The sequence below is a fragment of the Serinus canaria genome, chromosome 1 (genome assembly GCF_022539315.1).
Source record: "Serinus canaria isolate serCan28SL12 chromosome 1, serCan2020, whole genome shotgun sequence".
NCBI classification, from domain to species: Eukaryota; Metazoa; Chordata; class Aves; order Passeriformes; family Fringillidae; genus Serinus; species Serinus canaria.
In genome coordinates, this window is record NC_066313.1 from 89,838,682 (window position 1) to 89,982,860 (window position 144,179).

General features: G+C 40.2%; 1 protein-coding gene across 4 annotated transcripts; it reads right to left on the minus strand.

Annotated features, from left to right (window-relative positions):
- Nucleotides 1-2,593: 2,593 nt before the first annotated feature.
- Nucleotides 2,594-118,719, minus strand: ARHGEF7 (Rho guanine nucleotide exchange factor 7). Of its 4 annotated transcripts, none has more exons than XM_050972524.1 (21): nt 118,540-118,719; nt 103,510-103,596; nt 72,579-72,663; nt 69,936-70,066; nt 67,373-67,574; nt 58,405-58,493; nt 52,247-52,341; nt 51,877-51,972; nt 45,831-45,953; nt 36,310-36,448; nt 35,360-35,419; nt 34,041-34,187; nt 32,089-32,175; nt 28,628-28,706; nt 27,133-27,272; nt 26,271-26,495; nt 25,138-25,231; nt 22,230-22,319; nt 9,560-9,659; nt 8,880-8,934; nt 2,594-5,696 (listed from the first exon to the last, which is right to left on the minus strand). In XM_050972524.1, exons 1-21 carry the CDS (start codon nt 118,702-118,704, stop codon nt 5,574-5,576), a joined length of 2,412 nt encoding a protein of 803 aa, XP_050828481.1. In that variant the 5' UTR covers nt 118,705-118,719; the 3' UTR covers nt 2,594-5,573. The 4 variants fall into 4 exon arrangements, with proteins under 4 accessions (XP_050828481.1, XP_050828489.1, XP_050828485.1 ...); XM_050972532.1 differs by lacking the exon at nt 118,540-118,719 and adding an exon at nt 103,688-103,832; XM_050972528.1 differs by lacking the exons at nt 103,510-103,596; nt 118,540-118,719 and adding an exon at nt 74,714-74,796.
- Nucleotides 118,720-144,179: the final 25,460 nt, after the last annotated feature.

Here is a 144,179-nt window from a genome sequence, read left to right on the forward strand (position 1 = left end):
GCAGAACATGCAGCCAGGTCTGGATGCAGTGGCAGAAATCCTGCTGAAAATCTGGTGGTCATGGCAGGGCAGGGGAACTTTCTTGAACCTGTATTTTCAAATGCTTATCTTCAAGCACAGGGAAGTTACCAAGCTCCCTCAATGCACAGCCTATGATATAGGACTATTAGAGGCTTTGCCCCTCCCAGCACTGCTAATAGTCCTGTATCATAAATTCCCAGCAGTGATGAAATCGAGCGCAGTGGATGGAGCATGCATTGCATCGTGCCAGTTTTCTCAATTCAGTGTTAGAATAAAGATTTCATGTGCTAGATGTTGCAGCAGTAGATTTTTCTCAGTCCCTCTGAAATTCTGCCTGATGTAGATCAGGGCCAGAGATTTAAATGAATTAGTGATCACAGAAAATTCCTTGCTTAGTTCTGCCTGACAATAAATCTGATCCTGTGTTACCTCCACACTGCATTATGCTGAAAGAGCCCTTGTGATGCTGAATGTACAGATGCTATAACAAGTCATGTGTGCCATAGGGAAGTGCTAAAAACCCCACACAAATCCCATGGGCACAGCTCAGTCAAATGCTACATGAACACTTTCAACTGTTACTGTCTACCTCTGTACTACAGGACAAGAGGTATTTAATAGACTGTACCTACTGCAGCTTGAAATCTGCTCCAGAATATACAAAAAGCTAACTCCATTTGGTTGTAAAGCATACAAAAGTAGAAATATTAACAAATTCAGACAAAGTGAGTAGCTTCTGACACAGGAGAAGCTAACACAGTCCCCTGCTGGAAAAATATTGCAAAAACATGCTATTTCTGTATTGTTCATCTCTGTCTACTGCCAACACACAGCTATCATAGGCTGCTTGACTGACAAGAGGTGGCTAGCAATACACTAAGAAAAAAATTGTTTGGGTAATCTCAACAGGCCTACATATGACAGTAGAATGGACATTAGGAAAAGAGGAAAAGGTTTGTCCTGGTTTCAACTGGGACAGAGCTCATTTTTGTTTTACTAGCTGGTACAGTGCTAAGTTTTGGATTCAGCAAAATGTGCTTCCTTTCCCAGGCTGGTTAGTACTGCCATGTTATTGGAAAGCCAGCAGATATGCCTGCAGGTGTGCACACCCACACAAATAGGTACAGATCCCAGACAGTGGATGGGGAGAAGAATACCACAGAAGTGGTATTCTGCCATGCACAAAGGAGAGCCTGTGCATGTTCAACAGAGATCAGTGAGAATGTGCAGGAACTAATGGGAGCACCTGAGCAAACTTTGGACTGTGAAGACCTGCACTAAGTAATTGGTACCAAAGTTGTAACTATTCATAGTAACTCACAGAACTGTAGCTCTCATGTCTTTCTAAGGACACAAGAGTTATATTTAGGCTTGGACAGTGGCTTAAAGGCAGCCACTTTAATGGCAGCCACACAAGGTAAAATATGGTAAGCCTCCATCCCTTTTCCAGATGATGAAGAGTGTCTTGCAGAGCAAATTCATCTCAAATTTCATCTCAGCATTTCTCTAAAGGGCAAACTCCCCTTTTCTGGGACCCTTCAGCATCAGCACTGTGGAACTTGTTTATGAACAATAAGAAATCAGTGATTTTTATCTCAAGGCACAAGTTTCTCCATCTTATTCCTTCTTCCATCTCCTGCTGAGGGAGAGGTGTAAGAGAGTGGCTGTGTGAGGGTCTGGCAGCCAGCAGTGGTCAACCCACCACAATAAAAAACATTCAAAAAGAAAAATCCCCAAAACACTTCAGGTAACAAGGAAATTACCATTTCAAATTGTGTCAAATATCCATCTTTACAGTGATGAACCCAGATAAAAGTTGCAAAGTGAGACTTCTGAAAAGAATTATAAACTGCTACAAATAAAGTCCTCTGTTCCAAATATATCTCCTTGCTGAACTAAGCTGGAATAAATCTATCATTTCACACACCCAAGATATTACTAATCCCTTCAAATGTTTTGTCCAAAGACTGAAACCATCTTTTCAAACAAATTGCTCCCTGCACTTTCCTCAACCCATCCCACCATCTGGCATAAAGCCATACTGATGATTTTGCTACCATAAAAATCACCCCACTCCTCCCATTTCAGGCAGCATCAACCACAAAAAATCTCTATGGCACACATATCACAAATTTCTGTCTATTCAGATAAATCATGCATGCAGACATTTTTTTACTCAATTGATGCAGTTTCTAGTGTTTCCTGCTTTATTTCCTTTCACTATTTTCTGTCTTTGATCTCCTTCATTTCTTACATTACCTAAGCAGGTCAGGTTGCCAAATGAATGATCTTAAATGTCTTACAAATGATCTTAACTGTCTTACAATTCTCAATGTAAGACAGTTAAGATCATCCTCCTCCTCACCCCTCTAAACAACCTTTACTTTGTTCGTTTTTTTTTTCCTCCAGGCATCAATTTACTGTTATAAAAGACCATAAAAAAGCTCTTTCAAGATAGTATAGCAGCTACTAAATTGGAGAGGTGCTTATTTATATGAACAGCAAAAAAATTAAAGCAATTTCCCTTTATGCCATAGCCCACATATTAGATGAAACATAACACTTCATAGGGTAGGGGAAAAATTCATGGTTTAATTACAATGTAGCATAAAAGCTTTAGTAGTGGATACCAGGATATTATTGTGACATCTAAACTAGAGTTCTTCACAGACACTGTAAACAGATACTCTAAATTCCCTAAATGATTTGCATTAAAAAGGTTTATACAAAAGCAGTCAGTTATTCAATCTTTAGGATGTCATGACACGGTGAGACAAACACACATACATCAGTAAGTACAGAGAAATGTTATGCTACATTTTGGACAGTTCAGAACTGAAAGTGCTTCACATCTATAGGATAAGAAATGGCTTCATCTCCTCATCCCTAAATGATGAGAGCAAACAAACAACCCTTTAATAGGTTAAATAAACAGTGCCCCATTTATCCATGCTTATGTAAAGTTTCCAACAATTCAGAAGGTCCATGATGACATTTACAATCTATATACACTGTAACAACTTGTCAATGAAAACAAGTTCAGGTACTGCTTGGTTCCCAAAAGTCAGAAGCTGCTGTCTGCGCTAGAGACAAAAGCTACCGACAGCATTAGGTCAGTTTTCTTTTCTGCCTCCTTTTTGTGTGTGTGTGTGTGTTTGTGTAAAAATTAGTCCTCCCAATCCTCCTTTAATAAAATCAGTCCCTAAGTCCTGATCATATTTAACAACTGCTTCATCCCAGTGTTTAAGGCATGTTCATTAGATGTCAATGTAGGGGTACTGTCAGAAATTATAATATCACAGGTACTAAGAGTCAGCAGATTTACATAGCAACACCACTCTTTACAATATAATGCAAAATAAATTGTTATGATGCAAGTTGTTCCTGAGTTAAAATTTGCTAAATACTGCTAAGCTTAATGTTTTCCTTTTATACTTCTTCTAGAATGTCCTTTCACATCTGCTCAATTGAAAATTAAAAATTACTCTGAAAATACCCTGGATGGCAGAAAGTGAAAATGTTACCAAAATTCTAGTTATATTGGCTTTCCCAAGTCTAAACTTGGCCATGATAGTATGCATTTGCAGGGGTTAGTATCACTTAGTTTTTAGCAAGGATGTTCTCTAAATGTGAAAATAAATAAAATATCAGTCCACAATTTTGTGCAACCGCAAACATCAAGGGAAGATTTTGGTAACAATAATTAACAAATTTAAAGTTCTATGAATATATAAAAGTGGTAATGTAGATGTTTTTAATTTTCTCCTCCTTTAGAATTAAAGGAAAACATTTTTAAATTGCAGGAACACAAGACACCTACAAATATATTCAGCTTTCTAAAAGATACAACTTGTTTACTCAGGTTATGAAGCATCCATTCTCACTGAATTGTTTCTCAAGTATGTAATCATTGACAAAATTTCCTATTTTAAAAAAGCTATTCTTGACTGAAAAAAGTGGGTAGCTTTAAAAGTAGATTTTTCATTATATTCAAAATGTGCGTGACAATTCTTACAACCCAAATCATCCTGGCTCCAACTCACTAAAGTTTGTACAAACATTTGCTTAAGTCTGAGCATTACATTTAGCAGGAGTTAAAAGAGCAGTAGAAAATCAGAATGACAAAAGGTGTGACTCAAGTCTGTGCTATACCCGCACTTCTGACTCAACTGAACACAACCCCCTCAGAAAGCTGCACTGTCTGGAGTCAAATCCAAAGTTTGATGAAATCCATGAAAACAATGAGCTTTAATGGGATTAGTATCTTAAGTGCTTCATCTGAAGCTCACTGTTTGCAGTGATGTATCATCTCCTATCTCAAATACAAGAAACTGCAGTGATTGCACCTATCAGACTAGGGAATTCCTGTTCCTTTATGTATTCTAAAATCTGTCAGCAGTGCAAATTATGAGTTACAGTACGATTAAAAAAAAAAAAAAAAGCTTCCACATTTCTTTCCATTTAAATCCCAGTAGGACAGAAATCAGCAACATGCAAAGAAACACTGGTGGGAAAGGAATCACTGCTTCCACAGTATGGGAACTCCAAACAGACAGCCTTATATAGTGGTATAGAAACAAAGCTCTGAATGAAGTTTGGCCTAGCCCATGTGTCTTATGCACAAAGGTTAGCTAAAATTTAATTGCTGTGACCATAACATATAAATAGCAACAATTTATTCACAAAATTCTGGATTAGATTGATTTTTTCCTTTAACAAACTGTATGATCTGTTATCAGCCATGTATGTTTAAGCACAACAATAGAAAATGTAGTACATAAACACCTAAAAATCACAGTCATAAAAAGCAGGCAAGTACATTAGTCTTTTGGTGGCCCATGCTCAATAGATTAGTCTGCCAAACAAGGGAATGTGAATGTAAATTGTGGGCATTAGATTTGTTAAAAATTGTTTCTATTGTCAATAAACAATTTCCTGTATTTTAATACTGTTCTTAAGGAACTGTAAACTGTTTCAAGTAACAGGTAACAGTAAAGGATTTAAATATAGTGGTAAATAGGAAAAACAGGGGTTTAAATTTGCATGTGTGGTGAGTGGTTAATTTGGAATTCATAATTATCCACAAAGAACTCTGACCTTTCTTAGGTAAGACAGTACTGCCGTCATTTCTAACACTTGTGACCGTTATAATAACACAAGAAAAAAACCCCAACATTTCAGCCCTGATACATCAATCACATATGCATTCTAAATTACAGCTATTTACATGAAAAATATATATTTAATTAAAAAGCCACTGAAAAACATGGACTTTTAGTCAGGTGCTGCACTTTCTGCAAAATGAGGTAACTTGGACGCAAACAAATTAAGTTTAGTAGAGTTCAGGATCCACAGTCTCCATGTTTAAAGTACAGATTGCTGCAGTAAATGGCTTGACTCTTTCTGTATGTTCAGAGCAAGAAATCACTAGATCCAGTTAAATCCTGTTTTATAGTGCTCTTGATGCAACACTGACTAATGTCAGAAGGCTTCCCAGTTCAGTTCTACAACTGGTCTTTCAATAGAAAGAAGAAGGGGAAAAGAAAAAGTGGTTATAAGTTGGTTTCATCCCAAGATGGATCATTCATATTCTTTAAAACTTTTCTGACAAGCTTCTCCAAGTCCTTGCGAGCTCTTTGTTCCTCTTCTAATGATTTCTTCATCTTTTTGTTATCCTGTTTAACAGAGACAGAGATATTACTGGTTGGTTTTGGGGGCTTTTAGCAGATCTAACTACACAAACACTGTCAATTACAAACTCTGAAGGCTCTTCCCAATAAAACTGATATTAGCTGTTCAAAAGCAAAGCTTATATTAACTTCACAAGTTACACACAGTTATTTCACACAATGCAACAAAAGCTACCAAATGGAAACTGAGCTACTTCCTATTTGTACTTAGGGGGCCTTTATACTAGCAAGTGCTAGTAACAGATGGCCACTAATCATGAATTCTGCTCAAATCTGATCAATGAGGAGTAGAATATATTTGTTGCTAATAGAGAAGGGAAATGGAGCAGTAAGCAGTCTAAATATCCCCTGTAAGAACCTCCTGTGATTTTAACTGGTTTCAATCTCCAAAGAGCTTAAAACTTAATGCAAATCAACTTGCTTCATTAGGAATGTAAACAGTTGAAAGGAGTATCCTGAAAACCAATACGTTCTCTGAAAAGTGTTTTGTGACTAGATTTTAAACTAGACTGATGACTACCAGCAGTCTAAGAGATGTTTGAATTCAAGGAACACCATCTCTCTACATGTATATTAACAAGTGAGTTCCCACTGTTTAGTGCCATCAGACAATATTGAAATAAATGAACAACAGGACCATAAGGATGACAGGGACCAATCCTCAAGAATGCTTACACTATTTAATCCTGCACAGGTCAAGGTCATGCTGGGAACAGTAGGGAAGCAACCAGAAGGTAAAATAACAGTGAAATAAGGCCCCAAGACAAGTCTAATGGTGTTAAACAAAAACTTCAATCCAAGGGTCCATCTGGACTCCCATTAGCTGTCCTCCACAGACATTTTAGAAAAAGGATGGGATCATAAAACCATAGAATATGAGTTGAGTTGGAAGGGACTCATCAAGATCATTAAGGTCATCTCCTGACTTGCAGAGGACACCCCAAGAATCACACCATGTGCCTAAAAGCATTGTCCAATGCTTCCTGAATTCAGACAGGCATGGTTCTGTGACCTGGGGTGCTGGGCTTCCTGGGGAGCCTGTTCCATCACCCAACTACCTCCAACTACCTGCTGGGTGAAAAACCTTTTCTTACTATCCAGCCTGAACCTCCCCTGGCTCAGTTTCATGCTGTTTCCTCAAGTCCTGACACTGGTCACCAGAGAAGATTGGTACCTACTGCTCTTCTTCCCCTCACAAGGAAGCTGTAACTGCAATGAGATCTCCCCTCAGCCTCCTCCAGGCTGAACAGACCAAGTGACCTCAGCCCATAAGGCTTCCCCTCAAGGCCATTTACTATCCTCATGGCCCTCCTTTGGACACTCTCCAATAGTTCAATATCTTTCTTTTGTTGTGGCACCCAAAACTGCCCCAGCACTCGAGGTGAAGCTGCCTCAGCTCAGAGCAGAGCAGGACAGTCCCCTCCCTTGCCCAGCTGGCCATGCTGTGCCTGATGCCCCCCCCCCAGACAGAGTTGCCTCCTGGCTGCCAGGGCACTGCTGGCTCATGTTCAACTTGCCATTGACCAGGACCCCAGGTCTCTTTTAACAGCATTGCTCTGCAGCTTCTTGTTCTCTAGTCTGTACACACAATCATGGTCTGTCACCTCATTAACTTCAGTCCCTCCTCAAGTCTATTAAGAAACTTGGAAAGTTCATTATTTTATGTAGGAACAGATTTAAGTTAAGTCTACCAGTTCAGGACCAGTTCAAGTATATTGCCTGTGGAACAACAAGCTATGAATAACTGATGGAAGCTGCTCTAGGAAGGATCCCACTTTGCAGTCTGGTGTCTGCACCAACCAGGACACCATGTACTTCCAGAGAGCCTTTATCCAAAAAGCCCTTGCCAGCTCAGAGATTATTTCTGCTCCTTCTCTGGTTGGCAGCATCAGAGCAGTGGACTAATAAATGCTTTAAGAAGAGATTCCTGAATTCCTGATATGTAAGAAAATGAAATCAGGCTTTAATATGTCTTAGCTTGGAAGTTTTAAGATTCTGAAGAATGTCTATTTGAAAAGGCACCAGAAAAGAGAGCTGTTACATGAAGCTCAGGAGAAGGTGGCTTTTTGTTTAATGGAGCTCTGCACAGAGCTGTTCAGAGCTTCAGTGAGGCTGCACATTTTTTCTTTGTACAAAAGCAGGAGGCCACAGAAGTATTAGAGGGCTATTATTGCTGCTTTTATTATATGAATTGTATTTTTTAAGACTGCCAAATCCAGCTCTAACCTGAGCTACTCATTCTTTATATGTTGAACCCAGCAGAATTTAAGTATGCAACACATCGACCTATGTCCTATTTCAAGGAATATGCATGACTTCCTTAGAAATATTAGGCATGGTTACAGATGGTGGAAAAAAAAATCACATTTATAACCCTGGACCTGAAGAAATTTGAACACAAATCCTTTTTACATTAACACAAGAAATTTTATCCAACTTCTGGAGTCAGAGTGGTAAGCAAATTCACACCTTGCATAGTGAGGAAAAATCTAATGCTTCTTTTCACCTATACATTAAGCAAAGTCTATATGCAGCACCATTAACATGGTTAAAACAAGCTATGCCCTGATAAGGTGATATTTTTATTTAATCATGGTGGATATTTAGAACAAGTGACAAAAAAGCACCCAGAGCTATTGTGAAGCCCTCATTTTAAAAAATACCATGTGATAGGCACTGTAAAGGACTCCTGTGTCTGGAAATTAGCAGTTTTAAAGAACTGATCCATTGAGGTATTCAGGTTACTTTAAGATCAGCCTTAAAGGTTACTTTAAGATTATCATCTTAGAACTATAAATATCTGGTTCTATTTAGGCCTTTATTAGCATTCTTGAGCAACTATGATTTCTCAGTCTCTGTAAGCTTACTTTGCTGGTGATACAGCACAACTGAATTTGCTTAACACTTCCATCATTTCAGAAGCTGCAACACCCAAAACCAGCTTAGTAATTCACTTCAGAGAAGCAATCCTCAATGCCATTCTCAAAACACTGATGACAACAACAGGGAGTGCTTTTTTGGCAAATGATATTTTATTTTTAAAAATAAATCTAGTCCAAAATTCAAGCCCATGACTGTCAAAGTGAACTTGCAAGCCATATTTAGTTTTATAACAAGCCTTCCATCTTTTCTTTGTCTGTGTTGTTATAAATGTAGCAAGTTACCAACCTGTCTTAACTCCTGTACTTCATCCTTTAATGCATATACTGTGTCAACAAGGCTTCTAAAACGAAAAAAAGATCATCTGTAACAACAGTTTTCAGAAATACACATCTAAATCTATTATTAGACAAAAGTGTTTAATGCAATGCAATTAAATAAAAAACACCCCACACCTGATAGCTAATTTCAGACCTGTGTTAAAAAAAAAAAACTGTCTCTAATCCTGATTTATACTCAGTAAGGCAAGGACTTGTTACCAGCTTCTGTGAGAAGAAACACTTCTCAAAGATTTATGGACCTCTGCTGGTTTCTGTATTAGAGCTTTCTAGAACAGAACTGTAGTTTCACTTCCAACATACACTTTACCAAAAAAACTGAATGACACCACAGGCTAACTAGAAGGATGACACCAATTTAATACTGAAATCTGACAGCACTTGGAAAAATGATTTGTAAGTGAAGCACATCACTTCCTGGCATGGGTGTAATAGCTTGCACAGCATATACAAAGAAACCAGACATTTAAATGAAGGCCAGCTGCACTAAGAGGACTGGCGGCATACTCCAAACAGCTCTATTCCAACTGCAAACACACCACACACACCCTGCTATAATGGGAGACAGGAGGAGGAGGAAGAGTGCAAAGTTTACTACTTTAATTCATCATTCATTAAACATTTTCTTACTTCTCTTCTATAACAGTCTGACCATTACTTTTAGTTTCTTCTACAATAATTTTTTCTTCTTCTGGTAGGAGGACTTGAGGAGCTGATTCTTTACGGGAACCTGTTGTAAAAATAAATTACAAAGTGAGCAACTCACAAATACCACTGAGGCATTTTAAAGATTATTCTTTCATTCACTGCATGATACACCCCCATGACCAAAGTATACCACTTTCCATTTTCCCCTTCCCTCTACACATGAGCTACTGACACATTTTTTACTTTTGAACCCACAGCATTACAACAACAAAAGGTTGTGTGATACCCCTACCCCACTGGTGACATAACTCCCGAGTCATGGATGGGGATGTTCCACTGTTCAAGGAACAGTGCACTATTCAACCATCAGTAAGAGCTGTGCAAATTCCCCACAGCAGACTGAGAAAGACACAGCTGTGTTTAAGTAACAGCGATTTAAGCATCAAGGACAGATTCTGATCTCACAGTGATACAAGTCCAAGATATGATTCTGCTCTAAACCCATTGCTCTGTCAGTAAGGAGCAGAATAGTGGTATCAAATGACACAGCAATTAAAGAAAAATAAGTAAAAACCCTTTTCCCCAAAACACTGTAAGCACCCCACTTTGTGTGTGCACACATAAACATGCAAATACTCTTACAGATAACCTTTTAGTCCTATAATACATTCCTATCAAATTACACACACTCTTTGTATTTAATAGGTGTTTTAAAAAGCACTTCCTAGTTTGATGATACAAACTCAAAACATTCCAACATCTTCAGAACTTTTTCCACATATTGCAATTTATAACATTGAGGTAAAACATATAGATTATAAAAATGTAGTTCTGACTAGAAAAGCTACAACGCAAATGTGCATCCTCCTATAATTCCATAAACATTATTCAATTCGGCTGCAGCAAATTACAAGGGTTTTTTTTTAAGGTGGTCTGTAAATAAATTGGTGTCTAAGCATTTGTTCAGAATTCAAATACCGCAGATAAAGCGCTGAAGTTCTTACATTTTTTAACTAAGACACTGGTTTTAACAAACAAGGTACACCTGTCACAAATTCACTGTAGTGAACTTTCATTAACGAGGAATTTCTCAAGTCTCATACAGTTGAAACAGATAACTTGGTACTACAGTGCACTTGCCTGCCCAGAGAAATCAGTTGCTGAACAGCTGCTTTGTGCTAGCAATGCTTTTCTTTTAAGGTTCATGGTAAAATACAAAATATAAACAAATAAAAATGTTGAATAAATAACGCTCATTGCAAAATATTCACTTCCCAAACTGCTGCAGTCTTGAGTTCTGAACAGTGAGCTTGCAGAGATCCTATCTTAGCTGTACATGTTTAGCAATTTAAATTATTTTAGCAAACAATGACATATGTCTTTAATGCAGAAAGAAGTTTCCTTAAGCTTACAGTAAAGATCTAACATATCAGTATGTGATTGTCAAAATTATATAGACTAAAGATAACAGCAGATTTGAGAAAGAATCTTGTCCTCAAAAGCTGTAAGTTCTTCTCACGGAGCGAAGAAATCTTTTAAGGGTTAATACACTTCCACTCATTTTCCATGAGGAACAACCTATAAAACAAACATATCCAAATTCTGTAGGGAGCTCAAGGACACTTCCCTGTTTGTGCTGTTAGTCTCTGTAAAAAGCTCTCTTATGTTTATTTCAGTTAATTGCTTACTGCTCTGCCTTATTAGCCTGGCAGCTAACACAGAACTGAATTAAATGTTGTATTAGAAATTCGTTGGCAGCAGCTGCTACCAGATCACTGCATTTTGAATCTCTACTGATGTGGAGCACACCTCAGCCCAGCACAGGCCAACAGAGACACTGACCAAGGAGAGAGAACTGGCACACGTTTCTCACCCTGACTCCCATCACCCAAACGGAGCACGTATTTTTCCCTTTGTACAGAGCTGCATCCAGCTGCCAGCCTGGGCAGGGGAATGGGTCCTTGCAAAGCACAAATAGCATGGAGGAGACAGCTTGACAACAAAGGTCCCAGCTGTTCAGTTATACACACACATGCACGTGAAGCAGATGTCTACAGCAGCACATCCTGATGGAAGTACAGCAGAGCACAGCACACAACACTGCACAGACACACAAAGCACTTCACCAATATTATACACACAAGGAGACCTCACACCACACAAACACACCCAATGGAACACTGCTGCTGTCAACACTGACCTTCCTGTGCCACAGGACAGTAACCACTGTGGAACACAAGTTCCACTCTTGCCTTCACTGCTCCAATACCCTTGGTCATACAAACCCTTATTGGTATGTCAGAATTCATGCTGCTCTTATGTTTCATACTTATGTAAAAACCCCCACACTTTCTCCTTGATCGTGGTTTGGATTTTGTGATCTTTGGAGGGTTTTTCTTTATTGTACATTTTTTTTTCCTAAACCCCACAAGCACATGCTGAGTATATCAAAGGTACAAACACACAGCACATCTATCCTGCCACAAAGGATCCGGTCATCAAATGAGTACATGCACAGTAACATCAGAAATGAGGTGTCAAGTTCTAAAGGCAAAAGAAAGCTACTTCAAATCCTGCTTTTCTGTACCATTTATGCCAGGAACTATCAGGGTTTTTTTTAAGGGTTTTTTTTCCTATTTTTTGCAATTACACATCTAGAAGTAACTTCAAGAATCATCACTGGCACTCAGCAATATCCCCTAAATTCCACCTTGTGCCATCATCAAGTTCTTTAGGCCTACCCCCTTGCAACCACTTCCCTCTGCAAAAGCTACAGCTTTAGGACATGAAGAGAGGGGTTGTGTAACAGTACAGTGGGCACTTCCCACTGAATTAATACTGAAAGGACAGTCTGGAAAGTTTATACAGCTCAGACAAGCCTAAACACCTTTGAGACATACTCCACTTTTTCATGAAATAGGGTAGAAGAATAAAGTTACTTTAGTTCGTCATATCTGCTATTCCTCAATCCTAAGCATCCAAGTTTCACACTGAATTTTATTGCAAGACCTCAAACAATTGACCAATTCACCTTGAGATAACATAACCACAAGTACTAGCCAGTTAGCTTGTAGGGGTTTTTCACGTGGGGATTTGTTGTTATTGGTTTTTTGTTTTAGTTTGGGTTTGGGGTTTTTTTTGGTTGGTTTTTGGTTTTTTTTTTTAAAGATGGACACTCTGCACCCCAAGCTACTCAAAACAGGGTTCCATTTGGTTTGGGGTTTTTTTTGGAGGGGGTGGGTATTGAGGGAAGAAAGGTAGATGGGAGGAGAAAGTATGTTTGACAAACCCAAATAATTATTTCACAATTAGCAAACAAATATCAAGGCCAAGTAAGTTGCCATAACTAATCAATAGGTAACTCTTAAAACCAGGGTCTTGGAAGAATGACCCCACTGTTTAGAAGTCTGTTGAGTAATTAAAGCAAACAACTGACCACTACAATCATGAGTCAATTAAGTTTCCATAAATTAAATTCCATGAAAAAAAATAAAGCTACCTATTCAATCTCAATACCTCTCAGTACTAGAGTGGATAATAAAGAATTACAATGCTTTTTGACAAAACCATACCCTAAATTATAGGTTTAGCAAATTTAGCCTCCAGAGTAAAGCCAGTAACAAGAGCCCACCTGACAATCAGAGCAGGGCTACAGGCCTTAGCAATAACACCTGAAATACCAGAATAGGCCTGTGAGGAACAGCCCCATGCTTTTGGTTTTCAGTGCCTGATCTCCTTTCTAGCTAAATCAATCTGTCTTAAACAAGCAAGCAGTTCTGAGCATTTCTATAAATAAGGAAAGCTGAACCTGTTTGGGTATTTCCACAGTTGAAAGACTTTATAACAAAAGTCCACTTTATACCTGCCTAAAACAGGTAGAGTGTCACTCCTTGCCCTGGAGTAAGGTCTTAACACCAAATCAGAAAGAGACTACAGCAGAGACTGAATGTCACAGAGGTTCTCACTGATGTCTGTTTGCAATCCTAACTCACAACCTCAGCCTTTCATTCACTCTCCCCTAAAAGGAGCATGACATCTTACAAAATGGTTTACACAGAGTCAATCCCCCTGCCATGGGCAGAGACACCTTCCCCTAGACCAGGCTGCTCAAAGCCCCATCCAAACAGGCCTTGAGCACTCCCAGGGATGGGGCATTCACAATTTCTCTGGGCACCATGCTGCTTTTATATGGCACCATCCTGGCTCCTGACAGAAGCCAGGCTTCAGAAAGAACTGTACTGGTAAACAGCCTGGTCTTTTGTTTTGAATCATTTAGCAGACAAATATGAGGGCAGTTCAGAAGTTTTGCAGAAGGGAAGCAAGAAAAGGGGAATGAAATTCAGAAACCTTTCCACTTTAACTGGATATTAAATCTCTGCCTATGTCCAAAGACCATGTCTGTCCAGGAATCATTTAAGAAAAGAGAAAAATGGAGGTGGTTATTCACATTATCTGCCTAAAGTAGCTAATTTCAGGGCATCAGTTAAAAGACAGCTCTCCCCAGTCAACCAAGAACAGCTTCCTCCAGCTGGTGAAAGGGAGGAGAAGGCTCATGGAAGACTATGAGTGTCCCAGTTTAAGGTGTGGAAGTCAGATGTGGGGGCATGGTGATAATTTCAAGAAATGCACAGTATTATCTGAGGCCATGAGCAAAGACTCTGTTGCACAGCTTTCAAGTATTGCTGTTTTCTTCACTTCTTCATACCTGTACTGTGATTAGGAGAGGTAAGGAGGGGAACAAGGCAGGAATAAAGGTCAAAAGTTTGAAACAGTACTTGTATTTATACAATTCTGTTTTTCACCAACTTCACAAGCTAAGAAGTTCTCAGAAATTAAATTTACTTGTGTTTTAATGACAGGAGTGTGACTTGCCACTGAAAAACAAGTGTGTGTATACACAAGTGTTAAGATCTACCTTTAACCACTGGCATGTACAGGCATGTGCATTTCCTAGTGAGGCAATTAGACAAAAAAACCTACCTGTCATTTTAAATATTCAGTGTGTCACTGCATTTTTTATATTAAATATGTTAAAGCAGATGAGCAGACCTGCCAAATTAACCTTCTCTTTCTTAATACATTTTTCATGAGGTCCTAATACTAACAATTCTAAAAATGCTGCTCCCAGACACTGCATGTGTTGAGATGTAAAAATTTAAAAAATCTGTGCTACAGATCTGCCAAAATCAAAAGGGTATCCTTTACTATCTTTGTAAAGAAAACACAAATCAGAAGCCAAATATCAGCTGAACTTTAGTTCACTGTATAAGATACAGCATAGTTTGCAAATTCTTGGGAATAATAAAAAAGGTTTGGGCATAAAGTTGTTTTGTCTTTTTTTAACTAATAGAGAATCACAAACAGGAATAAAACATCACAAGACTCAAATTACTGATTTAGGCAGTTTACAGCAATATGCTTAGATGAGTAAAATGGAAACAATTAAAGTGGACCAAAATATAACTTCATATGTAAGTGTTAGTCATGTAAGAACAGAATGAATAGTTTGAGAAGACAGATACACCATCTGAAGACATGGGATATCCCTAAGACAACATCTGGAAAGAGCTAGTCCACCAGCCTGTATTTCACTAACCAATGCAAAAACTTCCAAGCCCATGGCTGCAGGACTAGAGCTGCTAACATCATAGCAAAACAAAGTTATGACCTTTTAATAGAGAGGGGTGGTTATTAAATTTATTCTGCTGTAACATTTTAGCACATCTATTAGCTTACTGATTTGTTTAAATTCACTCATATGTAAACAACTTTTAAGCAGAAACACTAAAAATAGCTCTTGCTTTTAAAATAAAAATGTTGTAATATTTATACAATTTATTAAAAATGTTGTAATATTAATACACTAAGGGTGTATATAACCTTATGTGTTTTCAATCATGAAAACACATAAGGTTATATACACCCTTACTGTATTAATAAAATTTCTTTCTGGCAGTAGGACCTGCAGAAGTAGATTTTAGATTGTTCCAATAATTCAGCACATGCTTCCACTCAGAATATACCAAAAAAAAAAAAAACCCACCAAAAAAACAAACAAACAAAAAACCACCCCAACAAAAAAAAACACCCACCAAAAAACAACAACAAAAAAACCACACACCAAAAAAAACCAACAAAAAACACCCAACCAAAAAACTAAAAGGAAGAAAATAAAATCAATTTAACAGGAGAGGAAGGCAACAGAAAAAGAATCTATAGATAGCAATGTCTCAAATTATTTTTACAAAAAAGAGGGTATAGAAGAATACATACTTCCCATTACATTGAATTTCCTGTAGATGTCAACTACATTAAACAAAGATTACACACTTATGTCAAAAAAGGTCTTTCATGTCAGCATTTGATTCCTCTGGGAAGAAGGGAGGAAGAGAAAGGAGGATGTGTTAAGTTACAAGTTCTGCTGTCCTTTCCCCCTGTGTAATAATTAAATATTAAAGTCACAGTCTAGCAAATGCAAAATTTATTTCAACTGTACATAACAGATGTCCTTTTCATATAAAACAAAACACTTAATTGATATATGCAACCACAAACAATATGCATACTGTACAGTACAATGAAACATTCAGATATACATCCATTTTGCATTTTCCAAAGGCAGTCACCTACTAAAGATGGCTTCTCCCATTCACAAATGAAGTGCACAATATATATTACTCTTTCTATGTTTTACGTCACTATATACACGTTACTGTGTTTTGGCAAGATTACTCAAAACACCCAATCAATACTGGCTGGCTTCAGCTTATGGTAAGTACTAATTTATATGGCAACACTGCATAAGCCATGGGAAGAGGGCCTGACAATGGCTTGAACCTACCTTCCAATTCAGGTTCTCCATCCTTCCAGTGTATTTGTAACTGTACACATACAATTTACAGAATTGCATAAACATAAGGTACTGTTATTACCATGACTAAAGTTCCACAAAAATAGAAACACTGAGCCTTTGGACTGAATACCATCATTTCCACATTTGTCCTTTTTTTTTTTTTTTGTTTCAAGCATTTTGCATTAATAATCCTGATCAGTTCACAATAGTTTACAGCCTGTAACATTGAAGACGTAGAATGGTTTTAAATGTGCTGTGATGTTAATATGAGAATACACAATATGAGAGATCCTAATTATGATAGTACCTAATAACATAAATGCTACAATAATTAAGGGTGGTAAACTGTCAAAGCTTTGGTGCATAAAAAGTCAAAATCTTCAGATCTGGATAACAAAACTTTCTGTGTGATAAGGAAAGTTCAAGTGCAACAACTGTATTACAAACTCATATTTACACTATATAACATGAAACAGACATAAAAGAATTATCATTTCTCCAGTGCAGAAAACATTATTCAACTAGAACATCACATTATAAGAAACAGGGCAAAAAACAATCTGTACTTTCTATGTATGTTAAAAAAAACAAAACAAAAAAACTGACTGAAAAGAAGAAGGGAGTGAAGTGGGTTACAAATGTGCTGTGAAATGATATGGAGCACATGTACTTATCTCACTTCTCTAAGCAAGACTCCTCCATTTGCAAAAGGTTCAACATACACAAGTTCCTGGTCATTACATTAATATATGACCAGCAGTAAAATGTACCCCTGAAAACCCTCCTTGGCAAGCACTACTGCTTTTGTTAGTCACATTATAGAATGCCAGCAACAGTGAGAGAGGATAAAGCAGGGTATCAAACAAGACTGAACGTAAATTGAAGACATGAAATGCCTTGAAACATCTTCTCCACACCGACCACCTTCTAGAATCATGCACTGCTAGCAATTGCAACTTTCTGCTCATGTAACCCACAGAAAGGTATTGATTACCTTTTAAACAGTGTGATCAAGTTCCCAGGCTGCAGTTAAATTTCATCACAGTTACTCTGAACTTGTTCATAGAGTAGTACCTGGACACTGGATAACGTGCTTCCGTGAAAAGTGATAAGGGTGCTGCAATTGGGAACCCTGGCAAAACTGAGAACTGTTTCTGTCCTTTCATCACTTTCAGCACACTTTTCCCTAATGCTTACAAAGATTTGGAAAACATGCCATTTTTGTTTTGATGCCAATTACTTTAACAACAAGACAGAGCACACACACACAGTTCACCCCAGCAGTGCCCCAGGTGCAGGTTTGAGACCTTCAGCTGTGCACAGCATGTCACAGTTCTCTGAAAAAGCCAACATGACCGTAAGTGAAGAGCTGCTGCTGAAAACAAACCTGCTTATGAGAGAAGTTACAAGACACAATAAAATCTGTCACAGACATGCTCCAAACAGTACAACCCAAACAGCCAAGCATTCTATTATTCAGAACTTTAAGCAAGCCAATTTGATCACAGTTGTACCTAGAGTTTCAGATGCTGAACACTGGAGCCTCCATCAGGGGAATCATTTTCCTCTCGTCTTTTCAAGAAGAATGGTCAATTGAGAGTTGACAGTTGTGTATTTTAACAGGCAAGTAAACATCTAAACCCTGCTTTCTGCCACACTACTGCACACAGTAAAGTGACAGTATGACCACAGGTAACATGAGAGTACCAAAACACTGCATGTAATGAGCATGGACTGCCAGGTTTTCATGACAATTGCTGGACTGGGGTGGGGAAAGAGCAGCAAGGCCCTTCATATAAACGTTTTAAGCAATGAGCAAAAGACAGCAGTATAAAACCAGAAATTTTTATGGATTAGCAAATGCTCTTCCAAACAAATAGGACAGATATGTGAATATCTGAATGATTTTACAGCTCTTGTACTGCTTATTTGTAAGCTGCATTTCACTTACTCTACCAGCTATGTTTTTTGTTAATAATATGTAGAAAATCCAACCACTACCACTAAGGTATTTCCATATAGCTGGCACTCAGCTCTCAAACCAGTATGGCTTCAGTACAAAATATAAAAATGTGCTTATCCAAAATAAAAAGAAAATAAAGGACCTGTTACTACACTGACCAAGTCAAAAGAAAAAAAAAAAAAGACCATTCAGAGCTACAAATTAACATCTGTCAGTTAAAAAACCCTCAAGTAGTATCATCCTTAACAGGATATACACTTTTTAGAATGACTTATTTGTACGTGTACTGAATTGACAATAGAGCCTTCCACCAGGTATAACTGAAGTTTCAGGAGCTCCCTCAGAAGTTGTTAAAATATCACATTAAAGAGACAAGGAACAGCAAGAAAACATCTAAGAAAAGCAGGCTGTGATACAACAAGCATTTGTTAAGAAAAAGCTCAGAAGTGCATTAGTTCTGGTGAGAGATATATGAGCAACAGCTCTTACGAGATGTAGACCCCATTCTGTAACTATGGGCTGTCCATATACTGTCATAGTCAGAGTCTTCTGAGAGGTCTGAAGGCTCCAAACGAGAAAGACTACTGCGACGACCCAAGGAGTCTAGACTTGATTGGTCATCATCAGCCAAGACGTGATTATGCATCAGGTCAGTGCCTTGCCATGCTAAGGATGTATAGGTGAAATGAAATGGTGGATGTGGATAGGCAGAGGTGGGATGAGGAGGAGAACGTAAGGAATAGCCACAACCAAACACATGAAATAAAAGCAAAAAGGTGATGGGAAGAGAAGGAAAAGAGAAAATATTGTTAAAAAGGCACCAAAGTTGGGTTTTTTTCATTTTTTTTTTTTTTTTAATTTGTTTGGGGTTTAGGTATAAATTACACTCAGCACATAATGTTTGAATGGTTACAATACAATTTTGAAGTGGTTTTTAAGTTTCTAGGCAGTCTCAGTTGAGAATTTTGAGTTACAAAAATATTGTTTGAAAGTAGAATTTTTTGAAGAGGAAGTCAGGTTCTTTTGAAATACAGAGTCAGTTCTGGTCTGGGGAGGATTTGACTGGGCACAGAGCAGTAAACAAACACAGTAAGCCAGCATGATCCAGCACCAATGTGAAAAGCAACAGCCCCTTCCCCATCACATATCTGTACCTCATCCTTTCCCTCCCTTGCAATGACACAGTCTTTTGTACAGCTGCTTCATGAGCCAGGCCAGGAAACAGCTTCAGATGAAAAAAATCTTTTGTAGGGTTAGTTTTTTCAAGCAGGTAATTTTCCCACCAGCTCACAACACAGCCAACAGAAGTGCTTGTGTCACCACTGTGAAGAGGAAAATGAAGGGGGAAAAAGAAAAGCAAAGGTTCTCATGCAGAGCAGGGCTGCTGATTACTAAATCAGCAGCAACATCTTGCACCCATTGAAGGAGACTATCAAAGTACATTTTTTTTCTGTGCCCATACCCCTTGTTATTTGTTAAACCATGTGGCAAATTAACTCACAGAAAAACAGGGTCAAGAGCCTAACAGTGACACAGCCTAGCCCATTCTGACCCCTCACACACCTCTTCCTACATGCCTGACTCCATCCCCCCAATTCAATATTTTTAGATCTCTAGGGTCATTGGTCAAACATAGTAAGGACAGGTTTTTTAACTTTTCAAGGCCTGGCAATATCCAAGGATTGAAGACATATAAGTGGCCATGTTATGAGCCACCATGATATTGCAGAGGATTTTAAGTTTTCATTTGAAGCAGAAATGCAAAAGAAGCTCAGTGTACAAAACGCACGAGAAAGTCAGACTCTGCTTTTTCATTTCCATCTACCTACCCAAATTAAATCCCACTTTTTCCCACCCAAAAATCTGATAAAAAGCTGCTCTGCTACCTCTAATACCAGACCTTACCAGTTTGCACTGGTGCCATAGCTCTGCTGTACTGACACTGCCAAAAGCAGCAGATTATGGTGCAGTAGGGAATTGCCCAGTGAATGCTGTCAGGGACAGGCAGAATATTAACTGTGAGGTAAGAATGGAGTATGTAAAAACCAGCATACTTCACAGATGACAGGCAACTCTCTCACTCTTATTCTACACTGACTACTGCTCCAACAGAAGCAATTTCAGCTTTATTGGTTCTTCCCCCATTTCCAGTTTACAAATGGACCTTCTGAAATCTAGTCTCAGGTGACAATATTATGCTTTCCAAACAAAGCAGCTATATGCCTAATCAATAAAAATTTTTTTCTTGCTGCAATTAAGGGCAAATAAAAGAGCTGACTTCTGATGTATGCAATGATACCCACAGCACTATGTATATTTCTTAAATATACATAGACAGGAAAAATAGGCAAGCAAAAAAAAAAATCGTATCCACTTCATATCTGCACACACACACACTACTGTGCAAGTGCAAATGTTTTCCCAACCATTTCTTGTCACGTTATCCTTGGAAATAACAGAACACAGTTGAGGTGTTTAAACGGCAATCATCTCATTTGATTTTGTTTGGAACAACAGTATATCTTCAGAACTTTGAACTCATTCATTCCCTTTATCCAATTAAACACACTACTGTAATGACTGTAGGACTATAAAAAGATTAGTATTGAAAAATAGCAGTAGTAGTAGCTGATTTCATGATCTTGGAGATCTACAGTTCATTAAGACAGAAAAATTAAAACTTGGGCTTTTGTTGTTACTTGAGAAGTTTTTACTGTCTAATATAACTGCCATATTCCATGGTAAGTTACATAGGAATAGGAAGTAGCTGTGTTTTTTTCAAGGTGGCAATAGCAAATAAACATGTAATAGGAAAATTCAAGAACTAAGTCTGCAATTGTGGTTTAAGACTTCAACTGTCAGCACAAAGTGCTTTTGCTTGGAAGCGAAACAGGCCTATAGCACTGTAGGCAGCGCTAAGAATGATTAATATTGCAAAATTTAAATATCTTTAATGGACAAGAAGTTATGATGTCCAGTCTTCTAGTTCCAGCAAAACCAGCCAAGTACCTCAAATTCATTATACTGTGTTCCAAGGATCTCCAAATTAAATTTGTATTCAACAGTGCAAAAAGGAACAAACGCAACAGCATTTTCTCCTTCCTTGTGTAAATGGAACACATGCTGGTGGACTCCCCTGCTTTGAGCAATGTTTTACTTACAATACAGAGGAACTCCACATGGCAACCTTGATTTGGATTAAATGAAGTAGGACCCCAGAGGCACGTTACAGGTTTTCAATATGCTAGGTATTGATCTGAGAAACTAAAAATGGCTTTAAGCAACACACATCTGAAAACAATTTCTCCTGAAATTATGAGACGGGATTAAAATTTGTAGTTAATACTAAAAACAACTAGTGGCAATAAAATTAAAGAAATTTTTATAGGTCTAGGGACAAAGTCTTTGTTGAACAGAACACAATAAAAATACAGTCCTCCAAAATTACAATGACTTCTTCATTGCTCCTACTTACCAGCTTCCTGAAATTTATCCAAAAGCATACTGATTAGCTGTTATATTCAATTCAGACACCTCTTATTCATTGGTAAAGCTTTAGTACAATTTTAAACCATGACAAGTAGCTACATTTGGGTTTTTGTTGTTTTTGATTGTTTCAAAACACTGAAAAAATGATAGCCTCTAACCATGGTCCTTGGCATCCAATACATAAACACCTGGCATTGATGTTAAACCACAAACAGGTTGTTATTATTATTTGCAGGTCCAACTTACTATTTGCAAAGACCTGAGAATATACAGCACTCTCTTTTGCAAACTATCTTATTGATGCTTTAGCTAGGACGTACTGAAATATGTAGAATTGACTAACTTACTTGAATTTAATGTCTGACGTGTTTTGGCACTTGTGCAATATGCTTCAATGACTTTGAGAATTTGAGCATCTTCTTCTAAAGCAGCTGTACCTAGAATCAATGGGAAAAACAGAATTTTAAACATAGGCATGTTTCTTAATACAGAAAAGCCTTTGTAAATCAATACAGTTCAGCTGAGTGCAAGGTTCAGCCTAATCAACCATTTAAAATTATTTTAATCAGACCATTTTAAAAATCAAACTTCAATGAACAAAAGTAACAGTCTAAAAAGACAAATACTATTTTGCAATGCTTAGAAATAATTCAATTCAGAGTAACCACCCACTCAATCAAGATATTTTCTGAGCATCTGATGTTGCACAGAATGTGTTTTGAAGGGTGAGGACTCTCATTCTAAACCAGTCATTTTACTGAAAAACACCTATATACTCAAGTTATATAAACACACAATTCAATAGGCATACTATTCCATTATTTAATCAACAAAATCAAGGAACAGAATACTAATTCACTACTAATCTTTTAAACTTTTTGCATTTCTGTGTATATACATATATATATGCATTTGTGTGTGTGTATATATATATATATATATATATATAAAATTTACCTCTTTCAACAGCACACAATTAAAAACAGAACTCAGAATTAGCAGCATAACTTCAGCCCAGCAGAAGGGAACACGCTGCTATCATGTACATATATCTGTACATACTCTAAACTATTCAGACTTCAACAGAAATAGCACTACTGAACAAATTTAACTATTCAAGCTTATCATGGCAACATTTTCCAAAAGGTAAAGCTCCACAACAAATCTCATTAGGTGACTCAGTAAAAATAGTGTCAAATTGTTCACTCACAATAGAGTGAACCTCTACCTCTACCATTATTAGTTTAGGTTAAGGCAGAAGTCTATGTGCAAAGAAAGACAATTTGTTGTTTTTAAAGCATTTTTTCTTCTTTTCCCCTGCAAAATAACTAGGTTTGAAGATTTCCTGCTACATGAATCTGAGCAGCCTTCAACATCAAAATGCAGCTGTATTCTCTGCCAGCCAATGCATCCTGTTGGGTTTTGTGATTTATTATCACCAGAACAAAGCCAACTTTCCAAACATTTGTTGGGATAAGCTAGCTACTGCAGAAATTATCTTGACCCAATAAAATTTTCCTTCAGCTCAAGAGATGCAGAAACTCCAAAATATGGGTTATCCCTTTTTCAAGGCAGGAAAATAATTGGATTTTGTAGTTAAAAGGCAGCACCATATAATTACAGTAGCAGGGCAAATACTACACTTCTGAAATAGCATTTTGAGGGCAGTCAGTTGAAACATCTCAGTTGTTTTGTCTGTCGAAATGCTAATTTGACACAGCAGTTCTCAAAACATAGCCCATAAATCCTCTGGATTCCTGAGAAGGGAAGTAACAAACCCCAGACCTCTCTATCAATATGCTTAAAGTTCAATAGAAATAGGAAACTTTAATAGCTCCACAAAAAAAAAAAAAAAAAAAAGTTGAGAAAGTTGAAGAAACACTAACAGAAGCTTCTAATTAGTGATTAGGGAAGATGAATACCGAAAATCTGTAAGAATCACACCAAAAAATACCTTTCAATAAAAGTTCTCTATCAGGAGTAGAATAATGTATTTGCAAGCTACAGACTCCTTCCCTCCCCTAAGTAAAAATCCTTAACTCCTCCCATTGTGTTCTTTAACAATTGCTAAACCTGCAAGTTGACAGCTTCATCAACCTCATAACAACTACTGAATCTCCATTCTCCAACATTTGAAATGATACTGTACTACAGTACTTTCATTTCTCCTAAACAGATGCCTTGCTGTAAGGATAAAACATCCTGAACTACAACATCCACTTGCACCTCCATGAACAGAGAATCATTCTACTCATTACCTTAACCTTCGCCACATGAAAATCACAGAAAATTCAGAATGTCTAACACCTCAGACAAACCAAGAGCACCCTGAGGAAAAGCTTTTTCTCTCCAACTCTATACAAGCCTGTGAGAGACAACTGCCACAATAACACACTTCATGCACTGAACACTCATGGCACAGACTTAAATAAAAGTCCATGAGCAAAAGACAGACACAGAGAAGCAAAAGCTACAGCAAAAAATCTGTCCAATAAAACACCCAGTCTTTTACTGATACTAGTAATCAGATTATTCATTCACACACATTTCTAAGGAAGAATTACAGCAACACTGACAAGTAAGTCAATACTGTGTTTGCTTGATAACATTAATGCTCCCTCCACTTCAAATTATCCCAACATCCAGATTTTGACCTCTCTTTCTGTATGTTACTAAGTCTCTCTCAGATCAGCATTTTTCTTCAGACTTCAGGCAGCCTAAATATATGCAATTTATTTAGATACAGACATTATTTACAGGAGATAAGAGAAGACTGTTGGATCCTAGAAGGAGTGATTGTGGAAGCAACTTGGCTTCAAGTCAGCAGCAATAACCAGCTTTCTAACACTCGAGACAACAGAAGCTCCTACCAAGACCAACTTATGAACACAGCTACAAAGTATTCTGCAAGAGTGGTTCAGTATCTCCACCTTGTTGCTTACAGTCCTAAAAGACAGGTTTACCTCACTGAACCTCACCTGGCTCTCCAGTGAGCCCCCCTTCCTTCTGTAACAAACAGAAATAGCCACTTCACAAGCAGACATCCACTGTAGCAATCAGTAAAGCTCTGCAAATGCCATCATAGCATAAGATGGCTATAACAAATCATCCTCTGGAGATACCTACCCCTCTCCCCTGACATGAGAGAGGAAACCAGGTGATTTGCTTACACTGTACACCTAACTCTTACAAAAATTAAACTGATGTTAATTCCACCCTTTGTATTATGCAGATATTTGTTCAAGTCTCTCTTACTTTTTCTCAGTGCAAACTCTTCATCCGACGGCTTCCGCTCTGGCTTGCGCTTGGGAAGCAGCTTTTTCATGGTTTTAGGGCTTTTACTGAGATCCTGTACAGGAAAAATAAAAAGAGCTTCTAGACAGTATTTCAAAAATTTAACTTCTAAGATACATTCAGGAATTACTAACTAAAAACCTTTTAGCAGCACCAAAATTCAGTTTACTAATATTTTTTGCCATGTTCAATTCGCTTGAATTGGCTGATTTCATCTCTACCCTTCCTCCAGCTATACACACAGCCAAATATTTTATCAGTTTTTTTAAGAGAAATGTACATAAAACCTGCTGCAAAGGCATTCAGCCTGTTTGGGAGCTAGAGTGAAGAGAAGAGGCAGGAATACATTGACAGGTCTTTTTCCTGAATAGTTGAAGGGACAACCCATTTCACTTGTCTACTGGAAAGCAAGCAGAAGAGGGACCTAACAAGGAAGCTTGGCAGGTACCATACTTTTCAAAGTCCAAATTTGTAAAAGTCTAGGTCTGTTTTTACAGAGGTCTACAGGAAAAAAAAAAAAACAACAAAACTAACATAACAAACAAACAAAACCCACAAACAAACAATAAACCCAGCAGCATTTCTGCTCAAAATGTGGTCATGGTAATTTACAGGAACAACCCTAAGTTTCAGGAACAAAAGGAGGATGCTGGTCTACCCTTTACCTTAAGGATATGATACATGTTCTGTGGAAACAGAACAAGAAAGTAAAAAGATGACTGAGGAGGACCTACCAAAGTTGATCAATACAGGTTTTGGATGTTATTGTAGGCTAAACACTACAAAGATTATTGAAATTTTAATACATTGGAGAATTTAGTGGCCAACACATGAAAACATAAAAGCATTTCAAGTTAAATTTCAAAATAAGCATATAGTACAGCCAAACTGATACAGCCAAACAGAAGAATCTCTTACAGTAGCTAAGTTTCAATACAAATCTTGCACTGCAGATCAACTCTCACTTTTTCCCTGTTGTTTACGAGGTTCACAAAATTAAAGGAAAGTCACATACACACAGCCACCACAAAAAATTTACAGCTTCCTACTGCAGGCCTGCCACACTGTCGTGTTTCTTGGCTGCTGCCCCTCACCTCTTTATAGCACAGAGCTGCTGAAGGCCGCAGCGGAGGGGCGGGACGCAGGCAGCTCAGGCTCCACGGCTTGGGCGTTTTGGGAGGTTCCAGTGGTCCCCAGTTGATTGTGGTGTGTGGAGTCCCATGATGGGAGGGATGAGGGAGAGTGTGGTAGGCAGGAGTCAGTGGTATTGGCTTGCTGTCTGAATGCTTGCTGGAGGGGGTCACTGGGTGGGAAGGAAGCTGTCAAACGTGATGGGAAAGGAAAGGAGGCATATTATCATAATGGAGATAGAGTGTCATCAAGGACTGGTGAAATGATCCCACTTGATAGAGCATTTCTGTTTATTACAGCTGGCCTTCAAAAAATTTTACACTAAATTATTTTTTGGAAAAAAGGAGCTTAATTTTTTTTTATTGTCTACCACAGACGGCGCACAAACTAAAGATAGAACAGTTACAAGCAGCCCTGCTCCCACTTCTCTCACCACTAAGGGTGGAGCTAAATTTAGAACCATTCATATCCAACAATTCAAATGCAGAACCCAAAAGAAATTACTGTTTCTCCACAGCCTGTCAAGTACATCACCAATTACAACCTACTGTTCTAAGTATACTTAAAAGATGGTGATGCATGCTCTTGGTCAAAACAGAAAAAGTAATGATAATGAACTTTCTTTCACCCCAGTTAACTGTTACACTGAGTTTTAAGCATTTTATTCTTTGTTCACACAATTCAAAAAATAATTATCTTTTTACCTATTGAACTACAGTGACAAAATTCAGTTCTTGTTACCAATGGCTAAAAAAAAGGCTTTCCATGGTGTTATATTTGCCAGACGACCTAATTATAACCTAATCCTGCTCATTCATGTCTTACCGTGTGAGATGGCACAGAGTGAGGTTTAATGGTGGGATTCCCAACAGTTGTGACTTTGGTTTGCTTCTGCAGGTGATCCACCCATTCATGCAAATCTTGTTGGTTGTTACAAGATACTAATATCCTTTCAATCATATTTCCTAGATGATAGATACCACAAAGACATAGGAAACAAAAAAACAACAGTTTAGTCTATCTGACATGATTTAAAAAGACATTTTTTTCTTAAAACATGATGTCCTCTCAATACTAAGCAAAAATTTAAACCATATTTTCAGTACAACAGCATCCCACTTCTCCAGGTTGTAACACACATCGCCTCCATGTATTTATTCTTAGCCTAGCACAGGAGTTCTCTCTAACTCTAGTCATTAAGCACAACCTTGAAAGACAAGAGTAGGAGACAGGCTCATCTACTAGCCTTATGCTTCTCCATCCTCCCCAGCAAAGCCAGCACACAGCCTAAAATGTCATTCTTGAGTCTGTACACTGCAACACAGCAAAAGGTATAAAATAAGAGTTCACCAATCTTCTCTGAGAAGGAGGCATAAAATTAAAGCTAAGGCAAAAGTCACTTGGGAATGTAAGGACAACCAAAGATAACTTTCACTTCTGCACTTAGCACAATTTAACCCATCCCATTCTCCTTGAGGTCAGCTTCATAACTATTATTGCAAGAAAACCATTTTTTTTCTCAATATACACATTTTTTTCCCCTGTGACTCATGGCATTGATATCATACTTGAGACAGTCAAAATTAGTTTCTTTAAATGCAACCTGCTTGAATGGAAAACTGATTCAGGAAATTAATGAAGATACAAAACTTCACCATGGGCACCCTGCACTGTCCTTTAAATTGTCTCAGGATACACATGATGAAATGAATGACTAAACAGATAGAAATTACCTATAAGCACAGTGGAACAATCATTAACATCAGAGATGCTAAAGAAGCATCTTGTTTTCTGAGAAAGAAGTGAAAAATTTCTAGAAGAAAACTCTTGCTCAAAGCTCTTCCAGAGCCTCTTAAATTCCTATTCTTTCAGTAAACAGTATACTTGGAACTGCTACTGCATCACAAAAGATCTTCTCCAAGGCTACGGCCTCCATTTATTAAGATACAGAAATTCCAGGATGAATCCCATGCAAAGAGCTCCTTAACTGCTTAAGAGAAGCAGTAAAAAGCAGCCTTCAGGTGAGGCTCTGGGTAGCTGTGTTACAAAGTTTGTATAACCACAGGATGGCTGAGGCTGTGAGGGACCTCTGTAGGTCCCCACTGCTCAAGCACAGACACCTGGAGCTGGTTGCCTGAGATCATGACCAGGGAACTTTCCAGTACCTCCAAGGACAGGCATCTCCCCAGACACCCTGTGCCAGTGCTTGGTCACCCTCACAATAAAAAGTTTCTTCCTCTGTTCAGAATGAGCATTTGATGTTTGAAGCATCAAAAATACACTGGAATAACTAGCAAATGAAAATACTAATGGGCAATACCTGATATTTCAAATGCATTTTTATGGTTTTCACTGTCTTCTAGCTTTGTAATAGTCATTCCTGTCATAGGCAGTTTTCCCTTAAAAAAAAAAAAAAAAGATGTTAATATTGACATTAAATACAAAACACATAAAAACATTACCAATGAAAGAAAATACAAACTTTAAACTCTGAAAAAAGATATTCCTAGTAAATTGGCACATGCACCCCAATGGGTTTAAGAACATTCAAAAATCCATACAAGGATGTTACAATGGGAGTTCTTTGTATATCCAACTTCTGCAAATGACATCTGTGATGTCAGTAAGTCTAGCTGATACCTATTCAGGCTACAAAATCCATACAAACACCACAGGGATCATTCCTCAGTCTCAGGTTCTTGAAACTGAGACCTTCAGGATCATATTACGTGACTGGAAGCAACAGTGACTCTTCTTTAAGCACATTTGTTGGCACACTGTCTGATTGGCTCCCAGAATAAGGTCTGTAGAACAAGTAAATTTATAAAGGAGTATTTCACAAAATAAATGCATCAATTATTTACTGAAATTTATTTCTCTAATAAAGCCACTACTAAATTCCCTCATGGAAATACTTTGCTGGGGGGGAAGCAGTGAACACCTTCAAATTTGCAAGTTTTCTTCAGAAGAACATACTAATTTTTCAGGAGATCCCACTGTAAACCCAGTCAAGCAGGAAAAAAAGTCAGTTTAGGATAACTTTTTGATCCTTTAGAAACACAGATGAATAAATAAAATTGAGTATTTTTTGGATGAAAGGCTTTACTGAAAATGCAACTTCAAGAAAAGTTCTTTAAGACACCCTGTATTCTCCTGCACAGAAACACTTTTCAGCAAATACTGGCAAAAGCACAAATACTATGTACTGTGGAATTTTGGCTCCAACACAGCAGAAAGAATAAAAACCAACTTTATGTTTTCCTCTTTCCCAAAGACAGCAGAATGGACAAAGGTTTCTCAGAAGCTTGCAAACGAAAATTCACTTGGTATTCTGTAGGCACAGAGCATGCTCAGGCCCAAGATAGCAAAAAGAAAGGAGAAGCTCTCTTGTGGCAGCTTCCCCACTGCAGGAAACATGGTGGCCATGTGCACTATTAAATGCAACTAAAATTTGCTCTTTTGCCTTTTTTCCCATGTTTCCTGGTTCCTGAATAACACAGCACAAAACTACAACAAGAGAGATGTGCAAGAACTGCTGACACAGGTGGGGAGGCATTCTAGGGGTGACAGAGATCACCTGAACCACAGGGCAGGAAAAAGTACAAAGTCAGCAAAACAGAAAACTGAAGTGAACTCATGAATCATTTGCACTTCCCTTCTTTAACAAACAATTGTGCAGCCCTACTAAGTATGGTCCTTGCTCCTTGTGACTTCAGCTTAGCACTGCTGAAAGTTCTTCCCATTAGCTCACGTGGTAGATATCAGCACTATCAACCAGAAAATCTGAAGCCTGACAACAACTGGGCTATTCAGAAATGCAACTAAGTTGTTATGTAGGATGATGCCTCCAGTGGCATAATTTCCCTGAGAAAGGCCTGGAGAACTGCATCATCTTCTGCCCATATCCATCCCAGTTCTGAGATGTGAACCTCAGAAAAAATGCCTAGGACATGCTCTCTAGACATGTGCTCTGATTAACTGACTCAGACACAAACAGTGATGAAATAATTTCACCTTGCTGTGAACATGTAGTCACTAAAATCTGAGACATTCTCAGTGTTGGGATTATCACACATGAGGCTGTGAGGAAATTAAGAGTTTTCTTTCAAGGGATGGTTGGATAGTGAACACCAAGAAAGGGCTGTGGCCATTCTGAGTAGAAGCTGAAGACAAATCACAGAAAATGGCTTGTTTATTTACTGAATAATGCTGTACATTTAGGGGATAAGGTGGGAGGGAAGAAGAAGAAATGCAGGTGATAGGAGAGGAAAAATAAAGCTTGACAGACTGTTTAATTTCATGTTGCTTGTTAACATGCTAAATTTCCAGTCAGCTGCTTTGTAATCAGTACTGAAGAATCTATTCTCATCAGAAATTCTGTTTGTGCCACTTGAAACACAGAACTAACCTGCCTTTTCTACTATCTTTTGCCATCAACACTGGGATAATTTTAAGTGCCACAAAGTTAACAAACTTGAGTGTCCACTTGAACCACCTAACACAGCAGCATTTCAGGTAAGGTACGAATCCAAACACAAATTTTGGAATTTAATTGCTCTTAATTAAAAAAAAAAGTCACATTTTTGTGACTGACTGTGGTTGATCATGTAGGAACACCCACTGACCAACCTTCAGCATTCCTTTGAAGCAGGCAAATCACTGCTCAGGAGAAAGGAAAGAACTGTTCAAGCGTCTGTTTTATAGAAGCATTTCTAGTAGGTGAAATCTGTCTTCTTTTAGAACTTTGTTGCAGTTTTTCCCTGTCTTTTGTTATTTTACTGTGCTGTCCCAAACCTGCATAGCATTACTTGAACATTTCCAAGACTTTGGAAGTTGTGGTTTGCACATTTGCCTCTCTCAGGACTCTTTGAAACTATATATCCAAGATGCGAGTGTTTTTCTAGAGGGAGCCAAGACAAATGGCACCCCTGCACTACAGCACTTGTTCCACCTCTGGAACAGGCCTGTGGGGCAACAGCCACAAGTGCTCAGCTAGGAAACTTGGGAGAGAGCTCAAAGACTCTGTCTACCAGCTGTGAGCAGGGGATTTGTGAAGTGAAACACCTGGTGCTAAGGTCCCTGGGGCCACCTTGTATGCATTTCAGGTGATGTTACACTGGGGAGCCTGAGGCTGGGGCCATGGCATGAAGGTCAGTCCATGTACTCGATCCTTTTCCCTAGTTAGAGCATCTCAAGCATACATTTGGAACATGCCTTCCACTTCAACTTCATCCAGATGGAATCTACTCTGTGAGCCCCAAAACAACTTCTACTCTGTGACTCAGTGCTCATTAAACAGAAAAAACAAAAAGATGGATTTTGAAAGCGTGCCACTGCTTCCAAGATAAAACACAAATGTGGATGCATCCAAACAAACTGATGTTGACAGCCTAATTCACACCAATGGAGGCTTAAGGGGGCTGTGCCATTTTGTTAAGTCTCAAGCAGCAGTCAAAGAGCACTAACAAACTTCTATGCAGCAGCACTGGTTTCCCACACAGAGCTGTACAGCTACCAATACTTCCTCTCATCAGCTACTATTAACAAAGTAAAAAAAATGACCAATGTCTCCTTGGTGATAGTCACAGCTACAAAGAAAATCAAACCCTGGGCTTCTAGGCCAGAATTTCATAAGACAGATGACCACTTCTTATCGCAGATATTGCCTTTTATCTTTATAAATGCAAAACTTTATTAATCCTTCCAAGCTTCTTATGAAATATCATTTGGAAAGAACATAACCCCCAACACATTTTTACACATGCAAATGTATTACTTTACCTGATAGATAAAGCCACTCATTCTTGGGCTGGCAGACAACATTAGTAAAATGTTAGGGAAGAGAAGAAGATACCTTTCATTCTTTTCCTAGTTAAAAGAAGAAAATGCAAAAATGTAAATACACCATCACAAGTCCCCTCTCCCATTTTTCTATTACTAAAAGCTATCAGCAGTTTAACTGGATGACTGCTTCACAAGTATTTGCTCAGTGCAAAACTATTTCTCCATTGTATTTAGAAAAATGTAAAAAAATTTTAAAAGAGAAAAAAAAAAAGGAAGAAGGCAGAATTAGTTATTTTCTTAAATGAAAAGTGCTACTAACACATGCCTAGACTTTTTCCAAAAGATTACAGCCTTGTATTTTAAAACAGGAATTTTACAGTCTGGGTGAAATACAGACCTTGCTTAATATGATAACAGCTGTGTGGCCAATTTCAGTAAAACCAAAATTACATACTGGATCTATTTCTTCCTATAATTTAGATGGATACTGTTACAGTCATATCAAGACTGTGGTCTCTCAAATTGGAGATCAGATTTTTAAACAGTGGATTATGACCAGAAGCAGAAAAAGCAAAGGAATAATGAGTATAGTCACAACAAAAGCACTCATTACTTTGTTCTGGTTTTAATTTTCTGGTTTCGTGTACAAAGTTATCCATTGTGGTTTTGTTTTGGGGTCATTTTATAGAAGGAGGAATAAGTTTACTCTGAATCTACTGCTATAGACAAAAGGGAGAAGCATTAAAGTCTAATATTTTAATGACAACATAAGTATATCAACTGATAAAGCCACCATCCTAATTTCAAGCATCTTTGCAAAATTACAAGTCCTTAGCAGGTTTTAATTAAATATGTTTTTAAGTAAATATTTGCAAATGGCTATATCATTTTTAGAAAGAGAAAACCAAACCCAGTTGCTGTTTCACAAATGAAGCTGTCCTGTATCTTGCCAAAAAGCTGTGATGCTAAACAGAAACTTTTAGAAGTCCACTACATTTGACATTTTACCCATGATGAGAGTGGGGGATGGTGATTTGTTTTGCTGGCTTCAAAAAGAGACATGACTGCAAAAGATGCACTATCAGCTCTATTTAACCTTATTTACTTGAACACCTAACAAATATCAGAGAGAAAAATACCAAGTGACTAACTTCTAAATATTCAGTTGCATAAACACTTTACTTTTCCTTCATGTTTATGGACCTCTTTGTTCCAAGGGAGGAAATGGACTGAATGAGGTTGCAATTCAAAAGCCCTCATCAGATTCAAAGCCTCATTGATTTTTCAGGAGAACAACAAGCAATAAAAACATGTCAGTAAGCTGTATAACATTGCCTCTCTGCTAGCACTTGCTTTTAAGAGTATTTATATTTAGTTCTGGTAGGACAAGTTTTTCTTCACGTTTTATTTGCTGCTTTGGTTAAAAAAAAAAAAAACCACCAGACTTTGTCACTTTTAACTTTCTAATGTATCTTATCTTTTTATTCTATTTCTCAAACAGCATTTGGTACTCAAGCTTGTATTTCAAGATTTGCTACTTGACCAACGTGCCCATACCAGCCAAAGAAGAGTTTGTCTCAGACACCCTACATCTTAAAACTTGAAACCTTTTGCTATTTAAAACACACTGTAATAACTGCTATGCACAATGATTCTGTAACATAACACAGAATTGTTCAATTATGCCCTCTGAAAAAACCCCTGTAAAAATCATCTTACAATATTTATAACTGCTGTATTTAGTCACTTTTCAGTAAATTTTACAGAAGAGACCATCCATCCTCAAGGAATTTCATTTTAGGTTTTGTAAAAAATACCTTAAATCAACACAGAAAGATTTTAGCTTAATTAACAACTCTAAAGCACTCTCTTTATATCTGCTGTATAATGATAATAATGAATTTTATTCAGAATTGGAAGAGTGACAGGAAAGATGAGAAGGACATTACCTCACTTCCAGCACACTGAATCATGACTTGGGACATGTAAATCACATTGCCAAGTGTTTTGATGTCCTCTCCCTCCCAACAACGAATAGCTTCTGTCAGGATTTGCAGCTCAAGCTCTTTCCGTTTCCGTACTTCTTGACATTGTGCCTAACAAACACAGGGAAACAAAACCTCTATCAACTCTACCAATTTGTAATGGGTTAAGGGCAGAAATACCACTACAGTTGTATTTATTGCTGCTAGTAAATACACAGAAGACAGCAGCTTTCATAGCACTTTCATTTAGATGACTGCTATCAACATTTTCTAAAAAATAATTTTACTAAATTAGATATAATAGCTTTTCAATACATTGACTTCAATTACCATTCCAAATTCAGTCACAGCTCAGTTAGTCAGTTTTCTCCTTCCTTTATACTTCAAATTTTGGTATGACTAACCAAAAATGGACATGCTCAGCAGCAAAGAGTAACACAGCTGTCAGAAATACACATCTATACCACAAAGCATCTTTCAGTAAGAAGAGACATGCCACCTGTGCAAACCTTGTGCTCCTACTTTTATTAACTCCAACCTGCTCAACTTCTGTATATTCGAATTTTTCTCAACAGAATTGTTTCCTCTTGTTTTTATAGCACCCAACGGAATGCAATTCACAAACCTCTTCTGAACACTGATAACACTAAATTTCTGATTTAAAAAATGTCAGGTTATCATCAGCATACATTGCTAAGAGGAAGCACAACACATTAAGTTTCTTGTAACTGAGACTGCATTAATCATTGCTTGTTGCAGTTGAGGCATAGTTTGTTTTGGTTTGTTTTTTGTTTTTGTTTTTTTTTGTAAAGACAGTAGCAGACAGCTTCTCTGTTCAAATTAGGCTTCCTGTTCCATTTATTACTAGAAGTTTGGCATCTTCTAACTTCACTAGCACTTTTCTCTTCAACCTCTCTCAAATCCAACACCATTCCCTGAGAAGGAATGCATGCAGGAAAAAAAAAAAATCAGAACATGCACTCATTTGTTGTAAAGAAGCCCTTCTTCAGGACACATACAAGCAGTAGTAGAAAGGGAGATGAAGTATGATGAGAGGGCAGAGAAAGAGCCCTTTGCACAACTCTTATATCAATAGTCTACTTACTATAACTGCCCAGCAAATTACCATCCTTAGCTCTGCCTACATACAGCATTGATTTAAAGGCTTTAAAAAATTTATTATGCATTTATGAAAAAAGCTTCACTCTTTTAAGCAATAAAGGAAGATGTAATTAGAAAACATTCTACTTAAAATATATAATCTATTCTTTTATCACTCTTACAGAAAGATTTTTGAAGGCAGTCATGGATTTTTGAATATCTGGACGATCCGGATGATAATCCTAAAAAAAAAAATGGAGAAAACATATATAAAAGGTTCAGTTCTAGCAAAATTAATTTTAAAAATTGTCAGAGGCTTAATTAAAACCAAATAAACAATTCTGCTAATTTGAAGTTGTAGACTGATCTAGCCTGTTCGTGGCCTTCCCATATTAAACACTGGTGGGTCTGGTTTGTAGTAAAACTGCAGTTACTTAGCACAATGCCACTTATACTTACAATAGAGCCAAAGCAGTTTTACAAGACTTAGTGGATAAGAGATTTTGAAATCTCAAGCAGAAAGTATTAACAGAGTTTTGTTTAGCAGGTTAGCTTTGTCACAAAGGTGATTTCCTACAGACTATCTAGCACATTCTGCTGTCACTGGCTGGCAAACCAATCTATGTGACAAGACCCCCACACTTGCTATTTCTCTCTTTTTTTTTTCCCACTCCAAACATATAACCTATAAAATGCAAAGGTGAGAAGATTAGGTCCTCAAACACCTTGTCCTGTAAAGATCACTTTTGGACAGTGCTCACTAGAAGTGGGAGGGACTATTTTGCCAATGTGTTCAGCATACTGAGGTGAAAAGCAGCACTCCCTCTGCAAGATAAAGTGGCCTCAAGTAGTGTGCAGTGGACATATTCAATGTCAAGTCAATTGAAGACCCTGGTAAGACTATTCAAGGAATGATGATTAGCTTCTCTGGATAGTTTTACTTTAAATGTTTATCTTTTACAGAAGTTTTACTGCATTGACTTTTACATAAACCACTGCAGCCTGTAGTTTAGAAGGCTGACTGAAGAGCAAGCAAATGCAATTTTGGGTCCCATCATGTTTGACATGTACCTTTAAAATAATTGTTGTCAAATCATCATTAAGCTGGAACATAAATGCTGATAAGATATACCTCCATGTGCCTTTCAAGTTCTTTGAGTAACGTGGGGTATTTATCCAGACGCATAAAAGGTTTGCTGAGGCCCGTGGTCAGTACAAGGATCCCAGGGCTGTTTGCACCTTTCATCTCCATGAATTCTCCTAGCTCCTCACTGTGTACACAAGATATTTAAGCAAATTAAGATTAAATCATCAAAACAAATAAGTTAGACAGGATTCACGATTCAATCTTTCACCTGCAATGAAGTATACCAATAAAACAGAAGGCCAAATAAAAAATTAATTCAAGTATAGCTTAAGTGCTGTGACCAATCTGCATATTAAATAAAATACAGGAACAAAGCCACGTGCAGATTTGGGACCCAACCAGGGAAAAACACACATAGGAACAAATCCACAGTTCTAGATAACCAGTGCTCAAAGACAGTTGCTAAATGTTGCACCATTCAAGCAACAATTACAGAATAAAGCTGTATTTTATTACTCAGCTCTTTATTCTAGTAAAATGACATATGACCTTAGCGGTAGTTTACACAAGTAATACACAAGCAAGAGTCAAATGCTTCATATACAATTAAAAAATAAGTATTTTCATGGTGTCAGGCACTAATAAGAAGACAGAAATTTTCAAGTCTTTTTTCTCTCGCACTTACATGTTTAATCCTCATCTCATGTCCAAGGTGTTAATGCAAAAAAATTACCAACATTGATACAAATGGTAGAAATAATCACCATGCAGTCTATTCTCTAATGAGCTAGAGTTTCATTAAGTGTGTACTTACACAAAACACATCTTTTCACAGCAAAGCCACTGTAAGAAATCCATTCTCTCCATGTATCATGAATTGCTACTTCCCCTCTTCCAGATATTCTTTGGTTATTTGAATAATTCAGAATTGGCCCAGCCCCTCAACTTTTACAGCAACTCAGTTAAAACACCAGATCTGAGAATTTCAGTTCCCTTTGTTATCAAGGAAACAAAATAGCTACATCTTCTGCTTACAATGCAGAGATTTTAAAGGACTATGGTGGAGGAGGACTAGCTTTTCAAGAGTTTAAATCACCAAGAACAAAATGAGCCCTCTTCATTCAGAATGGAAGATACAGCAGCATCTGGGCTGATTGCCAGGCTTCATAAAACACAAGTTGCAAAAGAACACAGAATTCTAAAGGCAAAAATCTGTGTAAAAAAAATCAGAAAGTAATTTATTAAAAATGTAACATCTTACTGCCTTATTCAAGACACACACCCTCCTTCCCATGGCAGAACAAGTGACACTGATTATTCATGCCATTTGTCCAAGTAGATGAAGACAACAGAACAAGAACACAAATATGGTGCTTAGGGGCGTGGTTTAGTGGTGGACTTGGAAGCGCTGGGTTAACAGTTGGATTGTATCTTAAAAGTCTTTTTCAACCTAAATGATTCCACAGTTCTATGAGCTGTGACCTTCCCATCGCAACCTAAGTGCTCTACCCACCATCCCACCTGGATCTTTCACCTCTCAGACAACTAAGTTTCCCTCAGTTCACAGAAAAGAAAGTACTTTTCCATACAGTTTACTCCGAGTTTACTTGTCTTTGGATTAGTTAATTAGAATTTACTTAGGCTACACCTTGCCTGTGTATAGCCAGCACTGTTTCTGAATTGTCAGATCCACCATCATTTTACACCACCACTTTCAAGAGCTTTCTCTCCCCATTCTAAGGAGGCCCAGGCTCTCCTCAGTGTTTGTGCCATTTCAGATGCATTTGACTACAGACTGCAGAAAGAGGCTGAGGGTATTTCTCAATATCTGCTGTGTGTATTGAAGATGAAAAGAGAAGAGCTGGGCACACTTGGGAAAGACCTTGCATCCCTCTTGAACAGAATATATCAGCAACTCCAGGCCTTCTAAATCAGCTTGTGACAAACAGGTTTTAGCCAGAATTAAAACACCTTGAAAAACTTCCTACAATATCTTGCACAAAGGGTTATAATAATGCAACACCTAGGAACCCAAGTACTTTTTGAGCTTAAATTTAAATTTAAGTAGGGCTGGCCAGCTCTGAATACCTAGAGGCTGAAGACCTACTTTGCCTAACGCTTCCTTAATCACAGCCCTTGCTTAGCATAAAATCACACCACTTCAGAACTTGACAGCTGACTGTAGTCAAAAACTACAGATTTTGACTTGTAACTATGTCTTGGGTTTACCACTTTGAGGTCAAGTATTCAGGGTAATTCCCTGAAACACCAGGCTTCCTGGCTACAGTGTGGTGTCACCTCCTCTCCTCCTGACTCAGTTAAAAGAAACTGTTTCCAGTAAGTAATAAAGGTATGACACCCAGTTTACACAGGAAGCTTTACCAAAGTTCACCAGGAAAGCCCTTCTGCCAGACAGCACCCGTTGGTTTTTAATTTAAATTCCCTCTATGCGTGACATTAATCATGTTCAAGTTATTGTTTTTCTGTTTTATCCATTCACTGCACCTGTAATCAGCCCCACCCATTTCAGCATCATAAAGTCAAGTTACACACAGTACCTGATACTTCATCTTCTTAATGTTAACGACATTTCCTACAAGAACCAAGAGGGAGCAGCTGTTTAAACTCATTCTTTGCATTTTGTTTGCTTCAGTCAGACACAGCCCCTACTGCCTCATTCTACCGACTCTGCCCTTTTACAATATCTACTACCTTTCCCCACTTCAGGCAGCACAATCCATAACACAGATTCTCTCACCCTTACAAAGCTGCATTTCCCACAGGATGTGCCAATCTCAAATACCACAGGCTACTCAATTTAACACTGTTCTGAACAATCCTCATTTTTGCCCTTAGACTGCCAAGGGGCAAAATCCCCCATTCCTAGTTACTTCAGCCATCTCCATACTGTTGAGTGCATACAGATGCATTATACAAATAGTATTTGCTGAGCTATCCACTTAGACAATGTAGGCACTTCTCTATTTCCCCCCTCCTTTTTTTTAATGCTTTTACTGTAGGAGAAACTTTGGTTACCATTTCACCTACATTCACATTTCTCATTTTCATTATCATTGTTCCATCTCTTCAACTTCAGCATTATGAAAGATATGTGAAAAAACAGGAAAATTTAGTGTAGCTTGAATTAAAATTGACTTCTTGGAAACCTGAAATGAAAAGCTGGTATTAATCTTGTTTTCACTGCCTACTCTGCAATCCCTTTAACTAAACACACACAGTGGTTATGCCATTCTCCGCTCAAGTGACACTTGGTGTTGATCATCACTGTTTTTACTTAATCACAATATAGAAATCTATGGAGCAAGTTTAAACCTCAGCTCACTTGAAACATACACAAAGTCCTGAAAAACAGGCTTAGCAATGGCATCAACAGGGAGCAGTGTTAATAGGTGTAATTAAAACTGAATGACGAAGTTTTCCTCCCAGCATTCCCAAGAGGACAATGTTTTCTTTCATACACTTCTACGCTTCCCTCTGACAAGTTTTGACATGCCTGCTTGTTCAAGCTCTAGTCTGAACACAGGCACACACTCCTTTAATAGAATACTACCCAAAATTTTGTCTGAGCAGTTCCATCATGCAGACCACTATAGCATTCTACTCATGCTATACCAACCCGGCATCTCTGCAGATTTGTGGACATAAAACATCCATCAAAATGTGGATATTACTTTAGCTCAAAGCTTAAAGTGAGTGCCTTTCATTTAGTCACAAAAGACAAATAGCATACGGGACATAATGGAAGGGTTTCCTTTTACTTTCAAAAACATATGAGGGGGTTAAAATACTGTTCGAACATGACAACAGCTCACAACTGTTCTGTAATTAATTGCAACATAAAAAAGTCTGTGTCAGCTGCTTTGCCAAGGACAATGGCTCTTTCATGTCACAATTTCAATTGATGCTGCAAGTACCACAGTCTCCTAGGCAGTATGTGCTAAGTGAAACTCCAGCCCACAGCTAAGAGTATGCTTTAATAAAAAGCAATCATTTAGCTGAACAGGAAAATCTTTAGAACAGTGAAATCATCAACTCAGTCACAACTGCCTAAGCAAGTAGCTTTTCAGAAAGAGGCAGATGAGACTTTAATTCACTACTCGCATCACTTTACACAATAAAATGCAGAGAAGCATACAAAAGTCCTGTTCTTCATTTATTCTGAAATCTCAAGCTGAAGAGTTCTCCTCACTCCAGACTGGAGTTGGTTCACAGCCTAAGATATTTTAAAGGTCACCATGAAAACTGTCTTTAAGCCCTACTAATATATTCAAATCCTTCTCGGAACAGCTGCAAATCACCTTGAGGAAAGCAGGAAAGCAGATCCAGGAACTAAAGAGGCAAACATTTAAAATTACAACTTACACTTCTGAAGGAGGTCTCTGTTTGTAATAGATGGAGCATGAGCTATCACTGCTGAGGGGTCTGAGGACTGCACACAGGCACCGCATTTTGAGAGCGTCGTGACACAGCTCCGCTCAGCAACCCCTCTCCTGCAGCTTTTAATTTCCTAGGGCTACTCTTCCCAGCCCAGCTCCTCTCCCAGGGACTGCTGCTCGGCGTATGACATCAGCCTGCACACTTGCAGGCTCAGGGATCCACCAAAGTGGGGGAAGCACAAAGAGTTTTCTGACTCAAGCTGATCTGTATTCCATGCTCCAGTTACTCAGAAGTAATCGTCATGTTCCAGCTCCATAAATTTCATCCAGACTGCTAGGTCTGTGATGCAAGTGTAGAATGTGTTTGGGACATGTTATCTCAGAGAACAGAAGGATCTAGCAAAATTAATGTTTCGACAAGTAAAGATTTGTTCATAGCTTTCTTGCTGCTGAGAACTGGCTTGATATTTGCCACTTTGCAAAATTAAAAAAAAAAAAAAAAGCAGGTGTGTGTTAGAAATTTTCAACTGCCTTTTCATCAAATTAATTTTCTTCTGGTAAGATTTTTCTTCTGTCTCTTTAAAAATAAATATACTGCTGTTTAAACAAAGTAAAAAAGTTTAACACCCCACTCTACCCCTCCAAACTTACATACCTGATGCTGGTTACATTCGGTCTGTACTGTCCACATTTCCTCAAAATAATTTTAGTCCACTGATCAGTGGGGCTGTTACACTTGGTTTTATTTTAAATTATGTTATCTAAACTCCAGTAAATCCCCTACTCAAATATCTTTCCTCTTGTCATTTTTGGATACAGTCCATAGGAAGCCCCAGTCCTAGCTTCTGCCTGCTCTCTTTTTTCTTTTTGCTAGACTTTATTGTTGTACTGAACTTCGTTGTTTGTGATCTTTTCCGGCTAGGTAACATTTCATGTTCCTGGCACTCCTTATCCTGCTCCAATTACCCATTTCTGTACTTTGTATCCAACTGGGACTGTTAATCTGCAGGACATTCACTCTTTCACACCTGAGGTTGCTGGTTCTGTTACTTCTCTTGCTGGAAGGCAAGCACATGTTTACGATCAGAAGCACACACAGGAACTGTGCTAGTTTGGCTAAACTCTACACCCTCAAGGCAGTACTGGTCTCACCAGCAAGCAAAATTATCTCCTAAAATAATACCATATACTGGAATACCTACACTTAGATGTGAACTGGGATCTTCAAGCAAAACTAAACCTGATACAATGGAGCCAAAAAGCTGGGACTGTTGTGGAATACAGTAAATAAAATAGGAACGGTGTACAGTGGCACGACAGCCACTGTGAGAAGGGAACATTGAAAACTCTGAGCTCTGCCAGAGCACCACCCAACTGTACCTGGCAAACTCCACCTCTTCAGCTCTAGCCAGGGGATTAAGAGTCAATTACAAGGCACAATGACAGATCTGAGGAAAAATTACTTAATCCTTTAAAAACCTTGATTCATTAAGCAGAAGGAATTTAAACCCTGGGAAAAAAGTATGCAATACCTCAGAAACAATTCCTGAGACAAAAAGGTATCTACCAAATTTGAAGACAGCATAAAATAGGAGAAAGTATTTTGTACACAAACTTTAACATCTGGATAAAAACTTATAAAGCCACTTTATAAAGCCACAACTGGAACCAAGAAAAGAATCTGTTCCCAAACTTAACAGAAAGATTTTGTTGCTGCTGTGATTATCAGAGGCAAATAGATCTTCAGAAACACATAGCTCTGAAACCTGAACTCATGTATGGGCTGCATTGGGCTTTATTCCTCTTTCTTCATATTCACATACACTCAGGTCTCCAATGACTTTAATGGTCTTTTAATAGTCTGACTATTAATAATTTAACTTAATGGAATGAAAGGTGTTTGTGGCTTTGAAGATTTGAACATGATAAATGTCTTATTCTTGAAATAACATAATTGACCCCCCTTCAGCCCAGACTGTGTATTTACATAAACATGCACATACATGAACATATATGCACACACAAACCCTTATTCTGTATTAACTGAATGAAAGCCCCCATGTTGCTGCTGCATATGATCAAGAAGCAAATGACAAAAGATAAAATGGAAACAGAATTGTATTCATACTGGATGGCATTTAAAAGAAAGGGAAAAATAAGACAGTCACATTGCAATTGAATGGCCTTTTACATCTCCAACCCCATCCCCAGGACTGCTATTTAGTACCTACTTCACAAGAATGCTATACAAAAAAAATTTTTCTCTAGAAGTGCACAGTAATTCTGAGCACATTAATACTGTGTTTTACCTATACATACATCCAGACTTTACAAGATGCCAACAACATTTTAACAGGTCTCACAACACTGCTTGAAGAGCACCATTGATAGCTCAGAAAATGACACGTAAAACCACTACTACCAAACCAGACAACTGCTTACAATTTTAATCTAAGTGATCCAATCACTCTGAAGAAAGAATACAGAGTTAATGCTTTAGCCAATTTCCTTAAAGCTTCTTTAAGCCAGTAACAGTAAAAAAAAAATAATAATAAAATTAGTATATTTTAAAAAAATTAAAGTCTCCATCTAGAGCAATTATCTAGATTTTTTTTTTTTGTTGTTGGTATGGGTTTTCAGAAAAACAAGCAGCCTAATAAACTGAGAAGAAAATACTAATTTTATTATATAAGAATTTGACATTTGCTAGGGTTTTTTCATAAAATGGTTTCAGAGGTACAGTAATAGTATACGTGTTCAGTTTACAAATTGCACAGAGTTCATGGCAAGAAATAACTTTCTGCAGACAGTAAGAATTTATGTTCCAAATCAAACTGTTCCAGACAGTTCCCTTTTCTTCTCTAAAATGCTACTGAATAGCACAGATGCTATAAACATGATATTGCAGTCCATGTCTTCCATACACACTTATTACTTTGCCCAATTTTTGCTACTATTAAAACACTTGGGTTTAGACCCCCTTCTAAAATTGTACTGACAAAACAGCCAACTAACATTGCCATTACTTGAGAACTTTAAACCTTGGTATTTTACCCAGTATAAACTGCAGTGTAATTGTTTCACCATTACTACAATTATGGCTGTCCTCAAACCTCATGGCAACTTCAAAATTTAGGTTTATAGGGGATTTTTTACACACTAAAATCATTTCAGCTAAACAAAGAGACATTTCTGAGTATTTTACATTTCTTCACGCCTCCAACCAGTTGTTATTTCTTTTCCTCTGCTTTGAAACAACGTAATTAAGAAGTTTTGCAGCATTCCGAGAGGCAGAGATTCCCAACTCCTTAAAGCCACCTTCTGATTTTTCATGGCAGTTGTCTCAAGCAGAATTATTTAGTCAGGCCCCTTGCTACCTACAGCAATACTGAACAACAAAAATTAAGGTAATAGAAAAATAAAAGGTGGGAAGTTGGGTAATTAGAAAGAATAGGATGCAATTCTGTTGACTCATGCCTAGTAACACAATAGCATTAAACAGAAAACCATTCATCTGAACTTCTCCTCCCTTGAGCTATCTCATACAAACAAACTTCCACAACCAAATTACTTAACTCCTCTATCATACCTATATCAACCCCACCAGGATCTGATGTCAAGCTGACTTTAGAGACCTGAAGCTGAATTTTTCTTAGGACATCTTACACAAAAAGAAACTTGAAAGAGAAGAAATGCTTCTCTTCTCCATTTGCAGAAGAAACAGCTTTCCTCCCTCACATTTCTATCACTGTTTCTCCAAGTTCTGAGATAATCCTTTACAGATATCCCCAAATCTAAAAAATATAGATGATCACTTTGCTGATCATGTCAGCTTCCATCTATAGGTTAAACACCAGACCTCTGGGAAAGAGCATAAAGAGTCAAACAAAATTCTAATCCTAAGAGTATTAAAAACCATTTATAGAAAATGGTACTAAGAAGAGGGTAATTTGAAAGAAAACAAACACATAGGAATGTCATCAGGGAGGATTTAAAAATATTTTGGTCTTGCTGAATTTTAATGAAAAAACTTACCTTCTTTCTACCTATACTGCAATGTGAATTTGCAGCTTGATTTTTCCAGCTGGGGTTGGAATATAGTTACATGTATTAGTAACATATATGAAAGCTCATAGTATTTGGTTACTAGAAGGTTTTTTGTCTTCATAACATTATGAGTAAAGCTCACAGGCATACCACAATGTTGCTGTTAAAACAAAATTTGAGTTCCTGAAAGAAGTTAACACTACAGGAAAAAATCTATTGTGATCCTCTTGGTCTTCTAAGTGTTAAAAGTACTCAAAATAGCTTTACTTTAGTCCAATGCAACAAGACAAAGAGGAGAGGAGTGTGTGAAGCAAAAAGAACATAAATCCTGTGAGAATTTGTCCTATAGCTGACCTCCAAGAAGAAGAAGTCATGGTTCTGTCCTGCACCAGAAGCAAGCATAAATAGCCCCAAACTAACAGCTGCTTCAGCACAAGGGTCATCAGAACACAAGTATATAGCAAAAGCTTGGGAATGATGACTAATTTAATCACATTCTGGCCTCGGTACTTTTCCCTCAAGATGATACAGGGCATCTTCAGTGGAAATTTAAGGTCTGTCCAAAAGCTGAGCAATCTACATCATGTTAACTAAGCATCCTACCTCTTACAGAAAATAGTCATTTTGTAAACCTCACACTTCTCTCGTACTCAAAAGCAAAGCTAGGGGTATGACACTCTTTGAAGTCAAGTCTATACAGGCATTTACAGGGCTAAGTTCCAATGCACCAACTGTCTAAGAAGCCAAAGCCATGTCAGTTTTGCCATCATTTCACAAGCTCGTTTTTATCTCAACATTTTTAAAACAAAGACGACAATCAGTAAAGATTGTTTTACATATCCAGAGTGCAGCATGCATTCTTTCAATGAAAAAATTCTCTCAAATAGTTGATAATACACTGCCAAAAGTGACAAGCTGTCCTGACCACATGAAACAGCTTTGTTTTATGGGACATTTAGTCTTTTATTTAAAAGGGTGGGGTTTTTTCTCAAACAAGTTCTAGCACAACAAACATGTCAAAAGAGACATCACAGCTTTACAATGCAAGTGTATATTTGTATTTTCTCAAGTGTATATTTTGCATTTTTGTATCAGACTCAGAAGACCACAAAGTTAACATACCTGTGTTCTGTGAGGACATTTACTGCTGATGGGTGGTTGGCACAGTATGTAAGGTATAAGCTTTTCATTTGTGGCATCAAATTTAGAAAACATCCTCCGACCCTCTGCTGAGCTTCAGGCAACCTAAAAACAGAGTAATAAAGATAAAAATACTGTAATACCAACCAGATAGAGAGACAAATTACAGCCCAAAGAAGCAGGGTATATTTGGTTTGGCTGGGGTAGAGTTAATTTTCTTCCCAGTGGCAGGTAGGGGACCATGTTTTGGATTTGTGCAATAGCATAATGGTGACAGAAGGGAGGAAACTCTTCTTTTCTACAGAGCAGCTCCCACTGGAAGGACTAAGGCTCTTCAGCAGAAGGCTGTGTGTATAACCCACACTGAAGTTAACCAGAAGATGGGCCACTAGCTTTCATCAGTCCTAGATTACAAACTTATTCCTGACACTTTGTCTAAACCACTGTACAACATGTGCAAGATGAAATGTTTCAATTTCTCCATGCACTTGCTCTCTTTCCATAAAGGCTGCATAAAATAAATATGCAGAATTTTTGCTTCTTTGCAAGACATGACAGTGGATTTTACTGTTGTTGTTAATGTTTTTAACTACTCTTAAAACCAGTGCTTCACTCTTCACATCAGCTGTAAAGCTAAATGAGCCCTCACTGAGTACTTGATGCAAATACTGTTAACACAGCCAAAGAGCTTCATTCTAAGATTAGCTCCAACAATTCTTTCTGGAAGAATACTTTTTTCCTGAAAAAAAAAATTTACAGAAGTCAGTATTTTCTGTTGTTGCCCCAGACACGTACATAAAGTTCCTAAAGATCAATATTAAGCATTTCCCCTTTAGAAAAAAGTGAGAGATGTTCCAGTGAACTTCAGTAGGAAATAAACCATTCAGCTTTCCAGGACAACCACTCCTGCAGGCAGGGGGTGTTCCCATTCTGCTCAAGCACAGTCATCTTGTCCCAGTCCTTAGGTTTGCTCATAGCAGTCAAAACTCAAAAGTTCCCAAGAAATTCTCCCCCAGATTCCAAAACAGTTAAGTCTGTCTCCTATTAAGCTGTTCAGTCCCTCTGGGCAGTATGGGAAGACCACCCAAAATGAAGCAAAAATTGACTGTAGAGGTGTTCCAAATGTGAGTCAGAGGAAACACACACGTTATTTGAGAGCAACATTTGTTAGAGACACCCAGAAAACAACAGCTGAATCCCCAGCTAACACATCACACCAGACACGCTCAGGTCACAGTATCAGCACTCCTCATATCAAAGGCTAGGGCTCATATTTTAAGTCTGCATCTTTTATTTTTAAGAAGTTTAGATTCTGAAGTCAACAGAGTGGCTGCTTTTGCAGGTGTTTAGGGGAAAACCAAGCATACTGAGGGAATGCTATTCTTACAGCCTTGCCAAGCAGCATTTCCTGCCAAGCAGCTGGCCCCCTTTAATAAATCTAGCATGAGCTAATAATACAGTCTTCGAGTAATAGATGCAGCCAAAGTCTCAAACTCTGAAGACACACTCAAGACATATAACTCAGTATTAAATAGCAAGAGGCTCCAATAAACAGTTGCTAAAAATGGTTAAATTCCTGTTTCATACTGCAGTGATGGGGGTGGAGGGTAAATTATGGCTGTTTGCACCAAGCAGACATCTGTGTCTTCTCAGTCTGCTGCTCTTTTAGCAGAATCAAAGACTGACATTATTCTCTTTCACATGTTGCACATGCATTGCCACTTTATACTGCACATTCTTTGTTGAATTAAGATTATTAATAGACTTTGTAAGGGGGTGGTAATTCATCCCCTTTAACTTTCCTAATCCATGCATTTAGTTGCAAGTGCTCTACTATTTTCAGCAGATAGTTTATCTCTATCTCCTTTACCTGCTGAAAAAAAATCAACAATTTAATGACTATCACCACACCATATAAACCTTTTAGTGATTAATGAGCTCCATAAAGGCCATAGTTATTTCACAGTTTACTCTGAAGTTATCATCCCAACATTATTCTCATATTTAATACTTTCATTAAAAAGGAATCACATATAAATATTTACAGATATATTTAAGTTATACCAACTTCCATCTACAAATGTAAAGGAACCATAACAAAGCCTCTGCTGTTGTACACTTGCTAGAGGAGCCACCATGTGACTACATCTAAACTACCTAACACTGTTTGCTTGTTGGAGTTGCATCCAACAGCTATCAGTTCTGTTTCTCCAGACTTACAACAGGCACCCAGTGCATGGTGATTTCAAGAAAGAAATAAAAAGTAAGTGTAACTGAGCCCCAAAGGGTGGAGTTTGTGAAGAAACTAAACATTATATCCTGAGACTTCACAGTTAACAAGGTTACTGAAATAGGGAGACACTGCAACTTTCTGAGAGACTCCTTGCACAAATTAGCCACTACTCAACTTATTCACAATCCTTCAGTCTAATTTTCACCCTCTTCACTACCACACCTTTCACTAATTGTCTAATTGTTTTATCTCAGACATCAGTTACTATGCATGTTTGTCTCAGGATATCTAAAGACACTGCAATCAAATTCCTTAATATCAATAGCCTTCTTTCTGCTGATACTCATGACAACCAAAAGTCAAGGATGATACTGAGACTTAACAGACTTAATTTGATCTGCACCCCAAAACAAAACCTGAAATACTTGTGAAGTTTGGATTAGACTTAAATAGTCTCTCCCTCACACTCTGGTCTCTCCTCTCTCTCTGATATTGTTGCTTGGGTTTTTTTAAATTCCATTCCACAAGACAACAGCTCCTGTGACTGCAAGAGCAGGGACATGAGGGAAAGAGAGGACAAAGCCCAGCTATGGCTGTCACAGGGCAGGGAGGTAAGCCTGTGATACTACATAAAAGTCTTCAATTTGCTACAGAGGAGATCATATCTAGCAGTCCATGCAGGCTGTGTCACCAGCCAGCCTGTGTGTCATGTGTCCCTCCTTACTGCAAAATACAGCCATGGACTGACAGCTTCTACTTCCAGGTGAATGGAAGATTCTTTTCTGGAGCAGTAGATCAAATCAGGCTCACTCTCCTGCTACAAAAATACTCAAAGAGCTACACTTCCAATAGAGATCATTTGTATCAGGCCAGAGATCATCTGATGGACACTGACTTTGTTCACAGAGACTCTTCTGCTGTGTGGACTGCTGCAGAACTGATGTTTGGCACAGGACCACAGACCTGGAATGAGACCTAGAGCACTGGGCCACTTTTTGTCTTCAGGAGACCAGAGCACAGAGCACTCCTGCTATGTTTCACAATCAGAAATCTGCTCTTTCACAACTGAAGGCTCCAACCGCATCTCTCTGCCTTGTCTATTACAGTTCTTTTCCATCTATGAACCAAATACACTGGAAGCTGATCAGCCAAAAAAAGAACACCTTTGAAGCCTACCAGCTAGAAGATTCTCACTCAATGCTAGTTGGATTTATTCCATACACCCACTTTTGTTTGGTAAATTAAGAAGAGAAGTCACAAAAGTGGAAAGAACATCAACCTGGACAAGTTCAAAGAGGACAAACCTTTAACAATGAACCAGAAGACCTTCAAGGCTGTGGGCAGGGTGGGAGGGTGGCACAGAACTAAACCCAAACCATATCCAAACATTTTCCCAAAAACACACAAAGAACCCACTACAACATTATATGCACAACCCAATGTTTAACACCAGGAGGATAAAACAAGCCAAAGTGGCACAAGAAAAAAGGAGGAAAGCACAGGAAAGTTTCTGCCACTGAAGTATGTGCCAGGATTTGTTAAAGAGAAAACTCAAACGACAAACTGCCTCAAGGTGGGTGTGGAATTCAAAAAACATTTAACTCTCATGCCCAAGAAAAAGAATTTGTCATGCAAGGTAGGCTGGCAGCATTACAATTGGCAGGATGACAGCATTTGGTCATTCTGACATGTCAAGTTAGAATAAAACACCACACCAGATGTTGCAATATGAAGTGCCTCCATGGTGGAACTATAAGCTCTCTGCCAAAAATAAAATAAAATGATAAATCTATTTTCAGCCTGGGAGCTAGTCTGAGTTTACAAAAAAGGTTCACCAGCCAAAAAAACATGGCAAAATGACAAGAAAAGAAAAAGAAGGCAGCAGAGCAAGCATTCTTCTACATGATGGGAATCACGATGGATTAGTGGATTGGATTCCAAACAGAAGGATGTTGTATGCTCAAGGTAATGTGCTATGATGAAAATTAAACTGAAAGTACAACTCAGCATGATGAGCATATTTATGAAATGAAAATAAGACAAAATGTTTGCAATAACGCTTCAGTAACTCTGGGGCATCACTTTTTCTGCCCACTTACTAGTACCCTGTATGTTGCTATAGTTCATTATACAGCAATATTTCACTTACCAGAGAGAAGAAATAAAGGACATTATAAAAAGGTGCTTTAAAACAGTTTAAGCCAAGCCGAGTTATTAATGAAGCTTTCTGAGCTTGAAGCTCCATTATGATATCACTAACTTACAATGCAGGTCAAAATGAAATTTGCATTAATATTTGTTAAAAGGTATATTATAAAGGTGTGTATAGGTATATTTAAAGGTATATACTCTTTCCTTCTCATTTTTAAGACCACCTTAAAAAAAAAAAGTTTTAAAAGATGACAGTCTGTTCCATGCAATTTAATTTCCTTAACTTCTGATACAAAGAAACAAACTCATGGTAACAAGCAAATGAGACAACAAAGAGCAGTGACAAGAAAAAAAAAGGTAACATTTAAGTATGTCAACAAATGGACACTTTCAGAGATTTAAACATTTAACTGATCAAGTCAAACTTGGCAGGACTATCCTTCTTTCTCACAGCATGAAAGACAGGCCATTCCAAGAATGGTCTATTTCAGGAATAGACACCATCCTCCCTTCCCCTCTCCCTGGTGTAAGTTACCTAGAGGCAGGAGAGAGGGACAGAAGGCAGGTGTGGGAAGACATGGCACCTCAAGTCAGCAACAGTGCCAGGCACATGTTACTGCCTAGTGGAGATGCAGCCTATCCTTTGTCATGACAAGGCTGCTTCTTCACACAGAGCAGATCAGGGAGAGGAGGGAGAGGTCATATCCACACATACTGAGGTTTTCCAAAGCTGACTGCTGACAAAAGAGGCATTTTCTTCTCCATCCAATTAATTCATTCTCACAGCAAACTGAAAGTTGTTAAGCCCTCAGTAGCACTTCAAATCACTAACTTGGCAGAAACCAAGAAAATTTGTATTAGGAAGTTGCCTTAGCTCTCCATGTGGTCAGACAAAACTAGAATAGAGGCAAAGAAAATGATACAACTGAGGTTATGAATGTAAATTACAATTTCAGCGGAGTTTCAGAAAATTGTTAGGACAATCCAAAGGCAGTATGGTCACCTTCTTCCCTACATGCCCAAGTGCTGTGGTAACAAGCTGAACAAATACCAAGTTACCACTTCAGGCTAAGTTATGGAAGGAGAACTAGTGTCTTCATGCCCCCATTTCTGTGCTCCATGCTTTCTATAAAGTGTGGGACAAGCTGAGGGGCTTTATTTCATTCAGGTTGCTCTTTCTGCCTATCCTGCACACCTCTCCCAGCACATTTTGATGACCACTTTTGCTCAGGCCAGAAGAACACCAAGTACAAGCATTCTCATACAGTGCCCTTCATCCAAGTCCTTACCTCCTTCTCCATTGTTCCACCATTACATAAGATTCCTCCATTCTTTCTTTCTCTTACTTTGAAGAAAATATTTGATATTCATGCCCCCAAAACCAAAACCACCACCTTCCTACTGGTATGCACTTGCAACACAAAAATCCAAAAATTCTTTTAAACTACATCAAAATTTCTATCTTTGCAATTGCAATATGTATCTGTACAAACAATCAATACATTCTCCAAACATCTATTGCTATGCTGCTCTGACAACAATTCTTGAAGGAAAAAAAAAATCTATACCCAACAAAATATGCAACAAGTAATAGAAGATATTTGCATGTTAGCATTTACTCTGTCCAGTATGCATGGTACTTACTTGGTGCATTCTTCTAAAGACTGTACAAGCATTTGCTGGAAAGAGCTTATTTCTTCCAGGTTTCCCATTAAGTAAGAAGTATTTGTCAAGGTTAACCTAGAGCCAAAGCAAATAAAACATGTTTAGGTTTGCAGCTATTGACTAACTGCACATTAATACTATTTATTGCATTAAAAGAAAATGCTTACTGGTTCTTAGATCAAGGACCAGACTGTTTCAGTCAGCAAGCAAACTGAATAAAAGCAATCCCTGCCTCAAGAATAACACAGTTCACAGAGGTGAATTCACACTGACATCCACATTTTGACCATGTTAACCCTCCCCAACACATGAGAGATTTCAATTTAAAACACAGGACAAACTCACATACTTTTCACTGGCTTGTAATGGTCGCAGGTAGTTTGAAAGCATTGTTTGTAGCTCCTTAGCATATTCATTTTCTGTTTCTAATATATTTTGTAGCACCTACAATAAATGACAATTGCTAATTGGTACTTTTAAGAAATATCAATACCAGTTTTAAAGCATACTAAAATTTATTTAGCATGAGAAAAACTTAAATGAGAGTTCCTACTTTAAATATGCAAATATCAGCAAATATTGAATACTACACATCTATGAAATTCACAGGAGAAAAAAAAAACATACTACACCAGATGAGCCATCATTTAGCTATACACAAAAAAATGGTAGGTTTAAAGGATTATCACTACATTTTGCTGTAAAATTTAAGTTACACAGAGCTTTCCTCCAAAGCCAGGGGTAATTATTCCACCTATGTACTGTAGAACAGTCACAGATCAGAGGATGGTAAAGCACAATAGAAGTTGCAAGAGAAATTAACAGTGTGATTTTCTCAGTCTCAATTACAACACATTGTGACTAGTGTTGCTAGTGGAGAGATCAGATGCACTAAATAACCTGTTAGAACACCTGAATATTAACAGATTTACAAAGGCCAAGTAATTTCCAATTTCACTTACCAATACAATTAGCACTATTACATATTTTTAAATAGTGCTGCCTAACCTTACACTAGGAGTACACTACCATAAGAAAATTACAATAGACTGATGCAAAGCCAGGTATTAATAAAATACAGCACACACACTTGGGTTTTGGCTGAATATAAATCAAGCAAGTAGAATAACACCAAGTATGTACAGAGAAAACATTTTACTGGGCCATTTCTTGGGAGCCTGCTTTAGGACATCCTCCAATATAATTATATCAAGCTCTACTGTGCTTTTAGAAGGCAACTTATTTTTTGCCTCCAAAAGTTATTTAGCAAGAGAATCATCAGAATTAAATGCAGTTTAGTGAACATAGATGAACTTCAAAACCTTACTGCTAGTCAGTGGTCACAAGCCACAGCACAAACCTCATTTTGTTACATGCCATATTTGTCAAGCCTACAGTAATCTCATTTCAGCATTTATAGGAATGACTGTAATTGAGTGCATTATTCACTGTTGTAGTCAATACTCTTTCTTAGGAAATAAAAAACGCCTTTCATTCCTAAATGCAAACCTGATGAAATAACTTTAAATAGTTCAGTATGTCAATGAAGAATTCACTGTTCCTTTCATTGGTGTCACTGTTTCTGCTTATTCCTTGAATGCTTCTATTCATTTGGGGAGAGAGAGAGAAACCATTTTTGAGTCCATTCTTTTGTTGCAAGTCTGAATCTTGAACTGAAGATTAAAATGTCTCCATTCTCTGCTAAACACTGTGACAGAAGAATGTCACAGGGAAAGTTATGGCTACTAACTGGGAAATTACAGCATAAAGTACAATATGGGCACACAAATTTTTAAAAAGCTAAGAAGGTTTTTTGACCATTTAGACCAGGGAAATAAAATGTCTCTGCCAATCATAGCACTAACTAACTCCATATTCTCTTTCATATATATAAAACAAAGAAAGCAAATAGTTCAAATGAAAATATAAAAGTACTTGGCATCCACGAGGTTCAAAACTAAGTGCAAAACCAATATTTTTCAATATGGTTTTTCCCACAAAAATCTCCCAGCCCAAAGTCATTACACTGGCAGGAAAATTAGTAGGGAAAAGGAGACTGAAAGCCAGGGACAAAACCACAGTGTCCTGATGAAGACCCAAACAGTATTAAAAGACACAGAAAGATAAAAATCAACAAATTTGCTGAAGATTTTGAAAGACTGCACCACTATCCCATTTTCACAAAGACAACATCTATTCTGTGCTTTAAACAGCTGTCTGAAAAGCTTGAAATAAAACTATTTTCATGTTGGACACACTTCATTATATTTCCTTGTGCTGGTTTGGATTTTTCTTTGAGGATTTTCTTTGCCATATGGAGAACACGGGATTAGAGGAAAAAGACTTAAGGGCAGGAGGAGGTAATAACAAGAAAGCTTAAAAACTAGAATTAGTAACCTGACAATTAGTGAAAAAAGGAAAATTAATGCCACTGTAAATAAAGCCATGCTACAAAACGCGTGGAGAGTACCAGATGCACTTACACATCTTTTTATTCTGGTAATTCACAACGAGCTATCCACAGTTTCCACAGTCCCCAGAACATGCTAAATCTATTACCCTTTCTTTTAAACAAGTACAGTTTTTTACTGCACACAATAACATTTTGTAAAGAATAACCTTACATAGCTCTAAAACACAATTTCTGTGATATCTTGCATTCTTCCAGCTTGACTTACCTACCTGACTGAGAAGCTGTGAGGATTATTGGACTGTGCTTTGAAGTGACAAGTAGTCATTACTGCAACTCAGTATTTTGGCAGCAGAAATCCCTTACATTCCTCACATCCACATCTCTTCTGCATGATCTAATAATCACCTTTCTTCCCTTTCCTGCTCTCTGTGCACTCTGGCTGCTGCAGGAGCCCATGAGACCTCCAGGACCTTGTTTCCACAACTCCACCACAACACTTGCATGATGCGCCCGAGTACCGACAGAGCAGCACTGCAGTGGCAGCCTTGCAGCCCGTAACACTGATGAATGGCAGGCACACACAGCTGAGCTCAGACAGCACCAGCTCTCCCAAGCACATGGCACACAAAATTCCAGCATGGTTAACAATTCTGTCACACAAAGCCTCAGCCTTCTCCCTACCACCCAAAAATGGATTTAAAGTTACCTACATGAAGATGATTGCCTTCCAAATCGGTGGGAGAAAAGGCAGAGTTCAGAGACTGGGCATGATCCTGTAGCACACTGACATTTTATCACAGTAGTCTGGCACTTCACCAAAGTATCACATAGTGCAGCAAAATTGTGATCAGTGTGTAATTTTCCTGGTTCACGAGAATTTGCTGAACTCCTTAAAACAGGTCCTTGAGAGGGGCATTGTAAAGCCCAAGTATACCTTATCTTGAGGGGCCTCAAAAACTTAAATGAACTTAAATAGACAACTTGATTCAACTTTAAAAGTGTGACCTCAAAAGGAGTGGATTTTTCCTACTACTTCTCAAACACTTAAAAGGAAACAAGGTTATCCATTTCTGTGGAGAAATTTGCCCATTTCTTCACCTGCTTCTAGAACAGCTACCTAATCTAAAAGCAACTGTAAATGGAGAGAACCTGATTTTATTCTGGGTACAGAGTTATGAAATCTCAAGGGATCTGAAGCAAAAATAAAACTCAGAGTAACGCCTGCTCTGTCTTCAGGGAATAAAATACACCCACTTCTTCAGTAATAGGCTACTAAATTACTTCTACATGGAAAATGCTCCATCACAAGTCTGGTTCGTATTACACACTTGTATCATTTCATGGAGTACAAACCCTCAGCACTCTCTACTAACTTGAATTCCTAAGCCAGGCCAAATGCACATACATAACAAATGTGTCTTCTCAGCAACATGTAGTGCAAGCAGCAATAATTAAGCACACTGAGACTAGAAGCATGTGATTTGTCTCACGAACTCCAGACAGAGCTGTGAATCCACAGAAATAAAGAACATGTTCACAAGGGGGCAAAGAGCAGAGCAAAGTGGTGAAAGCAGTCTCCTCTTTACACCAAGTATTTTCCCTTAGCCTATCCCAGTCCTCCTCCCAGAAAGGCAGCCTCTCCTATGACTTTCTGAATGGCCCTTTGATTTTGTCCTCAGTCCAAAAAACGTATCCTTGAGTGTTGCCTGCACAAAACCTTCCCCAGGGTAAACAGCAATAAATAACTGTGATGACTATTGAGTCTCAGCTCATCCTCATGTGGGGACAGCCAAAAATAGCACTTAGTCCCAGAATACCAGTCTCAAATCTAGCTTAGTAGCCAAGAGAACTTTAAACACAGATTTTAACTTTTAGTTATTCTAACTACATCCTTTCAGCTACCAATTGCCAAAAGTTTTTTTAGCGATCTTCTGCTTTTTCCTTAACTCTATTATCAGTACATACATATATATGATGACATCTAGCACAGTGAAGGGCCATGTCTGCAGCTTAGATACTAAGACAGAACAAAAACTCAACTCAGAAGTTCACTTCAGTGAGTGGGTTTGCTTTTTGTCTTATCTACATGCAAAACATGTAAAAATCCAACATATTTAATAGAAATGGAAAATATTCTATAGATATTTTCAGAAGCCAAAAATGGCACATTTTTGTGCCACCAGAAGCACAAAATTTATTTCAAGAAAATCTAAATGTCAGCATGTCTAATTTAGGTTTCAGACACAGCAGTACAGTCTTACTTCTCTGAAACAATGGGCAAGGTACAGCACAGCCTCTCATTTTCTAAACCAGAAGAATAAAATAGTGACTTAAAAAAAAGTAGGGGCATTTTCCACACTGTGGAAAAATGTGAAAATGACAATTTATCCAATTCATTGCAGACAGACTTAAGGCCAGCACTCTAGGGTCAGTGCTGTAATTTACAACATATTTGTATACTATTATGAACTGGTCCTTTTCACTCCCTACAATGTCATCAACAGTTTTTAAGTAATTAGCAGTCAAAACAGTTGGTATCTCATTACATCAGGTTAATTGTACCAAGAAAGTTGCACCTGAGCAAGATATAAAATTAACTAATCCTAAGAGTAGGTATATGATGGTTACTAGGGTTTGGGGGTGTTTTGGGTTTTGTTTGTTTTTTAATTAAACTACTTTAAATACAGCCACAGCTGTATTTCCCAAAGTATAGTAGCTTGAGCCTCCACGATTAGAAAAGGTTATCCAGGGAACAGTTATAAAAATCACATAAACCAAAGGTAATATCTCAGAATTGCATGGTATAACTTAGATGCCTGAACAAATTCAACATTTACTTTCTCTTCTTTTCACTTAAGTACACTTTCATCTCTCAAATTTGCAGCCGCACACTACAATAACTTAAAAAAAAAAAAAACAATATAAAGAAATACAGTGAAAACAAAAATAAATGAAATCAATCCACTATTTTGTTACTGGATATACCACAGCAAGATCTTAACTTCCTGCAGTTTGAGGGAAGGGTGTGCCTGCATGGGCACTTTCCACTGTGGCCAGCAGTAGCCGAAGAACTGCAGCCCTCCCTTCACCACAGAATTGCAGCTACTGACAGAGGCAGCAACAGAGCCAGATGGAGGAGCAGGAGGTTGGTTCATAGCTTCCAATTAGGGACTCCAGACAAAACACCTCTGCTCTTCCAGGTGCTATTCAAGCCACGACCACAGAAGACAAAACCAGAAAATGATGCTTTATGATCCTTCTTAAAAACTGACATAGAAGATGAAAACCCGTGACAGCTGCTTGGAAGAAAAGGGAGAGAAATGTTGTGGTTTGGCTTTACACCAGCAGGGAGCAGTGCTTAACAAAAACAGTAAGGTGCTTTTTTGCTTCCCAGTGTATCTCCTCAATAAATAAATGATTCTCAACACGGTTACAACACACTTAAAGACAGAGTTGAGTATGTTTCTTACATGCATCTGTTTCTTCCATGCAACCTAGTACCTGAGCACTAGGATAAGAATTCCTGGGGGGTGTGCTGAAGGCTCACTCTGTCTGTACTGCCTTGCTGTGAAATCTATGCACAGTTTAAGGGAGAGGTTCCTTAGGCTAACAACAGAGTTGACTTACAAGCATCAATACAAAGGAAGCAAACTGAACATTTTGAAACAGTCTCTTATTCAACAAAAAGGACAAAAGTATAATTAATTAGTTTAACACAGCAGAATTTCAGTAATTCATGGAGATTGGCGAACATTGATGTCACATGTAGGGGGTGGGAGAAAAAAGGAAATTAACAACTAGCAAAACATGAGCATAATGTTACATAAAAGCCAATCATTCGCTTACTTTAGACTATAATTTTTGCACCATATTTAAGAATCCACATATGTGATATCCTATTAAACTAATAATGATCTTGATTATATGAGAATACACCAATACCCCTATCTTGTTTTGGTACTTCCTTGCAACACTGCCTTCTTTTTGGTTTGGGGTTTTTTTTGGATTTTTTTTTTTTTGCAGATAAGAGCATTTAACTAAATGACATTCTACTGTACATAACAGCTCCCACAGAAGAAAAAATGATCACTCACCACATTGTAGTAACTTTTGTTAATCGCAGATGTATCAAAGCCTTTAGGCGGACTCTTCAATGTACCTGATTTGGGGGAGACTGGTTTTTCTGAAATAAAAGATTTTGGGGTCAATGGGGTGCAATTTCACAGCTCAACACTAGAGGTCAAACAAACTGCTTTAAAATATTTATCAAGATCCAGTGAAAATGGTGCTTCACTGAGAAACATACATAATTGTACTTGAAATTACTGGCAAAGAAGCAGTATGCTCACAATGAATGAAACTCTAGTCTCACTGAAGGCAGGCAGAAAAACTGCCATTCTTTTTCCTGGAACCAGAAAGGCAGTTAATAAAATTTGCTCTACCAAATTTATTTTTTAAAAACACGATGTTGTCAGAGACTGCAATTAAAAAAAAAAACAAACAAGCAAAAAAAAAATCAGTAACAGGCATTTCCAAATCATATACACACTTTCAAACAAAAGTAATATTAAGTTTCAATATTGATTTAATGAACTCTGTGAAAGCAAGTGACCAATCAAAAGCTGAAGACTCCAGAAGTGAGACATTACACTCAGTCTCAAAATAAGATTCAAAACACAGTACTAGTGAAGTGACTTACCTTATGCCCAGAAAATCATGTTTTAAAACAAAATATCTTTTGCTATTAATGATGGCTAAAATAAAAATGCTTATACACTTGAGAACAGGGTTCTTCATAAAAATAAATCCTTCCTATAACCCATAGGGAATCTATCCCTCAGATAAATGCTCTTCCTGGAAGGACAACATTAATCTGCAAGATCAAAACAACGGTCCTGAGAGTTACCCAAGGGCTGGCCCAGATCAGAGAGACAGAGAAAACACACTCCCCTAAAGCCTTCCCTCCAACCACTACCACTCCTCCAAGTCAATTACAGAGGAGCAAACATGGGGTGAGAGAAAATCAAAAGCAACATGCTGCATGCTGCAGAAGCAACAAGTAAGATTTGCAGCATCCCTTCTTGATCTCTCACACTTGATTGGGCACTCAACCAACTGAGAATGCTTGTGAGACTGTGCTTATCAGGACATTTTGGTGCTTTGGTTTGTCTATTTCTGTATGTTTTTTTAAATAATCAGGCTTCTCTAATATGCAAATGTCAAATAAGCATTTGAGTAATTTGCATCCAAGCTATAAAACAGCAAATTGTCAACTGAACTGCCCCAAACAAAACCACAGAAGCTGCCCCAAAACATACCTACTGAAGGCTCTACATTTATTTTAAAAGCAAGCTCCTGTTTCAAACACATTTTAATAAAGATCTATGAATAATTTAAGTCTAGTTTACCTGATACCTCAGGCTAAGAATAAATTATGCAAGCCCCAAACACCTCTGCAGGAGAAGCCCAGTCAGCCAAGCTAAGGGCCAACTATGGAAAATTCCCATGGACAGCAGAGCTGACCAGGGAAGCACCCTCATAAGCAGAACACTCTCTGTGGTACCAAGCCTCTCCTGAGGAATTTAGGGCTTCTTCAGGCTCCCAGGTGCAGCCCAGGGATGATGCCAGCTCAAGCAAGCTGACTCCAGGTGCAGATCACCCTTTCATCTCCAGTGCCAGGACAGCCTGGCAGGCCAGAGGCTTTAGCTAACAGCCCACAAAGAGCAGCTCAGGCCCCATAAGCACACAGATCCAAGTATCTTTAAGGGAATTTGCTCTGTATTGCAGTGGAACTCCCCTCAAAGAAGCTAATCTAAAAATAAAATAAAGTCTTAAAACTGCCAAACATGTGCAAAGAAAAAAAAAAAATCCTCCTTACCACTTTCAGGGATGACAGTCAAACCCTTTTGGTTAATATCCCCTGCCTAGCCAGCCCACGTCAGATCTAAGCTGACACTCAGCACAAAAACTGTTAGACCCAGCAGTTATCCAGCTGGGAACACTGATGCTCTCAGCCACCAGCCCTGCAATGCATATGTGCTCTGCTATACAGCCAAGTAATCCCAAATGACAGGACTCCTCCCACCCCCTTAGAACCAAGCTGTAAACTCAAGCAGATTTGCCATCAAACACTCAGTGTGAAAAGACCCAAAATCACCTTGTATGTATGGCTACTCATTTATATACTCATCTATAATGCTTCTCTATATGGGACAATTACAATTCTTTTCTTTGTACTGAATGATGACAATGATGTCATTCCCACAAACGTGGCAATTTGCTTTCACTCTCTGTGGAAGCTCTTGAACTTATCCTACAATTTATAGTGACTTTCAGGTTCACTAAATACCTAAAGGTTTATTAATCATGTGCCAAAAAGCATGAAAGGAGAAACCAGAGTTATTTAAGGATAAAAGTAAATACTTGTCACAGAATTTATCATAATACAGATGTCTTGAAAGGAGGAACAAGAGTTATTTAAGGATAAAGGTAAATACTTGTCACTGAATCCATCATAATACAGATGGCTGACCATTGTTGAGCTGGCTGATCATGGAATTCTGGTTCTTTGTTATTTTAAAGGGTGCAAAAATACCTCTCTTTGCTTAAGCTGCTGAAGAAAGTTGGAAGATTTTTGCTGAAACACAGAGTCATTTATATTGCCAGCTGTTCAGCTGCTTCAGTTATCCATCAGAGACACTCACATGTCCAAATTCAGATTTAAAGACAGGATAGAAAGAAAGAATCACACATTCATATAATTTTGCCCGAACAGTCATAATCAACATTTAGCTTTTAAAATATAAAGGCCATTTCTATTGCAGAAACACAGAATCAGACACAGCAAATTAGTCCATCTGTCTATCATGTCTGGTATTCTGCCTCCAAGCAGTGCCTTGCTTCATAATGAGGAAGAAGAAACAGTCTTGCTGCAATTAGCTTATTGCACAATGCATTACAGAGAAGAAAATCCTGATCTTGAGCATAAGAAATTGTTTTCTTTGTTTATGCTAAGTGTCATTTATTATCCTTGGTAATAGAACATTAGAGTATTTTGCAAACAGAGCATATTTCATTAAACATTTCAAGGAGGTCCCACCCCCTACTCAGCACTCTGTCTTTATGAAGCCCATGGGTTTTTGAAACATCAGCAAACCCCTGGAACCTTGCCCACTCCACAGAGGCTCTATTTCTCAAAGCTCTGGAAGAGAGAGACCTGAACCAGACACCAGCTTTTCCCACACAGATTTTTGCACCTCCCTACTTTTCTCCAGCCACAATGTGCATCCCTTATATTAACACTGAAAGCACAGTGAAAATGGCTCAGTGTATGATCAAACCCAAAGCTGGCAGGCATCTGCTCAAGTACAGGAAGAGATGGTATCCTGCTGGTGACTGAAACCAAGAGCTAAGTTCCCACTGTCCATCTCTCTTGTGATCAAAGCATCACATTCAAATGCCTTCAGCCACACTTGATAATGCATTGTCTAGTGGCAAACCAGATGGACTTCACTGAACAGATCATCTTTGGGTGGAGAATGAGGGTAGCACAGGCTTTTAACATTACTTTTCCAGCAAATAATCCTCCTCAGTGGAAGCAACTGCTTTTATAGCCTTCCCCTAAGTGGTATAAGATGGCACAAACTCCCTAAAATTAAGTTATTTTATTCTTTACAAATGTCTATTTATTGGCTGTAAAAAGACAATTTACCCGATCCTTCCCAATGCTCTGTTTCTTTCTATTTTAACTTATATGCCTTCACATTACCTGACATCCCCACATTCTCTCTTCTGGCATGTCTTCAGTTTATACCATATTCATTTTCATGCAACATTCCACTTTGTGCTACCCCACAGAGAATTTATTCCCTTCAGAACATACTTTACTAAAGCACTTTGACCCTACTGCTACAGAACACCCCCGAGTGTTTCTGCTCGTACTGCGCCGTAGGGTGTGATCTAGATAAAAAGATCTGATTTGGGTTATTTCATCCCACATAAGGGGAGGAAAGATGTGTCAACAAGAACACCAAAAGCTGTGTGGTCCCCATTAGCCAAGTGCTACAAGCAAGCTCCATCTTCCTAGACTAATCAGCTCAAGTCCGGCATCAGCAGGGCAGACCTAAACCTGATGCCAGCTCTCAAGAGGGCTCAGGCACTGCTGCAGTGCTCCACTCTGCAATACAGACACTATCAACACTGCTGCCCCAATAGCACTCACTGGTGCCAACCTCTATTTTATTGATGTCTGTAGAGTTACACTTGACAAGAGAAAATAATACTCCTCTGAGTGTACATGGCTGGGGAGAGAAAAACTAACATTCTTCATGGGGTTTTAGTTATTTTTTCCTTTGTTTTTTTTTTTTTTCCCAAAGCCAAAAGTGTAATTTTTCCTTACCTCACATACCACAGGATGGAAGCAGCTGACACTCTACTCCTCCACTATATTCTGACCTTTTCCCCACACTGATTTTGTTTTTTTAACATCCAAATAAAAGAAACACTATCACTGTAATTTGCACTGGGCCTGATCCCAATAAACTGCCAAGAAAGCCTAACTGAGGCTAGGGCAGTAATGATACATTAATTTCTGCAAAGAATTAGAATAAAGTTTGTGACATACCAAATGTAGTTTGTACAAAGCTGTACTCCCTTCTGTGTAATCTCAGGCCATTTAAAGGGATTATGCTTGGACACAACTCAGTAACGGACCATGTGGGGGTTTTTTAAAATCTGATTAACATCTGACAGTAGCTAAGCAAGTGCATCCCATTCTGGCTAACCACCCTTCTTTTCCTTGCAAGGGAACCCTCCAAACTAGGTCTCCAAATCTCTCTAAGCACCGTGTGAGACAGAAGCAGCACTGTAAGAGACAAGACTCCACCTACACCTTCACCTCTTCCTGTTCCATTTTATGTAAGCAAAAACAACCTCAATAAGGCCACACTGTCAAGTATCTTATCAAGCTCACACATTATTTTCTACCCTCTGTCACATGTAATAGTAGAGCAGGATAAAACCAAAATCCTTTCATTTAGAAGTACTTCCTGACTAGGGATCAAAGACCATAAGATGTTAGAGGGTTTGAAAAGGGAAATGAAAACAGGGGGAGGGAGAGAGAGATGGAAAGAAGAAACTTCAACTTTTTTTTGAAGTTCAGAGTGTAGGCATGTGCTTGAACAGAAAACAGTACTTTTTCTTTTTTTTACATATTTGATCATAACTATCACAACTTTAAACAAATCCTCTTTTTCTCCTTGGGTCAGGGAGGGGGGACAGAATAAATACACACTCAAAAGCAAAACAAAAACAGTTTTCTATCTCAGCCAAATTTATTTTCCCCCCAAAATAGCCATTGTCCAGCCTAAGAAAATGAAATGCTGTGCTTTGCTCACCAATCTCAGTACGTGTCCTACAAGCATTTGTGGCTCACCTCATTAGCACTGTGTGCTAACTCTAATCAGCCAGGCACAGCTAAACCAACAAGTTACAGCCATGGCACAACAACTGTGAGATACCTTAGCATGTGATATTCTCTGCTGGTGTAATTCATGTAATGCAGCTTACTTTTTTTCTAAACACTTGAAGAAATCAATGTGGGTAAAGAGTGTTCCATTCCACACATCTCTTTCTTCCCTTCCTTGAATATATAACTTCAGAGTCACTGTAAAAGCTAAGGTTACATATCTACAGGTTTTTTACACTAGAGGATTTTAATTTAGAACAAAAATCCATTTATGTAAACATCTAATGCCTATGAAGTTTGTGAGAATTAAAACAAAAACACACAGGCATAAAAAACTTCTCTCTCTTCTTTCAGTCAATTTGCAGAAGTCAGGTTACATCAGACTGAGAAGATTTAATTTAGTGAAACCCAGGAGCTTTAGTCATGTCCTGGGAGCTCTCCACAGAATGCATCATCCTATACAGGATTTCCCTATACAGGATTTCTAGTATTTACAGTATTTTCAGCTACATTTCAGAGAAGAAAGAAGCCTAGAGTTATATTACCAATGCCAGACCATTTACAGAGTATGTTGAAAACAAATGAGATGTCCAGGATGAACATTTTTTTCAGAGAGACCTTAATCAAGAGCATGTATTTCAAAAATCCTATCTGGATCTTTTTTAAAATCAATCTATTGTAACACTGATAGAAAACACATTTTGAATTTGAGCTAGCAAAGCTGCAAGTTCTCCTAAACACTTTTAAAATACGTAAGGCAAAAAAGAGCACTTTTATATTTCAACCTCATGCTTAAGGCATAAAGGCACTTAAAACACTTCTGAACTAGGGAAATCCTGAAGTGAGGGGTATATATAGTTACTAGGAAATAAAAAAAGTGGGCAGTATAAGATTATCAACTCAAGAAATGCCAGCTCTCCTAATGAAGACAAGCTAAGAGCAGGGACACAGGAAGGCAACAGAAATTACATTTAACTTAGAAGAAGCTTCTCATGAACACCCATCTATTCAAACAACTTCAGAGCTTTGTAACAAACAGCATTACATCTTTGTTTCCACAAGGACAGCAGAACAAATAAAGTCCAGCAGCAGGACAGTGCATTTGGATACAGAAGGGAGGAGAATTCCAGAAAAGCCCTCTCTTTAGGATCTTCAACAATATCCATAAAGCAAAACTTAGTTGAGAATAGAAATGCCCATAACAAGTTTAATGGAAACAAGCAATAAAATAAAAGAAACAGCGCAGCAAATTACAACAATGGACTTCAAGTAAGAAGAATTCAGTAAGCTTAAAAATATGCATTAAAAAAAGAAGCCCCACTAGTAAAAACACAAGCAGAATGGGCTTGTGAGAATGATAATTCCTTTAAAAGTTAGTGGCACGTCAAAGAAAGAACAGAAAAAGTGGATGCTAACTGACATGGAGCAAATATCACAAATATATACACTGACCACAATCAAACAAAAAGAAGCAAAAGTAAGCAGAAGTCAGGTCACCTTACAATACAACTCACATTTACAATACAACTAACATGGTCATGAGGATAGTAGCAACAAAGCATCCCACAGCATGCATACATACATGAAGGGGTAAAGCTAATCTGCAACTCCACAGTCACTGACACACTAAGAAGCTCTTGGCATGTCATGCTTCCTTCTACCACCCCCCCATCCTCTCCACAAAAAAGTCAACTGCAGACAACTCAAACATATACCTACAAATGCATAAAAGCAGGTTAAAATTACTATTTTGATAAATTACACAGTACCTCTCGTGCTGAGTTGATAGTAAGAGAACTAGCTATATCCATATCTGAAACCAGAGAGGACAAGTGAAGTTCCACAAAGTACTGGAAAAAGTCAAATACAGTAATTTTAAAATGGAGAAGGAAAACAAAGAAAGCTAGTGAGCTACAGCTCAGTCATTTCAACTTTGTAATACTCAATGAACTAAGCTTCCTGAGAAGAGAAAAGCTTGGGCACAAACAGAAGAAACTTCCATAGAAGAAATTGAACATATGAGACAGCAGTCCAAGAACGCAAGAAGTCTTGCAGAAGCCACAAGGGATAAACTGTTGTGGCAGAGAGAATACACCTAAAAGTGGAGGGAAAAGGATTTGGAAGAATTTTCTTCTGAGGGCAAGAAGTGAAAGTAAAAACCATGTCAGCCCCAGGGATCAGAAAGTGCTGCAAGGAGTCAAGCATCAGACTGCACTTGGCAGTCCTTTGTGCAGTCCCTTCCTACCTACTTCACCCAAGTGCAGCATTCTTAATAAAATAAAAACCACTCAATTCTGGTTACTGGCAACTTCTGGATCTTGGATGTTCACTGTTAAAGCATTTCTGTCCTGGAGCTTAATTGCCTACCTAGGTTCCAAGGAGCTGGAGGAGGTCAAAACTGATGAAATTCAAACAAACAAACCAAAAACAGGCTTCAAGAATTGCTTCTCAGGATAAGTTGCATCTAAGGGATCTCTAAAGAACATTAAAGCCAAGTCTTACATTGTGACTAGATCTGGGAGAAGCTGGTTGAAAAGGACAGTGAAGCTGCAGAGATCTAAGACTAGCATTTTGCAACAACAGATTGGATATATTAAATCAAGGAAGAAAATAAGAGGATGCAACCAAAGGAGAAAAGGTAGGTTTTTAAATGGACTTTTGCTGCCACAACCTCACTGCAATCAGACATCTGAATAGCTGCCTCATAATGAGGGGAAGAAAAAAAAAAAAACAAACATGCCAAAGACTTGAGCACAGCCCCAAAAGATGTGTGTTTTCACTAGAGCTGTAACAAAGGAAACAGTGGTAAAGCCTCCCAGAGAGCCTGGGTAATGTTATCCTACCAGGCTTATCCCTAATCTCTGAAAATAAGCCAAGACCTGGGGTAAAAAAAAGAAATAAAGGAGACTGAGAAATTATGTCACCCACAACAATATCCTAGTAGATTAAAAAGGAATGTTACTTCTGATTTTCAGATGACATTTGACTGTATGAAGTTCAAAATAAAACTGCAGTGGAAGGATGAAGCCTGTATGAAGAAAAGCTGAAGGCACATGAACAAGAAAGAAAAAGAAAAATCACAAATACATTAGCTTTCAAAATTTTGATAGAATTGGGTTTCCTTCCTGCAGTTGTTTACTTCTAAGTAATGGGATGTATTGAGTAAATTTTTGTCGGGTTTGGAGGTTTTTCTTTTTTGTTGTTTTTTGTTTGTTTGTTTGTTTTTTTGTTTTCTTTTGTAGGAAATCTCTCACTATTTAAACTAAAAGCACCAATTCAAAGTCTGTCAGCATCTGAGTCAAAATCCCACATTCTAGGAATTCAGACCAAGGAATTGAGAGCAGCCCAAAATGACAGACAAGCAAACAGAATGGGGAGTTTCCTGCACACTTACTGCTAATTCAGAAGCCACTCTATACAGTGAGCTGGGGTGGGGAAGTGAGAATTTCCAAGCATTAATCATTGCTGTCAAAGACCTTCAGTAAATAAAATCAAGCTTAAACAAAAAGCATTAGAAGTTTTAATGAATCAACCAACCATCAACCTCTACCCAAAGCAAGAATTTCTGCAAGTATGCTTTCCCCTTCAAAACTCACCATTTGATTTAATTTCTCGTACGTAGTTACTTGGAAACCACCCTGTTTTTCCATTCAAAGTTCCTTCCCACCAGCCTCCTTCTTCCACTCTTGTAACATGAATAATATCACCTTTTGAAAAAGAAAGTTCATCTTCATTTGTCTGTTGAAAATTAAATTTGGCTCTCACCACCAACTGATGGTTGCCGTTATCTGTCATGTCCTAGTAAGAGAAAACAAAGAATAAAGTGATCATTAGAGACTTAAACAATATTTCCATGAGCAAAACAGAAATGTCCATAAAATGGAAATAGCCTTTGCTCCACACACAACAGTCCCCACACATTTTTACTCAAAAGCCTTTATAAAGGTGCAATTTACCATTTCCAGTATTTCTGTAATTTTTAATCTACAGATTTTTATCAGCCATGGGAGTATATATTTTACTTATTACAGCCCCTCCAAATCAGAAAGGGTTAACAGCTAAAATGAGAATAATTATTGCTCTCACAAAGAAAAAATGTATACATTTTTCTATAACTAGCATAAATTGAAACTGCCTTTGACAACTACAAAGAAACAAAGGCCTTACATTAGAGACCATTTTCGTAAAATTCTCTGTGCTGCAAGGAGGGAGAAACTGAGCTGGGTGTAATTTAATTTTAGATATATCAAGAGTTTGCAGCACAAAACCTTTTCCTTTTCTTTTTCAGGTTAGTGGCTTCCACAGCTGAAGGTACAAGTCTCCATGGCCTGCCAAAGAAGGAGAGTTCATTCACCAAGCCTATGAAAGAGTTACACAACTTACCTTGACTAAGTACTCCCAAATCATTTCTCTGAAGGCTAGCAAAGCTGGAAGCCTGCAGCAGACTTGCAGCTGTCTATATACACTATGTCTGTGTGTATGATCATTCCTTACCATGGGTGCCAAGGCAGATTATCACTCTGTCCTAACATCTGAATGTTCTTTAAAGTAACTAATTAGTCTTTCAAATTAATGATTCTGAAACTTAGCATTTTGTCCTTGGATGTCAGTTTTGGCTATCTGCACCATTCAAGCATTTCATAAGAGTTTGGGCAAACCTTTATGCTGAAAAAGTGCAATACTTGGACAACTTTAAAAACGTTGCACTGGAACTGAGAGAATAGCACTACAAATCATGTTTGTATCTATCATAACCAAGAATCAATACCTGTACAGATAAAAGCATAGCTTAGTGAGAAAATGACTGTGTAAGCAGTCCTAGTCAGCTATCCAAGTAGAAGAATTTCACCTACATGTTGCCTATATAGCTGAGGTGATGAAAAGACTGCATGTTGTCACTAGGATCTTACACATCAGCTTATTCATAACCCCAGCAATCATGTTATTGTATCACAACTCAATATGACTTTCATCAGAGTTAGCAGCTGAGAAACTACAGGAAAATGAGGGCAAACACGACTTTGAAAACATGCAGAAAGTCCCAAGGCAGTGCAAGTCCCAGTGTTGGACAATTAGCTTGGCACATTTTCAAGCGCCTCTGCCTTAATCCTCTGCTGGTACATTATGTGCTTTCATCCTCTCTGCTCAACAAGAGAGAATGTTTTGGTTTAGTAAATGGTAAAAAGCCACAAAATAAGCAGAAACATTGCACAGTGAGATCAGCTACAAACCCTATGCTCTGCCAGTATGACTTTCCAGCAGAGGAAATTAATACAAACTTGGTGAGAATGGTTCCAAACAGATCATCTACACCAACAAAACCAAACTAGGAATTTCCTGGGTTTGGCCACTAGCTCTTTTTCCCTCCTTCTTGCACTTCTCTCCTCTTTGCACAGAGCAACTCAGATCACCAAAGTGACAGAAACCCTGAAAACTCTGATCACTTCAGAGATCCAGCTAACAGCCAGTCCCACCAACCACTGCATCTGTCAACAGCAGAACAGGAGCTCGAATTAGTGGCCTTGGGCAAAAACTTCACAGATAAAACACATTGCACACCTAAGAAAGCCACGGATAAAGCAGCTATCATTAGGGATCTGAACCCTCCTTGCCAACCTTCAGTGACTAAAGGTACGATTTATCACAATTTCCATGAGGTATGCAACCTTGAATTCAGCTGAACTATAAAATGATGGCCCACACAACTCAGTTACCCAAAGGCAAGTTGAAGGATCAGCCTTGAAATATAACAGAAAACAGGAACAACTACCACTACTGCCAAAATTAGAAGTATCACCTTCACAGAGGTTTGAAAAACATTCAATCATCACCCCTAAACTCAGAGAAAATGAGATTTCTGCCTTTGGAAAAGCAAGTCCTTACAACAAGAAGAAAAACACAAATCCACAAAGACACTGTCTATGCAGACAACATGGAGCACTAAAGGGGGAAAAAATAGTTTGAAGTTCACAAAAAGCTGCATGTATTTTGAAACATCATATAAAAAACTGCAAAAATAAACTCACAGGCTAAAAATACAGAACTGAAAGAGAAGAAACAGTTACTTTGCTACACTATAATTTACTTACAAAGCTCATTAAAAAAGAAAGGGGGAATAAAATAGCACACCACAGCATATTTCATTCACACAGAACTTACCAAACTCCGATACTGTCCCTGAAAGAGTTTTGAAGTTCTACTGTGTGAAGACTGGGATCCCAAAGAATCAAAGGATTTTATCCGATGAGATGAGGGACGTGCACATACAGAGTCACTGCCCAGCCCTATGTCTGTAGGAGAGTGGGGGAAAAAAATTAAATATTAGAATTTTAACAATTTGCATCTGTAACTTCTGCTTATCTCTGTAAAATTCACATGCTTAAAGCAGATTTGATGTATCTGCAGTTACTCAGAAATTAGAGATTCAAAAAATGATAGCAATAAATAATCTAAAACCCTGAGACATAAACAATTTCTTCCCCACACAGACAAGAAAACAACTTGGCCTGTTTAGAGAGAGGAGGGTTAGGGTTGTATTTCTCTATTCCTACTCACTACCAGTCTATTTAAAGGTAATTAACCAGCATCATTTTAGCTAGTAGCCAAGAATTTTGACTGCATGAAACTTGCTTGAAGTGAAGCCAGCCACATCTGTTTCTTAGTTCTTCCCACAGCCCCCCATCTCCTTCTCAATTAAAACATTCCTTCCACTGTCTCTTTTCCTACATTCCTTTGCCTCATCCCTTTTTTTTTTTTTTTTGCCAACTAAGCTATTTTTTCTTCTTTGGAGGGAGGACTAGGAATAGAAGAAAGGAAAATGCTGCTTCTCAAGTAAACAACACCCTCCCAAAACATTTCCCCTCTTCCATTTGTCTCTCCTCTGAGAAGCACACCCATGTGATATGTCCACCTGAAGGGCTGTGTGCCATCAGGGCTGCTGGGGTCCCTGGGGTCCCTGGTGCTGGGTGAGGGCTAGGAGGCACCAAGGGAACAGCAGGACAGGGCTCATCCCACCATCCCAGCCAGGAGTGGGGCAGCTGGGGGCACCAGGGCAGCCCCAGCCCTGGACACTGGGCTGGCACATCCCTGGGATGGGATGCTGCCAGCCAGCGAGGGTGGGGGTGTGTCCTGTGGCTTAGTGAGCCACTGCCAGCCAGGGGCTGCACCAACAGCAGCTCCCAAGAGCCAGGGTCAGTGCTGGCTGCAGCCTCCTTCCTTGATCCCACCACTCCAGAGACTGATACTTCAATGGAGTGAAAACCCACACAAGTCCTTCATCAGTAACCATGCCCATTTCTCACATGCCTCATATTGTAGAAGGCCTATGTCAGACGAACCTGTGTATGCCTGAAATTCTTGCAGATCCACAGGGGATCTGAAATCCATCTTCCAATACCAGAGCAGAGAGAAACAGTCTAAAATGCCTGCTACACAATTACCCAGTTAATGAAAATTGTTTGGAAAAGAAAGAAGGTTTATGCTTGCTCCTAGGAATGAGACAACACCACAGCTTGCATGTGGTTCTGATTTTCTGTTTCCATACCACCACCACATGCCCCTACCATGAAAGGGATCAGCCCAGGTCCCTTCCAACCAGCTGCAGTTGTGGCTCTTTGTCATAGGCCTTAATCCATAGATATCTGGACAAAACAGCCACACTTTTTCTCCACTTTACCAACAGCAAAGGCAGCAATGGCCAGTGTACAGCAGTTTTGAAGATGCACTGCACTGGTTTGCATTTGCACTTACACTTGAGATGAGAGGCAGTATCACCAACTGGTCTAAACAGCTTCAAAGAAGTCAATGGTATTACTCCATGCCCATTCATTAAAACTAAGATTTGGTTGCAAAACTTAATTTTAAGGGGTGCTTTCTAATGCAAGGAAAAAAATAACCCACCAAAACCACAAAGTCTCTCATGAAACAGACAAGAGATTATAAATGTGACAAGATACTTATTAATTTTTAATTATTAAACTAATTTAATTAAATTAAATTCATATTAAATCAAGCAACACTTATGCATCACTGACTTTTCTATCACCTTTTCTTCCTTGCACAAAAACTGACACATATAGTTCAATTTTAGACTCCCTCTCAGACTCTGACCTGATGACCAATATTGAACCTTGCTGCTGATGGTGGAACAGGAAGAAACCAAAAGGGCCAATGCCATAATTTCTTGACTGTCCCTGGGTCCAGCTGGCAGAATTTAGCACAGCCTCACCCTACAATGATGGATGGACACCTCTCACCTGTTTGTTACTTCTACAGCTCTTTCCCCTCCCACCAAAAAACCTTAAGGTGAGTGGTTCATGACTTCTAGCTGCTAAATGAATGAAATATGTGGCTTAAGGGATCAAAGACATTGGATATCCTTTTGTTATTGGCAAGAAAGAATAGCACTGGGAAACATAGGCTGGGGAAGGCAAAAATGTTGCCAAGTTTTTTAAATAGGAGAATGACAGAATGGAGCACAAGTCAGCTTTAGTACTTCAAACGTGGAGGGGAAAAAAAAGAAAAACAACCTAAAAAACAGGCCTTTCTGAAAAACACAATTTTCCTAAATTGCTTGCCAGCTTAAAGGCTTAGCCTTAGCTCTACCACAAAGCTTCCTTCTGCAGAAGACACAACTAGAGAACTCACAGCCACTGCAAAGTTTTAAAAGCATGAACTTCAACAAAATCTCATTTAAAATACTGCATATGTTCACCTCATCATGGGTACAACACAGGTATAAATATACACTGATGCAAGGTGAAAGCAGCAGCAAGCCAGCACAAGACAAAGTAGTCTACTTACCTGCAGTCACCTTATTTAAAGCCACAAGAGAGCTAAGAACTTTGCTGAAATTCTGTCCCTGATACAGGTCATTTGCATCAAAAGTCTGAAAAACAACCAAAAAACAAGTAGTTAAAAGTCATAGAAACAAGCCTTTAAGCTTGTACATGCAAACCACAACTGTAGAAGCTATTGCATGAACAAAGTATCAGTCTTTTAGTGCTTGTTATGAGCCAGTAAAATGGGGTGGGGGGGAGCAGGGGGGGAGATGATCGTTCTCCTTAAAAAAAATTTAAAACCCCAATTTAAATGGAAAGATAATATAGCAACAGCTGCATTTGAAAAAAAAAAAAAAAGAACTGAGAAAACAAAAATATCAAAAGTATCATTTAAGTTACAAGAATGTTGACTAAAACAAGTATCAGAAGATTTCCTAAGACATTTTGCCCAAATAAGAGTTACTGGGTACCATTTCTCTTGGCATACTCCTCTTTTTCTGTAGCAGTGCACAGGCATTGTACCTGATTTTTGATAACGTACTTTGAAAATAACTGAAAATAATTACTACAACCTACATCATGCCATCTCTTTCAAGACACAGAGGAAAAGAGCATTTCTGAACATTAATGAATTTTAAAAGAATTAAATTGCTGGACAGGTTAGATCAAGGATGAGCTTTGGGAAGAGGACAGATGAAAGGAGAGGTTCATTTTATTTTTATTTTTTAACTGGTAAGGCAATCCAAACCTTGAATTATCTTGCAGAAAACACTCCAGCAACTTTCAAGCACTGGGTGATGACATTACACATCTGGATTTTTGGGGGGAAAGAGGACATTTTTTAAAAAAAGGAAAATCCCCACAAACCCATATTTGCCTGAGGTAATGGAAACACTCATCCAAAGTCTCATGAAAATAGCTCTTGCAATAGATTCTGCATAGGTTGAAAGAACTCACAGTACTCCTTTGTACAAGACTAGAAAGCTGACAATAAAAGACAGCTGCTGCAGTTCTTCCAACTGATTTAAGAAACAGAAAGATATTTAGTTTTCTACAATGAAGCAGTTTTTATCTAAAAAGTCAACAAAAACCAGTTCACTTTTCTGACAACAGACCCATCCCACAGACACTATCAGAAAGTCCTTACCCAGAAAACAGCCTTCACAGACAGGAGAGGAAAAACTCAATCCCAGGGGAGAAGCGAGAAAGGAACAAAGAAAGGCCAGTTTAACCCAAGAGAAGCAGAAGTGTTAACAAAAGCTATGAAAGTAACCACAGAAGGGGCTGCCAGACCAGTTCTGACTGGTGATGTAATATCACAGGAAAGGTAGAACAGATTTGGGAAACATTTAATACCTGCATACATTCACATGCTCATCTCTCCCCCCTCAGACTGAGGATCATCTCTGGTCCCAGAAAGCAGCAGTTCTAGCTGGGCTGTACAGGTGCCAACATCCCTCAAGCTTGAGTAGCACTTACACAGCTCAGAAAAGCAATGCCACACAACACACACAGCATCAAGCAGCCAGAACCACACAACAGTGTACTCCAAGCAGTTATTGCTCACATAAATAAAGTCAAATAACTAATTCAACACGTTTCAACAATAATTTAAAAATACTTCTCTTAGTTATTTGAAGTTGTAAGGAGTAAGGAGAGGCACCGGGGAATTGCCTAGATGTGAATTTTGTAAGGCTTTTCCTCAAACACAAGGAATATTAAAAGACTATGTACACAAAAAAGGCATTAAGGAGAAAAAACAATCTGATTTAACAAACAGACATGATAGATTTTATTAACAGCATAATTTATAAAGTCAAAACCAGGCTGCTTAAATTGGAGGAAAAAATTAAGCTGCTATGGAACAAGAAAGTATTAAGAGTGTGAAATTTCCATTATTACTACATGCTTATTGTAGTAGTTTTTAAACAAATTTGAAGTGTAAGTAAACTTCAAGTGTGAACAGAATCACAAAAGCCTAACCCTGATCTTAAAAAAATTAAATATATGAAACAGGTCCCCATGTAGAAACCAGAACTGAATCAGAAAAGGACAACACGGGAGAAAGAGAATGACTAAGAAAGGGAAAATTTCAAAAAAGGTTACAAATGATAGCTTAAGCTTACAAAGCCTTAAAACAATCCATTTTAATCTCACCTTCATTCTGGATTCTGATGGAGCCAAGAGCTCTCCACAGTCAGGCTAACTTGAGAACAAAAGGTTGAGAGGAAGCCTGGTTTCCTGCTAGGCTCAGACTATAGGGGCTACCAAGAACAATTTGATTGGATCATCCCAACACGTACAGTGCCATAAAAAACCTGTATCCAGGACATGCATCCAGCCTGCTCACAGGAAACAGCACAATGGGAGGATGCAAGAAACATTTGCTTCCTTGTGATTTTACATGAAGCAATTCTGACAGGAAGCCACTCTCTGTAGCTCATAGCCAGTACATTCAGCAGCAGCCTACAATAAAGGGGGAGGGGGACATGATACCTTCCAGAGGGGTCTTCTCCTAACATAGCAAATGTTTAAGAAGTTACTAACTTAGAGAGGTAAAAGGTGAGGGGAAAAAACATAAGTGTTCTAAAGTTTAAATGCTAATTCTTGATTATAAACTCCTTATCTCAAAAAAAAAAAAAAAACAACAAAAACCAAAACTTAAAAAACCAAACCAAAAACCAAGGAAATACACAGCCCACAAAAAAAAAAAAAAAAAAAAAAAAAAAAAAAAAAACCCACAACACTAAAAAACCCAACAAAAAACCCCAAAAACAAAAACCCCAAGAAAACCAAAAGACCCCACACCAAAACAAAACACCGAAAACACTGAGCCCCTACTAACCACTTATACCCTTCTCCCATCTTAGTGGACATTTGTTCATTACACAATATATCTGAAAATTCTGACAGAAAATCAAGTAGCCAGAGAAAACAATCTACTCCAGGTTTCAAGGGAAGTCAGGCTTGCATGTGGCCTCTAATCTTTATTCTGGTAATTATGGACTAATCAGCTGTAGAACTGACTCTCAAAATTTATGTTCATGTTAAAAAGAGTAACCTCTCATTCAGTGACACCAGATAGCAAACATACACCCCTCCACCTATACAGCATTCCCAATTCTTCAATTGCAAAAACCAAAGCTGGATTTTGAGATCCAAATATCAAGCCAAACTATTTTTATAACACAATATATTACCAAATAACAAGGTCACATAGTAAATTACTTCTATAATACTGGCATAACCCACTTTTCTAATCACATCAGAAGCACATGAATTCAAAACTGCACACCCCTACAGCTCTGTAAACCTAAAAAGACAAACACTTAATAATTGCAAAGTAATACCTTTCCAAGATTTGTCTTTTGAACAGCATGCAACAGGTATAAATAGACATTAAACAAAGCTTTATGGAAAAAATATGTCCTTGACTTCCAGGCAAACAAAATTTATAACTCTGTAGAGACTCTGCCTGTGATGAAATTCACCCACTGGTTCACTCAATCCTTACTTTCCACCAAGAGTCAGATTAAATATTACTGGGAATACAAGAATAAAACCATCATAAATCAGATCAGATGAGGACCAAGCTAAGCCAAATCTTTTGAACAAAGTATTTAGCTATACCTTTGCTATGAAATACCATAGAACTGCCCACATGCCTCACATAAGCATTAATGGGGTGATGCTCGGAGTGATGCTGTCTTCCCAAGTCACCACCAGGAGTGATGCAGCCTGGCTTTCCTGGAGATTGCTGAACATCTATCTGCCTGCTCATGTGAAGTAATGGATTCACTCCTTGCTCTGCTTGCTGGCACACACAGCTTCAGCTGTACCCATGACACTGCCCTTATCTCACCTGGGAAGTTTTCTCTCACCTGTACCCTTCTGAATCTCTCCCTCACCCCACCAGGGCAGAGTGAGTGTGGCTGTCTGGGGCTGCACCACAACAACACCCCAGTGGATCCCATGTTCTAAAGGCAGAGCAGATCAGGCCAGCAGTGAGCTATAAACAGCACTGTCAATAACACCCTAGAGCACTCGGGCACTTTTGGTCACTGACTGCCACAGCCTGCCAATTGCCAACACCCACACACAGATCCTGGCTTCCCTTTCCACACACCACACTAATTCCAAACACACAAGGCTGGCTTCCCACAACCATATATGCATTTTCTGTCCCCAAATTTCAACTGGCTGCATATTTTATTGATAACAATTCTATGATCTCTTCCAGGTCATTAATGAAATCTTACATAACGTGGTTGAGCAGCAACAGCAGCAAAACCCCTAGAGCAAGACATACACTGGATGGTCATTCTCCATTTGGAATGATAATGAAGTTTATTAATAAGCCAGTTTTTAAACTCACTTCATGACAGCCATTTTCACTTTTCCATCACTAACATTTCTTCAACACCAAACAAAATGCCTTAGAGAGTCATTTCATCCACATACTGGCTGTTCAACTACCACATTTACTCTCTGATTCTAAACAAGAATAAACTCTTCATGGATCTGCCTAAACTCCATAACATTAAAAATTACCTGAATGTATTATTAGGACCATTTCAAGTCATCTAAACCACTAACCCCCAGTGGATGGAGCCTTCTGTTCAGTGCTTCTATCTAATAGCAATAAAGAAATAAAACTAACATAACAATGCTTATCCCTTGTGTCCCTGCAACAACCAGTACCTACTGAAAGGAAAAAAACACTACCAGAGAGCTTGATGAAAGAAAAAGGAAATGAGAAAATAAAGCTGAAAATATATCTGGTGAGAGCACATTACAGCATGCAGTAAGCCTGCAGCAAGATCCTTTTCTTCAAATCAGTCAGTTTTAAGTCCTCATGTAACCATACTATTTTATTTCCCCCTTCTAGACCTTTAAGTCAGAATCCACTTATGGAGGAAGTATTTTTAAAATAAAGGTACTTCACCTGATAAAGCAAAGTCTACAACGGGAGACAGGAAAAAAAAAATTGGGGGTGGTTCAGCCAAGCTTTCTTCTGACACACACTTTCCTCAAATATGTCTTCTACAAACCTTAACTTGCTTGTATCCTTAAACCAGCAGAGCATCAGTAAGGTTGTATCTAACAGCCAGAGCAAGAAAAGTTCATATTCTGGTTAAAAGAGTAAAATAGAGTAAAATAGAAACATTTTTCCTTGCTAAACTACTGCCTTGAATATACACAGGTACAATACTCCCAGTGATATTAACACTTAAATCATCTGACAAAAACAGGTGACAGCTTTCCTTACAGCACTGCACCACCAGCTGCAGCAGCTGAGCAGCAGCCCAGGCATGTGTGCAGCACAGATAGGGCAGCAGCTGCCAACTCCCCAGCCAGCCCCAAAAGAAGCTGGAAGCCCTGGGCTGTGTGTACTAAAGCAGCAGGACACTTTCCAGCTCGGTGCTGCAGCCTCAGACCCCCAAAGGCTGAGGAGAACATTGGCTGGCTCAGCCAGAGGAAATGAGAGGAAATGAGCAGAGTGGCCTGACAAAGCACAGCGTGACACCACAACGTGTCACTCCACCTGCTCCTGCTGCACACACCCGGGCTCTTGGCCACGGCAGCGTGAATAAAGGAGCAGTAGGGAAAAAAAGCAGGTCATGTTTAGAAACAGGTGATTGCAAAAAGCATCAGGAATCCCAACACCTTTCTTTGTTGTGCCCCAATCCTTGGAGCAGCTGGAAAGAGGATGCCACGGAGGCCATCCACAGTTCACCTTCCAGTGATGACATCTAGTAAACCCAAGCTGAAAAAAAGGCATGCTGTAGGTAAGCCCAGAAGCAAACCACGGATTTGTTCATTTATTCTCACATTAGGTCAGCTCTAAGCGGTGCTGCAGCTATTATGCAGCAGCTGCTGCTCGAGTTGCATTATCATCTGAAAGCTGCAGCAGTAAAAGGAGAGATAAGAAAAGCAGGGAACTATGACAACTGAGAGGAAAGGAAGGGGTGAGGGGAGAAGAGATGATTACAAATGTTCTGGAAATCTCTATGAAGCATACTGTTGCCCAAATGTAGCACTGTACAGCACAAAAGAAAGCTAAAAAAAAAAATAAGTTCTCTTTCAAAAATTAGGAGTAAGATAAAAGGAAAGGTTTGAAAATAACTGGAAGAACAGACCTGCAGTACATGATTTCTGTGCCATTTGGTAACATTTCACAAGAGAAACATCAGTGGCAAAGAATAAATAAAACTTAAGAGGTGGTCTGGAATTAATTTTGCTGCTCTTATAAACCTGTTCCTCAAAAGTAAAAACCTGTACTAAAACAACATGTCACCTAGAAAGTTTTAATTCCTGCAACTAGTAATGCTTTAATTCCTGAACTAGCAATACTTTTAAGACATGACATGGTATCTACAAAAACAAGCAAAACCAGCTGTAAACATGTATATGGAAGATTGTAGTGTCTGTGTGCATGCATCTAGATACACATTTTAAACACCAATCCAAAGAGGACAAAGGTTAAAAAAAACCTGGTTCAGAATCCTAAAGCTTTCCAGCTCCAAGAATTTTTTGCCCAAACCCAAACACATCAGAGCACTAATGATCCTACAGAGCATTAATTTCAAATACTAAACAACAATTTTACCTAAGAAAGTGCTTCAAAGTAAACTTCTTGCATACACAACCTAGCTTACATCAACGCAAGCAAAAATATCATTAGAAAAAAAAAGAAACACAAAGAAACGCTATGTTTCCTTTTGGAGATGAACTGTACAATTCCTCAAGCTTTCAAAATCTGTTTTTAGAATGTAACACTGCAAGTTAGTATCCTCAAATGAATTCTTTTGTAACATGTCATAGAATTCTGTATTTTTGAGCATAAGCTACTTTGCTAGTAGTAGCAAAGCAAGATGTAATTTAAAAAGCATAAATAGAAAGATTAGCACTGCCTACACTTCTCTAAGTAAGAAAACATAAGAACAAGCCTATTCCAAATTTCTACCTGCATAGCAAAACAAAAGCTACATTTATTACATCTTCATCCTAAAACACTTTCAAATTGCTTTGTAGGTTTTGGTTTATAGATGATATCACAAAGTGATAATCTCAGCTGACAGAGAAAGACATTCAGTAGCACACAGTATTAATACACAATTGAGTAACATGGCTTAAGGAAGCTCACACTTCTAGAACTATAGGCAAAAATAAAAGTTGTTTGAATTAAATTACCAAAGAAAATTTGATCAGGACACTGAAGCTGAGACATTGCAGTTCTTGCCAATGTAACAGGTTACACCTACATGCTTGGCTGAAACAGCAATTGCATAAGCACCTTCTAGTGCCAATGAAGAGAGGCACCTCAACAGGAAAATTGGCCAGAAACATACCCTGAGAAATTCAGGTTATTCAGCCAGCAAAACCCATCTCTTCCTGGTATACACAAACAACCATGTATGCTAGTCTCCTAAAATAAATCAGGAAACACAGATGTGGAAATGTAGGCCAAAATGCAAAGGGAATACTGTGTCCCAGTAAGAAGACACACAACATTGAGAAAAAGAAAAAACAAGTACACATTTGGAAATACAGACAGCTCTGCTATCAAGCAGAGTAAGCAGTTAGTGATAAAAATGGTGAAACTTAATTTTCACTAGTAACTGCACCAGGCAGACACTGCCAGTACATCTTATAAACAAGAACATGGTTAAATAGATATTTTCTTGAGAAAACCACATGAGCAAGGTAAAGGATTTTCCCAAATGAAATAGACTGTAGAGAAGGAAAGCAGATCTTACTAGGTCTTCTAGGTCTCACTACTCTTGCCCCAACCCTGCCCATCACAAGAACAAAGCCAACAAGTACTCCAGGACTGTGATGCTGATTCTGAGAGTAGACACATCTATTTCATGAAACCAGTGGCTGCTTTTATGAAGAGTCCATTAAAGATCAATGCCATATGAGAAAGCCTATTAAAAAAGGCTTTTTTACCAGCATCTGCCTATTGCAGTTTTTGGGGCTGCCTACAAGACAGATGCTGGTAATCTGTTTGAGTACATTTGTCAATAATTTGTAATTACAATAAACAGAAGATCTGGCAGATTTTGGTCTTTCAAGTCCATGTGATGTCTGTAACACTATCAGCTGGGCACCTCCCCAAGACTATAATCCTTCTTAGACATGAACAACAGCAAGTAAGGGGAGTAGCTGGTCCCTCAAGGGGTTGCACTGCTTTTTAAATCACAGTATTAAGTTATGAGTTTGGGAGCTCCTCCTCAACTACACGGGTCCTGCTACTTCAGACTCTGTTGGGCACTTAAATCCTTTCAGCAACCTCATTCAACACTGACATGATGGAGCAGCATGGAGAACACAGGCCTGCCTGAGTTCCAGTTTAGAGCATGTCTGTAGTGCCCTGTAGTACTAGTGCTAGCTCACAGATCAGTGTCCCACCTTCTCCTCCATAATCCATAGATGAATATCAAAATTTCAAGCAAAGTTACTGCAGCAGAATCTGTAAACTGTTCCCATTTTAGAGAAGAAACATACATTATGGCATCATCATTTTCATACATTCACAATTTCTTCCTGACTTTTCTTTTTTTTCCTCAGTAGTAAGTTAAAAAGAAACAAATTATGAAAAAGCCTTAATGAAAGAACAATCTAAAAAAAGGTCTCTGGCACAAACTCCTGACCAAGGCTTCATGCTAACTAAAAGTATTGAAGCACTGAAAAGGAAAACTGACCTGAAATAGATCAGTCACAGTGGAAATCAAAATCACACAAGAGCAACAATGACAGTGATTGAGACTACCAAAACAGGATGCCCAAAGGGCTTGGCCAGGGTCTGGAAGTAGTTAATGAACATAAGCACTCAGAATGAAATCATCTCCTTCCCAATGGCTGAACTGAGTAGTGACACAATATTTTAAGGCTCAGATTAAACCAGTTCCTAGGAAAGAGGAAGTTGATATATTCAGGAAATTTTCAACTAGGTTTCAAATGTTACGAAGGGAGAGTCTGCTTCTGGCATACTTGAATTTTAGATTTATTTTCTCAAACTAAAAAAAAAGTACACATCAGCTAAACTGTGAACATCTCCATACTCTTACCTAAAAACACAGGAAGGATGGCTTGCCACAACTGATTTCAGATGCCTTCTGTCTAGATACATGTTCTGCCAACATTTCTCAACTAATTTCTAAAGTATCAGCTTAGTTTCAAAAGCCATGCTGTATGGAAAGATAAAGAGAGGCCTATACAATGAAGCAAAAAGCTTAATTTATATAATGAAATTTTTTGAGAGGAAAAAAAACCCCAAACCTAGGAAAGCCTGCTTCCAAAATAGGGATTGTTACCTGCAATCCAAATCTCCATTTGCAAGTCCAAGTACCACAGGCACACAGCAGGATTGCTGAGACAGACTTGACTCAGAACAGCAGTGTTCAGAGAGCAAGAGCTGGAGGTGGGTGAAAGGAGGCATCTTATTGCAAAAGATTTTCTACTACATGAGGTTATCATCTCCCTCCTAAAATAGTCTGCTGGCTGCTTTACTACACTACCACGTGCTCCAACCACAATTTAAATGCCATCACATGCTCACATTTCATCTGGAACAAATGTGTGCAGCCAAGTGATCAGATGATGCAGGGATTCAGCATCAATGGAGAATGAACTACCACAGAGCACGAGCCAGAAGCACAGACCCACTGACCTCAAGCCTGCTTATTTCCCCCACTGCTTATCAGCTTGGGAGTCTCTTTCTGCTGTGTGCACACACACTTTTTAAAACAAACATATTAACAAAAGAAACAGGAAAATCCTTGTAGCATTAAGTATGTACTAGTAGCCAAACAAAAAAGATTGAGGGGGAATTGATATTCTGATAAAAGTCAGAATTTGACTAAGTGTGATTAAACACATGTAAAAGAAAAAGTGGGAGAGGGGAATAAAGATAACAAAGAAATGCAAGAATTAAAGAAAAAAAAGGAAAAAAATAAATGTTACACCTTTCTGGTAAGAAGGGATTTAATCAAAAATCTCAATTACTTCCTTAATACACTGTGGAAAGTGCCAAAAATTAAGAATAAAGGCTTACTCAATTTTCATATAGCTTGTTGAAACTTTCATTTAATTTAGAATCACAAAATGGAAAAGAAGTAATTATCAAGCAGTTAGCAGAAGTGAACAAGCCCCAAAACCAACACTTCACGTTTCAACTACAGTAAATTAATTTCAATGCTTCCCTTTTAAAAATTGATTGAAGAACACAAAGCTGTACACAAATCCCTGAGCTACAGCTCCTCCCCAGCACACCCTTTTCCCTCCCTAGGTTACCATTATGACTCCAGCCAGTACAAATAATCTTAAAAAAGGGGCCTAGGGCTGGATCCCTCCCTCTGTTGCAGGTACCTGCAGCAATGTGATCCAGCATCCTTCACCATCTATTAACACTCATTTTGAAGGAGCAGGCACAGGACTTTATCCAGGGAGCAGGGACAAGGCTCACCATCACCTGCTGCAGTGACCAACCCCTCCTGCTGTGGCAGGGCTGCTGTGGCAGCCCCGGGGCACAGTGTCTTTGGCCAAGGAAGAGAGGAAGCTGAAACTGAAGCCAATTTAATGCAACAGCCTGTAAGGTCAGGGCATCCAGCAGCTGCCAGGCCAGCAGACAAGCCATCTCTCTGAAGGACCAGGCAGACACCTCAGGGAGAGACATGCAGCACACATCTAGGTAAAACCATTCCTGCTCTGGATCTGCAAGCTCACAGATCAGTGCAAGATTTCAGGAGTAAAACCTCCCACACCTTCTCTCACACCACCTTATATACTTTTCACTCGGAGGGGGCATTAAAGTCAACTCACAGAAAACCAATCCAGCAAGTAGAAATTAAAACTTCACATTTATGGGCATATCCATAAACATTTCCACATTCCAAACTAGTAAAAGATGCCCTCTAGCAAGTTACAAGCAACCACAAAAACTCAACCCACACCAATTTCACTTATTCATAGTAATGTCCGGGAATTCAATTGGAAAGAAATAAAGATAACTTCCTTTAAGAAATCAGCTACTGCAAGAGTTTGATAGTTCTGATTCATCAGGTGATACACTATATGATGGGCTTGGGTAGCCAAGCTGACAAGGGCAGCTAGAGGTGATACTGCGAGCAGTCAGGCCCAACAGTTCATCTTAATTCCTTCGTAACATCTCATCTCCACAGTCCAGGGTTCCCCCAGCCTCGTCACCTCCCCCACTGCAGATACCTTTACTTCAGTGCCCTCTCCAAAACACAGCCACTCCCACTCCAACCTGCACAGAACAGAGTCCCCTCTCCAGCATCTCACTGGCAACACACACTGCCTCGCCAGTGCTGCCTGGGCCCTGATCCAGAGAGCACATCCTGGGTTTCCTACAGCCTCTGTACACAGCAAGCCTCAGCCACCCTCTGATCAATGGCAACCATACAGAGACATCCTCATCCCATCACCTGAATGACCACCTGAGTACAGGCACCCAATGCTGAGGAGTCCAGCCCTGTGGTGGTTGTTTGGTCAGGAATGTGTCTGTCCACAGGCACAAGAGCCTGGAATCTGGTGCAAGACTTGGGTATGTTACCTTGTCCTTTCACAAGTTACACCAGTTCAGTGACTGGCAGAGATTGCTTTGGCGTGAGCCCTTTTGGTAATGTAAGTGCTGCTCCTCGACAGCAAGCATTTCTAGCAGAGGGCCACACACTCCTCCAAGCAGCAGCTAGAGATGCCATCTGTGGAACCAGGACAAGCACTTCAGAAAAAAATCACTGACAGCCTATTCAGGCCCAAAACCTGCATCTCAAATTTGCCAATAAGGAAGAATACAGAAAGGCAAATATGATAAAGTAATACTTCATCAAGTTTTTTTTCAACTATTTGTCTCAGGGCCTATCTGCATCTAAAGGTCTTAAATGGATTTTTCAAATTTCCATAGTCACTTCGTAAATGATGCAATTTCAACCTGTACAGAAACCACAGAAATCATTTGCACAATTAGTTACAGGGTGAAGAATCACTTCCTTTGATTTGTTATGACCTTGCCAATTGCTTGTTTTTTCCTGAGTAACCCTTAGCTCCTGTACAAAGAGAAATAGAAAATAACCTTTCCACTTTCTCCATGCTGCCTGTTACCAAGATCCCATTGATCTCACATACTCATCTCTTCTATTGACAGAAGACTCAATTTACCTGCACCTCACACGGATTCAATTCCTTCATTTTCTTGTAACAAGTTCTGTTAAGTCTTGAAATGGCAGACTATTCCATTTCCTTTAAATACAGCATTTCTCCCAGGCACTGCTGTAAATACAATTCATCTTGATGCTAGAATTTACAGAATAGTGAGTGACCAGGCACAGCATCTTTGTGATTTGCCAGGACTCCATGACACCTGTCAGTAAAAGAACTCAGACACTAAATTGAAATTTTAACTACAGCAAGCAACATAATACTTGGCACAGCCTCAGCAGCAGAGGAATGGAAGGCAGAAAACATGAACCAAACCTTGTAAGATCAAGGAAGGAAAGAAGGGAAGAAGTCCAGAGATCTATAGACCAGTAAAGCAAATGCCTAAGCTTGGTAAATTATTAAAAGACGCAACAGAAAAAGAAAACAGAATTGGTGAGGTTGGCATAAATAGGGAAATAGAAAAGAATTAGAATTGCCTTGGTAGAAGAAAGGAGCCTTTCTAAAATGCATCTATGCATCTTAAAGCCATTAGCCAAACACAGGGCAGTTCAGATAATACATCAGATCTGAATATCCTTTGAAAAGACTAAACAACATAGATTGGTTTTATTTTAAACAAAGGTCATTTGAGCTAGGAGACTCCTCTTGAAGATTCAGAAGTGCTACAGGAGAAATAAACAACTGTATCCCAACAGCTGGGTTTCACCATGAAGGGAGTACCAAAAGTGACCAACAGAGATCCAACTCGGAGGCCACATTACTCAACACAACATACCTGCAACTTCACACAAGGCATGGAGACAGAACTTTAATGAGGATATGAAATTATTTGCATTAGTCAAAACTTGAACTCAGAACAGTCACCATACAATGTTGTCAACAGCCAAACATTAAAGTGAGGGGGAAAATCCAGTGCCAACAAATGCAAAACCTACCCCAAGGCAAAATAATAGAAAAAAAAAAAAAAACAAAAAAACCAAACTCCATCATTATACCTGTACAGAATTGAGTTTCAATTAGCTATTTATGCTGACAGGTAAAAGATAACCCTGAGGTAGCAACCCAAGGTCATTAATCAGCCAAGTCGTGGAGTCCAAGAAAAACAATACTGGAAAATTAAAGGGGACAAACAGATTTCCTTACTATTTCTGTAGCCTAAATACAGCTGTGGTCCACTGTGATACTACAAAACAAGAAGGGATACAGAGATGCAAACGTTTTAAACCAACTAAATTAATGCAATGGTATTCACATGAGGGGAAAGTGAACTAAATGTGCTCATCTTGGAAAGAGATAGGATGTAGTGCAGTACCCTAATGCCATATGAACTCACATATTGCATGGAGAACATCTCTGACACAGAAACAAAGGCACCCACTGCCATCAGCTGCAGCAGCTGAACAAACCAAAGGAAATTATTATAACATACATAATTTATACATGGAATTTACTGCCATAGGATGCTCTGAAGGTAAAGAGAGCTCAAAATAGCATTAGAAAGCTATTTAAATAAGCCACAGAAGGAGTTCCACAGAGCTAAAATATTAAATATATTGGGATACATCCCTGACTCCAAAGGGAGCTCCTCAGCTATGGACTGTAGAAGCCGGAAAGATTTAACAGCAGGTATCATGCCTTACTTTTACCTACTTGTCTGGGTTTTTTACCATTTCTTCCAGGCAACTACTACAGACCTGCATCTCACAAGATAAGGTAAGCTAGCTTTGAACTGAACTTGCATAGTTATCCTTAGGTCATTGAAGGCAGTAAGATTATTTCTACATTTTTAATGTCCAAAATCAAGCCAGATAAAAAGTTTTTTATGCTAGTGTAGTTATGATAAAAAATCTTCTGTAAAACACTGATTGAGTAACAGTAATTAGCATTTATTTCCCAAATTCTCAAAACCATGCATCAAATTTTGTTTCATGATTATTATAGGATTTAAAACTTGAGCTAAGCAATTAAATTGTCATATTGGAAGATACAGAAATATTCTGACAGCAGAAGAATATTTCTGAGAAGACTGAGAGAACATTGTACCTAGCTCAGTCTAATTTCACCCTGTTACTCCAACAGCCAGTGCTGACTCCACAGGTGTGCCCCCACACCTCTCCAGTGTGGGATCTGGTCACAGATCACAGAATCATGGGGTAAGTCACAGAAAGTGGCAGGGCTGTCTGAGACTGTGGACTATTGGGATAACCCAATTTCACACTAGCAGTCCATAGCCACAGCAAAAGGTGTGCAACAAACCTTGTTCACCACCAAGAGGGACAAACACTGTAATGCTAATACCACTAAATGCACCACCTAAACACCAACATAACTTTGCACCACTTCAAAATTAGCTAGCAATCATGTCTAACCTTAAATAACAGAAAGGAGATTAGCAAGAAGAAACAGCTCCAAATATCACTATACCAATATGTTAAACTTATGGCACAGAAGTAGCATTTTGTTATAAAAATTTCATGTGGTACATTAACACATGAGCGTTTTATCCCAACTTAATCTTTGCTATTTACATACCACAAAAAAGTCAGCCTTAGTCTAGAAGAACAAGCCATGTATTATTATACTGACCCATCTTCACAGCTGATACTGTGGAGTTGAAGTTTATACTAATGGGACTTCTGTGGGAGGCTCATAATTTTCTAATATGCAAAGTCAAGTTTGCTGAGTTAAGAATGAGGCCTCAAGTACAAGTGAAACCCCTACAGGGAAGCATTTAAAACTATGATCTACATAATACTTTCAGATAAAAGGATACCAACAAAACCTCACGGACCTACAGCATCCTCAGAGACACAATTTTCACTGTAAAGCCATAAATGGCTGTAACACTGGCATTTAGCACAAGTCTCAGAAAAAGCCAAACTAAAAGCACATATAAAACCTTTGCAAATTATTATTTCCATTACAATCCCCAAAAAAAACCATGTAAAATTCCTGCTGAGGTCACTAATGTGATTAACAGTCTCAAGATGTCAACCTCTTAGCTGTGACACTAAAGTGGAGATCCAGTTATTTGCAGAGTCACGCAGCACTGGAAATCTAACTTCTACAAGACACGCAGACTGCAAAACATTCTGATTTACTAACACAGAATATGCCAATGCAATGAAATAGAAAAGTAAAAGGTTGTTCATTAAAAGCAGTAACTAGGGCTGTGATCACAAAGATCCAGTCTCAGAGGAGCACACTCAGAGGTGCTCTGTGTGGGGCAAAAGGAAGCACCACATCCTGTGTGGATAATAGAGTACAATGTGCCATCCTAGAAACACGTTAAAAAGTTGAGCAAATCTCTCCAATTGGATGCTCCAGAAGCATTAAGAAATGCAAAGACATGGTTCCAACAAAGTGGAATTGCTTAAAAATCTTCAGCGAAGTTATCTCAAAACTGTACTGCCAGCAACTTATCTTTATGGATGACATCATCAAGAAAGTGACTTGTGTTCCAAAGAACAAAACAAACACAAAAAAAATCATCTTCTGTGGGTGAGAAACTCTTTCAAATACACTGCAAGAAACAATGCACAAGTCAGGACAATAGTGAAGTCTTCCAACAGATCACAGCTCCTAGTGAACAGTATCAAGGGAACACTCTTTTTAACCTCTAATTAGTAACAGTAGCTCTGGAAATAACATACTTTTTTTTTTTTTAATCTGACACAAAGTAACTATTAAAAAGCATTTCTCATTTTTAAAAACTGACCGAATATGCTTGTTCTGTACTAACAATCTGCCAGGCAGAATTTGTTTTGCAAAGCCTTTGCCAGGCTTCTAGAAGAGCCTGCCTTATTTTGCACTGATTGCACTGTTGCTCAATGCAACACATCTGATAAAACAACACACATATACTGTACAGGTACAGTACATGCTCCTCATATTTGTGCCATGCAACATAATTAGTTTTATGTTTTGTTTTATGTTATATTTTTGTTTATGTTATGTTTTTTGTTTTATGTTATGTTTTTTGTTTACTAATTAGTTTTAATGTACCCCAGCAATAAATCCACCCATGAAGACTGTGCTCAAAGCTTGTGGCAGTGGTTTCCACACTACCTTTTACAAGCAATTCCTTTCAGAGAGACATTCAAACCATAATCCCAAACTTGATGCCACCTTTTAAGATGGAGTTGAGCAACACTGCAGTATCGAATTGCTTTGGTACAATCCAAGTCCTGCTTCATGGCAATTCACCACCCTAAACTCGATGATTCTAGTGCTTTCTGAACAATTTAATTTCCAAGTACTAGAAGCCACTGGGTCTTCCAACATAAGTGTCTCCTTCCCAGTACCACCTGCCATCCCAACTAATGGCCAAGGTATTCTGTCAAAAACTCTTCCAGCCAAGAGAGCAGGTGAGCAGCTGTGCTCTCTCCAAGTTGCTTGAGAGCAAGTTCTCTGAATGTCCAACAAGCTGCAGCTCACTGCCTGTGAAGAAGCTGCATCTGCTTGCATAAATTTCTTCAGAGAGGCTTTTTAAAAGGCATGAAAACAAAGGAGGAGAGAGTTTCATGCTGTGATTTCACATCCTTCATTAACTCACAAGAAGGGCACCCAAGGCTTCCTCTTCTGGACTACAAAGCCTCCCTATTCTACAGAAGAAAAAGAAACGCACAAAGACGAAAAAGTTGTCTGTAATATTAAAACCGGGGTTATTTCAAACAAACCTCAGTATAACAAGCACCACCACAGTTACCTGAGGGTAGACACTGCCATAAAAATATAATTATTTCCCTTGGGTCATTTATCTAGTGAAACTATTAGTATTCAGTAGGTAGTGAGGACACTCCTTGATGAGACCTGCCTTAACTGCTACCAAGAACAGACTAAACTTGAGAGCAATTACAAGCAACAATTAGATGGAACTCAATCCAGCTTTAGCACTTTCAGTAGTGAAGCAAAACAATTAGGACCCTGTCTGGAGGGCTGAGCATGGCAGTACATCCCCCCAACAGTTCAAGTCTCTCACGAGACACAAGCAGAGGTCTGACAACCTTTACCTCCAAGAGAAAGCAACTGTCCAATTCAAACCATGTAAAACAAAAGCCACATCCAGAAATGAGGAGGGAGAGCATGCCAGACAAAGAATGACGCTGCCAGTAATAAGTTTCACCTAAATTTAGGATGGTATTTTTCAGCTGTCTGGGTCAATGCTTTCTTCTTTTGTACCCCTAAAGACTTGATTCCACCCACCACAGGTTATCCTCTGGAGAGGCTTCTGTGGTTGACCATAATTAACTGTAGCTGGGATGCATGAGACAGAGCTGCAGCCAGGGTGAGGAAAGGATAGTGTTACAGACACCCGCTGCCTTTGCAAAACCCGCATGTTTCAATTAAATGCTCAGCTACAAAGTTGCACTCTCCCTTTCCCACTAGTTTTTGAGCCCATCACCCCCTTTGCTCTAACAAACTGAATTGGCTGAAAGCTAAATCAATCCAGTTTTTTTCTGGAATAGTTCTCAGCGTTTCAAGCACCTGACCAGCCCCACAGACAGTCTACAGTAAGCAGTTGCAACAGATAGAAAAATATTGTCTCTTTGGCCAGAAACTGCACTGACCTTGGAAACATCAAAAATCAGGGTTAGACAGCTGAGGCTAAGCTAGGAATGACAGGAATGAGGAAACAGAGGCAAGTCACCTAGGAAAACATTGCAGAAAGGAAGATTAGAACTCAAAACACAAGTGCAAAAACAGAGCCAACAAGGAAGAGAGAATGGGAGAGGAGAAACAAACAGTTACTAAGAACTTGGTGCAGAAGCCAAGTCATATCATCCCTCTGCTATCAACACTTAGAAAACACAGCAGTTGAGAACATGCCCAGCTCAACACAAAGCCGAAACATGAGCTTACCACCACTGGCAGAGAAGCTGACAGCTCAGGTGCAGAGGCTGAGGTGGAGACACAGAAATGCAGATCTCCCACACATCACCAAGCTGCCACAGCGAACTTTCTTTCTCCATGCCTTTTTTAAGCCTAGGATCACCTAAATATGATCTACATATTCACTGTACAATAATCTGTCCTCACACTTTGTGCCAGCCCCAGCTCCTTCTTGACCTCCACAAAGTCAATTTGGTAGGAAAGCAAGCAGGTTAGCAGGGTTATTTCTACCAGCTGACCTTCCTGCATCATCTCACCTTGGAGCCTGCCAAGCATCCATGCTAGACAATGAATGGGGAAGAAATAGGCAAGTGATAGCAAGTGTCACAGCTGCTCCACTGCCACGAGGGTTTATCTACCCTAGGAGCACAGCCTGGCTTCAGCCTGCTCTGCAACATGCTCTGCATTCACAGCTCCAGCTGAGGATCAGAGGAGCTGTGTCAAACCATAGACACTCAAGGCTGCAGCTCAAACACCATGAAACAAGGGTAATACCACTCCTTCAGAAACCAAACCAAAAACAAAATACTGTGGAAAGCACTATATTCCTACAGCACCTACTAATTCAGCCTCCAAACTCATACTTAAATCCAAGTCTGAGACCATCCAATGAATAAAGGAAGAGCAATGAACAGCTTTCCAGCTGGAACCAGGCAAGGTTCCTAGAAAAACTGAGCATTTGCCTGTTTAGCAAAATGCACATACAGAGGAGGTCCAATAATGCTTTTTGGGTTTGGCATAGCAATTTAAGTAACATCCACATCAAAAACTGAATTGAGGGTACTGTGGTGTGCAGAAGTTAGGCCTACAGTGGTTCCAGTTGAACAATACAGTTGTATTGTTTTACAATACAAAGATAAACATTTCACTTACCTATTTTAAACTAATACAAAAGCTGATTTATTCACACCTGTGCAAAACACCAAATTAGTGTTTTCAGTGTGTCAATTGAAAACAACAAACTGCAGCATTCTAAATTACAACAGTCTCTCACTTCTGTCTCAAAGTGTACTTTCCCAAGACCTGAGATTGTTGAGTGCTCTAAAGGCACTGTACGTATACTCTTCTGCATTTGCTGACAACGCCTATAAATAAAATTACACTAATTCCCCTAGTTTTGAATGCTATAGTGACATTTGAAATAACTCTAGCAAGAAATACTAATAAAAAATTTAAGAGATAAGCCATCTTAATAAGCAAGTACAGGCAGGAAACAACTAGCTGACTGACATCCTCAAAACTGCTGAGCCCTGCAAGCCAACTAATTAACTTAGGCCATAAATAATATGTAGATGTGGTCAATTTAACTATCAGCAGTTTACAATATCAAAGTCAGGTAATTACTACAACTTTGTATTTTAACAATGAAGAATTCTCCTTCAGTTTTACTGCCAAGTACGGAAAATAACTTTAGCTGCATTTATCCATGAAATTTATCTTTTGCAAAATGTTCATGTGACACCAGGATGAAGAACTAGCCTAAGGCAAAGGGTGTGAAAATGCATTTTCTTGTAATTTACTTTATGCTGCTCACAAGCCCACAGGGTGGATGGATTTAAATGGCCTATTCAAATAATGATTAGATTAGTATAGATTTACATCCTGTTTCATGTTTGTAATTCAAACACTTTCCTAAACCTTTGGCATCAATCTTTAGAGAAAAAAAGTGAGCGATTACCCTCTCTCCACACACTTAAATGCTTTAACATACATGATTTAAATGCTTTAGCAACAAAAACTATGATGAACTATGTCATGATTTCTGCAGAGGCTTGCTTTTAGACAAAACATGGTAATTGCCTAAAGTGCACATTTTGAGGACACTCTATGAAGCTAATAAACATATAGAACATGCAAAAAAAAAAAAAGGCATTTCAAAGTGTTTTGAACAGAAAGCCATTTAATTTAACAAGCAGGAATCTTTGTGCCTGATGATTTAAAATCAAGTGCTTCCAGGCACTTTCTGCTAAGAGACTTAAGAATTCAGAACTGTCTTTTCCTTACCTCATTTCTATTCATTAATTAAGTGAACACGTGTGGGGGTGTGATAAATTCCACTCCCTCTCCCACTCTCTTTGCTTTGTACTGACTGAATGAACCTCAGAACATTTTAAGAATAGGCTGCTCCAGTTAAAAAGTATGTGAAGGTCTGTTTATTTGATATTGGGTTGCTGCTGTCAAAAGAGGACATCCCAGACTCCTCCCTTCTCCACTGAGTCCTCAGTGCCAACCACTCAACCAGCCTAGTTCTGAGGGTCAGTCACAACTGGAAGAAAAATTTAAGACACATATTGGCAGGGAAGCAGTGAAAAATTTGCTGGGAGACTGTCGATCATCTAAAAACAAAGCAAGATGTATTTCTACTCCCATTTCTTCAGAAATAATCATGAAACACAACGCAAACTCATCTAGATGATGTAAAAATAATATACAGACAATATACACTTGCTGACAGAGTTTACAACTTATCAGGAAAGTAAAACATGGAACTGATACCTTGCTGGGGTGCTTCCATTGCAATTCACATTGATCTAAACCAGTGTGCCCTTCTCTGCCATGCTCAGTCCCTGCCAGGCAGCTGGGCAACAAGAAAACATATCCAGAATACCCATTCATGAAATTTTTCAGAGGGGAACTTAAAGAAGGGGGGAGGAAACAAGAGATAATTTAATTAAAGCTAGGGCAGTGGTTCAGCTTTCAGCAGTACTTGCCTAGGAGAACTGTTTTTGCTGGCACTTCCAGGCAACTCTCTCCTAAAAACATCATGCAAAACAGCCTAGGGATTGCTGTGAAGCAAGAGTGGACATCACATGGAGAAGACTTGATCAGGCAGGAATTCTGCAAGTTATTTAACAAGCATATATCTGGCAAAAATTAACAAGCATATCATCACCACATTCTCACTAACCATCACTAGTCCTCTCTCTGATAAGTCTTCAATCCTCCTCAAGGAAAATGTGTCAGGGATGGGGATAGAAAATAAGAGTGGAGAGCATGGGAATAATTTTTTTAAAATCTAGATATATTTAAAAAAAAAATCACTCAGCACTAACAGGAGAGGATCTGTGAAGATGCCCTTACATCAGCTAGCAATAGCATGTATTTGGTTTTGAGTTTCCTCACCTGTAGTTTTTCCTTTAAAATTTCACAGCCTAAGTCAGCTGCACTGCTACTTTTCATAGGGCTGCTGAAGCAAGTAGCATTGAGGATTTGTAGCAAAGGAGCTTGGCTCAGTATTTAATGTTTTATTTGTAAACTGGACTCAAAACCAATTGCTACTTAACAGTTTCTAAACACTCCACTCAAAGAAGTGTGGCCAACAACAGACAAAAAACTGGAAGAAGTCTATGACTTCAGCTCAAGTTTGGGAGAAAAAGAATTAATCAGGGTTTCATCTGCTGAACATGAGCCTTTAGGCCAGGGCTGCAGAAAGCAAAGGGTACCCCAGGAATGCTTCACCCTCTCCCTGCTGGCCTCAAAAGTAAAGAGAGCAGCTGCTGGGCTGCCCACACACAGGCTCCCAGCAAAAGCTGCCAGCAGGGCAGAGCCACCTCAGGACAGCACTCAAGCAGCCAGCCCTGCTCCAGAAGGAATTGCCCTCTTCTTTCCAAGGCACCCGTGCTCCGGTCTGTGCATTTACACTTGGCCCACAAGATGGCACTGACAGAAAAACTTTGCTCCCTCTTTTTCCCTCTGTGCCTGCCTCTCTCTGTCCCCAGGCTCACTACTGGCCCTGGACTGATTCAGAGAAGGACTGCCACCTACTGAAAACACCACATCATTTTCCCACATGGCTGAATCTCCCTCCTCACCTGCCCCCAGGTTACCCAACCAGCTGGATCCTGCTGGCTTCATCCCAGAGGAAGAGTAAGAGGCACACAGCTGAAGGCAGCTTTTTTCAGTAAAAAGAGGGCAAGGTTTTCAGCACTACGATTTCCCCCATGACCTAGAATTTTTCAGTATTTCCTGAAAAATAGAAAGACCTAGGAAAAGTTATAAGTGTCAAAAAACCATGCTGATCTTCACACAAACTCCAGCTGTGAGTGATACTGACAGGACCAGCCCAGTATCTGCTGAAACACCTAAACACAGTTAACTATAGAGAAACAGAGGGCTCAAGCTGAAACATGCAAGTGGTAGAACCATTTGTGTATTCAGCTGAGCACAATAAGATAACTACCCTTAAGGAAATGGAGAAATCGCCATATTCTAATATTTCTTTTCCTTTTAATTAGAGCAAGGTGCTTTTCCCCTCTCCTCAACACCATCTTTCAAAATCAAGCCTTTGAAAACTACTCTCCACTGCAGAATGCATATCACCTTTCCCACACATGCCAGGATATTTACATGCAAGCAGAAGTCAGGAACAGTTGCAAAGCTGGAAGCACTTAAGAAATCAGAGCAACTCACAGAAGACCTAGATTTGCTACTCCTCCATTTACAGATAACAGAAGTGATTTACGTTGACTCTTAAGTTCAAAGAAAAATCTAAATATTCTGGCGAGATGACAGCAAACAAAAGCAGCAGGCTGCTTTGCCAGGATGGACTCTCTTCTGCACAGTCCTCATTTGAGGTAAGGTTCAAAGCAACTGTTCTGCCAGAATTCCTCCCTTGCCAAAATGATGCAATACAGTCATTGTCACAAGAGGAGAAAGTTTTCCAGGTTCCTGAAGAGACTGAGCACTGCCATCTCACATACTGCAGGATGCACTTCAACTCTGAGGACCTTCTTAGTCCAAATGCATACCTTAAGAAAACACTTTATGTCACTAAGGTCTGCAGGTATCCAAGTTCTCTTCACACAATACACCACCAACTAACCTATTTTGTATATTTTTTTGTTTTCCTCTGTCACACACGTGCTTGGGAAATAATCTGACACCTAATAACAAGGTAACTGTATTCAGTATACACAACTGTAGTTGTACAGTGCAAGATTTATCTACATTTCTATTTTTAGTATGCTTGCCAGTTATAAAATCTGTTCAAAACTATTCAAGTGAAAAAGTGTGTGTGTGTAGGGAGGGAGTCTGAGACCTCCTAAGTCCAACCTCACAAGGCACTCATAAAAACCACAACAGCACCTAAAAAGACCATAGCCATCCCCTGGGAAGTAAAAAGGCAGGCAGGTCCTGACAGGAACAAGACCGGACTTCTGAAATGCACTTCTCGGCTGAGCACCGGGCTCACAGCAGGTGCCACAACATCCCAATGCCATCTCCACTCCTCTCTCTGCTGTCCCCTTGCTGAGAGGGACAGAGCAGCTCACCTGCTCTCCTCCCAAGACCTGCCTTCACACCTGGCATCCCCACCACCTCTGCACTGCTTGCTCCCTGCTCGGGGCTAATCAGAAGGGCCCCCCTTCCCACTGCTCCCCCCCTTCAGAAAACCAGCAGATGACCCCCTCCTCGCTGTGCTTCACAGCAAAGGAGGGCACAACAGGGCTAAAGAAATCACAGAGCAAGAACTCCTCTGACAAGTCAGGAGAACAGCATATAAATCAGGAAGCAGACTCTTCTCCCTTTTTAAGCCTTAAGGACTGCGAAGTTCTGCTCAAAACCCTCCAACTCTCTCTACCCACCCTTCTCTCCCAACTTTCCTAGTTACCACACCTTCCCTCAGATGATTAACTCCTCTTCTATCAAAGAAGCAATGAAATTCTCTTGTGAAAACAGTCTGCTATATTTGAGCATAATACTGAAGTCTTCTGTGCATTCTCTATTAATAGTGCAATACATTTTAATTGCTAGATGAAGGTTCATCTTATTCTCAAGATCCAAAGGAACATCACAAATGAAGCAGTTACACAGAAGCCCCTCCCAAACCACAGAGCAACTCATTTGCAAAACTGCTCTGAACAGATCTATACCAGTGCTGTGGTTTGGCCTGGCAGGCAGCTAAACACCACTGAGCCATTCCCTCACTCATCCCCCAGCCCACCCCCCAGTAAATGGGATAGGGGACAGAATTGGAAAGAAAGGTTAAATTCATGGGTTGAGATAAAGGCAGTTTAATATGACAGAAAAGGAAGAGAAAATAACAATGATAAGGGAATATAGAAAAAAATGAGATGCACAAGCACCTGTAGACCAGGGCCCAGCCAGGGGTCAGGGAACAGCAGGTGGACACCCCCCAGTCACCTTTTCCCAGTTTCAGTGCTGAGCATGGCACCACACGGTGTGGGATGTCCCTCTGGTCAGCTGGGATCAGCTGTCCTGGCTGGGTCCCCTTCCAACCTCCTGTCCACCAATCTCCTCCCTGGCAGGACAGCACTAAAATCTAAACAGTCCTTGCTTTAGTGTAAGCACTGCTCAGAAACAACAAAACAGTGAGTTACTAACATTATTCATCCTAAATCCAAAATTCAGCACTGTACCAGCTACTAGGAATAAAATTAACTCAATCCCAGCCAAAACTAGGAGGACTAGTTAATATTTACTGTGTCACTGCAACTTGCCTTGTACATGCTGACCACCAAGACATGACTGAAACATTTTGGATGTATTCTGACACATTAGACTCTCCCTCACATTTGCTTCATGCAGCAAAGAAAGGAATCTGCACCCATGATAGATCCATTGTGCCAGTCTCTATATGCACACTGTCTTATATATTTGTGTTCAAAGCACCACAAATCGGGCTATACAAAAGAACTGCCAGGAATTAAAATATTCATGGTCTAACTCAAAATTTTATTTTTTTTTTACCTTGAAAGTACTGAACATAGACCTCAAGCAGCAAAAAACCCCAAACATACTAGCACATTAAAAGAAATATATACTAGCACTATTTGTTACATTATTCATTACAAAGACGCTCTTGTAATCCACTTTTGTTACTTGATAGCTTTCTCCTAAGTATCCACTTTTGTTACTTGATAGCTTTCTTGTAAGTCTTTTTCAAATTATCCTATATCAGGTGCTTTTGAACCTGTACCCAATAAGGAGGTTCATTCTTCTCTTTAATGAAAGCCACTGGACTCACTTTAGTCAGGAGGTGATAGCACAATATCATGCTACTGCTGATGCAACAAGCTCACACAAGGCAGAATCACAAGAAGTAAATTCTCACAGAAAGAGCAGGAAGGTTTAAGTGAAAAGAGAACCATGTAAGGATTTGGAAAGGTACCATGTACATTTGTGTTTCAGACTGGGTTTTACTAAATAAAACTGTAACAATTTCTGATATTACCATTCCTCCCCGTCCAATGCCATATGTTCCTGCCTCTGTGTCACCTTCTCAGCTAGCATGACACTATGCATGAATGGTACACAAGATGAGGAACTGGGTTAATATCAGGCAAAAAAAATACTGTTTTTCCACCATTCTATCTGTGAGACACCCTTAAAATAGCATTTAAAGGCTTTTCTTCAATAGGAATACAAAGGATTGATAAACACATGAAACACAGTCTCAGTCCTAGGCCTGCTACTCTGTGCATCATAAAAATTCTTCCTATCACAAGAAGCCATTCTTATGAAAATAACATAAATAAGTCAAGCAACAGCATCTCCCTGTCTTAAAAACACATATTTACACATGAGAAAAAGGATAGATATTAAGGGTGTGAGAGAGAGAAGTAGCCACATGTCAGAGATCCGTATGTACAAGACAAGCTGCAGTGACACACAGCACTTTGCTGTAAGCAATATCCAAAATATATTCAGAATAGTTTTGAGAACAAGTAGAAATCGGGGTGGGAGTTGGGGGGAAGGAATACAGCAGACACATCTTAATTAAAAGATACAATTTTTCCCCTTTGAAAAATATACCAGTAAGACCTCAGCCTCGAAATAAAACTTCACAATGTGCAGTCCATAAGCAAAGAATGGTAACATTAAAACACTGAAATTCTGGAAAATGTTTATGACATTTAAGAATCATGAAGGCATTTGGCAGCACACTTCATGGGTTAGAAAAGACATTGTGTTGGAATAAACCCAGGAGCAAATCTAAGGAATATTGTTCTTGACAAAATAAAGATCACAGTCTGAACAAGGGCTAAAAGGATAATTTAGATGATTTAATTTCTGTATCATCATCTTAAGACTGGCATGAAGGTCTTCAGTACTAGAAACCTATTTATTCCTAATTCACTGACGAGTGCATGCCAGCCAAGTCCATCCACACTAGCAGCACAGCTCTACACCTTATACAAATCAGTCTTTGAGAGTCAGCTGGCAGAATACCTTTCCAAGTCCCCACTAGCAGAAGGATTGTAGCCATAACAATCTGAAGAAGTGGGCAAGGCTCAGGGGCAAGAACCATCACCTAACAGATGAGCTGCTTGTTAGGGGTGGGTGTGAGGGGAGAAGACAGACAGGCACCCTTGCTCCCAAAAGACTACCTGCTCTAACACAGTGACACTGGCACCCCTCACAAACTTTTCCCCAAGGCTGGAGCTCCATCACAGACATTCACAGGCATTTGTATATCTTGATTAAATCTTGAGTGCTATGAATTTTATTTCACAAATTTGCATGCAGTGTTCTGAACCTTAAGGGCAAATCCCTCTTGTTTGAGAGATTTTATAATATACAAGCACAGAATCTCAGACTGCGTAAGACTGCCAGGCTTGCTTCATTTCTTCTTTGGTTAGTTTATTTTAGAAATAAATTCCTGGGCTTGGCATTGCTTCTTCTGTAATAAAATGACCATCCTTGAATCCTAGAGGCAAGCAGGTCTCTGAGCAGGTAGAGAAAAGGTTCTCAGATCCACGGCTTGCCTTTTTCTATTAAGCAGTTACTATCTTACCCATCAGTATAAAAGTCAGAAATACAAAATATTTTTGAGCCTCAAGAAACCCATTAACATTCAGATAATCAAGGATTAATCTTTTATTTGATGAAAGCCAGCAAAAAAACCCTGCAAGATGCTACTTACAGAATTTGATCACACAAACCATGACATTGTTCACAGGATATGTCAAACATTCTGCCCTTTAAACAGCAGATACTAACATGGTTTTCCATTAACCTATTTTTGTTTATTATTCTACATTCAACTGCTCCCCAACAAACTTCACTGCTGTTGAACTATACAGTGATTTCTCCAGGGAAAATGCAAGCTGTCAAACAGCTCTGGTCATAGAATAAGAAAAGACAACATTATATTAAGGAAGCTCAAGCTCCTTTGAAAGAGAACAAAACTAGAGTAACATGACACAGGTCCAAGATAATCATAATGGCAAAACTTGCTAGGGCTCAGGTAGAAATAAGCCATCACTTCTTTATTTTTCTCTCCATTGCAGGACTTCTGTGAAAGATATACCTGCAGTGAGTTCCTTCTTGACTATACATATCCACCCACATTCTTCCAGAACTGAATCCCTCAGGTACAACAAGTATCTAGGACCCTGTTTCAAAAAGCAGGTCATGCTCCTCAGAAGGGACTAGAGTTAAATGTCTTCCCACCCAAAGAGAAAACTGGGTGGGAAAACAGCCTTTAAAGCAAAAATGTCAAGAACAGTACCTAGCAAATATCCTATTTGCCTAAGGAAAAGGTACACAGTAAGATGTGAACTGACAACACAGGTAGCTATTCTACAATCCCCTCCATCTATACAGACATTCAGCAATAGCACTGAAGGCTCCAAGTAGAATAAACTATTCAACACTACAATTATTCTAAGGATGCACTAATGACTTTCAGAAGGGAAAAAATATGGAAATTCAGTCCCTGGTGGAGGTCTTAGGAACATTTTTTCATTATTAGGTCTCAGTCCCTTGTATTCGCATACAAGAAAACTGTGTTAAAAATAATTTTTAAACCCAATACTTGCAGCACATTCTTCTGGTTATTTCTGGAATTATGCTTTGCTGTAAAAAGATTGCTGCAAGCTCCAAATTCAGTATTCTCTTTTCTATGGAACACTTAAATATCAAAAAATACTGGGGGGTGTGGGAACGGAGCCATTGGTTTCCTCTGAAGAACAGCAACCCTCTTCATTAGAATTTGAAATACCCTTTCTGAATGTTTTATTCTCTTTCTAACAAACCAACCTTACTGGGAAGCAAGAGGAGGAAAACAAGAACAACTTTTAGACACCAGCACTTCTCCAAACCAACCGATTTTCTCATCTCTGCCCCTTATTTTACATGTAGGAAAGCAACCAAAGTTATCATGTCCTCTAAAAAAGGGATCCACAGATGAAAGCATCTTTAAGAAGCCATCTACTGCAGTTTAGCTTTCCATTAACCACAGCAGTTTATCAGATTCTCAATCATGCTGTAACAAAGTCTCCTAAACTGGACACCTACAGAGCTCCAGCAAGGCAAGGAGCTCTGACATGGCTTTGTCAAAACACACCACCACTGCTTCCAAGGCGAGTTCAGATCTGGGAGCAAAAAGTGCTTTTGCAATGCTGATCTTAGGCTAACCAAACCACTACCACACCTTTACCAGGCTCACAAAATAACACACAGAGAAATAATCTGATCCAACTACACATAATTCACATTCAATGTAAGGCTCAAGCACAACCCTGAAAAGCCGCAGAAACCTCCACATTGTGGAATACTTATTAGGAAAAGCACCACATTAGTGCACAGAATAATGTCACATCTCCCCACACCACCCTAGAGCTTCCTCTGATACCCATATTGTCCAAATGTTTCTATTATTTAAGATACCAGACACACATCTAACCCTTTGTCAAATATTTGTACTCACCACTAACTCCTTGTTAGCTCATCCGCCCTCTCTGAAAATATCCCCCAAAGCAGTTCCAGAGATGCTCCTCACACTCTCTGCTCAATGCAATCTCTACACCCTGACTGAGACTCAGGAAGCATTACACAGGCCCTGCACAGGGGAGCTGGGGCATCTCCCCAGTTCCCACGGAGAGGAAGGCTCAGATTCTCCAGGGCTGACTCACACCTCGTTAACAGAGGGAGGGGAAAGAGCCCAGGAGTAGCGGATGGCCAAGAGGCCCCTGCCAGCTACTCCCTGGCTCAATCCAGGTTGCCATTGCTCTCATCTTTGGCCACAGTTAGGGGGTTGGAAAAATTAATGAGAAAACAACAGGGAACAGACAATGTACAAACCATAAATACACACACAAGAGCTCCATAAGCCCAAGCATTTGTGCCCCTTCTTGCCAGCTTCTGAACTCTCTGGTAGCTTGGGAGTAATTCCTGTTCCAACATGCTGAGCTGGAAGCCACTGCTGCCAGTTACCTCCACGTAAGAAAGGTGTTTCCGGCACTCTTGCTGAGAAGCCCCCGAGGCCAGGTTAACAATTTGACTATTCCCAAAGACATTCAGGCTCTCAGAACGAGAGCAAAATTATCTGTTCTTTCAATCATTTTTCTTTATTTTCTCATTACCCCAAGGAAAGGAGCTGACAAAAGCTTTTTGCAACTAGAAAGGAGACCAAACTGCAACACTGTAACTATCCGCAGCCTGTCACAGTTGCAATAGCTTCAAGCTTTGCCAGAGACCTGATGAAGGAAATTAGTCAAGGGGAGAGGATGGTATTAATGCCATTTTCCCTCTCTTTATCATTTACAACCCTCAATTTACTTTTGCATTGAGATCAGAAGCACCTCCTCCCCCAGTCCTCCCCGGTTCATGAATGCCTACCACCTGAAGTTTGGATCTGCTCACACACATGAATGTTCAAAACATGAGAAGCTCAATGTGGTCCTAGAAAAGACAAATGAGAGTGACAGCTGCTCCAAAGCAAAAAGAATGCTTGACATAATGCACTGTTAACCCCAGAACCTGGTTTCTGAGTATTTCAGAACTGAATTTAGTTTTACTCCCAACAAATCCTAAGGGATTTTCTACGTATTTGGCAGGGAGAAGGGAAGGAAGGTAAGGACTTACTCACAAGAGGAGTGCTAAAAGCAGTCTTAATTTCCATCTTTATCCATAGGGAACCTAAGATAAAGGGCAAGTCCTGCAAGTATAATTTATTTCACTAATGATACTTCACTGTTTAGAGACCTCAGGAAAGCAATCAGTCTTTTTTTAATGACATTCAGTTACTGCCTGGCAAAATCACAGGCAAGACCAGAGGTACCATAAGACCCTGCAAATTAATTAAGGCAACACTACTTTAATTTAAGTCCAGAAGCACCAGAAACCAATTTTTCCACCCCAAAAAAATGTCTCCAAGAACTGAAATGACAATACCTCTCACTTTCCAATGCAGAGAAGCTGAAACCGGTTTTTAATCTCATCAGTTCCTTCCCACACGCCAACATCAAGTAAACTCGACAGCAGTATGTACTTGCTATAGCTAAATATACCAGCAATATTCGAGAACCTAATTTGAAACCCTGCGAACACACGTTTGGAAAAGATGGCAGTTTGCAGGGCTTTTATGTAACGCAAATTTAAATAGAAGAAACAGCACCTGCCATTTTCTTCAATTAGCATTTCACTCGGTTGCAGGCAACTTAATTTCTCTAAGCCGACCGCTGCGCTTCCAAGGCGATTCCACTAATAAAGCGGACACAATTTATACGTCCCAAGAATTCACTCGGACGGAACTGCAGCGGGTTTAGCAGCCCCGGGGCCAGGCAAACCCCGTCCCCGGCACTCGTGTCTGCAGTGACAGAGGGATGGGGCGCGCCCTGCCCGCCCAAGGAGCGGCGCGGCCCTTCCTTCCACGCTCTCCGGGCGCACCCTCCCGCCGCCGGAGCCCCCGAGCGCGGCTCCGCCGGGGCGCGGCCGCCACCGCGCCGCATCGGGCAGCGCCCCGGCAGCCCCGGGCTGGCGGCGGCAGCGGCTTCCCCGCAGCCCCCCGGGCCCGCAGCCAGGGGAGGGGCGGCCGCCACCATCTTGTCAGCCGCGTCCCCGGGCACAAAGGGAGGGCGAGAAACCCCCCGCCCCCGGGACCGAGCCGGGCGCCCCCAGCCCCGACTCACCTCCAGGCGCAGGGAAGCACCGCAGCCCCGCAGGAACTCGCGGATGTTGCTCAGGCACTCGCCCTCCGTCCGCGGCTCCGGGTACACCTGCAAGAGAAGAGGCGGGCGGCTCAGCGCGGGGAGGAGATGGGACCGCACCGCACCGGAGCGCCGTCCCCCAGCACGCCGCTCCCCTCACCTCCCGCTCCCTCCGCAGGCAGCGGCGCCGCTCGCTCCCACTGGAGGCTTTGAACCGGGAAGTAAACACGGAGCACAGGAAATGGCGTGCGAGGGCGGGGGGCGGCGGGCAGGAGCGCGGGCAGGGGTGCCCCGGCCAGGCGCGGTCGCGGGCGGCTCTGCCCCGGCGGGGCGGGCGGAGGGAGGGAGGGAGGGAGGCGCGGCCCCGCTCGGCCCTCCCCAGCCCCGCCCCGGCTGCGGGCGGGAGCGGCCCCAGCCCTCGCCGCACCATGCTTCTGAATTTTTCGAATTGCTGCTGCACAGACCCCAGTGCCGTGACGGGCTTAGCTGCAGGGCGAGCGACCCAGCGGACGGCCCGGGGACAGCCCCTCCTCGGGACAAGCAGTGACCGCGCCCAGGGTACGACGCGCACGCCGCGGGTGGCCGGTGTCGCCCGTGGGGCTCGTAGGTCCCCTCATTTTGGCTTCGGTCCACCCTTGGGTATCGGTTTTCTAACGAGGAAATATATCAGAAATGCTCCGAAGACCTCCGCGGAAAATACCAGCACCCGGAGTTAATAATCTACCAATTCCAGGGTCTGATGTTAATGACCTTTATCTGTGGTTTATTAAACAGCCCCTTCCCGCCCCAGAAGAAAAACAGCTTCACATAGAGGAAAACCTTGACTGAATCTAAGATACATTTTGGCAACGCAGCCATCTGCTCTCTGCAGCCGCACTCACGGTGCCTTCAGCTCAACCTCTGTAGACCCCAAAAGCAAAGTGTAGCCCTTCCACGGAAAAGCAGCCTGCCCCAAGAGCTTCAGGGACATGGCTTAATTTACCACAGCTTAACTAAATTTTGTGTGCATATAAGCATCGTTTCACAATACATTCATTGATTTCTGTGAAGTAGTTTAGCAAACAAATCATTGCCCAAACTGGACACCTCGTCCTGTCAGAAGGGGAAAGCCCAGCACAGAAGTGCGCTGGCAAGCCGCTGGAAACCGAGGCGTTGCAACACACAGTGTCACGGCCTTTGATCATGCATTACACTCAGAGGTTTTGTTACACGCACGTGTGTCAAGGTTACATAAACTCACAGCATAATCCACCTGCATAGCACTGGGAACTTCACATAAGGTTGACTCCAAACATTCTGTCAAGCCAAAACCAAGGTAGTGCCTTCCCACAAAGATAGCTGTGACCCACAGAGTTACTTTTTGATACAGAATTATTACCACAGAGGTAATTTTTGATACCGCAAAAATTAACAAATGTGACAGCATCACAGGGTGAGCCTGGCACAAAGAAATTTAAAACACAAGTCACTATCATTTTCTAAACAATATTCAGATGAGTCCTAAGTGAAAGCCACTAATCTGTAATATAAGGAATTTGGTAACAATATGAGTTGAAGAATCTTCCTTTCCTCAAGGAAAGAACACACACACATTCTGCTCCAAACTCCTCAAATTGCCCTCTGCAAGGACTACAGCCCAAAAGATAAATTCAGTAAGTTTGAAGGACACAAGAGGTGAAAGAGCTCTCCTGAAAACACCATGACATTCATGTCTCTTCCTTGAAACATTTTTGATTACTCTATTAATTTATTTCTTAATTCTAGTAAGAAATCTAGAGCTATCATGCCAACATCCCTTGTCAGAATAAGATGCTGGGAATTTTTTCCCTGTTGATGCTTCTAGTATGCTCTCTCCTGTATGTTCTTAATATTCACACAACAATGATATCATTACAATTTATAACTGTTTTATCTTAAACTATTTGCATAATAACTGGGGGTTATCTCCTTTTACACGTGCTACTTCACTGTCTCTTTTTTGTACCCACCATTTTCTTTTTCAACTACTTTGTTCATCAAGGCCTCTTTTCATTCTGAGAAACCTTAACATTACTTCTGCTCTTCAAACATGAATAAGGTCTCCCAAGAAATCACAGTAAATCCAGGTTTCTCTTAAGAGAAGCAAATGTCTTGTCTCGTAATCCACATTAACAAAAAATGTCCCAAAGTCTCCAACACATTAAACCCAGGAATTCTAAGAAAGCCACACGTGTACTATCACCTCATAAGAGGCCACACATAATTCATAAAAGACTGAGCAATAACTGGAAAAAAGAGGCCATAAGAAAAAGGTTAGGGAGAAGAAAGGGAAGAGGGTAAGGATAGACATGATTAGAGAAAGGCAAAGACTTTCAATTGAAGATTAAAGAAACAACAAGCAAAGAAAACTCAAACCCAGCAAATTGTTCCCTATCAGGTCTGGAAGCTTAAAATACATGCCAAATACATGAGACACCAAATACACCACTGAGACCTTAGCCCTGCCAGCACTCTAATGCATGTTTTCAGTTAAAAATCATCTTCCTCAAAACAATAAAATAAGTTACAGTAAATCTTTAGAAATATCATTTTTTTCCTTCAAAACAAGGGAAAAGACTTTGGAATTATAAAAGAAGCAGGGTACATTTTCTCAGCTCTGTGGCTGCAAGCATTTTTATACAACAGAAGCATATGGGTAAAGAATTTAAAAATATCTTAGCATTTGCATCCTGCTAGAAATGTAAAGCATTAATGGTCCTATAAAATGAAGCAAACCCATTATTTACCTGGAAAATCTTAATGTGATTCTGGCAACCTTCTCCTACAGACAGCTGAGAAACACAGCAAGGGACGTGAAGAACAAAACCAGCCCTGCCACAGAATGTTGAAGTGCAGTTATGTGGGCCAGGCCCATGACAAAATCACACATATGGTACATGATATCCTTTATAGTTACAGGAAGATCAGGAGCATGACCTCTCACACAGATCACATTTATAGCCTCACAGACTACTCAAAATGTACCAGAACATCATGCAAGCAGACCACAGGCAGGTAAGTCCTAGTCCGCCTGAATAGGACTAATCTGTACAGACACAAAGTATAAATAAAAGTAGGGTCATATTCCCAAATTGCTTAGCTTAATAAAAAGTGGGTTGAATGTACATGAAGCCAGTGAAATAAAGAGGTTATGTGTTTTTCTCTCCAGTATTTGCTTCATCCTTTTCCTATCACAGACCAACACCATTAGTTCATTAATGGGGATTGTCTACTTCTTACATGTATACACAGCTCCTAGTACAAAGAGGCCTCAGTGTCCAACTGGAACCTCTGTGTGCTCTAGTAATACAAATAAAAAAGGTTAATAGTAATTAGAAAAGACAGGGATTCCAGAGGGGCATGAGAGATTCTTAATTAGGGACCAGGGTGCCACAGTGGAATCTAAAGAGACGAGAGGAAGGTAATATGCAGAGCAGCCACTGTTTAAACCACTTCTTTGTGGTTCAGGGACAGGTTCTGATTAAGATTTAATCTCTTGGGGAGCAGTGCTAGAAACCCCAGCCCGTTCAATGAGGACACTTATGTGATGCAATGTAGCTATCAAGGAGCAGAGTACATTTCCCACCATCCAGAAAAGGTGGGGAACAATGTGCAATGCAAATTGATCGTACCTAGCTAAATGTTACATCCCATTAGATCAGTTTAAATCTATGGTGTTAAAAACATAACAAGTGAATAAGAAAGGGCAATGCAGAGAGGCTGCATCTGGAAAAGGTATGATAGGGTGGTCTTAGAAAAAATGAAAAAGGCTACTATAAGTTCATTTGGACAGGGAAATTATATGAAGAAAATAAGCAAGGAATGTGTATAATAATGAATTTTTTTTTTTTAAACCCAAGCAAACCCAGAGTTCTTTGATTGCAATCTCAAGTAAACATGAGACATTAATAAAAAGTAGGAGACATCTTCAGCTATAAGTATGGGAAATCAGCTGTTTACTTGCATTCACTGCTGAACAAGTTGACAAACTGGGTCACAGAACGAGAAGTGTACAAGGCCTTTATATAGAAACTGGAATCTGCTAGGTAGAGTGAGTAAGAGCACAGTTCCTACATGCAAGTTACATCAATCATTTATCTAGCACAACATATAAAAAGTACAACATGGTTTACTATGTAAGAAGCCTGTCTCAGTAACTAGAAAGCAGAAACAAATAGAAAACGTAACCTAGCTGCAAACTAGTAGCCAAGTTCAGCAGATGCTTGAAAACATCCTGTTCAGGTGTATGGCTGCTTGAGCAGAGTAAGGATTTCCCCCTATTTAAGGGCACAGTTCAAAGACTGTGCCCTTAAATAGGGGGAAATCCTTTTCATCCTGCCTGGACCCTTTTATATCCCATTCCCCCCACAGCCCAAACAGTTGTCCCTCCATGTTTCAGAGCACCTTGTACACACAAAGCATTACCGCAATCTAATCAGTAGAAATACCATAATTGCACAATGCAGCTAAGCTAACAAAAGGGTCCTATTGATCACATTCAGTCCCACAGCAGCTGTGTTTCCCTTGCTTCCAACCCCTTTGACTGGTCAAGGGCAACTGATCTTCCAATGGGGCAAACACCTCCTGCACAAGCACTACAGGCTGGGATTTGTTGCCAGGGTTTGTGTTCAGGGACAAAAATGAGATTAAAAGCATGATGAGGAGGAAGGCTGGCCATTCTCACACCAGCCTGTGTGGTGAAGCTGCAGGTGATTAACTGTCCAACACCTCCTGCCGGTCCTTCCCTCCCCAGCCCTCCCAGCTGCTGCCTCCTGCCTGCACCTGCACCCATGCCCAGCAGGGCCCATCCCTCTGGGCATTCGGGTTTCCTGCTCTGTCCCAGACCACTGGCCATCACAAGCTGCCAATGTGAGGCAACTTGTGCCTCAGAAATTGAGGCACAATTTGAGAGGCACAAATCGTGAGGCACAAATGCCCTGGGGATTGTGGGGATGGAAGAGAAAGAGTGGCTACACAGTTACAAAGGAGGACATCCTCTGCTTCTCAAGGGAGCATCCACTGCTAGGGACCAATGGCAGGTGCAGCACTTCCTCCACAGTCAGTGAGCAGTTGGGCTGGCAGGACTGCAGATGGGAGTCCCCTGCTCCTCCCAGGACAGCAGGAGGCACAGCTGCTCTTCTAAGGATCACATCCTCCACATCTTCCAGAGGAGCACTCTGCAGATGAGCCAAATCGCCTAAAGAACTGCACATCTTACTGATGGCACATTAGCAGGATGCTATAACTAAACTAAAAACACAGATCAGGATTCTCAATGAAGTGCGGCTCTGTTTTAAAATCAGGTGTCTTGACAGAGCACCAGACCATAGCGTGATACAGTTTCTGCAGTACTGTAGCTCTTTAGCTACAGTACTGCAGAAACTGTATCACATTTAACTGTGACTTTTCCCACCCTATAAAACCTGCAACCCACAAACTTTTCAGTAATAACCTGCACAGCAGTCAGCATGGGCTACACACCTGTATTTTGGCTTGAGGGAACCCATGCTCTGAAAGTACAGCAGCAGGTAGTCAGACAGACAGACACATAGATAGTAAGAGCTAAATCCAGAAAAAGACTGAAGCTCCTAGAGGTCATGGACTAAATTTTTTTTAGGTGGTGAAATTTTACATTTCCACAACACACCTAGACTCTGCATACAATACAAAGAGGAAGGGAGGTGCCTTATGATAATCCCTATTATCATTCTTATTTGCTGAAAAGGATACCCAGACACCAAGTTAATCAAGACACAGCAGAAGGTAAAAGCAGGACTCAGTGTCCCAAACTCCAGTCATCTCCTAGACTTACAAGAGTCCTTTGAGTGTCATTTGGAAGAACTCTCTGAAAAGTGGTTAGCGTCCATTTTTTATTAACACTAGAGCATAAAGGTTCCCAAAACTCTTGCCCTTGGACACCACTATTGGGAACAGCCACAGAAGAAGCTCTTAGACCGCATTACCTCACTCCGAAGCCATCAGCATGACAAACCCCACATCTGACACTCCTCTGCTTTACATCCTACGTTCCCACACCAGTCCCTGTATTCTCTTTCCATCTCTCCCACCTCAGACCACACACCACCACCTTCCAAACCAGCAAATTCAATCCTGCATTTAGCCACACAAACACAACCCACCACCTTTTCTTTACTGTCCAACAGGCCACACCAACTCAGCAGCCACCACTCTGTGCTCCCTCAGTCTCCACTTTGCTATGCCATGTGAAACTAGGAGCACTTTTAGTTCACTGAAGACTCCTCCAGCTCTTCTGATTTTTTCCTCTGCACGCGTTCAGAAATGCTCCTCTGCCTGACTAGCCATCGTTAACAGTGACCTACATTCAAACACACAAATGTTCTGCTTTAGCTGCTTCGGTTCTTTAGTGTAATAGCCCTCAAAATGTAAGTTCAACCAGGTTTGCAAATGAAATGTGTAGTTTTGTTAAAATAGAAGCCAGGTCCTGTGGCACCCTTTATAAATGGGACCTTATGCAAAAATTAGAGCTGCTTTTTTCCATTAATCTGCCCTCCAAAAACGACTCTGAAAAACTGATTCAGTTGTTTTGAGTTCATCTTTTCAAATATGTACCTGAATTAAACAATATTCAGGAAAACAGTACTTTTTTTTTTTTTTCAGAAGAATTAACAGTACTTTAGCCACTTCCTTTAGACCCTGATTAAATTCCCATCAATGTACATAGACTCAAGTTGCATCAGGGAAGGTTCAGGTTGGACACTAGGAGGCTTTTCTTCACAGAAAGGATAATTAAACATTGGAATGGGCTGCCCAGGGAGGTGGTGGAGTCACCTACCCTAGAGGGGTTTAAGGAAAGACTGGATGAGGTACTTAGTGCCAAGGTCTACTTAACAAGGTGGTGTTCACTCAAAGACTCGATGATCTCAGAGGTCTTTTCCAAAATAATTGATTCTGTGATTTTGTGGAAGTGTATAAATTGACTTCTATGAAGCAGGTTTTAACCCAGCCCTAAGATACACCATAGTCTAATGGCACCAGTGCAGTATGGTGCATGGTACTTTTGCTGTCTCAAGTTTCCATCTAATTTTTATATTTCAGACACAAAACATAGGTTGGCACAGCATTGAGAAAATGAGAATGCTATGCACATAAAACTTACAAGCTGTCTTTGCCACTGCTATTAGGAGCCTTGAAGGCCCCCTCCACTGTGACCTGAACTAGGCAGGAGTCCTACCAGAACACATGCACAGGAGTGTGCCTGAAGGATGTGATACATACACATAAGAGAGCCTGGCTGCAGCTGCAGCAGTAATCTGATTTCCCTTCCTTCCTAAAAGCTAAGTACTAATATTCCTAATTCCTGTGGTTTTGCTTATTTTCTTGCTATTTCAAAGAAAAAGAGGAAATCAGCTATCATGCAACTGACCCCAATCCCAAGCAGCATCATCAGCCTCAGGCTGCAGAGCTCCAGGGGTGCCAGCATTAAGTGTCCACAGGAAGATGTGTATTTCTCTGAAGTCAGCACTGAAGAAAGCCTGATGAAGTGCAGCTCCAGGTGTGGGCTTGGCAGGAACAGAACCAAAGAGATTCCCCTGTGAAGGAAGGCTGATGGGGAAGGATTTTGCACCCCTTGTCACGTAAAGCCTGCAGTGTTTCCTGTGGAGCATCACTGTTTTGATGCAGCGCAAGCTCAGGCTTCAGGAGTCCAATCACTCAGGGTTTGTTTACACTGGGAGAGCTCTGCTGCTAGATATGCTGGCATCGCTCCTCAGTGTGGATGTAACATATGCCAGAGAGGGAATTCCTCTGCCAGTCTCACAGCACCACTTCCCCCAGTGACATTAACAAAGCCAACAAAACCACTTCTCTGACAGCACAGCTGCACCAGTGGGGGGTATATGATTTTTACTGCTTTCCCCCTCCCCCCACCCCATGAAAATATTCCATAGGACTACCAAAGCCCTACAGAAGGGATGGATTCTCTTCTGGGAAAGCTGCCAACATCATCCAATAGCACTCACTGCAGAGCAAGAAAATGGAGACCCGTATTAAATACACTTAGACCCAAGCAGTGTTTCATTGGCCAAGAAGGGACAGGGGTCTCTGCCCATGGGCTCTCAGTGACCCTTGATGAGGAGTGGCATGAAGGAAACTTCTTGCAGATGAAGCTGGCCACCCCTGCTCAACTCCCTGCCACAATTACAGTGTTGAGGCACTGAAACAGGTTGCCCAGATAAGTCATGGGTGCCTCATCCCTGGAAGTGTTCAAGGCCAGGCTGGATGGGGTTTGAGCAACCTGGTCCAGTGGAAGGTCTCCCATGGTGTCTCATAGCAGGGCTGCTGGAACTACATGATCTTTAAAGTCCCTTCCAACTCAAACCATTCTATGGTTCTGTGACTCTGGTGGTGGGTAATGGCAGCAACCACATCATACTGAGAGATGTGGAGAGAAAATGGCTTTGCTCTAGGCAGCAAAGTGAGGGAGAGAGCAGAATGTCACACTGGCTGAGGATCAGGGAGTAAAGCTCAGCCAGCCAAAGTGCAAGACACTGCTTCCATGCTGCCAGCTCACAATATTTTTGCAAGCCCTGTTATGCTTGAAATGTTTTAAAGTTACAACTCTTCAAATCACAGACACTGAATAACAATTAATTTAAATTTTTATTTAAGGAAGATGTATATTGAATTCCCCTTGGTGATTCATAGCCAGATTTTAATAATATAAATGCATACTATATATAATATATATATGAATATATATGTGTGTATGTATAAATACACTTATAAATACCTAGTCTGCAAACTTAAATTTTAAAGCCAGACTTCCAGTTTTCTAAGGCTGGAATTACAATCTTAAACATTTTCAGCTGAACAATGTGGTGCCATCAGCGATTAGCTGGAAGTGTAACCAGAGGGGAGTGTGCTGGTGGCATCCCCACAGTGCTTCCTTTTCTCCACACACACACACAGCATTTGGAGGATAGTCTGGGTAGCAGTAGGGCACCTGAGGCGTAACTTTTTGTTGCCCATATTATGTACAGGCATAGAAAGAATGCATATAAAAACTGTGGAAAAGACATTAATGAGAGTAAGACCAGCAGAACTACATTATTTTTCCACATTTTCTCACAAAAAACAATTTAATTGCCAATAGTTTCCTTAATTGCCCCTTCTTCTCAGGATCTAGCACACCCTTATTTAACTCAGCCCAGATCTTTATGCACTGTCAGGATCTGGTTTTCAAGGAAAAAAGCAGTGCACCTAGATAAAGTCCTCTGCTTCCTCAATGAGCACAGGCAGACCATATTTCTTTGGATAATATCCCAGTTGCCAGAATTACAGAGCCAGTACATAAGACAGGAAAAGCAAGGGCATTCTCCTTCAAAGCATTCCTGCATCCCTGCTCTCACGAGGCAGTAGGAGTAGCACAGTCAATGACAAGTCTGTAACAGGACCAAAAAATCCTACAAAGCTCAGAGTATCACTGATGAGAACAGCATGTATTCAGGGAAAAGGCACTCTAATGACTTTCTTTGGGATAACTATTCCCCCCAAGGCTCTCAGCTCGTCCTTGCAGTGCTTCCACCCTGAAGTAACAGCACTCATACATACACCAGCATTCCCTGAGCACGCAGCCACGGCAGGCACACCTGTCCAGCTCGGATTATTCTTGCCAGAAGCACAGTAATCTCCCTGGGAGGACTGTTGCTGAAAGCAGGGAGCATATGCACATTGAAATGCAGATTTTGCTTCCTGTCCTGTGATGACCTTCTGCTGCTGCTGCACACAGCCACCACAATACCTTCCCAACAGATTTCAGTCAGAGAAGGTAGAACAGCCTTTGGGGTCAGCCAGGCAGACCCAAACAGCCTCACCAAGGCTTCAGTGTGAGAACATCCTGCCAGAGAAACTTCCAAAATGTTGGTCGCTCAGGGCCAAACAGCACCTGGAAATTTCCACCTTAGGAGCAATGTCTGCACTGCTGGTGGGATGTTCTCAAGCTCTGTCTGAGCTCCACATTCAGCTCCCAGCCAGCCTTACACCCTTTGCAAATAACTGGGCTACAAAAATCGTCACCTGTTATTAACTCTGGCTCCAAACACCTTTCCTTTCTCCTTCCTTTGCAACACGTGAAATATCACGTTCGGGTCACACCTTGTCACAACAGGAGAGAAGTATACTTAGCCCCGATATTTACGTGTGAAATGAGAGATAAGTGAGCATAAATCTCCCTTTGCCCAGCCTAGGCGCACACGCTCATCGCGGGGACACGGCTGGTGACATGGCTGCCACGTGCGGCAGCCCAAACCCTCCTTTGGATACTCCCAGTGCTTGTGCTCATACACAACAATTCATTTGCCTTGTGAATCACAAAGGGTTAATTTAGTCCTAAATTACAATTCAGAATGCCTCACTTAGCCAAAGACCTCTCATTAAAACGAGAATCATACAGATGTACGAGGTATTTGTACAAACATCTTAATCTTTGCTGCCATCAGTTCTGGTACTACCCCAATTAATAACCAAATTAATGTCAACGCCACAGTTCTGGTACTACTCCAATTAATAACCAAATTAATGTCAACGCCAGTACCCAATCCTCCACAGGGAACAGGAATGACGTTTCCTTTCGGCCATGCCCCAAGCCTCATCCAGCAGGAGAGAGAGCTGTGTCTGTTTTCCCGGGGCCAGCCCCGTGCCGCCCGTCTCCCACCTCAGCGCCGCGGGCGCAGCCAGAGGAAGCGGCTGTGTTTTGGATCAGCCTCCCCCGCGCAGCAGAGCAGCTCCTGCCTCCTTCAATCCTACGCTCAGTGCACCGCCTGGGCATGGTCTATTCGACGGAGGGGGGCCCGGCGGGCGAGCCCCAGCCGCACCCCCGCACGCTCCCCGTGCCCCGGCTTCAGAGCCCCGAACCAGCTGCTGCCGTGCCCTGCAGGAGCCCCTGGCGGAGGGGGGGCACCACGGGGTGTCAAATGGCTGCTGCATCACATTCCCCGATGCCTCTTCTGCATCTTCCCCAAAAAGGAACAAAGCTGTCCTCAAAACGACGCTTTCTGTCGAACAGCTGACCAAAAATAAAAGTACAAACAAAACTTAATGGAGCGCGAAGCCTCATATGACAAGGAAAATTCCCGCTCCAATTCTGATCTCTGTTTACAACGTTGAAAGTGGGTCAAACTGGTCTGCGATGGAGGAATCTGTTTGGAAAATGATCTCTGAGAGGAAAAGCATCTAAGCGGCAGACAACTGCACTGCAATGCTTCCACGGGGATCCCTTGCCTGCCATCAAAGTAATTCAGTTTTACCACACAAGGCTGAAACCCTCTAACTTGAAATTACGGCTTTTTTATTCAAATTACTTAAATTCAGCAATTCCCTATCTTTTGGAGCAAATCAACTAACCATGTTTCAGCATAGATCTCCTTGCTTTGAAAAACTAAGACATAGCTGGGTTTGGATAGGGTGGGGGAAGCTGTTGTCAGTTTTGTTGATTTTGCATTGTTTTTTGGTTTTTTTTTTAATAATTGCCCTCACTTTTGTTCATTTCCTGTGTTCAGGACAAGGTTATTGTGCAGTACCATCACACTGCCTAACCCAACTGTTTTACCCTGTCATGGTCTCTTTCAAAATGCAAAGGAATGATTATGACCTAAAATGTGAGCCCCAAAATAAGGAACAGTCTGTAACAACATTACTTTTCTAAGTATTTTCATTCTGACTTAGAGAAATCTAGTCAATATAATATCTGTCCTTTCCTATTCAAGATAGAATATGATTGTGATGTAAACAAATTCAGCCAAAACTTCCTGGCAAGAAGCTCAGTAGGGTGCTCTGTGCAATGCTGGTATACAAATACAAGGCAATCTAAAGAAAGAATATACTAACCAGCCTTGAAATCCCCTAATTTGTTTTATTGACTTATGAAAATTCTGTTCTTTGACCTTCAAGTGCTTGATTCCTTTTATGGTCGCACAATCTTTATTTATTTAAAAATCTCCTGTTAATTACTCTCGGGGTACCCAGAGGCTTTAAAAAGCACAAAATGCCAAGAAACGTATTACTACATTCCTGCATTTATTGAATCCTCTTTCTAATCTGTTTTTGAAAGAAAGAAATACATTTACAACATTTTCTAGAAAACATCTTTAAAAGCACTGCAAGCTGATAAACATTCCTTCATATTTATATTTTGTAATTTTTTAAATGTTCTCTTTGGTTTTAGTTACTATTTTGTATTTACAGAAAAATGAGCCCTGTAAGTCTTCAAAGTGTCTGCTAATGTCAGATATTTATAGAAAGTTATGATCTCAAATGATTTTAAGAACTGAATCAGTCTACATCTGTGAGACATCCTTGTATCTTTTAAACTTCAAAAATGTCCAGTTTTAACTAGAGACTTTCAGGGCAAATAAGGAATAAAAAGGCTCATATTTTAAATGCACCCAGTATAAAAAAAAGTAACAAAAAGTAGTAGCCAAAAAGACTTGGAAAAAATACCGGGGCACAGTAAAGGATGTAAATTTTATATCTGTTTACTAACAAACAAAGAAGAGAATAAAATAACATGGAAACAGCTCAGACATAACATAGATGAGAACTTGAAAGATGTATGGGTTATAAATTGTAAGTCTACAGAAAAAGAATATTTACAAAGTTAGGTGGAAAAATGAGTTTGAGAGACATCTATGAATTAGAAAGTGCTTTGAGAATGGCCCATGGAAATAAAAACAGTTACCCTCACAAAACCAAAGATCCCTCTAAAAAAGACTTTTAAAGGGCTGTTTCTCCCCAGACTTACAACTAAGTCAGAGCCAGAGGAGAGACACAGGGTCAGCGGGAACGCCTGCCCCAGCACCCTGCTCGAGGTGGGGTGAGCTCGGGGGGTGGGAGGCTGAGAGGTGCCAGCATTCCTCCCGCCCTGCTGCCATCCCAGCCCGCGCTGCTGCACCGCCAGCTCCACCATGAGTCCCGCCGACAGCTCCTTGCACACCCAGTCTGGTGTCCTTGCTGGTTGTGGGGAGCTGTGCACCTCTGCCAACCCTCCTCTGCTTGTGGGTGCTGTGAAGGGACCCCCACCCGAACATGGGAGGTGTTTGCTCCTCTGAGATGAAAAGAGCCTTCCATTCAATAACCGAGCTGTCCCAAACCGTACTGTAACAGAGAAGCACATTAAGTTGGGAAACACTCTTTTAACACTTATTTCTGTTGTGCTTTTTTGTTTATTTTGTTTTTTGGTAGAGCCTCTTTCCCAGATTGAGTGCAGGACCCCATTTTACTAGGCTTGACATCTACACAAAGGGGAAAGACCTTTCCTGCCCTAAAGCTCAGAACCCAAAGCCCAAGAGGTGCTCAGGGAGTGTGCCTGGAGCAGCAGTGTGGAAAAGGCTGCCAAAACCTTCTTTGGGCTTGGTGCCACCAGGCAAAAGAGCCTGGAGACAAGGAGGCATGGGCAGAGCCTGTCAGAGCCAGTGGATAGTTAGGTGGAGGAGCCCCTACTGACTCCCAGCCGCACGCGTCACCCCAGATAGCAGAACAGGACATTTACCTGCTCTGGAGCCCCTCTTCGCAGCCCAGTGCACTGGACAGCAGTTTGTACCTCACATACCACCTCCACAAAGCTGCAGCCCCTTGGGAGCAGCAACATCCTCTTCAGCTCTATTGCCTGAACAGCCACTTAGGGGGAAATGGTGGCGGGGAAAGCTGGCAGGGACTTCAGCTGTCCCAGCTAGCCTCACTGGCCACCATGGTGGTCCCTGAGTTACCCACACTCACAAAGCCACAGACACACTGCGCCCACTCTCATCACTTCCATTGCCCACCAATAGCACTGTGGGCTCCTGTGAGGTTTCCATATCCCCACACTACCTCCCAATGTACCTGTGAATTTGGGAGGCAGGAATGATCTACTACATCTGCAGAATGGGACTCCAGTCCAGAGCCAAGACCTCCACGCTATAGTACAACACAAAACAGTAGCAACACCAGTGGGTGCAAACTGAGGAACCAAAGGGGACAGCCCAGTCCAGTGTCCTGCTGAGCTCAAGGCACTGGTTACAACTTTGGGGGTCTGAGAACTACTTGAAATAGAGCCACAAAAGATAACAAAAGCCCACTGTCTGCCGGCTCTAATGAGTGGAGTGTTCTGCCAACTGCAAAAGGTGAAAAATACGGTGTTCTTTTCAAGCAAGGAGTCATCCCACCATCATAGCAGATGACCTTCATCAATCTTCCCTTCACTACCTTAGACTGGCACAGGAGAAAGTTTTTTGCCAATATGTGGATCTCTGTGTGCACTACGTTATTGAACATCAGGTGAGACAACTGTACTGTTCCAAGTTTTGAGGTGCAACCAAAGCCCTCTCCCTCTGGCTGAGCTACGGCAGGAATTACGTACGTACACAGAACACATAAAAGTTACCTGAGAGAGTACATTTTCTTCAAACACAACGCAAACTAGAGCTGTAACGCGTTTTTTCAGCCCTCCCCCAAAAAAGGATGAGATTTTTTTCCACAGGCTACGGAACAGTAAAAGACCCAAATAATGCTAGAACAGCCTTCGAGAAAACTAAGCATCAAACGCTAAAATGTCCTTCAGAGGCTGGAAGGGATGAGCTGAATCACCTCCCAAGCGAGGTGAGGCACCGACTGTTCCAGCAGTTGCGTAGATAAGTTTTCAGCCGGCTCGTGGCAGGCAAGGAAGGGTCCATAGTCCTCCCCCCAGAATTAATGCATCTCCCGTGCACAGCCAGGACTCCGCTTTGGCGAACGGACCGTTTGTACAACACTTGCAGAACACTGGCCCTTCGGGGGGGAATCCCCTCCAGCCCGGCTGCCGCTCCCCGCTCTCCCCCGGCCCCCCGAGGGGGACCGGCTCCGCTCCGCCCCCCGCGCCCCTCACCGCCCTCCCCGGGCCCGGGGGTCCCCCCTCCGGCGCGGGGGGCGGCGCGGGCGGGGCCGGGGGCGGCGGGCCCGGCCGCACAAAGGGCGGCGGGGCGGGGGCCGCCGGGCACTTACTTTGTCTATGGTGCCCGGGAGCAGGCGGTCGAGCAGGCGGCACAGCACCACGCCGTCCTTCAGGGAGGACTGAAGGAAGCCCTCGGGGTCGGAGATGGTCTTTTTGGGCGACTCCAGCACGCCCAGGGCGATCAGCCACGTAACGGTCTGCTCCGCCGAATTCATGGCGATGGCGGCGGCGGGCGGGGGTCGCGGCGCCCCGCGCCTCGCGTGGGTTTTGTGTGTCCCCCGGCGGGGGCTTCAGGCGGAGGCCGGCGGCGCCGCCCCCATGTGAATGCAGATGACGACGCCCCGGCCCCGCCGCTACAGACACATGCAGCTGCAGTGCCGCCTCCTCCCCGCCGCCCCCCCGCCCCGCCGCCGCCGCCGCCGCCGCCGCCGCCGCCCCATGACATCACTGGCAGCGGCGGCGGGCGGGGGCCGCGCGCCCGCGGAGACCCGCGCACCGCTCCGCGCCTGCTGCGCGCGCCGAGGGGCGGCCGGCGCGCGCCCCCTGGCGGGCGGTCTGCTCCTCCGCGGGCGCGCAGCGGGGCGGGAGCGGGAGCCGGAGCTGCCGGGCGCCGCCGGCCGCGGGGAAAAGTTGCGCGATACCCCGGCCCCTCGTTTCCTCCTCGGACGGCGCCGTCGCGTAGAGAACGAACCCCCACGAGCCTTCAGCGCCAGGCTCGGGCAGACTGTTTTCGGACCATCTACCTCTGGGAGCACCGGCAGGGGGTTCCGGCCCGACCGGCTGCACTAACGCGATCTCTGCCTTCGCCCGTCGTTCCCTTGCGCGCGGAAACCCGTTCGGGAACCTCGGCCCAGCGGCCGGGTCGCGGGCTAGCCCCGGTGCGCGCCATCCCCGCCGTGCGCCTGCCGGGATGCTCCATCCCCGGAGCGCCTCCCGCCAGCTTCCACCCCGATGGTCTGCGGCACCGCCTGGGAAGCCAGCGCGAATACTCAGAAGTACTGTGAAAGCTAACCTGAAACAGAGCCTTCCTGTGCCTTTTATTCTGACAAAAACCATTCCTCAAGGCTTTGCTTGGACAGGGCACTATGAGCAATCCGGTTTTTTTTGGTTTGTTTTTTTTTTTTTTTTTTTTTTTTGTTAGGAGCTGGCTGGTGTGGGCTCCCAGGATCCCTCTGTTGCCATCAGCCTCCCTGATGCAGCACACACGCCAGGAGAGACGATACCACCACAGCCCCTCCTTTCCCTTCTCGCCCCATCTGACCCCCTCGAGCCCCCTTCTTCAAGGCAGAGGTAGAGGGGATAATGCCAGCCCAAACTCATCTCTGCTCTTCTGCTTCCAGCCTGGTGCACTGCATCCGCCACCATCGCAGTCACTGAGCAGCAGCTCTGGTAGGTTCTTCTGACCCAGAATCTCCTCCCAAACCACCAGCCAGCCCAGAAAGACAGTCGTGCATTTCAATTTGATACAAGATAAACTAATTTCAACACTCAATCTCCTCCTAACCCATAATAGGTGCAGATTTTCTTAAATTCTGACACTTCAGGTAGATACCTCTTCCAAAATTTGTTTTTCCTTTTGCTCCTTGTTTTTTGGTCGAGGTGAGAGCAGCAGACTGGCCTCTGCCAGTAGTAATGCCCACCTGGAATCAAGCAGGACGAGATAAACAAGTACAATGCACACAGCAATGGTCAGAAGGCTTTTATTACCTCAGCATCCCCAGCAGGGGTTCTCCAGTAGCTTCCCGAGCAAGGTGAGCAGCAAGTGGGGCCATCCCTGGCACTGGCCCATGGCAGAAAACAATGGGCATGAGTTTATGAAGCTTTTTATGTGAGAGATGTGATGGGTGCATGAACAAGGTGAAAAGCACATGGCTGATTACAGCAGAGAGCATGATGTGGGAAAACCCATCCAAAGGCAATGGAAGTAACAACATATTACAACACAGAACAATGACCTTAACAAAGCAGAAAGGGTTTCATTATAAGCAATATCTGGGTTGTCACTGACTGGCATCCATGACCTATCTCCTCACCATTCTTCTGCACTTAACTGTACACCCTTCCATATTTATTTTGAGCAACACCTTCTGATCCAATGATTTGCCAGTTATGAAGAACACAACATGGCAATTCTTTGCCATTGGAAAGCTGTATAGATGGATTGTCTGGAGACTTCTAAAAGAAGCTTGACACAGGTTGGGAAACCATTTCCAGATCTTTAAAGAAAAAAAATTGAAGTGCCCAAAAGATTTAGGAGCATGCCACTCCCTTCTTGGCTTCCTTTCTTGTCAGACTTTCCCCTACAAGGTATTTACTGCAAAGCACCTGAACTCTCTGCACAGGTCCCTTGTTTTATTCTTTCCTCCTGCATGTCCCAGTACTGTCCATTTATACAACAACCTTGTAGGACAGACAGATATTTTGCATCTGCACTATCTGGCAAGGGGAGCCCATGCCATGGTGGGAGTTTTGAAGTAACACAAACAATGAAACATACAATTATTGCAAGTCTGCACTCCTTTTTCTTCTTTGTTTCACAATTAAAGATGTGCTAATTCTCTTATGTCCTGACTCTGGTCCCACTGTTGCTTCTAAATCATAAACTCATGACATCTTTATTCAAGCTTCCATTTTGATAGTATTTAGATAATCTAAATTCTTTCTGAAGTTGTCATAGAGGGATGATTTTAACCACTTTTTTCTGCAAAACATTTTAAATTTATGCAAAGCTGAAAAAGTAATTTTGGTACTGGTTCTCGTAAACAAAGGATATATATGAAGCATGTATGTAGGTTCAGGTAACTTCCAGGCCTTAAATCTGTTCACACAATCAAAAAGATTCTTATATTTGGGGAGGGGGGGGTGTCTCAGTTTAATCATGTCTGGACCTCTTTTGAACATGAAAGAAATAAATGTTCTCTGAAATACATCAGGAAGCTTTGGCAGAGGTCTAGTACATTTAACAGCACATGATTTTGTATCAATAAAGATTAAGCAGTTGACAATTTATTTGGTCTTTTCCAAGCTTTTGTCATATTCTTATGAGAAGTTACCAAGGAAACCAGGTAGACATGAGTAGAAGGTAAATTTCTGTCATGGATTAGTGAGTGGTTGAAAGACAAAACAGCAGGAATAAATTGCTAGTTTGCAATTTGACCAAAAAGTTATCAGCGGAGATGCTACCTCTGTTCTGTGGTATGAATTAACTGAAAGTCTCCAAAAGACGATTGTACTTCTGTGGATTTTATTTATTCTTTTAGCCTGGGCAATAGATTTTGGAGGAGGGAGAACAGGAGAGGAAGGAAAGAGCAGGTAAAGAAAGCTACTCTTTCATTGTGGCCTCCCATGTGCCATTTTCCATTTTCAGCTGTTAATACCTTGTCTCCCTGCCCCTGGCAGCCATGAAATGCTTTGGCCAGATACACAAATCTCTGTTTTCCCTGTGCCAGGCCAAGGTCAGGATTCCAACGTGGAGGTAACTAATTAATTATCAGTCTGGCTTGAACAGAAATTGCCTTGACAGTCTGTAATTAGCTATATAGGGGTCATACTGGATCAATTGCTGTGCTGGGGTTCCCATGCTATACATAATAATCTCTGTAGTTTTAGCCTAGGGAGGTTTACATCTCTCTGTAGTAAAAGCCTCACCCCAACAAAGCACACCTCTGTGTTAAACTCAGAGATGTATTTCCATGCCACTTTAACCTATCTTTCAAAAGAATCTTGAGGCTTATAGAGGAGCTAGTCTTTCACAGTTCCTGAAACCAGCAATCACCCAGGTCTCTGCTGTTGATTGACTACCTGTCAGCTGAAGGGGTCAGTTAAAACCCACACACCAAAGATTGGGTTGTTGAATTTGGGAAGGCAGATCAATGAGCTCTGTGGTGCTGGCACAAGCCTCAATGAATTAAAAAAAAAAGAAAAAACACAACAGAGAGCAAATTATTTAAATTATTTTATTATCTTCTAAAGTATTTTAATAGGCAGATGAAACGTTTTTTTGTCCTGAGAGTCTGTCAATCAAGCATAAATAAATGAGTACCATACAGAGAGCAGCTACAGTGCTGATGCAGAAACACAAATCCAGGACCTGAGAGCGGGTGTTTGACCAAGGGTGACAGCAGCATAATGCTCAGGACTGCACTGCTCAGCTCCAGGGCAGCACCATGGGTGCTCAGGCAGGCATCACAGAATGCAGTGTGTTGAATACACCAGTGCCCAAGCCATCCCCAAAAACAAAACAAAACAAAAAAAACACACAAAAAAAACAAAGAAAAAAGGTGCTTTAAAACCACCTTCTTTCATGGAGGCTGCAGGCACCTGTTGCAGAATTTGAGGGACAACAGGGATGCTTAGCATCATGAGAGCTTTTAGCTGGAGGAGAGATGCCCCAGAGATCAAGTCCCTCATTTATTTCCCCCGATTATAGATCTCAGATCTCTCAAGGATCTAGTGCACTTGCCCTACTGCCTCCTGTGCAAGTGCCTTTAGGGCCTACCCAAAAGCAGAGATACTGTCACCATGTCTACTTTAAATCAATGCAGCCTATTGATACTCTGCTCTGATTGACCTCAGAGTCCAGTCTGCTGCCAAGTCTTTGGTTATCTTAATCCTAGCAGTCAAATTTTTTGTTAGCATTTGCTTGATTTGATGAGTCAATCCTGTGTTACAGGCTTTATCACAGTCACTCGTGCTTTTATGGCTTTTACCCTGGCTATGATCTTTAGGTGGAAATATACAGAGAGTCCTCTGGCAAGTCTGCAGTAGCCCAAAATGTAGCTCTGCTTCTGCACTCCTGAGAGCATCAATTCAAGAGCTGCCTTTGTCTTCTAAGTGCAGTTCAGGATAATGGCATTGATCTGCTACATTCTTTATACTTTCAGAAACCAGTGAGTGTCTCTGCTTTCGGCAGAGATGAATATGAAATGAAGGTCCTTGCCACGAAGGGCTTAGTCTAAATCACAGATGATGGAAGATGAAGGATAGACCTGAGAAAGGAAGAAATGAAGCAGGACAATAGGCAGCAGCACAGTCACACTTAGGCTCTCTCCACAGGAAGAAACCTGTTTTAATTGCCATATCAAAAGTTTTACTCACACTTAATAAGGTCTGAGAAAAAAAATGAAGGACAAGAATTGAACAGTGAGAAATCAAAATTACTAAAATGAATGAAAATGTTTTAAATTTAAACAAACAAAAAGGAGCTGAGATTCTTGGATGTTTTTAAACAAATGCATAATGAATGAACAGTATTTTCCAAATTCTGCCCCGTATTTTGTTAGCATGAGTTGGAATATGTGCTTTTTTAACACTACAGGCTGGGCTGAAGCAAATCAGTGGTTCCCCTGTGGAAGGACTTGGGGGAGGGGAGGTGGCAGCGAGCTCCACCATTTCAGGCCAGACGCAGAGAAAGCTGTGTCCTGCAAGCTGAAATATCAGATGCAGATCCCCAGCTGGTGGAAGTTGTCACAGCTCCCTTTAAGTTGATAATCTATGACATTTTTAAACAGTGAGCTCAACAATTTGCAAAGAGCTCTGATCACAGGGGACTGACATTACTATCCATAAAAAAGGCAAATTGGATTCTAAATTGTATCTGATGAAGAATTTTGGGCAGAGTAAATGCAAGAGTGTTACTGAGTCATCAGTAGAAACTCGTTTGGATTATAGCACAGAAACTTGGACACTTGTTCTCTGGAAAAACTAAATCACACAGCAATAGAGTCATTAGAAGACTGACAGTGATCTTATGGGAACTCGGCTTGTTTGCCCTAGTGAAACAAAGCCTGAGAAAGGGTACAGGAGGGCTGTCTATAAATACACCAGTGGGTAAATATCACAGATAGGCATGCAGCTATCTAAGTTTCAGGACAATGCTAGCACAAGAGCAAATGGATATAAACAGTTCCTGAATAAATTTGTGCTGGAAATCAGTAAAATATATTTGCTTCTTCTAGCCATAAAAATTTCAATGCTGATAAGAAAGAGCAGAGCAAATAACCCAGCTGTTTTTAGAGGGGTGTACAATGTGCAGGCTGAAGTGATTCTGTGGTTTGAGTGCAGTGGCAGGGACTGGACGCTGCCCAGGCTCCGTTCCCCTGCAGACTGCGCGTTACGCCTACCAGAATCAAAGTGGGCCAAGCATTCAGCATGATGGATAAGGCTTAGTGAGAGAAGTCAAATAAGCAGAACCGCAGTCAAAGCCATTCTCTCACTCTGAGTGAATGCTAATGACACTCGTTCATTGCCACTTGGAAAATGCACTTAGTGAACTAGGTTAATGGAAGAAAACCCTCTTCTCTGAGATACAGGCTCACAGAGTTGGAAGGTACACATAGTGACCCTTGGATTTTATTTCAGAACCCTTTTGTATTCAAATTTTTCAATCCTATAAAAGTTTGCTATGGATCTATGCCTCTTTTGTTTTTAAACACACAGCAATTACCAGAGTGAAGCAGCATCCTGCTACTCCACTGCCTGTCCTCCACTTAACTCCAAAATCCTCAGCAGCAGACAGACAGTTTTGAAGTCATTTTTGAAGTGTGGGTAGATGGAATGGCAGCACAGGGAATGAGACAGAGAAAGAGAACACAGGATGATAGAAGCTCTTAGTCAATGCACTGAGCAGGAGCATGAGAATATACAGCTCTTCCATCAGTGTATTTATGACAAGATTTCCATACTTGGCTCAGGTAAAGGGAAGGAGAACTGGTTTTGATGGGATTGGTTGGCTGGTGAGGTTTGCAAGAGGATTCTTATTCACAGTTGGATGAGTGGTCAACATACTGGATACATTTGTTAAAACTGTAAAATTGGATTAGTCCCCATTCACAGGGGAAATTGCTGTCTCCCTGTAGGACAGCAAGTGTCACCATCTGCTGGGTCACCCTGGTGCTTTTCTGGGTGTGGGGGTTGCACTTGCTGCCACTGACAGCAGGGCATGCTCAGGGGAGGGTTTGGGAGCCTGCTCCCCTGGCACAGGGCCAGAGCCCCAGCCTGGCACGCAGCAGAGCTCGGCAGAGCATCTATGGCTCCATCAGGCTTTCAAGAGCTCTCTGGACTACTTTTGTAAGAGACCACATGCACTGATGGAGCTGTTATTTTTAGTCCTACAGTACTATTTGTTGACCATGGCTGTTTCCAATGCAGGAGGTACAGAAGGGCCAAGGCACTAGAAGCCTTCTAATGATTGACCAACAAATGTTACAGTCAATAAATGTTACAGTCAATAAATTGTACCATCTGCCTTACAGTTAACATCTGCACTCTTCCAACCTGTAATTATATGATATAATATGATATATTATATATTATATGATTGATATGATATATGTTATGTTAATTTATCTTATAGACCTTTGTATCATCACCACTTCAGATTTATTTGTGACACTCTCAATCAGTATTAAGATGGTCTTCTGGTGCTCCTTTTGGAAGAAACCAAATACTAAGCCCTGCTCAAGGCTTACCCAGTTTATGGGAGCCTCACCTCCCTACACTATAGGGTAGGGTGCTGTCCCTGGGTACCAAGAAGAGGGTGGAAGCCCAGTTGTGGAAGCTGCTCAGACAGAATATACAGAGATGGCAACAGCTGAAATCTTGTGCTTTGGCCCCGAAACTCTGGGCACCTCTGGCTACTTTCTTTTTTGCTGATTAAAACTACAGCTACCCAACAAATATGGATTATGCTTATTGGGCTCAGCTCTCTACCATTTTCTCTTTAAGCTCCCAGTGTTTAAGGACATATATCTTGTGTATTTTTCCTTGGCTTTTATAGTCCCGTTGGCAGCAATTATAACTCTCAGTGCTCTTAATTTTGGCCAAATATATAAACAATAAGAATACTCTGATAAATTAGTAGTTACTTGACAAGCATCCTACCAAACAGTTTTTTGAAGGGCTTGAATCCTAAAGATCTACAATATTATAAAAGGCAAGGTGCACACACAGTTATACCAGAGCTGATTAGAAAGGAGAAATAAGAATCACTGGCATGCTGAGTTTCCTAGAGTTCTCAAGCTCAGGTGACACCACCATTTAGCAAACAAACTCTCTGTAAGGTCTGCCCTCATAGGCCATATTCTCCCATGCTATATTCTCCTTGCAACCTTTCCTATTTGAACTGGAACAGGCTACCTGGGGATGTGGTGGAGTCACCATCTTTAAAAGTGTTCAAAAATCAAGTAGTCATGGCACTTCACAATATAGTTTAGTGGGCACAGTGGTACTCAATCCAAGGTTGGACTTGATGATCTTGGAGGTCTTTTCCAATCATAATGATTTCATGATTCTAGGATTCTAGGTATAATCCCACTAAAATTATTACCCCATATTAAAATTCCCCTTATATAAGGAGAGCTTAGGCTTTCATTACTTGATAGCTTTGTGTTAATTTTTATGTTTCCAACCAAGTAATGGGGTATTCCTGCTTTTAAACACAGGAACTGGACTATGAAACATTGAAAGGGTGAAGATTGCCTGAAATTTTTGTCCCTTTTTTCTTTGTCCATGATTTCTATGCTCCCAGGGGAGTGTTTCTGTATTCATGAAAAGCCTATTTTGAAGACAGCTCTGCAGCCATTGCTGCCACATTTCAGCCAGTTTCCAGAAGTTCTAGCTATTTATCAGATATTGCTACAGAAAGAAACAACACTGCATAGGTAAGAGAAGTTTGGGTTTTTTAAATTAAACAAAGTAAGATTTTCAAGCGTTTACCTCGAATTTTCTAGAGCACATTCAAAGCACTGCAGGTCTCTGTATTTTCAGCATGTTACATGTGACGTCTTGATGTGATGATATTTCTAAACCTGTACTAGATTAATCAGTAATTGATTTAATGGATTGATTCTATACCTAGTTATCTTTCAACCTGAAGAGTGTTCAGTCCATCTCTGTCAAGAATCTCTATCTGGTCAGTGAAACAGACCATGATAAATGCTGTGTAAAAAAGCTTTCTTCTTTACTAATTGGACTGGACTTGGAAACCAGAGGTTTCCTGGGAGCATTGCCTATTTTCCTCATAATTATTTGCATATTCAGTTCAACAGCAAAACACAGTAGTGTCTGTAATTGTTCATTTTGGAAATGAAAATCTCCTTATCATGTATGTCAGTCAGAAGAAAATGTGCAAACACTGCATCAGTGCCAAACAGTACTAAATGAGTACTACCTGCACTAATTTAGGATTAGGAAGTGAATTAAACAATAACTTAAGCAAAGGATGTTAAGGGAAGGAAATTTGCTGGAGACATTGTTTAATGTATCCTTGTTAGTACAAGGAAGAATTTTTCTCCTACTCAACATGTAAATTACATTCACTCTCTAATTACACCAATTGAGGCAATCTGAGGTAGTTTAACATTGAGAAATGTTTTGTAACCAATTTGTATTTTATGTTTAACTCACAACAGTATTGACATAATCTTAAAATTTAATAATATGGGTGGGATCAGATCTAAATATGAGCCTTCTGCTTTGATGTCTGACATAAGTAATGTACACAAGCGGTGTTCAAATGCTGCTTTGCTGTGCTGCTGTGGCTTGAATGTCACAGCTTAATGCCGGTGGGAAGAAACAGCACCACCAAAACAACTTGAATCCACCTATTTAACCTTCCAAATATATACTAGGAAATGGGATTAAGCCTAAAAAGAAAATGTTGGTGTGGATGTAAAGAGAAAAAGCACCTGAAATAGAGTGTAATTCTCACCATTCAAACCCACATTATTTTTTCATGATTTTTTTCCACCCAAACTCACAAGACTGTCTCAACCAGATTCACACCACTATATTACAATATAAAGATTTGGTCAAGTCCTTCTTGAAAACAGGATTATTTAATTAACTAACTCAGAAGTCAAAACACCAAAGTTCACTCTCAAGCAAATTTGCCCAAAGTAAATAGGAGTTTTACATGAGGAAGAAGTAACAAAAGAATTCAAAGCCGGCTTCTGAATTTTTTCCTACCCTAAATTTCAGTGCAAAGCAAAGGAAAAATACTACCCTAAACATGAAGTATAAAATCTCATATTATCATTTATTCAAAAGACGTTACTGCAGCAGACAAATTTCAACTTTGGCAACTTCTGTGTATGAGAATAAACCATTCTGTAAAATTTGTAGCTGAATAATAGTTAAAAAGTAATTTTCTTGGATGCAGTTTCCCAAGCTGAGGATTTGATCATATAAACCTGCATGGAATGAGCAGACACAGGAGACAAACTTTCACCAGTTCTATTCCACCTTTGATTCCAAGCTCAGACAACGTAACAGATATGGCACAGATGAGGCTGAGGCACCAGAAAGCAGGTCTTTCACAAATGGGCTCCCTTGTGCACTTTCAACATTTTGTTCTTGACAAGAAAGCTGTTCAGAATTTAACTCCAAGTTTGGAGTTGTTTTCTAAACCAGCAGGGAGAAAAATGCCTTTGGCTACTGTCATACCTGTACAGCTGTACTATTTTTGCTCAAATGAATATAAAAATAGTCTTTCAAATAAAACTTCCATATCTATATGAAATATTTCAAAGCAAAAGGCAAGCACTGCTGTTTCCTGGCATTCCTACAGTTCTGAAATGGCAAATGAGAAGTTAGAGACACCATTCACTGGTGCTATTGCCCGGGAAGAGGAACGGGGCTGTTTGCCAGTGCCAGGGAGGACACACCCCTCTGAATCTGCATGGATTCAGGAAGGATGCTGCTCGGCTGCTGCAGAGGCTGCTCATACATCACCAGACAACACTGCACAGTCCTGAACTGGAGAAAAACTGCACAAGCATGAGGGAAACACTGACACAGGAAGATTGCACATTTCCCAAGCTTCATAGCTCATTATGTTAAATACTGAGTTTCATTTTTGCCAAATTAAAAGGCATTGGAGAGAACTGTGACAGGACCTTCATAGGGATTTTCCTTCCTTACTCTCCTCTATTGCCTTTAATTCATGAAGAAATAATTCATGTCCAGGAAAAATTGTTCTGAATTTCTCTGCAGTTTTGAATACTGGTTGGTCTTTATGCAGAAGTTACAACAAATTTTGAATTAATAAATGCAACATTGTGTTTGGACTGTAGCTAAAGATCATGCATATGTAAAAAATAAGAAGTGAAGGTAATGAAGTGATGAATTCTACAACAACATGAGGTCATTATCTATGCTCTTTCAGCCAGTATCCAAGTTCATTCAAAGGAAAGGTGCAAGCAGTTGAAGACTCCAACTGGAAAGAATTATGAATCAAGTAGTTCAACACCATATATATTTATGTAAACATTGCACAAAACCAGACTGCGATGCCTTTGATTTAAACAACAGCAGCCACAAAGTGATCCCATATTTTTTACTCAGTCCTAGATAAACACGCTGACATCTTTGCCTTAAAAACTGTAAGAGCAGATCTTCTGTAGTAGTAATGGAACATAATTGAATATTGTGTGACAAGGCTGGGATAGTCTTATTCACATGGAGATTGGCTTTACTCCTCAAAGAGACACAGCAGGACTGTTTGAGGAGCAGATACTGTTCCACAAACAAATAGATCAAATTTGAGCCCAAGACACTTTTATTTGAGACTTGGTTTGTACTTTTTAATTTGCAAAGCACGAGATAATTTGCTTTATTTTAAAGTACATTTTAGGGGTGTATTTATTAAACAGTATACTTTATCTGAAATACACTTATTTTTACATTTAATTCACAATCAAATAACCTAACACAATGAGAAACCATGGCACATCATGCCTGCAGGACTACATAGCTGGCTATAATTTAGCTTCCTCTTCCAGAATGAAAATAACAACTAAGCAAACAAACTTTGAAAGATTTCCACTTTTTGTGGTCAAATATTGTTCTTTTACTAGGATTGTAAACACTTAAATCTCACACAAGCAAATTTAGCTTCCACAAAGTCATTTGTTTACTGCAAATCACAGCTGTATATCTTTTTGATCACCATTCAGGCCAAGAGAAATCCTGTTTCAAGCTGAGACTTAAAAATAAGATGACTGTCACAAAATACTCACATTTAGACCATGAACTTTGACACTGCCCTTTGACACAGGAAGTACAGTTGTAGCACATTGGGGTTTTTTAAAAATAAATTTAAAACCCCAATGTGCTACAACTGTACTTCCTGTAACATATGTTCATGACTGAGTTATCTGACACAGGATGTGCTCAGATGAAATGGAAACTGTCCCTCCATGACAGCCAGCTGAGCTCCCAAAATAAGGGTGAGTTTGTTGACCACAGCACAATTAAGCCTCAACTTTCTACTCAGGCAGGGAGGTATAAATACATTGACAGCAGGAATGCTGCAAGTAATCTGAATATTCAGTTAATAACATAGAAAATTATTCTAGAAGCAAATGAGATGTGCAGACAGTGTTTCCTTTAAAGGCTTTGGACAATGCAAGCCTACAAATGGATCCACATCCCACCTGGTCACTAGGTACCAGGATCTGTTTAAACACAAGGGAAGCATGGGGCACTGGTTGCAAGAAGAAGTGGAAAAGACTTTTTGAGAGAGGCATTCAAAGTGATGCTGAACTCTAAATACAAACTACACATATGGGGACTAAGAAAAAATACTGTTTTGAAGAAAACTCATATAAGCAGCCTGAAGCAAAAGGGAAAAAAATTAAAACTTTTAAATCCATACAAAAATCTTATCTGCTCTACATCAAACCCCTGTTGCCTTGAGCACTCAGAAAGTAGCCAGTTGACCAAGAGAAGTGTTTTTTTTCCTCTCTTGCTTGTAAGGTCATTATTCCCACTTGAGAGGCTACCTCTGGAGAAGTACCTCCTGCTCAGGGCTCCCCAGCACTGGAGACTTGCTGACAATCTGGAGCCAGTCTAGCACGGGGCCACAAAGATGGTCCAGGGGCTGAAGCACAGCATCCAAAAGGAGAGGCTGGGAAAGCTGGGCTTGCTCCACCTGGGAAACACCTGGCTCTGTGTCATCTCGTGCAGAGGAGACCACATGCTTGTATTTACTTAAAAGCCAGCTAGAAAAAGTCCTTTATAAGCCTTGCTGGACTGGCAGCTGGGCAAGAGACCTACAGGGTTTTCTTCTGACCTAAGTGATTCTACAGTGCTTTTCTGGGATTATATGAGCTGAAATGATCCCGGTTTGTCTTGAAGAGAGCACAGATGTTTCATGGTGGGAAGCTGGGCATGGAAGGCAAGCACTATTGCCCAACAAGACCTTTCTTCTAGGGGCAGACTACTCAGACTCTCCATCAGCTGGTAGCACAGACCATCTAGCTAATTCAAAGTTAAAGCTTTCTGAGGGGCAAGATATACAGCCCTGCTGCACAAAGTTGTTTCTACAGAAGGAATGGCAGCTGCATGAAATTGCCCAGTCTGACATCTTGTAAACAGAGGCAAATGCAAGGGATACCTGTACTTACCTGCTTTTCATTCTGGAGAGCTGAAAATGGAAATCAGTCTTCAAAAAAACACCAAAATAAAACTTATAAATTCCAATGACTTAGCAAAAAATTTTTGTTGTACTGACCTTAGAAATCTAGTGTCTTTACCAGTGAATAAAATAATTTAGACAAAATACAAAAGCAAGTATTGATGTTTCACTATCAAGAAGTTACTCACTATGAAGATTCTAGCTCCAAGTGCTTGAGTCAAAAATGAAAGAACAGTAAGAATAACAATAGATATGTGTGCTATTGAAGCTATTGATAATAGCAAGGGGAAAGTGAGAATGCAAGGCAGGAACAACAGCACAGTACACAAAATACATGACCTATGCAAAAAAATGGAACATATCTTCAGATATGTAGAAGGGCTATTGCAAAGCATATGGAAATAATGTGGTTTTCATGTTTGTGGTGCATGCAATGAAAAGGAACTGCAGCAAGGTCAATTCAGATTGGACATGGGGAAATGTCCTTACAGAATTTCTGGAGAGGTGCCATAACCTTAGCATTGTTAGCAACCTTTAAGAAAACACTAGTCCAGTATCTGTCAGAAGGGATATATCTACAGATGCTCCTGCCTGGCAACAGAAAGATGCACTACATGAACTTTGATGTCCTTTCAAGCCAAATGATTTCATACAGAAACTTCTATATAGCAAAAAATTTTAAAACCCACGAAAAATCCCCTCAATCTAAAATATAATCTAGAATACAATCTGAACCAGAATTACAGCTGTAAATTAAAGATAATAATCGATGAATTTTAGAGAAAAATAGCCAGTCTTTCCTTGTGATAGTATTTGCTTATGGGAATTCATAGTAATCACCTTTACATTAAAAAAAATGTGTAGGAATAAGTTCAAGGCATTTTAATACTCAGTATTGAATAAGCAGATGAGACAGCATCCCCTTATCAAGCAGAGCCTCTGTGACTCTGACTAGAGACATGACCCGTGTTGAGGAGAATGTCAGGCTGAATAATCATCATTCTCACTTCTGGTCTTAAAATGCAGGCATAAAACAGGATTTCCTTTTGGTCACCTAAGATCAGAAAGACTGAAACAGTTATGGTGATTGCATGTGATTTTCCAGGACAAGAAGTTGCATTCACAAGAATGTCTCTGACCTACTCTTCAAGAATATGCAAGGAAAAAACCAAACCAAAAAATCCCAAATTTCTAACATATCCTTCCTGATAAAGCAAACAGCAACTCAAAATGAACCTCTAGGTGTTAGCAAGACACTATACAATTTCTTCAGCAGGATGATGTTAGGCAACCAGCATCTTTTTTCCTTTCTCCTCCTCTCAGCTATTTCAAGAGGTTACCTCATCCAGATACCTAACAAAATCACAAAAGCTGAAAAGCATAGTATGCTGAGCTCACTGATGTTCTTAGCACTGCCTCTTAATAGTTACTCTTACAGTGCCTCCCCTTACCAGTAAGATGAGCTCAATGAAGGGGAATTAATTTCATCATGTGTCTCTGCCAGAAGCAGCTTCTCCTTCCTGTCACGTTCTGGCAGTGAAAGGCTCTCCCCAACTGGGGAGTTCACACTGCTCACTACATACAAATTTTGTTCAGGCAGTATGAGTTCTGTCCCCACTGATTTTACACATACGTGTCTGAAACAGTAGCTCAAAATAATACAGCCACTGCATGATTCTCTTAATTCTGTTGCAGTGAAATTGTCCTCCTCTGCTTTAGCAGTGGACAAAGGCATTTTTGCAAGCAGTTAAAAATAAGTGTATTTGAAGGCTAACCTGTAGCAAATAATTAGTAATTAAACAAAACCTATTTATGTGAAGATCTTAAAAAATATCCAAGCATTACTAACAATCAGATAAACCTACTGATTTTGTCATTGTTAAAATAAGATTGATAAAAAGAATAATCTTTCTCAAGACTTCCCGCAAGTGGTATATAAATAAACATTTTAAACTTCAGATAAGAAACAAGTCCATTCCACATTGACTTTTTCCTAGCCTTTAGCTAAACATATATATATGGCAGTACTGTTTGCATACATAAAGTAGGGTAAGAAGAAAACATTAATTGCATTTGCACAATCAGGAACAATATTTGAAAATATTAGAGCCATATAATCATAGCAAACTCACTGAAAGAACATGCATGGATGATGCCTTCCTTAAGAATACCCTGTCTTACATATTGCTATGAATTTTATTTAGCTGGAAAGTACATAAAAACTGTATGTATAACCTGTCTTAGATGTCTTTCCTGGCATCAGTGCTGGGCACCAAAATCAGGAACTGAAGAGAAGGCTCTAGCTCAAATCCCAGGCCTGAGGATCAAACCCCAAGGATAATCATTCCCACTCTGACTCCAGTCACACGGTGTATTTCCTACTCTCTTTCTTGGCGTTCTCTCCCTCCTCTGCATACACTTTACTCATCCTCTGTGGGTTTTTTCCCCTTTTTCTTTTGTCATTACTGGTAGCTATGTTGAAGCATAAGCTTTTCTGCCCAGAGGAATCTGACTACACATGCACATAGAAGTCAGTAGTTTGTACTGCCCACACCATTTCTGTAACCAGAGTTCAGACAAACTCAGGATTTTAAGGGATGCAGAATGCTGAAAAGGATCAAATGCAAAAGAATGCCATGGACACTTTAAAAATATTTTAAATTTATTTTTAAAAAGAAATTGCATGTTTTGGTTGGCAGAAAAACTTGTTATTTGGTCTGCTTTTGAAAACTGTCCATTAAGACTAGTAGAAGTATCTTCTGATGGAAAAGTGTGACATTGACCATGTACAAATTTGCCTTGAAATCTCCTTTTTAACAAAAAATAATAAAGGTCTTTAAATTTTTCCTTGAGTTTTCAAATGAAAATACTTTCTTTCTCAAATTTTTGAAATTTGAGAAAGGGAAATTTTTTAATCAAATTTTTTACTTTTTTTGTAGTGGTCCATACCTTTTAGGAACAACATTTGCTCAGATGCATTTTCCAGTTTACCCCTGTCCTTTTATCCCTGGTTTTCAGCTGTGTGGTTTCTGCCAGGGATTGGTAACTACAGTCACAGCAGTTCACAGGCTGAACGGTCATTCAGACCGTTTCCAAAGTGTAAAGGCTCTCTACCAACTAGAGAAAATAACCCCCAGCCACCTGTTCAGGAGGTAAATGTTATCTCATAGGCTACAGATTGGGAATCCATGCTCCAGCATGGACATGGTGAATCAGCACATCCCTCAGCTGCCTTGACCACAGCCCCAAGTCTTGGGCACTTGCAGAATCTTCATAGCAAGAGTGTGCCAAGTGGCTCCATGCCAGGCCAGCTCCTCTGTTGCACATCCCTGGAACCTGTGCCCAGGAGGGCTGCTACTGGTTATGCCTGAACCTGCCTCAAATTCTTCAAATAAGCAGCAAGGCCAATGTAGGACAGAGGACTGGAGGGCACATTTTCTGTGTAATGAAGCAATGACCAGCCAGAGAAGTGGGAACAGAGACAGCAACTGCAGGTTAAAAAAAGAAAGGTCTTGTGATTACTGCATGTGGGCTCCACACCCAGACAGGGATGCCTGAGTTTGATTCACCACTGAGGCTCGCGTGTGTACTATTTTATGCTAGGGTGTCAGCATAAAATAGTACACAACCAACACAATCCAAGCAGGCAACAGGTATGTTAAACAAATAGCTGGAAATAATAACAAAAATTTGACAGTGTTCATGGCTGCCTATTTGGTAGGTTAGAAACATCATGAATGACTTCACAAATTGCTGCTCAGATATAGTGACAGCATTCAGCTGTCTAGGTCACTCAACTGGATATTTAGCACCATCCTTCAAGAGAGTAACATGAACCTGTTACTAAATATGGTCCTAAAATGTCAGCAGTCAAAAAAAAATGCACTAATCCTTTTGCTACTATCAAGAGCTTCACATTTGATTGGAAATATTACACAGATGAAGAAATAACTGCAAAGTGAAGGTGCACAGGCATGTGGATTATTTGAAACAACATATAAATAAATCAGGAGTTTTAGAAAGGAAGCTTGCTCTGCCTAGCCTTCATGCAAGCTTTCCAGTCATGTAACAGGATGTAAAATAGCAGAGAACACAAAGTCTCTCATGTAGGGTAGTGACCCTTTTCAAGTGGCATAATAAATTCTATACAACCTTATTACATCCACAGACCTGTTCAGAATTTTTTAGCTTACATATAATTGTATCTCGGTCCTCCAAACAATTCCATAAAGTGCAGCATTTGTGCTTTTCAGGACACAATTATTTTTTAAAATCTACCAAGATAAATTTCCTAGTTTGCAAAACATGACAGAAATAATATCAGCACCTCCATGAACTGGCAGAACATTATCCATCTATGACCTAGATATAAGACTTAGCAGAACATAGAAAACCCAGCTCTGTCAGCAGATAAGGAGTAATAAAATATATTTCTCTGGAGGAATGGGAGATGAAGAAATCCATAGTATTCACAAATCTTGCTTTAAATCTTCATTAGAAATGAAAAAAAAAAAGCTTAAAAAATCATGAGATTAGCTTCAAAATCATGATGTCGGCTATACAAATAAATCTGGGATAATTTATCTGCCATTGAAATTTTGAGCCTCTAGAGTGTGCTCCAGCCATATTTTCAAGCATTTCCTCAGAAACTGAAATGTGTAGGTATTTTATGTCCAATGAAAGCTGAGATGCATTCTAAAGGTAGTAATTCAGAACAGAGAAATGTGATTTCTTAAAGAATCTGAACATTGAAAAATATTTTTAAAAATTAATAGGATTACATAATGAATGCTACAGTAGAATAGTAGAAATATAATAGAGAAGGAGATAATTAAACTGACAGCAGAAGGTTGGAAATGTATAAGCATTTCTGAAGAAAGGAAGAAAAATTTCTTCTGGTGCCAAGGAATATAAACTCTAGAATTTAGGGGATAGCTTAGCAAGCCATTTGGGGTAGCAGTGCAGTTATCACTTAATAAACATTAATACCAGCTGCACCAAAGAGAGGTTTTTCACAATATTCTTTAAAAATTCTGAACTGATTCCTCAAATATAGAGGGTTGGCTTCCAAAAAGTTTCAGATCTGCTTTACAACAATTCATTTTCAGCTGCTTTTATTTGCCTTCCAAGGCTCTTGCCACATTATTTTTTACATTTCAAGACACTCCGATATCTAAGACTAAAAAGTTTGTTTTTATTTCAAAGAAAGCAGGCTTTTAAACAATAATAGAATCACAAAACATCCCACACTGGAAGTGACTTTAAAATACTGCCTGACCCAACATTATGACGAAAGGGAGCCTTGAAGAGATTATATAGCACCCTGTCCAATGGCATCTTGAAAATCTCCAGTGGTGGGGGTTCCAACACAGGGGAAGTTATTCCAGTGAATGATTGTCATCATTGTAAAAAAATTTCTTTCTTAGACAGAGATGAAACCTCTCCTGGTGCAGCTGTTGTTGGAATACTGTGATGATGCCCCTCAAGTCTTCTTTTCTCCAGGGAGAAGAGACCTGGCTGCTTCAGTCTTTCCTTGCTGTGCAGGTTCTCCAGCCCTTTGATCATCTTTATGGTCCTCCTTTGGACCTTCTCCAGTCCGTCTGCCACTTTCTGGAGTTGTGGGGATGAGAACTGAACACAGCACTGCAGGTGCAGCCAGACAAGCGCTAAGAGGAGTGGGATGAGCACATCTCTGTCTCTGCCAGCCACAGCCCTGCAGGTGCAGCCCAGGACACCTTGGCTGCTGCAGCAGCACACTCCGACTCCTGCTCAGCTTGTGTCCACCAGCAGCCCCAGGGGTCTCTCAGCAAGGCTGCTCCCCAGCCACACTTCATTAAACTTCATACCACTCTTGCTTACCCACTCTGGCAGCCTGGCCAGGCCCCTGTATGAGAGGGCTTTCTCTTCTGACATGTCCATCTCAACCACCCAGGTTGGTGTCACCAGCAAACTCGGTGAGGCTGCTTTCAACCCTATCATCCAGATCATTTATGAAGATGGTGAATAGCATGGGGTCCTGTTTTCACACCTGGGGAATTCTACTTGTGGCAGGCTTCAGCCTGAGTACAAGCCATTGATCACTACCCTCTGAGTGCCACCTCTCAGCCAATTTCATACCCATCCCACAGACCACCCATGCAGTCACTTGCCACTTTGTGCAGGAGAAGGCTGAAGGAAACCATGTTGAATGCTCTGCTGAAGTCCAACAAAAGGCTGAAATCTTAAGGAAAACACCAAAAGTTGCACTAGAACCATGAAGGCTAGCAACCCCGCATCCTCTAACTCAAGCATTTACTGGAGACCAAACTGACCTGAGATGGCAGTGCCTGTTGGCTCTACCAAGTCCACGTTAACTAACCAAGTCCAACTGCTCTGTTCACAAATAAGGAAGCAAAATTCTGTATTACGCATTAGATGTGGAATACAAATCAACCATGCCAATAATCTTCTAATTTTCCCAGCAGTTCTGCAATAAGGATGTAGAATTAACCATGGTAACAGGCATAAATACATTCAATTAATTTTTGTTCACTGACATGACACATTTGCTCACTGAATGCCTGCATGATAATTTGATAAGCCAGAAGCTTTTAAGTGGGGAAAAAAGGCAGGGCTCTGCTCCTATCTATTCAGATTCAGATGGACAGTTTATTTTCTATACAGAAGTAATGTAAATTTGAATCTAATATTCCATTTTTCCCACTGTCCCAAATTTGAACATATAGTACTTGAGAGTCTCCTTAAGTCTCCCATGTCATACATTGGCCAAGCTTCAACTAGAGCAATGAATTCTTTTGCCCTCAATTCAACCTATAGCCCAGTGGCTGAAGCACTCCTACAGGCAGTGCACACAAGACTTCTCTGCAGCTTGTGATGTGTGTGTTGTAAGTACTAAAAATCAATAGAGTCCTTCTATTGACCTGGCAAGAGCATGAAGAGCTATCAGATTAATTTTCCTGTAACTTAAACCTATGAATTTCTCTAATAATGATGGCAGTATTTATGTTAGATTGGCAAATGAGCATGAAAAGCTATTCCTTTCTGGCATAACAAAAAAAAAAAAAAATTAACACACCTTAAAAGCTGTGTGTATTCAGATCTAGTAGCAGGTAACTGCTGAATTGTGAAATCTGGCTCCATAATCATCTGACTTGCCACTCAGCCCTCACTCAGGTAACACACACATAGATTTATTCTGGAGATTTACTTAAGCACTCACTTTGGTATTCATGTGTACACACTTCATTCTGCAAAGCCACACTTCCAAGCAGGCTGGAACACAGCCAGATTTCTTCATACAGTAGGGAGAGACAGATTTCCTGAGGGAGAAAAACTACTGTCCAGAGTCTGACAAACAGTTCCAGATGCATAAAGCACATCAAAAGAACACAGGTGCAGCACGTGGACCAGGAGAGGATAATAAACAAAGGATGGTGAAAATATCTTGGCAGAGACACGGCCAGGAAACAAACCCACATGACAGTAGGACTTCAGGGTGCGTGGCAAATCGCTAATAGATTTTTGTACAGAACAAAAAATTAACAGCAACTGGCATTGGCCTCCATTTTCCTATACCCTGTGCAGGGCTCAATAAGAATAGCAAACACAATGCCTCAACTATAAACCAGTACACAATAGCCCCATGCCAGGCCTGTGGATCACAGAGAGCCTTTAGCTTCTACAGTCTTTTGATTAGGTCCCTGATTGGGCCTTTTTCACAGTGCTAACACAAAGACACACTTTTCTACCCAGCGAGTTAGGCTTTGTCCTGCCCTCTCCTACACCTGCCACATGTGCTTTAAATATAAGAGAGACAAAGAGCTTGAAAATACTTCTGAAGCAAGCACCGTAATTCAACTCCATTGTGAGTTTCATTATTTAAATAAAGTGCTATTACTAAGCAAATCTCATGTTGCTCATGAGATTGTGCACCAGCTAATAATCACAGTGATTTTTAGCTGAGCTAAAAGAATAGAAAACAGGCTGGTAAATACAAGAAAGCTGGTACTGAGTTCATGGGACACTTCACTCCAGTACAATGTACAAAGAACTGCAAAAACCCCTATGCTTTTATGAACCAACTAATGAGGAGTGCTACTGAATGCACACTGCTAGTGAGCTCGCTCGGGGATTGACCTTGTAATCATCAGCTATAGAAACATCTGTGCAATGAAATAACACATCTATAGAGAATCAAGTTCTTAAAAAAACCCAAAGCATACGATTTTGGCCACTCTAAAACTGAAATAATTTAAAACATCATGAATTATAACAAAAAAGTGTAAGGGGGAATCAATGTGAGAGCAGGATGCAATTGAACCCAAAAAGTATGGGTAAATGACAATGAGACTTGTTATCCCTCAGTCACCAAAACAGCCTTGACAGTTAGTGAAAATCATTATTACCTGATAGTTGTGTATTATGACTTTATAGTGAACAATTCCAACAGTCTCTGGATAAGCCTCCATGGGAACATGCACACACTACCAATTTTTTATTCCCTTTAGTCTCATTTCTGCATGAACTCCCTAAAGACAAACTTTTGCTAAAACAAAGGCAATATTCAGAAGCCTGGATGCACTGATGGTGAGGAGTGCAGACTGCCTGTTGCCTCTCTTTGCTCTGGTTCATGCTCCAAGGCATGCAAGCACCTGTAATATCCTTCTCAGGGCACAGCAAACACAAAGCCAGCTCCTTCGGTTTCTCATCTGTGTCCCTCACAATTCTTTAATACCTGCCTCTGTTTTCCTTCAAAGCTAAAGTCAGTTCTTCCCCTACAATCATGCACAAAACATACAAATTCTGCAGCTGAGTTGCTTTGACTCAGGTAAATCTCCATCAATTACTCCATATTATCCAGTAAATTTCTTGTGTTTATCACAGTTTGCTATTCCTTCATCTAGCATGCCAGGCAACTGATTTAAACCTTCTCAATATTTAAGTTCAGATGGGTAGGGATTCAACACCTACAAGTAAAGATAGATCACGTGTACAGTACAGTCTGTATATTAGTGTTTCTAGCCACAGGAAAATGTAAGGCAAAAGCCTTGGCCTAATTATATACATCTGTATTTGTTGCAATACACATTTCCTGGCCCAACTACAGTAGCATAGGTCACTGCCTTTCCCCTAAAAACTAAGAAACAATAAGGTTCCTAAGCATGACTGTAAGAAGCCACACAAACTTCTCATTGATCCATGTGCTAACTTCTGTATTTTGCAAGATGGTTTTGTGACATCAAAACCATCCCTGATTCTCAAAATTTTTGGCAAACATGACTAAGGCATAAGAAAACAAGTTTGACTTTCTATTAAAACACATGTGAAATTCTGTTCTGAGGCAACCTAACTTAATTTGAGCAACTATACTACAGGTTTTTCTAGCTTCAGAACTAATTCTGTGAAACTCAGCTGAACAAGAAACATTGCATCTTGGTCTCTTACTAGGTATTCCCAATAGAAAGAAGCCATAAATGGAGTCACTCTTCTAATATGCTGATTGCTTCGTGATCTCCCTCTCCCAAACCCTCCTGAAACAATCATCTGCTCTGAACACTGGAGCAGCCATATGTTGATGCAGAATATTCTTTTGTTAAAAAGCTCTCCTTTTCTCCAGACTGGCTGCAGGCACAGAAGTTCAGACTAAAAAAGCTCGTTCAACATTTGTTGAGACATAAACTCTTCAACGTATTCCACATTCATAGATGGGCTTTTGGCTCTCCACACTTCTCACCATCTGCTGGAGGGCAGGGTGCCCACTGATGTTAGCCAGAATCTGTGCCAGTTGCCAAAAGAAAGGGATATATAGTCCTTCAAGTGACATCTGTTTCACCAGAAGCCCCTTTTCTCCCTGAACAATGTTTCACTTTAATCTCAGGCACACTTGTTAAGAACAGCATTAAGAAGACAAACTAACAAAAAACCCTGGTAAGTATTGAAAGGGAAGGGAAGGTCAGCATAAGGGTACATTTCACAAATCCGTGGAGAATTCTTTCAGTATTAAGATGATGGGAATATTGGAAGAAAATTGTAGGTGCTCTGGACAACCTCATGGCAGATGAAGTCACCAAGGAACAAGAGTACCCACAAAGGGTTCACTGTAATTTACCCCAATACAACAGCTGTGCTCTTAAGGAGAACACTGGAGGAAAAGGCACAACTGAAGTTTAATAAGATAATGTCTTTTCACATGTATGAAAGAGAGAAAAAAGAACAAGCCATTATGTACCCTTAATCAAATCTTATTGATTCGGTGAGACAAATGGAAGTTTGTGTGTGAGAGGAGGGACACCAAATGATGCAGGTTTTCTGTCTTCTGCTTGTAGACTTATTGGCACATCTAGAAATTGAGTCCATAACGCACAGCAAACACTGTTCAATCTACTAACATTCATGAGATTTCTGCAAGAGAGCACAAAGTCTCTGGCAGTTACATCCCAACTAGACTTGAGAAGTATTACCAACAAATGGAGCAGAGGAAAATCGATGAAGAAAAGAGGGAGATCATTAGCACTCATAGAAATAGAGAGATGAGTATGATACAGTGACTGTTTCTGGAATAGTGAATGAAAGGAGAGGATATAATCCAACAAGATACAAAATTTATCTCAGAGACCTATTGACTGCATTCACTGAAACTTTTGTGCATTAAACACATACATCACATGTAGAAATCTACACCATAGATCTACACCATAGAAATCTACATCTAAACTGAGTCTGGAGCTGATTCAGGCTCTAGGAGCAGGAACTCCTGTTCTCATTCAAGATCAGTGATGACTTGTCCTGGATGTGTACTTCATCAGAATATGTAGCTGGGTCAAGGCTAAGGCATGTACCCACACCAAAGAGCCTGGAAATGCTCCTGAGCTTCTCAATACAGAATAATAATATAACCTCTTTTCTATCCAACAATTTGAGTCCATTGAGGACATTGACAAAAGTCATCTCTCCCATTCCCACAAGATTTTTGTTCAGTTGCATCTGTGTCTCAGTTGGAAAACTGAAATACTACTGTTGGCAGAACAGTTTAATTTAGTTTAAGGTAGCCCAAAAATTATTTGGGCTTACCTTAATATGCTTGGCTGTAAATTAAAGAAATTCAGCAGCTGCTGCGTTGAACAGCTGAACTATCTTTGCACTGAGGGTGGAAAACCCCATGTCATGGGATGGAAAGGACAGCTGGGAGCAGGAAGTGTCACAGTCATCACTAGATGAGCCTCACCATTTGTGATTCAGCTCCCTCACTGTTCCTATTCTTAACACACTGCTCTTACAAATATGTAGTTCTGAACAACAGGGTTTCCCATTTTCATTCCCAGCAGTATGTCATCTGTATAACAGTAAATGTAGAGTCTAGGTGACACTAGAACACCTATATTGTGCAAGAATTACATCAGTATTGAAAAAAACATCATAAAGCATCATAGGAACTCTTGGCAGTTACAGGTTCTTTCCCACAATATAAGACGCAGAGGAAAACTGAGTTACTTTCAGTTAAACTGCCTGGCAGTAAAATCATGGAAAATCTGAATAAAATTGAGGTAATGTTTCTAAGAAATAGCTTAGTATGTCCCAAATCTAAACTGCTGGATTAAACTCAACTAATGGAACTTATTACATAAGAGCTACTCTGGCAGAGCTTTTTAGCATTTGGTCAGAATAGTCCAAAGGGGTGGCTAGAGGTGAGAAATATAAAGTCATGCTGAAAAAAATTATCAGCATTTTCCTTCCTGATTCTCATTTCCAGGAGACATCCTATCTGTTTGAGACTCCAGCACTGTGACCATTCCCAAACTGTCTTCTAGCTACATCTCCCTTTAAAAGCTCTGCTCCTAAATTCACCATAGGCCTGATCAGTAACCATCCTTACAATTCCCCAGTGAATTTACAGACTTATACTCCTATTTTAGTTAGGCTTTTCCCCAAAACTGAAAATCTTAAATATACTTTGTTTTCATCCCAAGCACTATAATTTTTGAAAAGTATGCAGACTCTGAGATAAGGTTCCAAATACACACAATACATAGTACATGCATAACTTTAATTTCTGAGGTCACACATCTCAGCACATCTAGTCTAGAATATTTAAAACTATAAACAGTGGCAAGCATGCTCTTTTTTTTTTTTTTCTTCTTATTTTAGTCAAAACTGAAGGTAGAACAGACATTGACAATGAATCATAAAGATCTTGGTCTTTGATCAAGGCTAAAACTGACTGTCAGGGCAGTGATTTTTAACACTGTGGTCCTGCTGCTGTCTTTACCATGTCTT

Coding starts and splice junctions, on each gene's coding strand:
- ARHGEF7 (XM_050972524.1), bottom strand. CDS start 118,704: ATGAATTCGGCGGAGCAGACCGTTACGTGGCTGATCGCCCTGGGCGTG. Junction 103,597..118,539: donor TCCCGGGCACCATAGACAAA/GTAAGTGCCCGG, acceptor CTTCTCTTGCAG/GTGTACCCGGAGCCGCGGAC. Junction 8,935..9,559: donor CAGACTGTTATAGAAGAGAA/GTAAGAAAATGT, acceptor TTTTCGTTTTAG/AAGCCTTGTTGACACAGTAT.